The sequence below is a fragment of the Mobula birostris genome, chromosome 1, assembly GCF_030028105.1.
Source record: "Mobula birostris isolate sMobBir1 chromosome 1, sMobBir1.hap1, whole genome shotgun sequence".
Taxonomy (NCBI): domain Eukaryota; kingdom Metazoa; phylum Chordata; class Chondrichthyes; order Myliobatiformes; family Myliobatidae; genus Mobula; species Mobula birostris.
The window spans coordinates 187737985-187878377 of record NC_092370.1 but is presented as its reverse complement, the minus strand read 5'-3'; the positions used below and the strand labels follow the sequence as shown (position 1 = coordinate 187878377).

Here is a 140393-nt window from a genome sequence, read left to right as displayed (position 1 = left end):
CAGCTGCACTGGTGAAATTTGAATTTGAGACTTGTCTAAGCTATTTGTCCAGGCTAAGAGATTACTAATATTAGCATGTCCAATATCCTAATTTTGTACATTGTCAATTTTTTATAATCTTTTATTTAAAATGTTCTCTATGTATGAACAATCCTTGAGCAAACACCATGGCAGTATATACACTGACCTTCTGTTTTCTAAAACATTGATTTTTATAATGGAGTACATGATAATGGTGTTTACATAATATTTTCAAAAATCCCTCGAGTTGGAGAGTACAGGAGAAATAGTGGGTTGGTAGTTTCATTATAGTGTCAGATCTCTGGAGTTTGAGGTTGGCAACAACTCTTTAATTCCACTGTACTAAAATGGAACAGACTGTTCCATAGAGCCATATGTAATGAATTATCCAATGAGGAACTCTGAATCTGCATATTGTAAAATGGAGGTTGGAAGTTGGGCACTGCCACATTGGGCTTCCTGCTCCATCATTGGATGGCCACCAAGGCTAAATATACTGAACTGACTGCACTTTATGTCGAACCTCTCGGGTTACCACAAACCGTGCCTGGAGCATGGTGGTTTATTTTAACCCAAAATTATGTTTTAAATGTGTTAATTAGATTCCATTAACTTTTAATGTCAGATTAACTTAAAAGAATTTTGAAGACCTTTAACAACAGTGAGCAAGCATTCCAGAACCAAGGTCCATTGCCTTGGGCCTTGTTCTCACTCATTTGATCCTGAAAAGCCACAGAAAGTAATGGTAACCATGGGGCAAGTGCAGTACTGTGTCAGGTTGAGTACAACACAGGTCTGAGGTTACAATCCAAAGGGAGAAAACCTAAACTGGAAGCTAACAATCAGATTGGGTGAAGGGAGTATTCGGGATGGAAAAGATTATAGTGCACAACAATACCAGGCTGAATGCTTAAGAAAGGAGCAGAGTAAAGCAAATGACAGCACCAGGGGAGAGTCAAGAACAATAAGGTAACATTAAGGACAGAAAATTGGGAAGACAGATTAATGTTTTTACTGCAGTCAGTGAAAATGGCAAGAACAGAGTATTGTGTATGCAAAGGAGTCAACTGTGTTCAATAAGATTAATGATTATAGCTGTGTGAATATAATAGAAAGTTGACTTCAAAAGATGTATATGGAGACAAGAACCTGTAGATGTTGAAAATTTGGAGCAATGTACAAAATGCTAGTTGGGCAGCAATATGGAGAGAAATGACCAGTCAGTATTTTTGGCCAAAACCCTCCATCAGGATTGGAACAGAAGAGGGGAGAAGCACAAGCAAGAGGGAGAAAAGTCAGAAAGATGAGAAATGATACGTGGAAGAGGCAAAGGACTGAGCAAGGTGGGAAAAGACAGCAGACCATGGAATAAAGGGAAGGAAGTATGATCGATAGCTCATGAAGGGAAAAGAGGAGGGATAAAGGGGCCAGAGGAACACAGGAAACTAAGGGAACAGAAGAGGGGGGTTATTTTGACTCTATTTTTGTCCCCCTTAGTTTAGTGTCTTCCCATATGCGCTCTTTGATTTTTATCAGCTTTCTGTACCCCCAGCCATGACCATGCATGACCAGTCCAGTGCACTTCTAACCCCTATCAGGAAAGCCTTGAGGCTCTTTGCTTCTTTCTCAATAACACATCCAACAAGTTCCCCTCCAAAACAATTTCCTGCAGAGGCAGTACTGGTGCTCACCTCTACAACTTCCCTTTTGTTTCTTACCACTTTCCCCAGATCAAAGGTCTGGAAAAAGCACACGCATGGGCCTTAACAATACCTGCCATTTTGTTGGCTACATAGAATGTGTTGTGTTCAAAACTTGCAGCAACAAGGCTCCTCAATTCTTTCTCTGCCACAGTGACTACTCATCAGTTCATCAACTTCACCAACTTCCACCTTCCCACTTCTTGATCTTTCTGTCTCTATCTGGAGTCAGATTATGTACCCCAATCTTTTACAAACCCACTGACTTCCCTTATCCTTGCATACCACTCTTGAGTCTCTTCATCCAACGTACCAGTCTCTGCAACTTATGGGATCCCACCACTAGATACGTCTTTTTGGTCATTAGACCATAGAACCTTCTTCCAGCTGACTTCAGAGTATCCCACTGCCTTCTGAGAAACAGTTTTTTTTTCCAACAGTGGCTTTCTCTTTGCCACTCTCCCATAAAGCTGCATCTGGTAAGCACCCAGGCAACAGTTGTTGTATGCGCAGTCTCTATCATCTCAGCCACTGAAGCTTGTAACTCCTCCAGAGTTGTTAGGTCTTTTGGTGGCCTCCCTAACTAGTCCCCTTCTTGCATGGTCACTCAGTTTTTGAGGATGGCCCGCTCTAGGCAGATTTACAGCTGTGCCATTTTCTTTCCATTTCTTGATGATTGACTTAATTGTATTCCAAGTGATATTTAGTGACTTGGAAATTTTCTTGAATCCAACTCCTGACTTGGTGTTTTTCATTAACCTTTGAGGAGTTGCTTGGAGTGTTCTTTTGTCTTCATGGTGTAGTTTTTGCCAGGATACTAAATCACCGGTAGTTGGACCTTCCAGATATAGGTGTATTTTTACTACAATCAATTGAAACACCTTGACTATACACAGATCTCAGTTTAACTAATTATGTGACTTAAACCAATTGGCTGCACCAGTGATGATTTAGTGTGTCATATTAAAGGGGGTGAATACTTGTGCAATCAATTATTTTGTTTTATATTTGTAATTCATTTAGATCATTTTGTAGAGATGTGTTTTCACTCTGACACGAAAGAGTCTTTTGCTGTTGATTAGTGTCAAAAAGCCAAATTCACTGTAATTCGATGGTGTAAAACAATAAGAATTAAAACTTCCAAGAGGGTGAACACTTTTTATAGGCACCATAGGAGGGGGATGGGAATGCAATCAGAAAGACAAAGAAATATTGCAGAGACCAAAGCAAAAGTGAAAAGTCAGAGTGGAGTACAGGAAAGTCAAATTCAAAGGTTACAAGATACTAAAAGGATGAGTGTTAGGGTGCCTCATCTGAATGCCAGTTGTATTCAAAACAAGGGCAGTGAATTTGTGGCACAGATCAGTACAAAAGAGTATGATTTAGTGTCCTTTACACAAACATGATTGCAGGGAGGAGATAAATAAAAATTTAATTTTATGGGTATCAGGTATTACAGTAGAATAGGCAGGAAGGTAGGGGAGGTGGATAATGTTCTTAAGGTGGATAATAATTAAGGATGAGATTAAGGTGACAATGTGAGACGACAAGATCTAAGGATCAAAATGTTGAGTCTATCTGGGTAGAGATTAGGAATAGTAAGGGGAAAAAATAGTGGTGGGAGTCTATAGGTCATCAAAGTGGTGCAGGCAATAAACCAGTAAGTAATTGATGCACGTAAGAATGGAATGACATTCGTCATGGGGGACTTTAACTTAAAATTAAGTTGGTCGAGGCAATCTTGAGGAGCATTTCATACAATGCATCTGTGATAACTTTCTTGAACAGCTGTTAATGAACCCACAAGGGAAAATGCTATCTAGTCCTATATAGTGAGACAGGTCACTCAATGTCAGCAAGACCAAGGAGTTGATTATTGACTTAAAGAGAACCAGTCCTCATCAGAGGAAACTGGAGGACCAGGAGAAAACCCAAGCATTCCACGGGCAGGACGTACAGAGACTCCTTATAGAACCGCGCCAGTATTTAACTCCGAACTCTAGAACGTACCAAATTGTAACAGCGTTGTGCTAACTGGTACACTACTATGGCCCACTTGAAGCCCACTCAACTCTTCTTATTTGAGGAAAGGCATACTGACTTTAGAGGTGGTGTAGAGGAGGTTCACTAGGTTGATTCTGGAGATGAGACAACTACAACTTTATTGGAGATCCTTCCACCATTTATATGCTATATCCTCTACAAAAGATTCAACTGAAAGTGAATTAAGAAAGATAGTGGATGATGCCACAGCAGTGTTCCAAGGATGGCACTGGAAAACTCAAACACATCAAGGGCAAAATAGTGTTAAATTAAAATGTCACGCCTACATTTTACAAAGCTATCTGGCTCCTTATACAATCCGTGATAAAGTAGCCAGTGAGCTAGATCACATGGAGGCTGAAGGAATTCTTTCCAAGGTTGAGTGGAGTCCATAGGCAACACCAGTGATCTTAGCAGCCTAGAAGAATGGGTCTGTGGTGATTTGAAGGTCACCATCAACCCAGTACTGAAAGTACGTTTGTAGATCAATACCTTCTGTCCAGGATAGAGGATATCCTTGCAAACCTTTCAGAGGAAAACACTAAAGCAAAATGGACTTAGCTGAGGCCCACCTACAAATGAAGATGGAAGAAGAATCCAAAGTGTTTCTCTCCTTAAACACTGACAAAGGGCTATAATAGGCTTATTACTGGAGTAGAATCAGCATCTGCACCTGCACTCTGACAGAAAGCTATGGACCAGTTGCTGTAAGGCTGCCAGGCACTCAGTGTTACCTGGATGACAGCATTGTTATGGTGAGAATGACAAGGAACATCTCCAAAATCTCAAAACAGGGATAAAGAGATTAGAAGATTATGGGCTCAGACCATGATGCAACTAGTGTGAATTCTTTAAAACAAGCATCACTTACTGTGCTCACACCATTGACAAACAAGCGTACTGAGAAAATTCAAGCAGTTGTGGATGACCCAAGGCCAAAGGACTTGTCACAGTTGTGATCTTTTAGGATTTCTCAATAAGTATAACAAACCTGCCTGCCATACTCTACCCCTTGAATTCATTACTCAAGATTGGGAAGAAATGGCAATGGACAAGGAAGTGTGAGGTGTCTTCTCAAAAGGCAAAGCAAATGGTGACATCAGACATTGCACTCACACATTGCCCAGTGAAGCTTGCTGGTATAAGTGCAGTCATGTCTCCCGTTATGAGTGAGGAAAGTTAACACCCCATAGCCTTTGTATCATATTTCCTTACTATGCAGAGAAAAATTACACACAGATAGACAGAAAGGCCTTGAGTCTGGATTAGAGTGTAAAACATTAGGGTGCAAGTACAGATAAATAAAGAAGCACTGTAGTTCTTTATTTATCTGTACTTCTCCATTCATAGCCTCTGATTCACCCTCAGTTTTATTGCTTAAAATTGGTGAATATGCCTTCAATTTTCAAATCCTAAATTACCTTCCTTAAGTCATATTGTTTCTTTCCCTGAGATCCTTCTTAAAACTTATTCCTTGGTCTATTGCCATTTAATACTACTGACGAGATAGTTGCTATTTAGTTACCGTTCTGTGAAGTATAGCTGGTTCACACCGCACGCTGTCGGAGCAGTGCTGCCAGGATAATCAAGGACACGACCCAGCTAGCCAGCACACTTTTCATCCCTTTCCCTCCGGGAGAAGGCTCAGGAGCTTGAAGACTCGTATGGCCAGATTTGGGAACAGCTTCTTTCCAACTGTGATAAGATCTGGGCCGTACCCTCCAAATATCCGGATCTGCCTCTCGGTATTTTTGCACTACCTTACTTTCCATTTTTCTATTTTCTATTTATGATTTATAATTTAAATTTTTAATATTTACCAATTTTTACTATTTTTAATATTTAATATTTGTAATCCAGGGAAGCACAGAATCAAATATCGCTGTGATTGTATGTTCTAGTATCAATTGTTTGGTGACAATAAGGTATAAAGTATAAGTGTTATATATAAAAAACACAATTGTTTGTAGTGATGGTGGAGATGAAAAACAACGTGTTCATTAGGTTAAGAAGAATAAATGCTATTTTACATTACTTAAGGGAGAAATTTTAGGAGGATTCACAAAATGTTGACTGGATGGTGCAATGCTCATACACTCCAAGCAGTATAAAGAAATGACAAAATTCCATGAGAATAGAAGTTTGTAACCAAAAGTTTGTGAGGGTGACTGCAGGATTTACTGGGTTTTTTTTTACTGTCTCCAATAAATCTAATGCCCAGGGCAATGCTGGGTGGTCTGACGAGTTTTATTTCGATTAGACTTGGTTGTGTCGATCTGATACCAGTAATTGGCTTACTAGGCTATGCTGGGAGGTAACTTTTGCAGACTCATGAGGGTGAGACTGGGCGAGGATGAATATTTCTTGCCTTATAGGAGCAAGGTGGGATTACAGTGATGATTTTTTTCTGAATCACTAATGTGGATAAGTAAGGTAAAGAGAGAAAATTCAGTATTAAAAATCTGAATTATCTTTAAATGTGTAACCCTTGATGTTCATGAACCACTCAGGCATTTATAAAAATCCTGTAATTTCAGAGCTTTACTCCCCTCTGCACCTCACTTTTAAATGACTACCCTTTAGTCTCCCACTAGCGGTAATATCCCTATCTTGTCATGACCTTAAAGATCTTGTAATTTTTCAATAAGATTATCCCTTATTTGTCTAAACTCAAAAGAATACAGGTGTACTTTTTAACCATGCATGACAGAACTCCTCTTTCCAGGAACTAAGCTAGTGAATGTCTTTTGGAATGCCTCCTTATTAGCAAGGCCCTCCTGAAATAAAGGGTATAGACCTCTACAGAGTAATTCAGGTGCAATGTTACTGATGCCACGTACAATTTTAACAATACTTGACTATTTTTAAACTCCATTGCTCCAGCAATAAAAGCAAATATGCCATGCCTTACTTACTGCTCTGACATGTTAACTTCTACTTCATGCAGATGAACCCTCTCTGAATGTTCTGGATCCCTCTGTGCTCCACAAATTGGCAGTTTCTCTCTATTTATATAATAGCCCACCTTTTGATTCTTCCTAAATGTTCCTACTTTGAACTCTATTCAACATATTTTTGCCCATTCACTGAACCTATCAATATCCCATTGCAGAGTCCAATAACTCTCTTCACAGGTTGCTCTCCTGATTCATCAGCAAACTTGAAATCCCATATTTTGACCCTCTTCAAAGTAATTAAATAAATGAGCACCAAGGTCTGAGCAGTGGGGTGCTCCACTAGTAATATCTTTCTTGTCTGGAAAAGACCTTGTTGTTCTCTCAGTTTTCAACGTAATAACCAGTCTTCTGCCAATAATAACATTCATTATCTTGCCCACTAGCCTTTTGTGTGGTACTTTATCAAATGTCTTCTGAAAATACACAAATATAATTTCCCCGGTACAAATTTATCACAAAAACACATTGACATAGAGAGACCATAGAGAGAAACAGCATGGAAAAATGCCCATCAGCTCCACAAGCCCATGCTGACTCTCGGCCACCCTTTTACATTAATCCTATTTTTTACTCTCTAACACATTCTCCCCAAACCCACCCACCTCTCCCCCAATTCTACCATTACTTACACAAGTGAGGTATTTTACAGTGGTAATTAATCTACCAACATGCATATACTGTACTTGGGATGTGGGAGGAAATGAGCACTCGGAGAGCACCCAAGGGAGAATGTACAACCATCCACACCTAAGGTTAGGAGTGAACCGGGACCACTGATTCTGTGAGGCAGTGGTTCTACCAGTTGTGCCACTGTGTCAACATGGTTTGATTGTATTAAGTTTTTCTAAATGACCAGTTATCTCCTTCTTGACTGTAGATTACACTACCATCCCAATAAGTGATGCTACATAAAGTTTCATGCTTTTTTTTAATTTTCCACCCTTCTTATACAGTTTTCCAGTCTATTGTACCCTACTGAAACAAATAATTCTCTTCTAATGAACACAAGAAATTCTGCAGATGCTGGAAATCCGAAATAACACACACAAAATACTGGAAGAACTCAGCAGGTCAAATCTCTACTAACCCTGTTGCCACTATGCTTAATGACCATAAAATTCTGGTGATTTTTCTGCTTTCAATTTCAGTAATTTTTCTAATACTTTGTGTAGGGATTTCTATAAATTCTTCCTTCCTATCTGAAACCAGCCTTAGAATGCTTAAATGTTCTGTCATTTTCTCCATTCTTATTTTTAACTTTTTGCTTTCAACCTCATGATCTATGTTTACTTCAGCCACTCTCTGTTTTGTTATACTGTATATCCATAAATGGATTGTGCAGTTTGTTCTGGTAGTACCTCTCAGTTTACTCCTGTAATTAATTTTCTCCCTCCCTGTTAACTTTTTACTCTTCCATTATTAGATCCTAAATAAATCCTACTCTCTTAGCCTACCACTGGGTTTTGCACTTTGTATACTTTACCTTTAGATGTGGTATTTTTCTCAATCTCCTTTGTTAGCCATGGATGATGGATCATCTTTCTCATTGAGCCTTTCTATTTGATTCGGATAAGTTTCTGCTATGCATTATGAAATATCAGCCAAATACCAGCCACTGCTCATCCTGCTTTCCTTTAACTTATTTTTTCAATCCACTCCTTCATACCTTTATAATTGTCCCTTCTATTACTAAAATTAAGGACTCCTTTTGGACCCAAAGTGTTCACCCTCAGCTGTTTCTATCATGTTGTCATCACTGATCCACAGATTCTCCTAAACAAAATTTTTATTATTCTACCTCATTATATCAGATTGAATCTAAAATGGCCTGTTCATGAGTAGTTTGAAAATGTATTGCTCTAAGAAGAAATCACTGACACCCTCCACAAGCTCTTCTTCTACAGTAGCCTTGTCAGTTTGATTAGTCAATCAAAATCACTTAATTAATTAAAATTAAAATCACTTATAATTGTACTTCATTTGTATCATTGGCATTTCACTATTTATGTTTTGTTCTACAAGTGAGCAAATATTTTGGGGCTTCCCATCTGTGTCATCTTTCCCCTGCTGTTCCTTATTTCCACCCAAACTAATTCCACTTTGCAATTTACTGCATCTATATCATTACTCACAAGGGCACTAATGCTCTTCTTAATTACTAATGCAACTTCACCTCCTTTTTCATTTTGCCTTATCTTTTGTAGCATTGAATATCCTGGAACATCAAGTTCCTAGTCCTGCTCTCACCGCAATCTTGCCTTTCTTATAGTTATAATATAAAACACATTTCTTTCTATTTGTGCCATTGATTTATGATTGCTCTGATAAAAAGTTTTCAAACTTTGAATTTTGAGAGTTATTACATACGTAGGTTCCAGTTCAGATTGTACTTTGATTTTTCCTTCATTATCCTGTGCCACTACTTGCTCATTTCCTTTTGAGGATGCAGGGAGGATGCGGTGGTCAGTATGGACCAGTTAGGCCAAAGAGCTTTATCCTCACAATGACTCTGGTTCATTAAATTTGTTAGTTGAAAACCATAATTAATTATGGAATTATGATTAGAGAATTTAAAAAATCAGTTCTTCATCTATTCTACCAATTACTTCTTCAAAAAAATTCTAAATAGGTTTATTAGCCATAAATCCATAACATTGTATCACCAATTGTTATTATAACAGCTTTTTCTTATAACAGGTATTTAACATAACATATATCGTTAAAGATTACCGTGGTAAATATATACTCTACGGGGTGACAAAAATCAAATCCATTCATATTATATAGGTTATTTACATGTTTCATTGACTTTTTATGTGCATCATACATGTGAGCTTCATCAGTAATTACACTTACTGCAGAGATGCATGTCTAGTAAATGCATCATAAACAGATTGGCTGTATTTTTGAGGTCACGCACATCCAAAATAAACATACAACCATTCTGGTGATCGGGTAGAACAGTTTTAAAATATTTATATCCACAGAGTAAATGCCATTTTTTTCCGAATTTTTTTTTTGAAAATTAGTTTTTCCTAAGATCTGCGATTATAGTTATACGTCGGTTTACAGCATGTATGATAACTAAAAAAAGGCCGTGAGCATTAAAGCAGGTCAGCTAACAAACGTTTTTGTTAAGATTTGAGCAGACGCTGTTGACCTAAATCCTCCGTGCAAGGGTTTTCCAACTGTATTGCAAGCAGGTTGTTTTGCGCGTTTATTATTAACCTGCTCCGCTGCACGCCGCTCGGTCCGACTGCGCTCGGACTGACTGGGCGGAGAGGCAGGGCGCGAGCGCGAGCGCGAGCGCGCACAATCAGCAGGTGCCCTGTGGTCAGGGTTGGACAGACCATGTGGTGACTCTGGTGGTGGTGGTGCCGGTGCGGAGTGTGGACGTGCTGCGGCTGTTTCCTATCGGCCCAGCCCTGCCTCTCCTTCCAGGACCCCTGTGAATGGTCGAACCCAGCTGCCACCCCTCCCCCGCTCAGCTTGCGGCAGCTGAAGTAACGGTCCAGCGTTCGCTGCCTCTCCCATCCCGTGCGTGGCTGCTCACCGTTGCCACTCGACATGGTGAGTTACTCTCGCCGAGCGCTCTCTCCTCCCTCCCCCCACACGACTCGGCCACTAACCCGTGTATTTTTACCCCAGCACCCAGCCCTGCGCTGTTCGTTGTGTGCTTCTGGCGGGATGTGGTGGGCTCTGGAGGGTGGGTAGGGACGTTTCGAGGTTGCCGGCGAGCGCGGTCGCAGCCTGCAGCGGCCATTTTAACCTAATTTTAGCCGCTTGCAACGACTGGCTTGTACGTTGCATGGTGCTCGCCCCATGCCTGTCCGCTCAGTGTCCGGCGCTGGCGGCTGACCCACACCGTGACCACTCAGCTCGCCGTCTTCTCCCACCTCCTCCCTCGTTACAGTACCTGAGGCGTCCCGTTCAGTTGAAAATGAATCACTGCGTGCGCTGCCGGTGAATGTCGGTGCGCAACACGGCCAGCCACTGCTGGGTTTTGTACACAGCCGCCGTGGGAGAGCACGGCAGGGTAATGGGGGTGGGGGGAGTGGAGTGGCGGAGCTATGACGGACGGAGCAGATTTGCTAACACATTTTATACCCAAGTATGAATCCCGGGGCCATTTGGTCTTTACTTTCCACAGCCATTTATTGCGGTGCTGTGAAGCGCACAGGAGCGGGCAGCTTAGCCTCGTAATATAGAGGTTCGACAACTATTCGTATGTTTTTATTTGAATCCTTGACTTGTTAAATCTCTTACCTTTTTAAAAAACGAATGTGCCCATTTCGACCTGTAAAAGGGGGTAGAGTCAGGAGATGGTGGATAGGATTGTGCACAATGGCCTGAGTCACCAAGATACCGCTCGTGGTTTCGACAGAAAATATTTTGCCATTGTTTTAAATCAGTGCTGTGCCGGTTTACCGGTGCCTTTTCTATTTCAAGGATTGACCATGATAATTTGCTGTAAAGGTATAAGGTAGTTAAAATATAAGTGGATGTCTGTGGTTGGATTCTTTTGTTACATTGAGCTCAAAGGCTCCCCCGCCGTCTGTCGCATACCACAATTTGCTGTAATTTGTGTCAGAATCACTGCATCATTACAAGTGATGCTGCTTTTGGCATCGGTGCCTTAACTTGCGCAGTAAAATGAATAGGTGGTCTCTATCCCCAGTTCACGTTTTTATTAATCCTTGAAACGTGTGTTTATTAAATTGTATTTTAAATATTTTTGAAGTAGTAAACGCTGGATTACTGATTTCCAGTGCTGTGTTGCACCACCTATAAGATGTATGCAAAGCTCATTTTCTGTCTTTAATTTTTCTTATTTCAAAAAGGCCTCTGGAGTAACAGTGAACGATGAAGTTATTAAAGTCTTCAATGACATGAAAGTAAGGAAATCTTCATCCCCAGAAGAAGTCAAAAAAAGAAAGAAAGCAGTACTGTTCTGCCTTAGTGAAGATAAAAAACAGATAATTGTAGAGGAAGCCAAAGAAATATTGGTGGGTGAAATTGGGGGAACTGTGCAGGACCCCTACACATCCTTTGTTAAGTTGCTACCTTCGACTGACTGTCGTTATGCTTTGTATGATGCTACATATGAGACAAAAGAATCCAAGAAAGAAGATTTGGTATTTATATTTTGGTACGTATTTTTAAAAATAATTTGTGTAGATTTTGTTAAGGCTTGTATATATTGCCAAATGTTACATCAGTATTGAAGATGGGTATTAACATTCATCCTTTATCTCACTCAGGGCTCCAGAGAAGGCAAGCCTTAAAAGCAAGATGATATACGCTAGCTCAAAGGATGCTATTAAAAAGAAATTTACAGGTTATAGATTTTACTATGTTAAAAGTTGTTTACATTGATATGGTTTAACAACATATTCATTACATTTTATTTATTTTTCAGGTATTAAACATGAATGGCAAGTTAATGCAATAGATGAAATTCAGGACCGTAATACGCTTGCAGAGAAACTGGGCGGCAATGTGGTGGTTTCACTTGAAGGAATAACCTTGCACAATGACAATTGAGTGCCATCTTGACCCAAGGAGCTTCCATTCCTGCAGCTCTATTATAATTTGATCAGAGTTGGAATAGTTTAGAGTTTTTTTTCCACGTAAAGGAGATCTCATTAACTTAAAGCAGCCAATTGGCGGTTGCGCTTAGACTGTTTGATCCCTGTAGTTTTATGTAGAATCTCAAGGAATGCTTTCACATCATTCATTCTAGCCAAAACAATTGTTGTTGCATGCATTCCTTGTTCCTTGTACAATGAATGTGAACGTTTATGTGAGTAGTTTAGAACACTAAGTATAAACTTTTGAAAGCCGTGTGAATTGTCCACTGGTCAGGTGGTAGCCATCAGTTCATTACTGTAATTGTTGAAATTGCACTTGATCACAGTTCCATGAGGCTCTTGTGCATTCATAATCCACTCCTGCCTTGATATAGTTTTGTCATGGCAGTATGTGTTCTACACTTTTCATCAAAAGCACTTTTGGTAACACTTTTTGTTTTTAAAAAAAAAAAAGAATAAGGAATGCCAACCAAGTCTCTGTAGTTGCGTCATCAGTGAATTGTAGCTCTTGCATTTTTCATTCCTGTTGTGCAGACCTTAAGGAAGGAGTTGTTTATGTTGCCTTTTGTTTCCAGTGGAATGTACACTACTGAAAAAGAATGGGAGTCAAAGTTTACCATGTTAATCTTTTTCAACATTGAAAAGACATGCAAAATTAGTCATGATGGCAGTTACTGTATACTGGAGCCTTAAATGGAACATTGTTTTTGAGATCAGAAATTTGGCCACGCTTACAATAAAAATTGTGTGGTTTATGGCCGATTGCTGCTCTGTTTTTATTTTTAATGATAAGTATGCTATTGAGAAAATTGCAACTTTCACTCATTCAGTGTGATCCTCCTTTGTAATGCGTAATGTTTTCAGTTTGCTCTGGTGTTTTAATTCCATACTTTTCAAAACTGGAATAAAAATGTGTTAAGTTGGTACTCCCAAATTAGTACATTGAAATATTACATGATATTCGTTGGTTTTGGTCTAGCTTCAACTTGCTGATAAGTTAAATAGGTTAGTAGCAAGAACTGATCCTGAAGGTAACTGGTGCATTAGAGATGCTAGTGTTTTATTAGAATATTGTCTGATTGCAATCAAACAAATTCTTCATTACTTAAATTCATAAGACCAGACAAGTTGATCTTGTCCCTGGAACTTTTTGTACAGAGTTCAAGATACTTGGACTTATACTGAATATTTAAATAGAATAGACAAATTTTAAAACACTCTGGAATTCTAAGATTTTTGTGTATATAGAATTCCTTGTGTTAACTTTGAGAAGATGGTTTTAGTTACACTTGGATGTTGGCTATTAGTTACTGGATTTGGCTGAATGCCAACAGTTGCTCTCCTGCTAGAGAATTTGATCTGTATGCTGTGAGCAATCCTTTGCTAGTCAGAGCTATTTATGGGAAACGCATGCTTTTGTGTCCTGTCATCCTTGTCCACAAATGGCAAAACTGGACATAGTTCCAATGCTGGATAAAAGCAAGCATAGCTGCCAAATATTACATGTTCAAAGAATGCATTTCTAGAATGATTGGGGGGGGGGGGTTTGAAGCTGAATGTTAACTGTCTAAAGAAATGGAATTTCTAAGTAGTTTTGCCGAGAAACTTAATTTTTTTTGCTTCAAAGTAAATTTACTTATTTGAAACTATATGCAATTTGTATTCTTTAAATGAAATTTTAATTGTGCAGGCATGTTTAAAAACTTGATTTGTTTTTAAAAAAAAACTTCTTTGCAATCAGGTGGCTGAAGGTAGTGGGAAAGGTTCATTAAGTTGTAAAATGGTGTATAAATGAGCCTATAAATACTTTGAAGGTAATTTGGTATTTCAGGCAGTCTGTATTGATAAAGGTACAGTTGAGTTTCAGAATTGTTTGAATTTAATGTCTTGTATTTGGTGTTTAAGAATTTTTTGTTTTAACTAAATATAAGTGCAGTAATATCTTGTACATTTGGAGGACATCATTGAGTATAGCAGTTTTTATTTGAAGATTTAATTACAGCATTTTTAAAAAACAGACCAAGCAACACCTTGAGGCTGTTATTCAATTAGATCATTGCTAACCTGACTCATAACACCACTCATGGACTTTGTCTCATAATCTTTAATACACTATTGCCCTGAACAAAAACATACAAATTTCCAGTAAACTAAATTATTTGGAATTAGTTGTGCTAAGTGCTTTTTGATATTTATCTTTTGAATATTAAGGTTATAGTCTTGTTGAGGAACCATTCTCTTCTAACCTTGTCAATTTTTCAGTAATATTTAAATTTCTTTGTTTGCAGTGCTTCAATTTTAGATTTTTTGGCAGCAACTAGGTCATTGTGTAGAAACCAGAGCTCTTACCGACAGCCTACAATTTGTAATATTATCCAAAGAGTTGAAGGTAATAGGCACAATTTACTGCTAAGTATGTTTTGTAGCAAATGGTTTTGTAGACGAAATCTGTAGCCAACATCCCTTTACAGGGAAATACCAACAAATTTTCAATTTTGTTTTAGAGGTCTTGAAAAATGCAATGAATGGAATATGGATATATTGTAAAAATGTGAGAATTAGTTAGCTAATGACACTTTGAATAGGTATTTTGTAAACTTTTTACTCTAAATTTTGACATTTTTGAAAAATTAAATGAAAGGAAGCAGTAGTTGTATAGGTTGAGAATTTTTGTATCCTAAAATTGCCTATTTAAAAATCAGTGGGGGGAATGACAATGGGTAAAGAGGAAATGGGGAAGGATAACCAAAAAAAGCTTGATCATGTGTTCAAAATTGTTAAAACATAACAAATGATAAACCTTGTATTCTGTGGATTAGGGTTAAATTCTTCTGACTAAGTGTACACTGGAGGTTATTTAAGATTGCTCAGGATTGGGGAAGCGGAAGAGGATTTTTGGCAATGGTTTAAGATGTTTGGAGTTCAGAAGTTGTCCCAGTCAGCAAGGTTAGAAATATTGAAATGGGTTGAAGCTATTGTAGATTTTTTAAAAAATATTTAAAGGTTAGAAGCCAATTTGTACTTTGATCAAGGCTTTGTGCAAAAAGTATTAGGTGGATACAGTTGTATCACAGAATTAATGATTAAATGGATAGTGATAAGCTTTAATTCTAAATTTTAGTAAAGGCCCAACCCAATAATCAATAAAACTTTTTGTATAATATTATATCGGGATTCAAATTTAACATGGTGCCATATGTGGTAATTGATAATTCATTTGTAATCATGCCACTAAGATTTAAATATAATTTGTAGAGCATTTGAATTATGCCAATTCCATTTTGTAGCATACATGTATGTGGATTGATTATTGTTATTTAGTTGCTGTATAGTATCCTGTGGTCAGAGGATTTCAAATGGAAAAGCAGAAGAATCCCAGGTAATAAAATTTTTTTTATATATTTGCCTACTAGAACTTGATGTCAACATAGGAAAACTGAAAAGCCAGAAATCTTGTTGGTTTTGATCACTGGTACAGTCACAAGAGTTAAGTAGTCACCTTGGGGTTGGGGGTGGAAGAAGTCTGTTGTCTTGGAACTAAACAACATCTCAACTGATATACAGAAAGAATGAATCCCTTAATCATTTGTCATTCTCTGGTCAAAAGCTACAATTAAAGATTCTGTATTTTTGAAACAATAGCCATGGAGCAGCTGTTAGAAAGGATTAGCATAGTTGTGTACTGTGGGAGCTACAACAATAGTATATATTTTTGGAGATGGACAGTTTTCTATTAATGCTCGTAAATTTTAATTCTATCCTGATGAGAGGAGAAGCATTTCAGTTTTGAGATTTGTAGCTACTCAGCAAATTGGATATACTGCAAATGTACTTTGCCTGTTGCATGTTCTGTTTCAATAAGGGCATGGAGGTAATTAAACTATATTGGCATAATACAAATTGATTTTGGCTATTGTTGCTATCATAGATTTGGATGTGATAAAATGGGATTGGATTTTGTCACCTTTTAAGATTGAAGCAAAATACAGCAAGTTGTATTCCAAGTCTGTGGACAGTTCTTGAAATGAATTAAAGCAGATCATTTCAGCATCTATTTGTAATCAAGTTCATGCTTAAAAATTGAGCAACCAGCATTAATGTCTGCTGCTTAAGAAATGAAAATGCAAATGGTTTAAATTATTAATCCTTGAAAATATGGCTATCCAATTAATCGATCTATTAAGTGAAACCATTTAAAATGAAGAAATTGAAATTTGGTTTACTATTGTCACATGAACAAAGATACTGTGGAAAAACTTAGTTTTGCAAGCCATCCATACAGATCATTTCAAAACATCTGCATTATGATAATATAAGGGAAAATTAATAGCAGAATTTAGAATAGTGTTACAGAGAAAATGCAGTGCAGGCAGATGAGGTGCAAGGGCCTTGACTAGGTGGATTTGAGGTAGAGACTTCATCAATAACTTACAAGAGGTCTGTTCATGAACCTTACAACAGCAAGGTAGAAACTGTCTTTGAGTTGGAGTATTTTTTCAAGCTTTTGTCTACTGTTCCCTGAAAAGGGGAGATGAGAAAATCTGGGGTGGGGGCAGTCTTTGTTATGCTGGCTGAGGCAGTGAGAAGTACAGATGGTGTTGATGGAGGGGAGGCTGGTTTTTGCGATGGACTGAGCCGTGTCTACAACTGTCTGCAATTTTTTTAGATTTTGGGCAGAGAGTTAACATACTAAACTGATGCAACTGGATAGGTACAAACTCTATTCTTGTGATGGTCATTGAGATGCATCCTTCCCCATGTATATGCTTGAATAAAATCTGCAAACTTTTGTCCATCACATTCCACGTATAATCTTACAATTAGACAGCAGTCAGTCAAAAATGAAATCAGGTTTATTTTGCATGAGAATATTAATGCCCAAACAACTGGAGCCTTTAAGATTTTTCAAAGGAGCGAGAAGCACAAAATGGAACTGAGCTGCACATGATGAAGTGTAAGTGGCTTTTTGGATCAGGGGCCAATTTTATTCATCATATGCATATATGTATATTAAAGTTATGCTGTGGCATGTTAACATGACATGCAACAAAAACAACATTCAACAATTATAAGAATAAATATATAAAAAATAAACTTGGTTAGAGTATGGATATGGAATAAAACTCATAAATACCATGTATTTACAGTGTAAAAGCATTATAGAAAGAGGTTTAAAATGTTTACAGTGCAGTGACTGAGGTTAATAGAGGGAGATGAGGTGCCTATCCAGAATGGCTAATCAGATTAAGTTCCTGGTGGAATTAACTTTTAAGATGGTGTTAAGTTTTTGTTTTAATATCCCTAAAGTACTGTCCAGAAGAGCATTTGGAAAAGGAAGTTTGCTAGGTGGGTAGTATCCGCAAATTTTTTTCCTGCCCGATTCGTTGCTTTGGACATATCCAAGCCTGTAGTGATTGTAGACTGCAGCCAGTGACCTTTTCAGCTGAGTTGACAGTTTGTTGTGGTTTTCATATTGTGAGAGGATGCTGCACAAAACCAGAGTAATGGCTAATGTGTGGATGTTCTGAAAGCAGTGTAGAGTTGAATCAGTATGTTCCGGAGAAGGTAGAATTTTACCAGCTGCTAGAAGTACATCCTCTACTAAGCCTTTTTGTTTAAAGGAGATTTTGTTCTTGAACAATGTTCTGCAAAATAATGATGCCTAGGAGCCTGAATATTGAAACATTACTAATTGTAGAGCTGATGAGTGGGTGGAGAGGCAACACATTACTCTTGAAGTCAATATTCATCTTCATTAAGAGCTGTTGTGATTGCACCAGGACCCTAGCTTGCTTACTTTTGGGTAGTACTTGGATTTGTTGCCTCTGATTCGTCTAATGACAGTAGTGTCATCTGCAAACTTTTATCAGTTTAACAGATGGATCACTGGATTCAATCATTGGTGTACAGAGAAAAAAGGGAGAGAACACATCTATAGAGTTTGTAGCTGTCTTTGCCCTTTTTTTAATTAGAATATTTCACAATGATTTTTTGCTGATTTGCATTGAGCTGACTCACCAATATTCTGTTATTAAACCCAGGCTAGGCCTATTCATTTTGTGCAACAATGAATAGTCTATCATAGCTATCATTGACAAATTTGCTTATGGTAAGATTTAGTATTAATCTTTCATAGTCCCCACTTCATCAAAGAATTCTCCAATCATCGTGCTGAATTTGTCTTGCCTGGTTACTCATTTACTCAGGATGCAGTGTTAATTTTATTGATCCTGCCCACATTGCACTAGGTAGTAAGGTCTTTGTAAATGGGTCTTGTATTCTTGGCTGCTGAGGTGTTGTTCCTGGAAAAATTTGAAAGAAAGCTGAACTGAAAAAATAATTTGCAAAGTGAATTAATATTTGTGAAATGTGTGACCTGTGTAAAAGTGAGCAAGTATTTATTAGCTGTACTAAACTAAATTGTAAACCGAGAATACTCTTTGAAGTCAGAAGGCTCTCTGATCAGAAAGATGATAGTGACAGCTTAAAACTGAGAATTCTCAGCAAGATTGATCTGCTATGGAGTAGTGAAGTGTTGTGACAGATATGGCACCATCTTATCACTAAGGCGAGGACTAATGTGTTTTACCGTGTCTTAAAGAAGAGACACGAAGTTTCAAAGACTAACAGTAAAGTTTCTCATCAGAATTGCTCACTCCAGTCCAGCAGGATTCACCCCCAATGTTTTAAATAAAAGGATCAGTGCTAGAACCCTTGATGGTGATGTATATTAACCATTTGGAGGATAAGGAGTAAATTAATGGATGACATTAATGGATGGTAAAGAAACTTGTCTAAGGCTACAGTAGGATTTAGATCAGATGGAAACTTGGATGAAGCATTGCAGAGGAAAAATACTGAATTGTGGAGGCACTCATGAATGTTGATTGGAGTTCATTCATCGTTCCTTGAAAGTGGCAGCACAGGTAAATGGATGGTGAAAAAGGCATATAACGTGTTTACTTTAATTAGCTGGGACATAGAATACATAGATTGGCACATTAGATTGTGGAGTATTAGGTTCATTTCTGTTTGTCACATTACAGGAAGAATTGAAAGACATTCTGCAGATGTAGAAACATGAAACAATATGTACAAAATGCTTTAGAAATTCAGCTGGTCAGGTAGCATCTGTGGAAATGAACAAACAGTAGATGTTTCGGGAAGAGAACCTTCAGGACTGGAAAGGTAGGGTAGGGTAAGATTACAGAATAAAAAGGAGGAGGGAGGGGAGGGGTAGCTAGAAAGTGATGGGTGAAGCCAACTGGATGGGAAGGGTAAAGGGCTGGAGATGAAGGATTCTGATAGAAGAGTTGAGTGGACCATTGGAGAAAGGGGAGGGGGAGGGAATTTTTTTAAATATTGGAATGAGAACTCAATATTCATGCCTTCAGGTTGGAGTATTCTATAGTATGCAAATCTGCTGGAGTCTAAGGCAGCAATAGTTGGCCTGTGAATCTACTTGGATTGTGTATTGTATTCAGTGCTCCCGATGTGGACTCCTACGTTGGTGAGACCTGTCATGAATTGAGGGACTGCTTCATTGAGCATATCTGCTCTGTCTGCCAAAAGTGCAACTTACTGTTTAATTCCGATTCCCATTCCCATACCAACATGTTGGGCCATAACCTTTCTTTCTGGCACAATGAGGCTATCCTCAAGAGTGGAGGAGTAACATTATTTTCTGTCTGGGTAGCTTTCAATCTAATGGTATGAATATCGATTTCTCCTTCCAGTTAAAATAAAAATTTCACTCCCCATTACTCCCTAACCCATTCACGTCCTAGCTCCTAAAAACTTTTCTATCCCAAGTCAGAATGATAAACTTAATTCATTGTTGTTGCTTCAGTTAATCTCTTGTGGAGGTTCATAAAATGATTGTGAAAGTCCAAATTACAATGATTTCTGCTTTGGCAGTAACACCATTAACATTTTATTATGCTTGAAACTAATTTGTTGCTAGGTTAAGTTACTGAAGATTGTCTTATTCAGAATAATGGTACATACAAAGGAAATCTTGAGAATTTGAGTGCATTTGTAAAGTACAAGTTAAAGTAAAAGGGGGGGGGCATTAATCCCCTTTTTAAAATTGAACTGCTTCATTGTCTAGGGGACTGATAGCAGGTCTCTTCACTCCAGGAGTGAGTGTTGCAAATCTTGTCGCAAGCATCTCCTATCTGGGGATTGTTGTGGAACAGAGGGACCCACAAGTACAAGTAAATAGTTGCTGAAAGTGGCATCGCAGGGAGGTGAAGAAAGTATTTGAACCCTGGGCTTTGTCAGGCAGGGTGCTGAGTGTAGGAGTTGGGATGTTGCAGTTGTACAAGATAATGGTGAGGCTGCACTTGGAGAATTTTGATCACATTGCTGCAGGAGAGACATCATTAAACTGGAAAATGTACAGATTTACAAGACTGCTTCCAGGACTTGGTCGTGATTTATAGGGAGAGTTTGGACAGGCTAGGACTTTATTCCTTGGAACACAAGACTTAGAGGTGTATAAAATTGTATAGGTAGGGTGAACACAATCTAACCCAGAGAAGGGGAACAAAAAACTAAAGGACATTTGTTTAAGGTGAGGTAAAAAATTAAAAAGGGATCTTAGAGCAAACTTCATGCAGAGCATGGTGCATAAAAAGAATGAGTTGGCAGAGAAAGTGGTTGAGATGGGTACACTAGCAACACTTAAACACCTACTTGTCCAAATGTTTTTTTTAAGAGGGCTATGTGCTAAACACAAGCAAATGCCATTAGTTTGGTGGGTATCATGGATGAGTTGGTCACGGGACCTGTTTCTGTACTGCATTACTCTGACTCTTGAGCCAGCATAGCTCACTGACGTCATATTGAAAGGAGTGCAATTCGCTTTTTAAGAACATGAAAACGAGGAATAGACCATACAACCTTAAGAAATTACTCTGCCTTTCAGTAATACTATGATTAATTGTACCTTGGCTTTACCACCACTGTTTTGAATGGTTCCCATAAATAAATTTAAATATATATATAAAAATAATTAATTCCAGGCTTACATGTGTTATAATGAAGGCTACCACAGCTCTCCAGGATAGAGAATTTCTAAAATCTGTTCAGTCAAGCACAGCTCCAATGCCATACTCAAGTTTGCTGATGACACCACTTTGGTAGGCCAAAGCAAAAGTGGTGATGAATCAGCATATAGGAGGGAGATTGAAAATCTGGTTGAGTGGTGCCATAACAACAAACAGTAGATTATTGACTTCAGGAGAAGGAAACCAGACGTCATTGAGCACATGGCGGGAAAGCAGCATCCATTATCGTAGGCTCCCACCACCGAAGGCATGTTCTCTTCTTGCTGCTGCCATCAGGAAGAAGACAGGAGCCTCATGACTCACCATCAGGTTCTGGAACACTTACTACCCCTCAACCATCATATGGTGATATATATGTACTTTGATAATAAATTTACTTTGAAAATCTACAACCTAAGAGAAATTCCTCTTCTCAGTTCTATATGAATGGCTTTTTTAATGTGATATTTCATGTGTCGTTTCATAGTATTACTCGTCATTTTTGAGGTCCCTTTGAGCTTCTGCTTAAAGGCGTAATTGGCCTGCAGCGTTGTCTCTTAGGTGCTGCTATATGACATCAGGGAGTGGAACCAGTGACAGACCAGATGCCTGGCTTCAGCATCTTTTCCAGACAAGGGTTCATTTTATTATCAACTCTGAAATTCTTCAATTTGCAGGGTAGCCATGAAACCAAGAAAGGCAACACAATTGTCAAACCCAAATCCCACCTTGCTGCAAAGAAGAAGCAAGAACAGAACAGGTACATCAGCTTCCAATTTCCCCTCCCACACAAAAACCAAGCCAAATGGATCAGGCACATCAACAACCAAGCTCAACCCCCCCCCCCCCCCACAACCACCACCTCACTGCACAAAAAAAAACAAAAACAGAACAGGCTCATTGACCACACACCCCCAATCCCTCCACCCACACACAAAAAAAAATGCATCAGGCACATTGATTTCTCCCCCCCCCCCAAAAAAAAACATATTGGGTGGAAAAAAACAATATTAAAAACTGTAAGACTAAAAAATAGTCTACAGTCCAAAACCCAAATCCAAACTGCAGATGCAGCTGCAAGCTCTGGCCATTGCCATTAAATCATGAGAGGAAGATCTTTTAATCTTGAGGCATGGTACTGGTTGCACCAATATTTATCTATTTGGGGACATGAGATTTTTCTTTCATGAGCTGGTTACTGGCACTACTGTCATCCTCAAACTAGAGCCAAGTACTTACACCTGAGAGCTAGTTGTAAGTACACACAATGTTCAGAGCAGACAACCAATCTGAAATGGCACTTCTGCTCTTTTAGACAAATCTGAAGGTGCTCTCCAAAAGTGGCAAGACAGGTCAAGTGCATGCTCCATCTTAGCCAACAGCTGGTCAGCAGAAGAAGTCAAAGGAGGAAGCGGAAAGCCAAAGGCGATGTTGGCAGTTTTTTTTCTCTGATTCGATAATCAGATGGTCCCAAGATTGACAACAATTATAATCCTATTCTCCCTCTTTGACCAATTTAAATGTCCCTTTGGCAAAACTCTGGATTACAACACCACACATCCACCAACATTATTTACAAAAGAAAGTTGACTATCTTCTTAAGAGATTCCCCTCAAGGATCCACTCTGGTTTTGTGGGTTTTTAGGTTACTGATGAGGTCTTGATGGGAACAGCAGGCACACAGTTGGGGCAGGAGATTTTTAATAGGTTATCTAGCTGGGGTGTTTGTGAGTTTACACATAAGCAGTTTGCACTGGGTTTTTGTGTGCTCCAATGTATGGACCTGAGATTCCAGGTCATATTTTGAATGCTGCTCTGCTTTGATCCATCATGGGCAATGATTTCCAAGAATCAGCAGGAAGCTTGCAATTTTCCAACAAGGTTTCAAGAACATCAAGGAATTTCTTCCTTTGTTTGCCTGATAATTTCTTATAATGGGTCAGACTAGAATGTTAGCCATGCAAATAACACAACCTGCTCAAAGTAGCTTATTCAATGGTGTAGACACTGACATGGGTTCACATTCAGTGGATTTTTAATGATTTTGCTGACAGTGTTGTATCTTTTTAGTGGTTTGAGGTACCTGCTGTTACATTATCTGGGTCTCAGAAGAATATGAGGGTAGGGATTACTGCTGCCTGTGGAAGTATTTTTTTTTTGTCTCGTCTAAAGTCTTGATACTCCTACCCTTTTCTTCAATCAAAGTTGTTCTAGTGCATTGAAGTCAGCAGTGAATTTCACATTTGATATCTGCCTTCACTGTGAACTGGTCCCCAAAGTTTCAACTTGAAAGTTAGAAAGGAAGTATTCTCAACTGTTAACATTGTAATGTAATCTAGACAGAGTAACTGAAACCTGGCTCTACCCTCATGCCCAGCTGTGTCCTTCTGTCTGATGCATTTTTTTCCTTGTGCAATATCGTTTTTCTAGGCCAGGCACATGTGATTTGATGTTTGTGTTATGTTCTGAATTCATATACTGCAATGAGCTGTTCAGCATGGGATGTTTATGTCAAGTAGGGAAAATATTAATAGATGTTCTTGTGAAGGATAGCTTATGTATTGCAAAATATTGCAAAACATTGATAATTTTAGGAAAAAGTCATCTTGTGCATAATTATTTGTAGTTATCCGAAAAGGTTTAGAATAACAGTTTAATACTGGATATGACTAAAACACTGGAGGAACCTTAAATTGAACCTAATGAAGCTCAGGAAAGTAAGTCTACTAGAGGATTCTTATGATAGGACGATAAAACCACTGATATTCTGGGATTTGTATTGTCATGTTTGTACATACACTAAACATTAATGTGCTCAATATTTTTAGCACTAACTATTCTAATGTTTAGCATTCATGAGTGACCTCGAGCTTCCAGTTGCTTACTAAGGTAATTCACCATCCCATTCTGAATTTTCTTCTGGTGCACTGTTACAAAAGTTTACTGAATGGAAAGCAACGTGATTTGAAGTAAAAACATAAAATACTGCATAACACTTTGCAGGGCAACAGTATCTGAAGAAAGAGAAACAGTTGAACTTTCAGGTCTTGGATCTTTCATCAGATCTGCAAGCTTCAGGGGCATCTCCTCATCTTCTGTTTGACTATGTTGAAGTATGCAAGGCCCAATATCAAATTCTGATTTCTATGTGTATCAGAAGGGGGCCAATTTTGCCTACCATTATTTTGGTCCTGCTTCTTTTGATAGTCCAGTGTGCTGGGCATGTCCCACAGTCTTACATTAGCATTACATTACATAGACAAAGAACTTTAGCTGATATTGACTGTCTCATTAGGTCATTGGTGTTTCTCTATCAGAGACATTCCTATTGTTGCATTCAGCTCCATTCCCCACCTTCTCTGCTATATAATCTAACTTGTTTTCTCTTTCAAATCTGATGAATGATCCTTGACCTGCAATATTAACTTTCTCTTTCCAAAGATACTGTCTGACTGCTATTTTCTTTTTTTAAATTTCAAATTGTTGCTTCTCATTCAGTAAACTTTTTCCTAATATAAAGTTGACGTTGTGCTCTGAATCTGGACCCATGATGTCACAAGTTACATTAGAAAATGTTAGATAAACATATACAAAACAAAGTCAATTAAAATTGTAGCATCTACTTGTAATAATTATATGACACCACTAGATGATGCCATAATGATTCTGTTGTTGCTGGTAAATACTGGCAATTCAGAACAGAAGAGGTGACATTTACCCATTTATGGGAAAACAAGTCCATGACTTGTATACGTGTATTGCACACACTTATTGCTGGATTCCCCAGGTGTTTAGGTTGATTGAGATTGTAGACTTGCAGGGAAGCAAAGGGAGAAAAATGTTTATTTAGGTTTAGTTCAATGTTTTTAGTTATAATGTTCTTAAAGTGGGCAGAATCATACTTTTTGTCATAAGTTCTGTAATCAGTTTGTATCCAACCTCTGTACCTGCACATTGAAATGTAAAAGTCAGAATATAAGCTAGAAAGCAGCTGTCAATGCCCAACCTCCAACTCTCCTGTAGCAGTGATTGGGGGTGGAAGCACTTTACATCCACTCTCATCAATGACTCACTGATCCAGTGTTGAGTTCTTCCAGTATGTTTGAGTTCTGATCTCTTGATAATAAAATTCCAAACATGCTGAATTCAGAACCAAAATCCAAAAGAAGTATACATATCTGCCATCAAAGTTGACTAAAACTGGGTCAGTACGGAGCCGTAGGAATGCCTTTTCCTTAATTGGCCTTATATTTAATCTGAAGAAAGTTTGAAGTGAATATTTTGCCCAGTCATCAAAGTGGTGATGTTCCACTTCTCAATGATGTAGGATAGTAATCAGATAGGAGTTGCCAAGGGTACCTACTGCCACTTCCATAATAAAAATAAGCCAGTCAGGCAGTACATATTGTTTTCCTGTCCTACAGATGATGCTGAGTCTTTGGTGTCTGCAGTTCATTGATTTTCAACTCAATTGCACTGTTTCTTGGTTTGCTTTTACCAAGGCTGTTCAGTGGGTATGATAAAGACGTGTCACCAGATTACTACAAAGCAGTGTGACTTATGGAATTCAATCACTCAGAATTAATTCAATAAATCTTCTTTCACATAACTGCATGCTTTTGCTTTTCTTTACCAAATTTCTTCCCATACTTATACCATTTTCCTTTTTTTACTGTGCTATTAGCCAGTACAACCCAAAGACTCAGTTTTTTTGTGTTTTTAAAAACTGTATGCAACATTCTGAAAGCAAAATATTAACTTAAATCATTGCTGTTTAGGTTAGAGAATTTTTTTGTGATAAAAATGAAAACAAAATTGAAGACCTGAAATTGAAGGCCCAATCACATTTAGCAATCAATTTTAGTTTAAATTCAGCACAAAAATCGTGTAATGTGATATTAATTTTTTTGGCCCAGATGTTTATCTTTACAAATGATCTATAAGTGAAAATGACAGAAGTTGAAGACATCTGGTGGATGTGGGAAGTATTACACCAATCAGAATCAGGTTTATTATCATTGACATGTTGTTTTGCAGCAACAGTAAGTGGACTACAAAAAAAACTACAAGTTACATTAACTAATATAAATAGACAAGCAAATAAATAGTGCAAAAAGATAGTTCATTAGTGAGGTAGTGATCTGATGGTGGAGGGGAAGAAGCTGTTTGTAAAATGTTAAGTTGCATCTTCAGGCTCCTGTACCTCCTCCCTGATGTTAGTAATAAGAGGGCATGTCCTGGATGGTGAACATCTTTAATGAAAGATGTTGCCTTCTTGAGGCACCACCTTTTTAAGATATCCTTGATGGTGGGGAGGGTTGTACCCTTGATGGATCTGGTTGAATCTGTACCCCTTTTCAGCCTCTTGCAATCCCATGCATTTGAGGCTCTATATCAGGTGATGATGAAACTGGTCAGAATGCTCCCCATGTTACATCTGTAGAAATGTTAGGGTATTGGGTGACATACAGAATCTCCACAAACTTCTAATGAAGTATACTGCTGGTGTACCACCATGATTGGATCAATATGTTGGGCTCAGGATGGATCCTGTGTGACATTGACTACCAAGAATTTGAAGCTGCTCACCCTTTCCACTCTGACTTCTCGATGAGGACTGGTGTATATTCTCCTGAATTCCTCTTACCGAATCTGCAATCTTTTGGTCTTACACTGGGTGTAAGACTATTGCTGTGAAACCACACAACCAGCTGTTATTGCCCCTATACTCTGCCTAGTTACCGAATGAGATTCTGCCAACAACTGTTATATTACTGGCAAATTTATAGACTCTGCTTGAGCTATGCCTGGCCACATAGTCATGAATGTGGAGAGAGTAGAGCAGTGGGCTAAGCACACATCATTGAGTATGCCTATGTTGATTATCAGCGAGGAGATGTTATTTCTGACCTGGATTGATTATGCTCTTGAATAAAGAAATCGAAGATTCCGATGCAGAGGGTGATACAGATGCACAGGTTTTGAAGCTTATGGATTAGCACTGAGCAGATAATGGTATTGAACACTTGAGCTATAATCGATAAACAGTAGCCTAATGTAGGCATTGCTGTTCAGATGGTCGAAGGCCAAGTGGAGAGCCAAAGAAATTGTGTCGCCAGTGACCTGTTGTGGCAGTAGATAATTTGCATTGGGTCCAGGTCCTTGCTCATGCAGGAGTTCATTCTAACCACGACCAAACACTCAACAATTTATCTCGGTAGGTGTCATAAGCCAGCTCTCACCCTGCTCTTATTGGGCACCAGTATGATTGATCCGCTTTTGAAACGGGTAGGAATCTCTTGACTGCAGCAATAAGAAGTTGACGATGTCCTTGAATATTCCAGCCAATTAATTTCAAGTTTCATCACTTAATGAGCATTTTTGAATTTTATGTTTTTTTTAATTGTCCTTCAATAATTTGTAGCAGTAGTGTATTTTCAATAGGATTTTGAGGGCACCTGTCCATTTTGGACCACTTTCTGAAGCAGTGACCTGAAATTTGTCTCCACAATACCAAAAATATTGTGTTACACTTCCAGAATTTGATATTGATATGGCATTAAACAATTCTGTGTGCATTTCTAGGAAAGTTAATGCCAGTCATTAATATCGTATGATTTTTGTTTTGTGGAGGACTTTCATGTATACTAATGCTGTTTCTCTGAGACCCCACTTACACAAATTACATCTACAGCAGTGCCATCACTTTAGAGCTTCTCCAGCAAAATTTTCAAACACATCAGTCTAAATACTGACAGTTAACTGTGTACTCACAGAATTTTGTTTTTCCAGATGCTGAATGCTTCAAAGCAGGGGTATTTAAAAGGTCAGGTGTGTTTTTCCAGTAGCATAAGGCAGATTTACTGCCAAACTAACTTCATGTACATTGATCTAAATTTGTCACAAAGAATGAAAAACAGGGACAGGCATTGCAATTATACAGCAACCTCAACACTCCCAACACATGTAATGAGGCTTTTTGATGCCAAACAAAATATTGGTGACAAAATATTTATTTATAAATAAATATTACAAATTTTATCATGTATAAATTCCCAAAATGTTGGCGGCAAAATCTCAGATGGTGATTGTTAATACCACTAAACAATGTTCAGTGGCAGGAGAAGTACCTGGAGTTGTTGACAGGCCAGGGGCTACTGAAGGACCAATGCCTCTCAGTTATCCACTCAAAATTGGAAGGAGTTCATATACTGTACAAGCAGGGCTACCAATAAATTTTAGTTGAGTATCCTGCAGGCTGGCATCCTGGTGCACTATCCCTCAATCATGAACACAGCATGGTGTCAGAAGTGGTTGAATTAGTGCTACAGACCAAGTGAGATTCCCACCAAGAAAGAATTTGCAGGAAGACTCTTCTTGTTTGCCTATATCTATGAAAAATATCCAGAGGCATATCAACCTAAACTGCCTATGCTTGTTTGTTAAGCTATATTCACCATGAAGCTTGAGCTGAGAACTGGCCAGGGTTGCTAGGCAATGCCTTCTATCTACACCCACAGTGGAGACTTTATAATAATGAACCACCAGACTGGGGAAACACACAGACAGCAGAGTAGTCAAACTCACAGGAAGGGAAAAGAAGACTTTTGTTGTCCAAATAAAAATAATAAAAAACAAGTAAAACCCCGGTTTCCTTGGGCTGCATAAGTCTAGGGAATATACACTCTGGTCCTGCTAAATCCGTGAGATTGGGATAGCTCTCCACCCCAAACACTGGTTTGTGTGAATGCTGTGTAATTTGCTACCCTGTTACAACTCAATGCCAAGAAGTAACAGCAGTACACTGCAAAGGAATTATATTTATGAATGTTAACCAAAGGGTTAGTAAATAAAACAAAAAGGGCCCATCATAATTGAACAGTCAAATGTACACAAGTTGGAGTTAAACTCTCCCAAAAGTCATGTATACCGATCCTCAGTAAACCTCCACACCTTGCTCCATCAAATCACGGTCCCTCACCGGGTCTGATGACCAGTTCCCTCCAGTGTCTTCTCTTTTCATCTCCTGCTGAACAAAGACCTCAGCTCACACTGGTGTCAGGCGCACAAAACAACCTGCTCCTCGATTGGTTGGCTCACATTCCGAAGCACCTGTTATCTCTAACCATAACCCAAACACTGCTTCTACAGGAAACCATTACGTTAGTGAAACCTTTATCAGGGCGTTACACTCTCCCTCCACCAAAGCTAGTCACTTGCTCATGACAGATAATTTATCACCACTGCATAAATAGCACAATGTCTGACAGAAATTTCGTGATATCAGGACCTCCAACCCGGTGTAAATGGCAGGGATGTATCTCACCAAGGGGATAGCTTCCACACTCTGTTCCCTGGGTGCAACATAGGCCAGTCTGTCTGGAGGTTTCCTGACTCTTTGGGACCTCCTTACCCCATCATCTACTTCTTCAGCTTCAGACACTTCCTGGGCTCTTTCCTGTCTATATAGGGAAGCCCCTCCCTGTCCATTACTCGTGCATCCCAACTACTCAAGTGCCCTTGTCACTTAGCTGAACTCTACTTCATACTCAGTTACTTCAGAGTCCAGCCTCCCATCATTTTCTAAACGCAAACCTGCGTGTCCACTGCTAGTTCTCCCCAATTCACCTGCCTCAGTGTGAGAAGGGACGGGAATCTCTTTGTCAATTACTGGGGAAACTAAGGGCAGCATATACCACACCCCCATTTCCTCACCCTCTGAGTCTGTATCACATTCAGCAGTGAGGTCCAGTCTAGTCCTTTCCACTGCTTGTCCTTCAGTTTCTCCACGTCACCACAGAGCCCCCTTACTAGGTTTAGGGTCCAGGTCAGGCTCTGGGACAACATGTACCTCTTGCCCCAGAGGTAGAAGGTGCCTCTGATGGAGAATCTTGACAGGTCCATTCCCAACCTCTGGTTTCACCCAGAATACTGGTACATTTGGCATCTGACTCTCCATGACATGGGGTGGAGCCACCCAGTGGTCAGCCAATTTATGCTTCCCAGGTAGTCCCAAATTCTTTATGAGCACTCAGTCTCCAGGCATTAGTTGGGAGAACCTAACCTCTTGATTATACCTCCTCTTATTTCCTTGATTCTGCTTGGTAGCCAAGACCTCAGCTGGTTCATAAGCCCTTTGCAGCTCATTACTCATACTTCAGATGAGTCTTCTGTGGTAGATCTTCCCTGCCAGTCCCAAAACAGAAGTCAACAGGCAACCTCACTTCATGTACAAACATCAGATAATACGGCGAGCACCCAGTTAGTTTATTCTGTGTGTAGCCCCCTTGCCCAGCCTCAGGGTCGCTCAGCTCGCAGTCGTCTAGGGAAACAGCCATCGGCCCCGCCAAACTGGGTAATAAGTTTGTGTGGATGCTGTGTGATGTACCCCACCCTGCCCAAATAACAGACAATACACCAGATATGATTAAATGATTTACAGTTTATAGATATTACTGGAACTATATAATTAATAGAGAATAAAATATAAAAGGAAATTAAAAGGCGCCACACTTACCAAAGTTCAATCTCTTCGTGCACAGACAGTTGGAGCTCAGGTCCTTCCTTCTTCACCCTGCAATCCCTCGGACCACCTCGACCTGCCGCCTGGGACCACAACGGTGGTCAACTAGACGCTCCACACGAGTCTGTCTCCGTCTCCTCTCCTTGCCAAACACCCTGGACCTCGGACTCCTGCTCAGGGTCCGACCCCGTTAGCAGACTCACAGCACCTGGTCCATCCTCTGTCTCTCTCTCTCTCTCTCACCTTCTCCCCAAAAACCCGTGCATCACAGTATCTTACAGACACACAGAAAGCATAACAACTATCCCAACTGGTTCGACACTTTCTTGTCAGTAACATGATCCAAACAAACTGCTAGTGGGAGGACTTTCTCAGCAGTTAACATAACAAAGAAGCCCTTTCAATTATAACATAACAAAGAAGCCATTTTAATTAGACTACGCAGTGACAAAAAAAAAGAAACCCCTTACATGTGTACAGTTGTAGCAGTGGATCAGTTACCCAATATGTTGACTCCACTTGTTCTTTTTACTGATCTCCAAGGTTCCGAGCATGTCCGGTTGACCCTCTCAGGCTGGGGATCACCCTTCAGGTGATAAGGCATAGTCCTCGACTTCTTGACTCCAAGCATGCTTAGTAACTCGTGTATGAGCCTACTCCCGAAATTCTGTCCCTGATCGCTATGTATCCACCTGGGGAGACTATAATTAACAAAATACTTGTCCCATAACACTTTGGCCATGGTGGCGGCCTTCTGATCCTTGGTACGGAAGGCTTGGACATATCTGGTGTAATGATCCGTAATAACCAAGATGTTCGCTGTATTGCTAGCATCAGCCTCTATTGATAGGAAATCCATACATACCAGATCAAGTAGCCCTGCACTCTGGAAGTGGGATAACAGTGTGGCCCTCGTAGGCAGTGTCTTCCTCTGTATACATCGAATGCATGACTTGCAGTACTCTGCAACCTTCAGTTTCATTCGGGGCCAGTAGAACCGATCTCTGACTAATCCATAAGTCTTGTCAAACCTCATATGACCAGAATCATCATGAAGTGACTTCAACACAATCCTTTGATACTTCTCAGGCAGAACCAGCTGGGAAGGCCGAGCCCAGTCTGGAGGCAACGTGACCCGATATAGGATCTGGTTCCTCAACTCCATTCTGGGCCATTCTCTCAGTAGTAGAGACAGTGCAGAGTGTTTCATCTTGTCTGCATGGGCCACGTCCCCTTTCACAACCGCTGACCAAACGGTACCTATGCACAGGTCATCTTGCTGAGCAACTGCCACTTCCCAGGACTCAATTCAGGCCACTGCTTTGTTTTCCGAGCAGTCAAGTTGCAGTAATCTTGTAGAATGGTGCCATCAGAAGCTCCCAAATGATCTACCGATCGATTCCTCTGCCTTCCTCATGATGGAAAACTGGCACATTACTTTGACTCCAGGGACAGGAATGCTCTCCCACTCTCTGTCTCTGTCCCTGTCCAGCCCTTCATGCGCACATTGGGACAACACATTGGTGTCAGTGTTCTGACTCCCTGACCGGTACTTCAGTTTGAAATCATAGGCAGACAACGCTGCTAACCACCGATGTCCTGTGGCATCCAATTTCACCGAGGTCAGGATATAAGCTAATGGGTTGTTGTCCATCCTCACATAGAAACATAGAAAACCTACAGCACAATGAAGGCCCCTTAGCCCACAATGCTGGGCCGAACATGTACTTACTTTAGAAATTATCTATGGTTACCCATGGCCATCTATTTTTCTAAGCTCCATGTACTTATCCAGGAGTCTCTTAAAAGACCCTATTGCATCTGCCTCCACTACAGTCACCAGCAGCCCATTCCAAGCACTCACAATTTGCTGCGTAAAAACTTAAACCTGACATCTCCTCTGTACCTATTTCCAAGTGCCTTAAAACTGTGCCCTCTTGTGTTAGCCATTTCAGCTCTGGAAAAAAGCCTCTGACTATCCACACGATCAATGCCTTTCATCATCTTATACACCTCTATCAGGTCACCTCCCATCCTCCATTGCTCCAAGGAGAAAAGGCCAAGTTCACTCAACCTATTCTTGTAAGGCATGCTCCCCAATCCAGACAACATCCTTATAAATCTCCTCTGCACCCTTTCTATAGTTTCCACATCTGTCCTGTAGTGAGGTGACTAGAACTGAGCACAGTACTCTAAGTGGGGTCTGACCAGGGTCCTATATAGCTGTAACATTACCTCTCGGCCCTTGAACTCAATCCCACGGTTGATGGAGGCCGATGCACCATATGCCTTCTTAACCATACAGTCAACCTGCACAGCAGCTTTGAGTGTCCTATGGACAGGGACCCCAAGATCCCTCTGATCCTCCAGACTGCCAATACTCTTACTATTAATACCATATTCTACCAACATATTTGACCTACCAAAATGAACCACCTCGCACCTATCTAGGTTGAACTCTGTCTGCCACTTCTCAACCTAGTCTTGCATCCTATCAATGTCCCACTGTAACCTCTGACAGCTCTCTACACTATCCACAACACCCACAACCTTAGTGTCATCAGAAAATTTACTAACCCATCCCTCCACTTCCTCATCCAGGTCATTTATAAAAATCACAAAGAGAAGGGGTCCAGAACAGATTCCCGAGGCACACCACTGGTCACCAACCTCCATGCAGAATATGACACATCTACAACCACTCTTTGCCTTCTGTGGACAAGCCAATTCTGGATCCACAAAGCAAGGTCCCCCTATATCCCATGCCTCCTTACTTTCTCAATAAGCCTTACATGGGGTACCTTATCAAATGCTTTGCTGAAATCCATATACACTACATCTACTGCTCTACCTTCATCAACGTGTTTAGTCACATCCTCAGAAAATTCAATAAGGCTCGTAAGACTCGGCCTACCTTTGACAAAGCCATGCTGTCTATTCCTAGTCATATTATACCTCTCCAAATGTTCATAAATCCTGCCTCTCAGGATCTTCTCCATCAACTTACCAACCACTGAGGTAAGACTCACTGGTCTATAATTTCCTGGGCTATCTCTACTCCCTTTCTTGAATAGAGAACAACATCTGCAACCCTCCAATCCTCCCGAACCTCTCCCGTCCCCATTGATGATGCAAAGATCATTGCCAGAGGTTCAGCAATCTCCTCCCTCGCCTCCCACAGTAGCCTGGGGTACACCTCGTTCGGTTCCGGTGACTTATCCAACTTGATGCTTTCCAAAACCTCCAGCATATCCTCTTTCTTAATGTCTATATGCTCAAGCTTTTCAGTCCGCTGTAAGTCATCCTTGCAATTGCCAAGGTCCCTTTCCGTAGTGCACACTGAAGCAAAGTATTCATTAAGTACCTCTGCTATTTCCTCTGGTTCCATACACACTTTTCCACTGTCACACTTGATTGGTCCTATTCTCTCATGTCTTATCCTCTTGCTCTTCACATACTTGTAGGTACCTCAAACTTGGCACCATTTGAATGTCAGGAACTTGTGCGTGGGGTCACTTTGCTCAGAGGGTGATGGACCTGGCTGACAAATGTGACAGGTCTCAACCCTGTGCCCTGATCCTCATACAGAACATCCCCTAAGCCCTCTCTTCTAGCATCCGTATGCAGTACATACAGCAATCAGGGGTCTGCAAAAACCAACACAGGCGCTTTCGTCAGTAGCTTCTTCAGCAACTGAAAGGCCTTTTCATGTCTCACATCCCACCTAGCTCCAAAAGGCTCTGAAGGACTAAGATAATCTTTACCATCCTCTCCTTTTGTCCTTCTCCCATTTTCCCCAAGGGAGGGTAACAACACAGAAGCTGATTTAAAGAGTGACTCACTTTTGCATAGTCCTCCACGAACCTCCGATAGTACCTACAGAATCCACGGAACAAGTGCAGGGCACTCACAGTCTTGGGCCTTGGCCATGCGGTCAATGCCTCTATCTTAGACGGATCAGTAATTACTCCATTATGTGAGACTATGTGCCCAACATAGTTGACAGATGTCTTGCACTTGTCCAGGGAAAGCTTTAACCCTTCACCTTCAGTAATCTCACTTCATGTTCCTCCAAGGTGGACCCAAACACTATGATGTCATCTAGATACACCAATACCTCAAGCAAGTTCATATCCCCCACCGTTTTCTCCATGACATGCTGGAAAGTTGCAGGGGTCCCCATATGCCCTGGGACATCCTTTCAAACTGGAAGAATCCCACTGGACATATGAATGCCATTTTCTCTTTATCAGCCTCACTCATGGGGATCTGGTAATACCCACTCCTCAAGAAGCGTACACTGAACTGCTTCGCACCAGTCAGACAGGTCAGCGCGTCCTCGATTCTCGAGACAGTAGGCCTGGTCAGGGACTGTATGCCTGATCAGAGTCTGATTGTCCACACACATCCATACCTTCCCATTCTTCTTCCTGGCCACTACTATTGGGGACGCATGGGGGCTTCTGGACTCAGTGATGATCCTAGCTTCCTTCAACTTATGCAGATGCTGCTGAACGTCCTCCACCTCTGCTGGTGCCAGTCGCTGCGACCTTTCTCTGAATGGGGTGTCTTTTGTCACCCGGATGGTGTGGCGAGTACTCGTGGAACAACACACATCAAACTTGTCAGTAGAAAAGACATCTTCCAGCTTCAACATCTTCCCTATCAACCTCCTCTTCCAATCTCCAGGTACTGGGGAGTTCCCAAAGTTGAATGACTTGGCAGTCAACTTTCCTCTTTTCAGAGAGAGTTTCTCTCTGGCTCATCTCACAGGGACACTAGACATTACCATCACTGGAAAGAGGTGTGCCATTGGAATCCCCCGCCTGAGGATCACTTCCCTTTCCAAGGTGTTCCAGACACTCACTTGTCATCCTGTTCACCTGTACAACTGAGGGCTTCTGCAGTTCGGGCCTCACCAGTACCCCAGCAGGTAAGCCTGACTCCTCTTCATGGTCTTCTGGAGCATCCACCAAGAGGGCCTCAGCATCAGGCATTCCAGGAAATTTCGGGTTTCCCGTCACTCTAGCTACGTAATACAACTGGTTTGGACTGGGTGAACCATACAGTCCCCCACTTATGCTCATCATCCAGTCCAGTGTGGCCACGCTCTTCCTCAAAAGCAGCTGAGAACACAGGGTGAATAGAAAATGTTTTCAGAAAGCTCTCTCCAACTTTCTTCTTGCAGGCTCCCACTAGCCTCCTCACAATAGGAGTATTTGTTCCCATGAGAATTGAAGCTTCATCCCTCTCGACCGGGTCCTGACAAGCCAACACTAATGTATCAAAGACCTCAGCTACTCCCACATCTGCCTCCAAAAGCTCCAGCTTCAATGACAAGTAACCATCGTACAAGAAGTCATATGTACTAAGACCCCAGATCTCTAGCGCACTGAGTGGCGTCAAGGGTAAATAAGTCAAATACCGGTCATAAAACGAACGGTATAGCAGAGTAACCTGGGATCCTGTGTCAAGTATGGCTCTAGCACAAACACCCTCAATCCATAGCAATACACTGGAGCTTGGCCCCACTGAGCCTTCAGGAATAGGGTTTTTTGCTTTAGCGTGTTCCTTGATATATTGATTGGAACGTGTTCCACCCGAGATGCCAGGCCATTCCTTCACTGGAGCTCTTCTAAGTTTCCTGACGTCTCTCACCACTTAGGTACCCGGGGGTGGGGGGGGGGGCTCACTCTCTGAAGGCTTTCCTGGCCTTCACTTCCACCTGAAGTGTCCTTCCTCACAGTTATAGCAGACAATACCAGACGCTCCCCTTCTCGCGGGACCCCATTCCCTAGCAGTGCTCTGCTTAGTATGTGCCCTCAACGGTCCGACTCCCTGTCGCCTTTGCCATGGGGGGTGGCCACACCCACTGATAATAACTGGGACTTCTCAGTTCTAAACTCTGCCATGAGCTCCTTTACCACCCCCAGGGGTGGGTTATCAGGGGTCACTTCAGCAACAGGGTCTACTACCGAGGACTGTACCCTGCTGACGGAGGCCTCCCGTGCCTCCGTTGCATTCTCCTCCTCGCTTACTTCTCTGTTCAGCTTGACAAATGAAGGAGGAGGGGCATGTCTTACGAGACATTTGGAGACCCCAAACAATCATGTCTGTGACTGGGTGCCTTTTGCCACCTGGTCCATTCTTAACTGATTCACCTCAGCCGTTTGAATGGCCCCCCCTACGCTGCAAGCAACTCAATTGTCTCTCTAGCTGAAAAATGTAGGCCGAATGTAGGTCTCTCTAGATGAAAAATGTTTCTCCCCCCCTTCTCCTAAAACATGTTCCAAAACCTCGCCATAAGCTCCATTGGGCTTCCCGTCATGCCAAAAGCATTTTCTAGCGCTTGCAACATAGCCCCCGGAAGTAGCCAAAGGTTTCTGTGTCTTTAAGGATCTCACTACGTCAGCAGCCGGAACTCCCAGACTCTTTGCCAGTCGCTGTCTTTTCACATTATCAGAGCACTGCCGCTCATCCAGCACCTGGGAGGTTTGCTTCGCCCAAGTCTCATATTCCTCCTACCCTTCGGGGGGTGCGTTATTCCCGAGAATATTCTGAGCCTATGATAACTGCGACTCCACCTGGGCACTTGGCCATTTATTCCTCAGGAACGTAAGGGCTGATATCAACTCAGAATGCTCACCCCTCGCTGGAGGACTCATTAAGCCTTCCAGATCAGACCACTCCTTCCCCTCACTCCTCAGAAACGAGAGCAACTTGTCTTTAAAGTCTCCATCCGCAGCAATGGGAAACTCAGCTTGCGATTTGGCACCCTCATCTACACTCCCTTCCTCCCAGAAAGTATGGACAGCCCACGTGCCCCCCAACTTTCCCGGGGCCCCAATAGTACCAGACAGACCCACTGCACTAGTCTGACCTAAAACGAAGTCTTTGCCTGCCATTTTGTCAGACCTCTACTCCATGATCGTAACTGTTCCTGATGCTTTAACGGTACTCAGAGTCCTAATCAGCAATTCATCGGGGCTACGAATGTTCACCCTACTCAATACAAATGCACTTGTTACCAGTGATCCCATGGATTTGCACCACTGCTCAGCCCCTACAGCATTCAAAACCACGTATCTTAATCACTTTACTGGACAATAGTTTAACACACAACCCACTGGATTGCTCAGGGCAGTCACACAGCATTGAACAAAATCAATCCGGGACGATACCCCCATAGTGAAACCCCAATTTCCTTGGGCTGCATAAGTCTAGGTAACACACACTTTGGTCTCACCAGATCTGTGAGATTGGGATGGCTGTCCCACCCCAAACCCCGGTTTGTGTGGATGCTGTGTAATTTGCTACCCTGTCACAACTCAGTGTCAAGAAATAACAGACAGCACACTGCATATGATTAAGGGAATTATATTTATGAATGTTAACCTAACTAAAAGGTTAGTAACGAACAGAAAGAAAAAAACAAAAGAGGTCCACCATAACTAAACAGTCATATGTGCACAAGGTGGAGCTGAAATCTTCCAAAAGTCATATTCACCGATGCTCAGTAGGTTTCCACACCTTGCTCCGTTAAATCACAGTCCCCCACCAGGTCGAATCCTATGACCGGTTCTCTCCAGCGTCTTTTCTCTTCATCTCCCACCGAACAAAGACCCCAGCTCACCCCAGTGTCAGGCACACAAAAAGAACCTGTTCCGATTGGACGGCTCACATTCCGAAGCACCCATTATCTCTAACCATAACCATAACCAAACACTGCTTCTACAGAAAGACCATTACATTAGCAGTGAAAACTTTACCAGGGCCTTACACTAGCAAACAGTAAAGTGTTTGCTAAATACCTGCAGTATCTACATCTACTTACCTAATAAGGCCCTCCGTCATCTGATTTCTCTAAACCAGGGGACTTTGAGAGATGGCTTGGACGCTTTGAGAGATTTAGGGTTGCAAGCAATCTCACTCAGGCTTCAGAACAGCATCAAGTAAGCACATTGATATACTGCATGGGTGACAAAGCAGATTACATCATGGGTGGATTAGGATGGAGGGATGCTCAGAAAAAGGAGCAGAAAGCAGTGCAGAACAAATTCAAAGAATATTTCACAGGAAAGCAAAATGTGATATATGAGAGGGCAAAGTTCAACTCTAGGAAACAGGAGCCAAATGAAAGCGTAAATGACTTCATCACAGCTTTGTATGCCCGTCAGACAACCGTATATATGGAAATCTGAGCGATGAGCTCATTAGAGACAGGATGGTTGCCTGGCTAGTAGACACCAAATTATCAGAGGGGTGCCAGTTACAGACAAATCTCACACTAAAAAAAGCTATTACTATGGTCAGACAGAGTGAGAATGTTTGTCAGCAACAGGCAGAACTCAGGCATAAAAACAATACTGAGGTAATGCTAGAAGCTGTATAAAAAGAAGGGTACAAACAAGGTGCAGTCAAAAAGTCTACCAAAAGAAGTGACAGTAGAGATCAGCTCAGACAAAATAGACAAGCAAAACAAAAAGCAGGTAAAATGTCCAACTTACTGCAGGAGATGAGGCAAGTTTCTATTCCATGCCAAAGAGCTCTATTCAGCAAAAGAAGTGAAATAATAGTAATAATAATAATAATTCCCCAAGTGGGAAATTGATCCTTGTGACGGTGGAGCTGAATGAGCCTGTTCGAAAGGATGCTCCGCTGCTTAATCAGTAGGTCATGGAAAGGATGTGCCTGATTGTCCATAATGGATTAACAATTTGTTAAATGACCTCCTCTCCATCACTAACTCAAGAGAGTCCGGGTTGTAGCCAAGGACAGATCCAGCCTTTTTGATGAGGTTGTTTAGGCTTTTTGCATCACTAGTAGCAATGCTGCTCCCCTAACATAAATGTCACCAATGCAACAGAGTTGGCCATTATAAAAGCCAGTGTCACTCAAAAATAGTTCTTCAGGAGGTCAAAGAAGACCATGATTCAGATGAAGACAGACCTTGCCTTGGGGCTCTAGATTCAAATAAACAAGGCTGGTATACTAAAGTTCAGTTGCAAAATGAGGCAGTGATGTTGAAAATGGACAGTGGGGCAGATGTCGCAACCCTCCCTGAACGTCAGTTCACAAAACTGCTGAAGGAAATAGGCATTACACTAAACCCAACAAAGAAAATGATCACGGGGCCAGGGAAACATAATCTCAGTGTGAAAGGAATGTTTACTTCTTCCATCTGTAAAAGGGAGAAAAAGTTAAAAGAGGATGTCTATGTTGTTCAGAATCTCTTCTCACCACTACTGGGATGACATGCCATCCAGAAGATGAACCTCATTGCAAGGCTAGATTCACTAAACAATGTTCAGTGGCAGGAGACGTGTCCAGAGTTGTTCACAGACCTTGGGGTACTGAAAGAAGAGTACCTTATCCATTTGAGGTCAGGAGTGATGCCCTACTCTCTGACCACAGTGAGGTGTATACCAGTGCCATTAATGAACAAAGTCAAAGTTGAACCTGAGAGAATGGAGGTGCTTGACATCATAACTAGAGAGAATGGACCTACCGACTAGTGAGCTAGCCAGATGGCACAGTGAGGATTTGTGTTGATCTAACAAAATTGAATAATGCAGTGAGGTGGGAGAAGTTTATTTTGCCCTCTGTTGAGCACACATTGGCTATGCTGGGTGGAGCAAAGTTCTTCACCAAACTAGATGCAAACTCAGGGTTCCGTCAGATTAGTTTAGTTCGCGTGTCACAGAGCTCACAACCATTATCACACCATATGGACGCTATGCCTTCAATAAACTCACTTTTGGCATCTCATCAGCCCTGAAACTTTTTCAGATGAGGATGAACCAAATTCTGGAGGGACTGGAAGGAGTAGTTTGCCACATTGATGATATACTCATCTTCAGAGGCTCAAGTGAGGAACATGACAAAAGAGTGGAAGCTGCCTTGGAGAAACTGAAACAGGCTGGAATCACCCTGAAATGGGAATTTGCAAAGTTGAAGGTGAAGTTCTTAGGCCACCAACTGCCCTCAAAGGGAGTGCAACCAGATTCAGACAAAATGGTAGGGATAACCTCGGAAAGTATCAGAGATCCACAGTTTCCTTGGCATGGGTAAACCAGCTGGGAAAGTTTATTCTAGACTTGGCAGAGCAAACAAAACCAATATGTGACCTCCTGTCTCAAAGAAACATTTCAACCTTAGGTGCACCGCAGGAGAAGTCATTCTCATCGCTTAAAGCAGAGCTTATCTCTCTGCCAATATTTATCTGAGTAAAACAACCAAGGGCTGAGCAGACACCTCTTCCATTGGCCTTGGGGGAGTGCTCATGCAGCACTGCAGTGGTGTATGGAAACCAGTGGCGAATGCATCAAGAGTACTGACTCCTACTGAACAGCGTTACGCCCAAATTGAAAAGGAAATGCTGACTCTCTGCGTGGGCTTGTGAATGCTTTAGCTGCTACCTGATAAGTACTAAATTCCTACTTGAAACAGACCACAAGTCACTTGTCAGCCTCCTCATCTCAAAATGCTTGGATGACTTACCTCCACATTTGCAAAGATTCAGAATGAAGCATATGCGACACTGCTATGACCCCGGAACATCCTTCATAACACCAAACTCTCTGTAGAATATGCCATGCAACAATGAGTGGTGGGAAGCAACTCTGCCCTCATGGAAGATGCCAACATCTACTTAACTCTCAGGTACGTGAAAGCTTTCCTGCATCACAGAGTAAACTGGACAAATTTTGCACTGAGTTGAAAAAGGACCAAATCTGCAGCAAGGGAACCAAAGTGAAGAGATGGAGAATGGAGAGGTTGGAGCACAAGCAGAGACAACTTGTAGTCAGTTGGTGAGGAAGGACAGGCAGATATTAGAGCAAAGATGCACCCAGCTTGATGGTTTAAGATGTGTCTATTTTAATGCAAGGAGTATCATAGACAAGGCAGATGAACTCAGAGTGTGGATCAATACGTGGAACTGTGACGTTGTGGCCATTACAGAGACTTGGATGTCTCAGGAGCAGGAACGGCTGCTGAGTGTGCCAGGCTTTAGATGTTCCAAAAAGAAAAGAGGGGGGAGGCAAAAGAGGTGGGGGTGTGGCATTGCTAATCAGGGATAGTGTCACAACTGCAGAAAAGGAGGAAGTCATGGAGGGATTATGTACTGAGTCAGTGTGGGCGGAAGTCAGAAACAGGAAGGGGCAATAACTCTACTGGATGTTTTTTATAGACTCCCCAATAGTAACAGGGATACCGAGGAGCAGATAGGGAGGCAGATTCTGGAATGGTGCAATAATAATAGGGTTGTTGTGATGGGAGATTTTAATTTTCCTAATATTGATTGGCATCTCCTTCGTGCAAGGGGTTTAGATGGGGTGGAGTTTGTTAGGTGTGTTCAGGAAGGTTTCTTGACTCAATATGTAGATAAGCCAACTAGAGGAGAGACTGTACTTGATCCGGTATTGGGAAATGAACCTGGTCAGGTGTCAGATCTCTCGGTGGAAGAGCATTTTGGAGGTAGTGACCACAACTCTATTTCCTTCACCATAGCACTGGAGAGGGATAGGAGCAGACAATTTGGGAAAACATATAATTGGGGTAGGGGGAAATATGATGCTATTAAGCAGGAACTTGGGAGCATAAATTAGGAGCAGATGTTTTCAGGGAAATGCATGGCAGAAATGTGGCAAATGTTCAGGAAACATTTGCCTGGAGTTCTGCATAGGTATGTTCCATTGAGGCAGGGAAAGGATGGTAGAGTTAAAAAACCATTGTGTCGAGTGCCCTCCTGCTTCAAATTATCCACCATTGTCCCTGTACCAAAAAAGACCAAGTTAACATGCCTGAACGACTGGTGTCCTGTTGCACTCACCTCAAAAATAAGCAAATGCTTTGAGTGGCTGGTCAAGGATTACATCTGCAGCTTGCTATCATTCAAACTGGACCCCCTACAATTCATGTACTGACACTGAGCAACAGACAACGCAACAGCCACTGCTCTACATACCATCCTTACGTATCTAGAGAAGAAGGATGCTTATGTGAGAATGCCGTTCTTGGACTACAGTTCAGCTTTCAACACCATAGTCCCATCCAGGCACCAGTTGTGTGGTGAAAAAGGCACAACAGCTCCTCTTTCACCTCAGATGGTTGAGGGAGTTTGGTATGACCATAAGACCATAAGACAAAGGAGCAGAAGCCGGCCATTCGGCCCATCGAGTCTGCTCCGCCATTTTATCATGAGCTGATCCATTCTCCCATTTAGTCCCACTCCCCCGCCTTCTCACTATAACCTTTGATGCCCTGGCTACTCAGATACCTATGGGTCCCCAAGTCCTAAGAACTTTCTACAGAGGCACAATTGAGAGCATCCTAACTGGCTGCATCACTGCCTGGTATGGGAACTGTTCCTCCCTTGATCGTAGGATTCTGCAGAGAGTGGTGTTGACAACCCAGCGCATCTGTAGTGGTGAACTTCCCACCATTCAGGACATTTACAAGAACAAGTGTGTAAAAAGGGCCCATAGGATCATTGGGGACCCAAGTCACCCCAATCACAATCTATTCTAGCTGCTACCATCCGGGAAGCAGTACTGCAGCATAAAAGCCAGGACCAAGAGGCTCCGAGACAGCTTCTTCCACCAGGCCATCAGACTGATTAACTCACACTGATTTGAGTGTACTCTATATTACATTGACTGTTCTAGAGATGTAACGTAAAGATTTTACTCCTCATATATGTGAAGGATGTAAGAAATAAAGTTAATTCAATTCAGTTCAATACAAAGTATGTAGAAAATCTAACTAAGAAAAGAAAAGCTTACGAAATGTTCAAGAAACTAGGTACTGTTAGAGCTTTACAAAACTACAAGGTTGCTAGGAAGGAGTTTAAGAATGGAATTAGGAGAGCCAGAAGGGGCCATGAGAAGGCCTTGGTGAGCAGGATTAAGGAAAGCCCCAAGGCATTCTACAAGTATGTGAAGAGCAAGAGGATGAGCCGTGTGAGAATAGGACCAATGAGGTGCGATACTGGAAACGTGTGCGTGGAGTCAGAGGAGGTAGCAGAGGTACTTAATGAATACTTTGCTTCAGTATTCACCAGGGAAAAAGACCTTGCCAATTGAGGGGATGACTTACAGTGGACTGAAACGCTTGAGCATATAGACATTAAGAAAGAGGATGTGCTGGAGCTTTTGAAAAGCATTAAGTTAAATAAGTCAAACAACAGGAATTCTGCAGATGCTGGAAATTCAAGCAACACACATCAAAATTGCTGGTGAACGCAGCAGGCCAGACAGCATCTCTAGGAAGAGGTACAGTCGACGTTTCAGGCTGAGACCCTTCGTCAGGACTAACTGAAGGAAGAATTAGTAAGAGATTTGAAAGTGGGAGGGGGAGGGGGAGATTGGAAGGGGGAGTTAGTCCTGATGAAGGGTCTTGGCCTGAAACGTTGACTGTACCTCTTCCTAGAGGTGCTGCCTGGCCTGCTGCGTTCACCAGCAACTTTGATGTGTGTTGCTTAAATAAGTCACCAGGATTGGATGAGATATACCCCAGGCTACTGTGGGAAGCAAGAGAGGAGATTGTTGAGCCTCTCGCAATGATCTTTGTGCCATCAATAGGGACAGGAGAAGTATTGGAGGATTGGAGGGTTGCAAATGTTGTTCCCTTGTTCAAGAAAGGAAGTAGAGATAACCCAGGAAATTATAGACCAGTGAGTCTGACTTCAGTGGTGGGCAAGTTGTTGGAGAAGATCCTGAGAGACAGGATTTATGAGCATTTGGAGAGACATAATCTGATTAGGGATAATCAGCATAGCTTTGTCAAGGGCAAGTCGTGCCTTACAAACGTGATTGAATTCCTTGAGGATGTAGCAAAACACATTGATGAAGGTAGAGTAGTGGATGTAGTGTGTATGGATTTCAATAAGGCATTTGATAAGGTTCCCCATGTAAGGTTCCTTTAGAAAGTAAGGAGGCATTGAATCCAAGGAGACCTTGCTTTGTGGATCCCGAATTGGCTTGCCCACAGAAGGCAAAGGGCGGTTGTAGATGGTTCGTATTCTGCATGGAGGTTGGTGACCAGTGGTGTTCTGCAGGGATCTGTTCTGGGACCCCTCCTCTTCGTGATTTTTATAAATGACCTGGATGAAGAAGTAGAATGGTGGGTTAGTAAGTTTGCTGATGACACGAAGTTTGGGGGTGTTGTGGATAGTCTAGAGGGTTGTCAGAGGTTACAGCGGGACATGGATAGAATGCAGAGCTGGGCTGAGAAATGGCAGAAGGAGTCCAACCCAGATAAGTGTGAAGTGGTTCATTTTGGTAGGTACAATTTGAAGGCAGAATATAATAAAAATGGTAAGACACTTGGTACTGTGGAGGATGTGAGAGATCTTGGGATCCATGTCAATAGGACACTCAAAGCTGCGGTGCAGGTAGACTGTGTTGTTAAGAAGGCATATGGTGTGTTGGCATTCATCAGCTGTGGGATTGAGTTCAAGAGCCTTGAGGTAATGTTACAGATATATAAGACCTTCGTTAGACCCCACTTGGAGTAGTGTTCGGTTCTGGTCACCTCACTACAGGAAGGTTGTGGATTCTATAGAGAGAGTGCAGAGGAGATTTACAAGGATGTTGCCTGGATTGGAGGGTGTACCTTATGAGAATAGGTTCAGTGCACTTGCCCTTTTCTCCTTGGAGCGACAGAGGATGAGAGCTGACCCGATAGAGGTGTAAAAAATGATGAGAAGCATTGATCGTGTGGATAGCCAGAGGCTTTTTCCCGGGGTTGAAATGGCTAACACAAGGGGGCATAGTTTTAAGGTGCTTGGAAATAGGTACCAAGGGGTAGGTTTTTCACACAGAGAGTGGTGGGTGCATGGAATGTACCACTGGCGGCAGTGGTGGAAGTGGATACAAAAGGGTCTTTTAAGAGCCTCTTAGATAGGTACATGGAGCTTAGAAAAATAGAGGGCTATGCACTAGGGAAATTCTAGGCAGTTTCCAGAGTAGGTAATATGGTTGGCACAACATTGTGGGCCGAAGGGCCTGTAATGTGCTGTAGAGTTCTATGTTCTATGTTTTAAATCAATATTCATGCTATCAGGTTGGAAGGTACCCAGACAGAATATAAGGTGTTGCTCCTCCGCCCTGATGGTGGCCATTTGTGGTGGATAGTACGGATGTGATCGATAAACCGGTCCCCCAATTCAGATGGGTCTCACCAATGTGGTGAAGGCTGCATTGGGAGCACCAAACACAATAGATGGCCCCAGCAGGATCACAGGTGAAGTGCTGTCTTAACTGGAAGGACAGTCTGGGGCACTGAATGGAAACACCCAGCATCTTCAGACTTCCACGTGTTTGAGTTTTATATCCAGGCTTAATGGAAATGAGAAAGGCCAAAGGTGAAGAGATCTGGAGAGGCATGAGACAGTCAACCATGCAGCATTTTTCAGATAGTAAGGGTGGAGTTTGCCATCTTTTACAGGCAAAGCTGCAGACAAGTTGCAAAAAGGATGAGGTTCTGGATACCAGAATTACAATGGATATCGTTTGTGACTTTGATGAAGCACATTTCAGTACTGTTCAGGGTGAAATGCTGACTTATTAGTTTCAGAGGTCCTGAAAGGGTGGGCATGAATCTGGGAGATAGACAATGAAGAGAAGAGAAAAAGTGGAGATGGATTGGTTGTTTGAAAAGCCAGATGAGCTAATGTCAGTTTTTTTTAAAAAGAGGGAGGTGATGCATCCATTAAGTCTGCTCAGCCAGTCAATAAAATCATGACCTCAACTCCACTTACCTTTACAGTCCAAATATCTACCTATTTCAGCCTTGAATTTATTCAGTGATTTAGATCCCACAATGATATTGGGAAGAAAATTCTGAATATTCATGACCAGCTAAGAGATAAAAATCATTCTCATGTATTTTAAATAGGTGGCCCCTTAATCCTAGACAGTATATTTTTGTTCTGTATTCCCACTATCATCTCAGCATCTATCATACTAAGCCCATTCTGAATCTTACGTGTTTCAATAAAATTAACTCTGGTTCTTCAAAATTGCAAGTTTAATCATTCTTTATTATAAAACCCCACTAATCAGCACTACCCACTGCAGTTGTAGTCTGCTTCCCATATTCAGGAACTACCTCTCTGCAAAATGCTCCAAATTCACTGTAAGGATAAGCAAACGTACTTCAGTATCCAGTCCCTGGTTGGCATCTCCAACATTAAGGCCCAAGTTACATTATTTTGACTGTTGGGGTATATACACAATATCAAACTATTCCAACAGATTATCAGGCACACAGAGGAAAAGATTCAAAGAAGATATGCAAGATTTCCACTGATCTCTGGGAAAGTCTGGTCCATGATGCCTTCAAGTAGAGCAGAATCACTTGGGATACATAGGCAACACACAGAACTACATGCAAACAATAGGAGAGGCACACCACACCACAAACTACTGGTCAAGGACCTTCTATCTCACCTGATGGAGGGTGTCTGCAGTTTCCATACTGGCCTCATCAGCCACAAAATACACAAAACCAGAGGAGAAGAAATTCCCATTTCATCCTCAGGGAATACCAAAGTAAAAAAATAATAGCTGTAGCAAGACTTCCCAAATTTATACTTCTCCCCCTGCAACAAAGACACTTATTTGACTCTCTGTATTTGCTGAATTCAAATATTAGCTTTGTGGAGGTATCCAAATTCCTCCATTTAGCAGCATCCTGTAACTTCACTGCTTGTTCAAATAAATGGAACTTCAATGGTATTTCTGGTATTTTAATAGCAACAGAGGAAGTTCCACACTGTTTTACTTTCCTTATTATCTCTCTTACAAATTGAACCTCTACCTCTGAGTCTGCTTCCGGATATCAGACAATACAATTTTGTTTTTATAAAATTGCAAAGTCCTAGCAAAGGTTTGCTAGAAATGTGAAAACCCTTTGTAATGCATGCAGAGTCAGCATCTATCGGAAGTACTATTGTGTTACTGCACAACTACATGTCAATTAAATAAAAATATGCACGCGGGACATTGCTTTAACTGATGTTTTCACATTGCAACGAGAGAGAACCATGCGCCTGTGCAGACAACTGATCAACTTGTAGTGCTAAAAGGGGTGGGTCATCGCTCTCAATGAAACAGATCCATACATTACACTTCCTCCCCCCTTAGATTAATACAACATGAAACTGTTATGTACAAAACATTAAACTTCCCTTTCATAAAACCCATATTCCACATAACCATGCTTTCACAATGACAGTCCATAACCAACTTCACAGTTCTAAAGATTCTGTATTTTGGGTGGTGCTCTGCTTCTTTCAGGATAGCACCTCTGGACCTGGGGAGTGGCATCAGGTTTGGTAGGTGTCTTATCTAAAACAACGTTCTCCGTTTCCAGTGTCACATTGCTGTCAGTGACATGATTATCACTGAGAGGTAAGTCCAGTGACTGTAATGTGTCCGTCTTGTTGGATGTGGTCGACTCAGGTGTGCTCTTCAATTGCGCATCCAGGGTCTGATCCACATAATGCCTACATGTCTGATCTCTAACATCCACTGCAGTCCATTTCTTATAGCTATCCTACCAGGTGACCACTTGTCTTCTCGGTAATCACGAAGACTTAGAGTTCAATCTCGAAGCTCCTCGCTGTTTCACTTGGCAACTGGCTGATCTGTTTATTTGGTACTTCCCTCCGTCGATCTGGTTTCAGGAGGTCTTTGCAGGATCTCAGATTCCTGCTCATGAACAGCATTGCAGGTGTTTGATTTGTTATTGCATGAACAGAGTTCTGATACACAAAAAGGAAAGCGTCCACATTGAACTGTAGAGGAATGTCCTCCTTGTCCATCCCTTTAATGGACTTCTTGAAGGTTTGGATAAATCTTTCAGCTAACCCATTCATTTTTGGGTGGTGAGGAGCTGACTTGAAATGTCTGATGCCATTTTTCTTTATGAACAGTCAGAATTCTTCTGACGTGTATTGTGGTCCGTTGTCGCTCATGGTTTGTTCTGGTAAGCCATTTCCGGTGAAGAAGCCATCACAAGGAATTCTGCAGATTCAAGCAACACACATCAAAGTTGCTGGTGAATGCAGCAGCATCTCTAGGAAGAGGTACAGGCCGAGACCTTTCATCAGGACTAACTGACGGAAGAGCTAGTAAGAGATTTGAAAGTGGGAGGGGGAGGGGGAGGGGGAGATCCAAAATGATAGGAGAAGACAGGAGGGGGAGGGATGGAGCCAAGAGCTGGACAGGTGATTGGCAAAATGGATATGAGAGGATCATGGGACAGGAGGCCCAGGGAGAAGGAAAAGATAGTCCTCAGGGCAGAGACAGACTTTGTTGAGATGGTTGACTTTATTGGTTTAACCTCTGGCCACTTCGAATGAACATCCACACCAATCAGAAACATGGAGTCCATGAATGGTCCAGCAAAGTCAATATGTACTCTTTGCCATGGTGATGACAGCCAATCCCACCAGTGTAACGTTGCCTGTGGGGGTGTACTGTGAACTTTTTGGCATCCCGTACAGCTTTTGGCCACTTTCAATTTGTTTATCTATTCCCACCCACCACACATAGCTTTGGATGAGACTCTTCTTCTTGATTGTACCCAGGTGTCCTTCATGCATATTTTCTAATGCTCTTGTGTGCAGTTTAGAGGGAACCAAAACCTGAGATCCACACATCAGCGTTTTTTGGTCTTGTCTTGTTGAAACCTGTAGGAACATTGGGTTACCATGAGCTGTCCATTCTTGCATGATGATGTCATAGACTTTGGACAATGTTGGGTTATTCTTTGTTTCTCTTTGTATTTAAGAATTTGTTACCGGTAACTGGTCCACTAGTGTTGTGTGGAACACTTCTGCTGGGTCACAGTATGAAGACATTTCTTCTTCAGTTGCCAGCAGTGGAAGATGTGACAAGCCATCAGCATTGCTGTGTTGTTTGGTACCCTTGATTTCTGTTATAAGTGTGGGCTCCTAGAAATAGTGCCTAGCATTGTAACTGGGTAGTCGTCATCACTGGAATTCCCTTCCTCGGATTGAAAATGGACACAAGGGGCTGGTGGTCTGTCACTAGTGTACACTTCTGTCTGTAGAGGTAGTGGTGGAACTTCTTTATTCCTTGTACTAGACTAAGGGCCTCTTGGTCAATCTGTGCATAGAGGCATTCTGCGCTTGTCAGTGATCTTGAAGCAAACTCAATCAGGCAAAACACCAACACTTTTTGGTCTTCATCATTTAAACATTTCTTTGCTAAAGTGAGTAAACTCCTATTTTTCCATCTTATAGCCCATCTCTCATGTCCTCACCCTTTCACTTTGCTTGTCCGTATTCTCACAACACGCACATCAAGAAACTTGCCTATATTACATAATCAAACAGCAAAAAATTGCAAATATGGGAAATATGAAATTAAAATAGAAAATGAAGGAAATACTCAACAGGTCAGGTAGCATCTCTGGAGGGAGAAACAAATTACACATCAGGTTAATGGCCTTTGATCAGAAGCAGGAAAAGTTAGAAATCAACTGCGTTTTTCTGTTACAAAGAAAGGAGAGAAATACAGAAAACAACAGGAATATTTGTGAATGTTTGGCAATCTAAAGAGATTGAATGACAAAGGATTGAAAGAATGTGCTGAAAGCTTATTAATTGCAGATGGTTAGCCTGGGGAAATTACAAGAAAAATTAAATGAATGAGGGCAGAGGAGAGAAAATAAATATGCTAGAACCATGAAAATCAAGTCATTGCTACTACTAAAGATCTGAAATAATGGAAATGAAGATACTCAGAGACCAGGCACATAAAACCTATATTTCTTTTTTTTTTTCCTTTTCTGACTAATTTGAGGTATAGATTTATGTTTACATGTTCTCTCCCTTCTTGCCATTCTTCAGTTATCTGAATCCTTGGAGTCCTGACCAACAGACCAGTCAGTAAGGACTGGCACCTCCATCATGATTACTCTCAACACTGGTGCATCCTCAGACCCCACTCTACTCCCTATTCGCCCATGACTGTATGACCTGATTGTACTCTAACTTCATTTATAAGTTTGCAAATAATGCCACACTCGTGGGCTGAACCTCAAATAATGACGAAGCAGAGTACAGGAAGAAAATAGAGAGTTTGGTCACGTGACATTATGGCAACAGCCTTTCCTTCAATGTTGGCGAAACAAAAGATATGGTTATCAACTTCAGGAAGGGAGATGTTGCACAAACTCCTGTTTACATCGATGGTGCTGAGGTCAAGAGGATTGTAAGCTTCAAATTTCTAGGAGCGAAAATCACCAATATCTGTTCTGGTCCAATCTGGCAAAAGAAATGTGCCAGCACCTCTTCATCCTCAGAAGGTAAAAAGAATTGGCATGTCCTACTGGACCGTCACCAATTTTTATAACTGCACCACAGGAAGCACCTCACCTGCATGCATCATGGCTAAGTACGGCAACTGTTCTGCTGGGATTTCAGGAAACTGCAGAGAGTTGTGTACGTCATAGAATGCAGCCTCCCCCGCTCCACCATGAACTCTGTCCACACTTCTCACTGCCTTGGTAAAGCAGCTAACATAATCAATGACCCCACCCATCTCAGCTATAATCTATTCCACCCCCCCACCTCTCATTCATCAAAAGACATAAAAGTTTGAAAGCATGTACCACCAAGCTTAAGGACAGCATGACCTGTAAGGTCATAAGACTACTGAATGCTCCCCTAATACTCTGACCTCGCAATCTAACTCGTTATAACCTGGCACCTTATTGTCTGCATGCACTGCACTTCCTGTGTAAGTGTAACACTTTATGCTGCATTCTGTATTGCTTTCCTTTGTACTCCCTCAATGTATTGCACTAAGTAAATGATCTGTATGGAGGGAAAGCAAATCAAAGTTTTTCACTGCTCCTCAGTACATGTAACAATAAGTAAAACTCCAATAATCCAGCATGATCAGGAATTTGATTATAGTATTGTTAGTTTTTCTGGATTACTGTAAGTTATTTTATTACTGGATGTTATTAATAGCACCACTTCCTGGTATGGGAACTGTACCTCCCTCAATTGCAGGATTCTGCAGAGAGTGGTGCGGACAGCCCAGCGCATCTGTAGTTGTGAACATCCCATCATTCAAGATATTTACAAGGACAGTTATGTAAAACGGGCCAGTAGGATCATTGGAGACCCAAGTCACCCCAACCACAATCTATTCCAGCTGCTACCATCCTGGAAGCAGAACTGCAGCATAAAAGCCAGGACCAACAGGCGCTGGGACAGCTTCTTCCATCAGGCCAACAGACTGATGAACTCACGCTGATCTGAGTGTACTCTATATTACATTGTCTGTTCTATTTTTTATAAATTACTATGATTGCACATTGCACATTTAGACGGAGACATAACGTAAAGATTTTTACTCCTTATGTATTGTGAAGGATGTAAGAAATAAAGTCAATTCAATTCAATAGCTCAATACTTTTTAAATACAATTTTTAAGGTATTATACATTGCAATGCACTTTCTAATAAGCTAAGTAAGTTGAAAGGGACTGCGGGAATGAAGCCCATTTGAGTGGAAAAGGAGCATGGGAAAAAGGATCTGAGCGAGTAGAAAGGGGATTGCAGAGTGTTAGGGGATCTTGGAAGCTAGGGCCCTGGGACGGTAAAGACAACAAGGACGTAGAGCCCCCAGTGTGTTAGAAGGAGTTGGGGGGACATGTCATAGGGAGCATGGGAACTGGGGCCCTGTATTGTTAGAGGGAGTGTGAAAACTAGTGCCCTGGAATGTTAGATGGAGCACAGGAAACAGGGCCCCGATGTATTCGAGAGGGTCGGGGCATGAAGACCCTGCCAAGAGGGAAGGGAGTGAGCCAAACGTTATCCGATTGGCCAGAATGCTGAACTATCAGGATTTCTGAGAAGTTGGATAGCAGAGTTTCACTGACTTTTAAAAATATTAACTGGAGGCAGAGCTAAGTTAAGATGGCGCTAAACAGCAACTCCTTTGCTTGCATCTTATTTTTTCCTTTCAGGGTTCTTTTGAAAACCCTGACCTGGAGTTACTCGCTGACTACGGTTCTTTGCAGGTATGGGCCCCCGTCCTCGGGGTTTCAGGACTGGCCGCTGTTCGGCACGCCAAGGGTACAGCCTGAGAGTCCGGCTCGAATTCGGAAGCCTAAGATCTGGGGGCTCTGGAGATGGGTGGATGGAGGGTTGGTGTCATGGCAAGAGATCTGCGTGTCGTTGGGGGAGTCGGGATAGCTGCTGTGGGCCCGAAGACCTGGGATCTTTGCGATCTTTGGGCACAGAGATCGAAAAAAGTGACGTAATGGACTTTTAACATTGTAAACCAGCGTGTTGTTTATGTCTCCCTACTCGCTGGGGGAAAAAATGGAGACACCTCCCTTATTAGAGAGAGAGAGAATCTGCGGTTGTCGAATGCTGGGTGTAACGCGAAGTCTTTGGGGTCACTGCAAGTCTGTGTCTTTGCTATTGCTTTGCTCAAGCTGAGTACTCGGTGGTGATACTGATGTTTGCTTTTTTTTTGCTGGTGGTGGGAGGGGGATTGTCACTCGCTGCCACTTACGTGCAGGCGGGAGGGGAAATGGGGGGCTTTGGGGTTCTTATGTTTATTTGTCATTCATTCTTTGGGGCACTTCTCTGTTTTTGTGGATGTTTGCAAAGAAAAAGCATTTCAGGATGTATAATTGTATACATTTCTCTTACATTAAATTGTACCTTTGAACCTTTGATATTACCCACTTCCATATCCTAGGGGGCATTTATGGATCATTCAGAGAAGGTATGATTTGTACAAAATGGATAGGTTACACTTGAACCTGAGGGGGATGAATATCCTTGGGGACAGGTTTACTAGAGCTGTTGGGGATTGATAAGTTAGTTTGGCAGGGCAATAGAAACCAGAGTAATAGGTCAGAGGATGGGACATTTGCTATACAGGTAAATGCGATGTGTATAGAGACTGTGAGGAACAATAAATTGTAGTCAGTAGGATGGATTAAAGTTTGTCTATTTTGATGCAGCAGGTATCAGGAACAAGGGTGATGAACTTAGATCAAGGGTCAGTACATGGTAGGATGATAATGTGGCCATTACAGAGGCTGTCACAAGGGAAGGAAAAGCGGCTAGATGTCCTGGATTTAGATAGTTCAAAAGGGACAGGGAGGAGGTAAAAGAACTGAAGCACTGGCATTGCTATTCAGGGATAGTGTCACAAGTGCAGAGAGGGAGGTTGTCATCGAGGGATTGTCTACTGAGTCAGTATGTGTGATAGTCAGAAACAGGAAGGGAGCAATCACTCTGTTAGGAGTATTCTGTAGATCCCCCAATCACAACAGAAACACCGAGGAACAAATCAGGAGGCCGATTTTCGAAAGGTGCAAAAATAACAGGGTTGTTGTCATGCAAGACTTCAACTTCCCTAATATTGTTTGGCACTTTCTCAATGCAAAAGGTTTAGAGGAGTGGAATTTGTTAGGGGTATCCAGGAAGGATTTCTGACACAATATGTACATGATCTGACTAAAGGAGTGGACATACTGGATCTGGAGCTAGGTAATGCACCAGGTCAGGTGCCAGATCTCTCAGTGGGTGAACATTGTGGAGACATTGACCACAACTCCCTGACCATTGTCATAACCTTGGACAGGGATGGAACAGATGGTATGAGAAAGTATTTAATTGTGGGAGGGGGAATTATGGTTCTATTAGGCAGGAACTTGGAAGCATAAATTGGAAATGGATGTACTCATGGAAGTGCACAACAGAAATGTGGAGGTTGTTTAGGGAGCATTTGCATGGGGTTCTGGATTGGTTTGTCTCATTGAGGTAGAGGAAAGATGGTAGGGTGAAGGAAACATAGTTGACAAGAGATGTGGAACATCTAGTCAAAAGGTACAAAGCAGCTTACTTAAGGTTTAGGCAGCAAGGATCAGTCAGGGGTTTGCAGAATTACAAGGTAGCCATGAAGGAGCTGAAGAATGGACTTAGGAGAGGGAGAAGAAGGCATGAGAAAGCCTTGGCAAATAGAATTACAGAAAACTTCTAGACAATATGCAAAAAACAGAAGGATGACTAAAGTGAGGATTAGACCAATTAGAGATCGAAGAGGAAACATATTGCCTAGAATCAGAGGAGGTCCTTAATGGATATTTTGTTTCAATATTTACCAAAGAGAGGAACCTGGACGTTTGTGAAAGCAGTGTAAAACAGATACTTTTGAAAAACGTCTGGAGAGGTAAGCCCCTGGGGCTGGACGGTCTGCTTCTGCCATTTTTATCATGGATTAATGACCACGGTCAACAGCCTTTTGTTTAAGTCCAGCTTCTGGCACTGTGATCAATAAAGGGAAAGTTATGACATCATCACAGTTTAGGCAAAACCTGACTCTCTCCCTGAAGGTACATAAAGTGGGACAGCGAAATCTTGGTTGGGCCATGGGCTAGAGAAATGCGGCCAGGACCATTTGAAAGTGCAGGTTCTGAACTTCACTCCATTAAACCCTAATTCACAGGAATTGTGTCATTGCGTGATTAGAGTATGAGAATTGTACAAGCTAATTTTGTAGTGCAGAAGTGAATGGCAATAATGTGCCAAAGATTACATGATTTCTTCAGATTTCTCATGATACGCCAAATACAAAAGTGTCACATTGCTTTTCAACAATTATAACATGCTTCAAGCAATGTCTAAGAGAATGGTGGGTGAGCAAGAAATAAGGTGATTACCTGATTGTTGTAATCAATTATGAAGCACCTCGGATCAACTGCTTATAATATGTAATTAAATTAAGTCTGTAATCCCTCAGCTGCCTCCCTTGCTACCAAGTGCCCCTCCGCCTCCTTTATTTTTATCGCCATATAGATAGCTTAGATTACAATGGGATTCTGACAGAATGCAGAGCTGGGCTAAGAAGTGATAGATGGTTTTCAACCTGGAAAAGTGTGAAGTGATTAACTTTGGAAGGTTGAATACGAAGGCAAGACACAGGGTTAAAGGCAGGATTCTTAGCAGCAAGGAGGAAAGAAGAATCCTGGAGTCCTCATCCACAGATCCTTCAAAGTTTCTGCACAGGTTGATAGAGTTGTTAAGAAGACACATGGTGGGTTGGCCTTCGTGAGTTGGGGGATTGAGTTCAGGAGCTGCGTGGTAATGTTGCAGTTCTATAAAACCCAGGTTAGACCACATTTGGAATATTATGTTCAGTTCTGGTCACCTCATTTAAGGAAGGATGTGGAAGTTTTAAAGAAGGTGCAGAAGAGATTTTGCAGGATGCTGTCTGGATTAGAGAGCTCTTAGGACGACAGGTTGAGTGAGCTAGGACTTTTCTCTTCCGAGGGAAGGAGGATGAGAGGTGACTAGATGAAGGTGTCACACACAAAATGCTGGGTGTACAAGATAAGGATTGAGTGGATAGCCAGGGTGGAAATGACTAACACGAGGGGCATAATTTTAAGGTGATTGGAAGGTAGGGGGAATCAGAAGTAAGTTTTTTGTTACACAGAAGTTGGTGGGTGCATAGAAACCCTGTCGGGAGTGGTGGTCGAGACATAAGGGAAGATAGGAAAAAATGCAAGGCTATGTAAGAGGGAAGAATTAGACTAAACTTAGAGTAGGTTAAAAAGCCTGCACACCATCGAGGGCCGAAGAGCCAGCATTGTGCGGTAGTGCTTTATGTTCGTTGTACCTTTAACTTCCCCGCTACAGATCACGTTCCCACCCATTTAGTTTAAAGTCCTGGCAGCTGACGTTAGGAAACTTGTTTCTTGCGGTAGTGACGGGGTCTCGGATACCAGGCGCCCATAACCTGCGGTCTGTGCAGACGACCGGAGCAGCCCGCACCGGACACGTCGCGCACCCAGTGAGAACGGCAGCTCCAGGAGCCTCCCTCCACCTCCCTGTTTGTCGCGTCACGGGCTTCCCTGCACGTCACGTGACACAGGCTCTGCTGCGCAGCCATGATGGTGGGTGTTCTTAATTTGTCCCATTTACGGGCTTTTACACTTCATTTCACTTTTTTTTCCCCCCTGAGTGATTTGTGTTTCGGGCACGGACGGCAGTATTGGTTTGTGTAGTGACATTTTTATTTCATTTATATAGCAGGAAGATTTGGACGATGGCCCCGACTTCCTGTCAGAAGAGGATAGAGGAGTAAGTTTTTGCCGTTCTCAGTTTCTGGTTCTCCAGTCCTGGGCCCTCAATAGGGCCGTAAAGGGGATTTTAAATCACGTTCCACCCTATCCTAGTTACTATCTCGATAGGTGAACTTGCCTCATGCCAATTGCAACTGTGCACGAATTATATCCCGTTAAACAAGGTTAAATGTCTATTATGTTTTGGATCGCCGTTGGCACGATATTGTAAGGTGAATTTCATATTTTTATTCTTAGAATTGATTCAGGCTTATAGCTACCAAATCTGCTTCTAATTTTGAAAAGAAAATCAAAAAAACGAAATGCAAATTGTATTGTTTTCCTTGTCTTTAGTAAGCTTCATATTTTGGGAGAAGCCTCTCTGTCTTTGCACCTACTTCCACTGAGTTTTAAATGGATTCAAATGTAACCACAAAGGATAAACTGAAGCATTACTTGCACAGCTTCTGACAGCTGTTGCAGTTAATGGGATTCTCACCTCTGAGTAAAAAGGTTGTGTAACACACATCAAAGTTGCTGGTGAACGCAGCAGGCCAGGCAGCATCTGTAGGAAGAGGTGCAGTCGACGTTTCAGGCCGAGACCCTTCGTCAGGACTAACTGAAGGAAGAGTGAGTAAAGGATTTGAAAGTTGGAGGGGGAGGGGGAGATCCAAAATGATAGGAGAAGATAGGAGGGGGAGGGATAGAGCCAAGAGCTGGGCAGGTGATAGGCAAAAGGGGATACAAGAGGATCATGGGACAGGAGGTCCGGGAAGAAAGACGGGGGGGGGGACCCAGAGGATGGGCAAGAGGTATATTCAGAGGGAGAAAAAGGAGAGTGAGAGAAAGAATGTGTGCATAAAAATAAGTAACAGATGGGGTACGAGGGGGAGGTGGGACCTTAGCGGAAGTTAGAAAAGTCACTGTTCATGCCATCAGGTTGGAGGCTACCCAGACGGAATATAAGGTGTTGTTCCTCCAACCTGAGTGTGGCTTCATCTTTACAGTAGAGGAGGCCGTGGATAGACATGTCAGAATGGAAATGGGATGTGGAATTAAAATGTGTGGCCACTGGAAGATCCCGCTTTCTCTGGCGGACAGAGCGTAGATGTTCAGCAAAGTGGTCTCCCAGTCTGCGTCAGGTCTCGCCAATATATAAAAGGCCACATCGGGAGCACCGGACGCAGTATATCACCCCAGTCGACTCACAGGTGAAGTGTTGCCTCACCTGGAAGGACTGTTTGGGGCCCTGAATGGTGGTAAGGGAGGAAGTGTAAGGGCATGTGTAGCACTTGTTCCGCTTACACAGATAAGTGCCAGGAGGGAGATCAGTGGGGAAGGATGGGGGGGACGAATGGACAAGGGAGTTGCGTAGGGAGCGATCCCTGCGGAATGCAGAGGTGGGGGGAGGGAAAGATGTGCTTAGTGGTGGGATCCTGTTGGAGGTGGCGGAAGTTACGGAGAATAATATGTTGGACCCGGAGGCTGGTGGGGTGGTAGGTGAGGACCAGGGGAACCCTATTCCTATTGGGGTGGCAGGAGGATGGAGTGAGAGCAGATGTACGTGAAATGGGGGAGATGCGTTTAAGAGCAGAGTTGATAGTGGAGGAAGGGAAGCCCCTTTCTTTAAAAAAGGAAGACATCTCCCTCGTCCTAGAATGAAAAGCCTCATCCTGAGAGCAGATGCGGCGGAGACGGAGGAATTGCGAGAAGGGGATGGCGTTTTTGCAAGAGACAGGGTGAGAAGAGGAATAGTCCAGATAGCTGTGAGAGTCAGTAGGCTTATAGTAGACATCAGTGGATAAGCTGTCTCCAGAGACAGAAAGATCTAGAAAGGGGAGGGAGGTGTCGGAAATGGACCAGGTAAACTTGAGGGCAGGGTGAAAGTTGGAGGCCAAGTTAATAAAGTCAACAAGTTCTGCATGCATGCAGGAAGCAGCGCCAATGCAGTCGTCGATGTAGCGAAGGAAAAGTGGGGGACAGATACCAGAATAGGCACGGAACATAGATTGTTCCACAAACCCAACAAAAAGGCAGGCATAGCTAGGACCCATACGGGTGCCTATAGCTACACCTTTAGTTTGGAGGAAGTGGGAGAAGCCAAAGGAGAAATTATTAAGAGTAAGGACTAATTCTGCTAGACGGAGCAGAGTGGTGGTAGAGGGGAACTGATTAGGTCTGGAATCCAAAAAGAAGCGTAGAGCTTTGAGGCCTTCCTGATGGGGGATGGAAGAATATAAGGACTGGACATCCATGGTGAAAATAAAGCGGTGAGGGCCAGGGAACTTAAAATCATCGAAAAGTTTAAGAGCGTGAGAAGTGTCACGAACATAGGTCAGAAGGGATTGAACAAGGGGTGATAAAACTGTGTCGCGGTATGCAGAAACGAGTTTGGTGGGGCAGGAGCAAGCTGAGACAATAGGTCGGCCAGGACAGGCAGGTTTGTCGATCTTGGGTAGGAGGTAGAAACGGGAAGTGCGGGGTGTGGGAACTATAAGGTTGGTAGCAGTGGATGGGAGATCCCCTGAGCAGATAAAGTCGGTGATGGTGTGGGAGACAATGGCCTGGTGCTCCTTAGTGGGGTCACGATCGAGGGGTAAATAAGAGGAGGTATCCGCGAGAGTTCTTCCCGGACCTCCTGTCCCATGATCCTCTCGTATTCCCTTTTGCCAATCACCTGTCCAGCTCTTGGCTCCATCCCTCCCCCTCCTGTCTTCTCCTATCATTTTGGATCTCCCCCTCCCCCTCCAACTTTCAAATCCCTTACTCACTCTTCCTTCAGTTAGTCCTGACGAAGGGTTTCGGCCTGAAACGTCGACTGCACCTCTTCCTAGAGATGCTGCCTGGCCTGCTGCGTTCTCCAGCAACTTTGATGTGTGTTGCTTGAATTTCCAGCATCTGCAGAATTCCTGTTGTTTGCGTTTAAAAAAAGGTTGTGTAGTTTTTTTTTCTACTAGAAAAATGAAACACCTGTAAGACGGTGCTGTCTTTATCCTTTATACTTTATTGTGGCCAAACAATTGGTACTAGAATGTACAATCATCACAGTGGTATTTGATTCTGCACTTCACACTCCCTGGATTACAAATATTAAATATTAAAAATAGTTAAATTTAGTAAATGTTAAAAATTTAAGTTATAAATCATAAATAGAAAATAGAAAAATGGGAAGTAAGGTAGTGCAAAAAAACCGAGAGGCAGGTCCGGATATTTGGAGGGTACGGCCCAGATCTGGGTCAGGATCCATTCAGCAGTCTTATCACAGTTGGAAAGAAGCTGTTCCCAAATCTGGCCATACAAATCTTCAAACTCCTGACCCTTCTCCCGGAGGGAAGAGGGACAAAAAGTGTGTTGGCTGGGTGGGTCATGTCCATGATTATCCTGGCAGCGCTGCTCCGAAAGCGTGCGGTGTAAAGTGAGTCCAAGGACGGAAGATTGGTTTGTGTGATGTGCTGCGCCGTGTTCACGATCTTCTGCAGCTTCTTTTGGTCTTTGACAGGACAACTTCCATACCAGGTTGTGATGCACCCTAGAAGAATGCTTTCTATGGTGCATCTATAAAAATTAGTGAGGGTTTTAGGGGACAGGCCAAATTTCTTTAGTTTTCTCGTCTTTTAGATGAGTTGTTAAGCTGAGGTCCTTTATTGTCCTCTCAAGTAAAAGATCTCGTGCATTATTTCAAATCTGAGCAGAGTGGCTTATTCCTGGTGCTGTGGCTACTCTTTATACTTCAATTAGCAATGCCAAGGACATCTTGTAGTTATATTCTTATGGAATTTTACAGTGGTGTAAATTGACTGTTTTTCAGTTAATTCAAAAACATTTTATCAGCTGCAAAATATATTGGGATAATCTGGTTTGGCACTTTTAAAAATCTGAATAAAAAGTAAACAACATATTAAGGTTCAGAGTAAATTTGTTATCAAAGTACATGTATGTTACCTAATGTTAGTCCTGACGAAGGGTCTCGGCCTGAAACGTCGACTGTACCTCTCCCTAGAGATGCTGCCTGGCCTGCTGCGTTCACCAACAACTTTTATGTGTGTTGCCTGTATGTTACCTTATGCTACCTTGAGTTTAATTTTTGGCAGGCGTTTACAAGAAGAGTAGAAATGCAATAGAATCCATGAAAAAAAACATACATAAGCAAAGACTGACAACCAATTTGCAAAAGGAAACAAACTGAGCAAAAAAAAAGTCAAGAACATGAATTGTAAAGAGTCCTTAAGTGAGTCTGTAGTTTGTAGAATCAGTTCAGAGTTGTGGTGAGTGACATTATCCACTCTAATTAAGGAACCTGATGATTGTAGGTTAATAATTGTGCGAACCTGGTGGTGTGGGACTACTGACTTCTGTACTTCCTGCCCAATCGTAACATTGAGAAGGGAGTATGGCCTGAATGGTGGGGATCTATGCTATGCAAATCTATGCAAACTTCTCAGAAAGTAGATGGTGCTGTCATGCCACCTTTGTGATGGTACTTGCGTACTGGTCCCAGGACAGGTAATCTGATAATACTAGTTGCAAGGAGTTTAAAACTTCTGCCCTTCTCCACCCCCAATCCCTTAATGAGGAAGGACCTCCAGCTTCTTCCTCTTGTAATCGATCTTTGATTTTGACATTGAGGGAGAGGTTGTAATTGTGGCACTATTCAAACAGATTTTCAGTCTCCCTCCTATATGCCGATTCATCAGCATCTTTGATTTCGTTAACAACTTTGGTGTCTTAGCTACATGATCATAGGTATAAAGTGAGTAGAGCAGGGGCTAAACACACAGTTGTGTAGTGCACTTATACTGATGGTGAGTGTGGAGGAGATTTTGCTAATCCAAACTAACCAGGGTCTGCCAGTTGGTGGAATGGAGTTGAATGGCATTTAAAAGGCACTACAGTAGCGTAGCAGTTGGTGTGATGTTATTACAGCATCTTTTGTAAGTAAGTTTGTACATTCTTCTTGTGAGTCTATGGGTTTTCTCTGGGTGCTCCAGTTTCCTCCCACAGTACAAAAGACCTAACCAGTCAGTAGGTTAATTGGTGATTGTAAATTGTCCTGTAATTAGACTAGGGTTAAATAGATGGTTTGCTGAACAGTGCAGCTCATTAATCCGGAACGGCCTGTTTTGTGCTATCTCTAAATAAATAAAATTTGCCCTTCATGGCTAGATGTGCAAGTTTACGAAAACAGTCATGGTTTAGAAAACAAAGTTGAATTGGCTATTTGGTTTTGTTGAAGAGTTTGTTACTAAAATCAGCACAATATTAGTGTTAGTCTTTGGTTTGTCCTGTTTTCTGTGATACCACTCTGGAGAAATATTGTATCATTTCTTAATGCATGTATGCATTTCTAAATGACAATAATAAGAGGACTGAGTGTTCTCATAATCTAATCTAATATTATAAACATATGTTAGTTTTCCTAAGTCAGAAGTTCACAACCTGGGGTCTACAGGTCCGTCAGTTAATGGTAGTGGTCTGTGGCATAAAAAAGCTTGGGAACCCCTGCCCGAAGTGGTCAAAGTGCACATTCCGGAGTATATTGATACAAATGCTCAGAGTGAGGGTTGGGTTTGTAAAACCTGATTCATTGTTTGTGGTTTTTTTTTTGAATGATTATCTCCTGCTATAGCTGTAGGCTAAGAAACTTCCTCAGTACTTTATTAGCTTAAAGATTGCTGATGTCAAAGTCAGAAGCCAAGATTTGTAACAGGCATGTTTTCAAAAAAAGCACAACGTTAACACACAGAATCCATTGTTCAGCAGTCAAACTTAATGTTTCAGCATAAACTTAATGTTTGGTTATATTACCAAATTAGTATTGAACTTGAGTCTGAGGGAAGTCATGTTTAGTGCTTTGATTAAGCTCTAACTTTGATTTCAGACCATTAAGCTTTAACGAACTGTCAAGCCTTGATGGTGGTTGAAAGAAGAGATGGAAGTTTGATTTCTTATGGTGATTGAATTGAAGGTTATAAAAGTATGGCTTATTTAATTCTTTTCAAGGCTGAATGAGTCTGGATCTTATAGAATGAAATAAATTGTGCTGTAAGATGGCATTGCATTCAATCACAACAGCTTCTGTGGGTCAACCAGAGGTGGTGTTGTCCTTTTTAAATGTATTGTTTACAATTACAACATACTGCAGGACATTAAGAACTGGAAGTACTGCAGGTGTACCCCATTAGCGAGTTGATCACTGGCAGAGAAACTGGAAGAGCTGGACTTGGTGCCATTCGTGCAGTTGCCTGCATCAGAGAGGCATCTGAGGAGTCAGGATACAAAGGCAGTGTGCAGTCTAACAGTGAGTGATCGTCTCGGTCGCCTTTCTTGTTATTGTCAGACCCTTTAGGACATTGTTAATGTGGAATGCTGCAAGTTCAATTCATTGATTTTTATCAGTGGACTGCGTGGGAGCTGCATGGCCTCGATTGTAGCAAGGACTAGTCCTCCAGCTGCGGTGTCACCAGTTTACAGCTGCCCAGGAGAGAGGCGTCAGAGTTGGCGCGCTCCAGTGGAGGCGGTATGGCACGCATTCAAGCTGGAGTTGGTGCTACGTTCACTCGACAGAAGACAATCTGTTTTGTGTTCACTGCAGATTTCTGCAACATTCATGGACTTTTTGTTTTGTTACTGTATTTTCCTGATATCTTGTATGTGGTTTGTGCTGTGTGTGACTGTTGGTACTATGTTTTGCACTTGGCCATGGAGGAATGTTGTTTTGTTTGGCTGTATTCATGTATGGTTGAATGACAATTAAACTTGGACTTAAAACAGCATTTTTGTCATACAGATATGTTTTTAAAGTACACCTTTAATTATAAGGAAACAGATCAACTAATTTATAGAAAACATAGTTGCAAAAGTAAACAGAAAATGTTTGTGCTATTTGTCAAGACTGTTGAATAGGCTACTTTATTTGTGTATTCAGCATAATTATTTATTATTATTGGCATTGTTTAATTAATCCCAAAGAGTCAAAGAATGCAAGTATAAACTTGTTGAGGTTTTGGAGGCATTCTTGTATGGAAAGTTTCATAGAGTAGTTATGCCAGAAGTGTAAATAATTCAGATGATTTGATGGTGGAGTAGAAGTTTTCTGTAGGATAATAATCAGGATTTGGATTATCCTGTTGATCTGTAGAGTTACGATTTTGTTACTTTCTCATACTCTCTGCAGAAAGTGAATTGTACCTTTGTAACAATTTTTGTGATAACTTTTGTATTTGTGTATGATGGGATACTTTCTCAATGCAATGAAGCTGATAGTTAATGTGGGTTTTCAGTAGATGCTCTTCTCCTTGTGTGTGAATAATATGTTCAATAAAAAAGGTAATTAACACAAGTAATCATCAAAAACTTTTTCACTCGCTGCATAGAGTAAGAGGAGTTGTGTACCTTCCAGGAAAAACACGACTCCTTTTGAATTTGGTTATTAGGTTGTTAATAAAGTTCCTCCCCTTATGAATGCCAGACTTGTGTATAGTCTGTACATATGAATCAGTGTGTGGGAACTATTCGGTCTGGATTTGCCAGCTGCTGTGCTGCTGCAGGCATCTGCCATGTAAGAAATCAGTTCATGGTTGCATTTCCAACATGTGAACTATTCAACCCTGCCATATCCTTGGAAGACCTGTACTACTGGTTTTGTGTTGTTGAATTAAGATGAGATGGATATAATGATTGCTATTTGTGAAAGAACATTTTACCATGCAAGCAACACACATCAAAGTTGCTGGTGAACGCAGCAGGCCAAGCAGCATCTGTAGGAAGAGGTGCAGTCGACGTTTCAGGCCGAGACCCTTCGTCAGGACTAACTGAAGGAAGAGTGAGTAAGAGATTTGAAAGTTGGAGGGGGAGATCCAAAATGGTAGGAGAAGACAGGAGGGGGAGGGATGGAGCCAAGAACTGGACAGGTGATAGGCAAAAGGGGATATGAGAGGATCATGGGACAGGAGGTCCGGAAAGAAAGACGGGGGGGGGGGGGACCCAGAGGATGGGCAAGAGGTATATTCAGAGGGACAGAGGGAGAAAAAGGAGAGTCAGAGAAAGAATGTGTGCATAAAAATAAGTAACAGATGGGGTACGAGGGGGAGGTGGGGCCTAGCGGAAGTTAGAGAAGTCGATATTCATGCCATCAGGTTGGAGGCTACCCAGACGGAATATAAGGTGTTGTTCCTCCAACCTGAGTGTGGCTTCATCTTAACAGTAGAGGAGGCCGTGGATAGACATGTCAGAATGGGAATGGGATGTGGAATTAAAATGTGTGGCCACTGGGAGATCCTGCTCTCTCTGGCGGACAGAGCGTAGATGTTCAGCAAAGCGGTCTCCCAGTCTGCGTCGGGTCTCGCCAATATATAAAAGGCCACATCGGGAGCACCGGACGCAGTATATCACCCCAGTGGACTCACAGGTGAAGTGTTGCCTCACCTGGAAGGACTGTTTGGGGCCCTGAATGGTGGTAAGGGAGGAAGTGTAAGGGCATGTGTAGCACTTGTTCCGCTTACACGGATAAGTGCCAGGAGGGAGATCAGTGGGGAGGGATGGGGGGGACGAATGGACAAGGGAGTTGCGTAGGGAGTGATCCCTGCAGAATGCAGAGGGGGGGGGAGGGAAAGATGTGCTTAGTGGTGGGATCCCGTTGGAGGTGGCGGAAGTTACGGAGAATAATATGTTGGACCCGGAGGCTGGTGGGGTGGTAGGTGAGGACCAGGGGAACCCTATTCCTAGTGGGGTGGCGGGAGGATGGAGTGAGAGCAGATGTACGTGAAATGGGGGAGATGCGTTTAAGAGCAGAGTTGATAGTGGAGGAAGGGAAGCCCCTTTCTTTAAAAAAGGAAGACATCTCCCCCGTCCTAGAATGAAAAGCCTCATCCTGAGAGCAGATGCGGCGGAGACGGAGGAATTGCGAGAAGGGGATGGTGTTTTTGCAAGAGACAGGGTGAGAAGAGGAATAGTCCAGATAGCTGTGAGAGTCAGTAGGCTTATAGTAGACATCAGTGGATAAGCTGTCTCCAGAGACAGAGACAGAAAGATCTAGAAAGGGGAGGAAGGTGTTGGAAATGGACCAGGTAAACTTGAGGGCAGGGTGAAAGTTGGAGGCAAAGTTAATAAAGTCAACGAGTTCTGCATGCGTGCAGGAAGCAGTGCCAATGCAGTCGTCGATGTAGCGAAGGAAAAGTGAGGGACAGATACCAGAATAGGCACGGAACATAGATTGTTCCACAAACCCAACAAAAAGGCAGGCATAGCTAGGACCCATACGGATGCCCATAGCTACACCTTTAGTTTGGAGGAAGTGGGAGGAGTCAAAGGAGAAATTATTAAGAGTAAGGACTAATTCCGCTAGACGGAGCAGAGTGGTGGTAGAGGGGAACTGATTAGGTCTGGAATCCAAAAAGAAGCGTAGAGCTTTGAGACCTTCCTGATGGGGGATGGAAGTATATAAGGACTGGACATCCATGGTGAAAATAAAGCGGTGAGGGCCAGGGAACTTAAAATCATCGAAAAGTTTAAGAGCGTGAGAAGTGTCACGAACACAGGTCGGAAGGGATTGAACAAGGGGTGATAAAACAGTGTCGAGGTATGCAGAAATGAGTTCGGTGGGGCAGGAGCAAGCTGAGACAATAGGTCGGCCAGGACAGGCAGGTTTGTGGATCTTGGGTAGGAGGTAGAAACGGGAAGTGCGGGGTGTGGGAACTGTAAGGTTGGTAGCAGTGGATGGGAGATCCCCTGAGTGGATAAAGTTTGTGATGGTGTGGGAGACAATGGCCTGGTGCTCCTTAGTGGGGTCACGATCGAGGGGTAAATAAGAGGAGGTATCCGCGAATTGTCGCTGTGCCTCGGCAAGGTAGAGGTCAGTACGCCAGACTACAACAGCACCCCCCTTATCGGCGGGTTTAATAATAAGGTTAGGATTAGTGCGGAGGGAGTGGAGAGCAGAGTGTTCGGAAGGAGTGAGGTTGGAATGGGGACAAGGTGCGGTGAAGTCGAGACGGTTGATGTCCTGTCGGCAATTAGCGATAAAGAGATCCAGAGCAGGCAGAAGACCAGAGCGGGGTGTCCATGAAGAAGAGGAGGGTTGAAGACGGGAGAAGGGGTCATCGGTGGGGGTGGAAGAGTCCTTGCCGAAGAAGTAGGCTCGGAGAAGGAGACGGCGGAAGAAGAGTTCCGCATTGTGGCGAACACGGAACTCGCTGAGGTGTGGGCGAAGGCAACATAGTTTGCTTTATGTGACTTTTTTTTTACAATGGTGAAATTCATGTTTTCCTGTTCCTTCCAGCAGTTTTATTTTGCCGTGCCATCCAAATACTTGTCTTTGGTATAAAATTAGAATGCATAATTTCACGCACATCTGCTCTCACTCCATTGTCCCACCACCCCACTAGGAATAGGGTTCCCCTTGTCCTCACCTACCACCACAGCAGCCTCCGGGCCCAACATATTATTCTCTGTAACTTCTGCCACCTCCAATGGGATCCCACCACTAAGCACATCTTTCCCACCCCCACCCCCGCTTTCTGCAAGGATTGCTCCCTACGCGACTCCCTTGTTCATTCGTCCCCCATTCCTCCCCACCGATCTCCCTCCTGGCACTTAACCTTGCAAGTGGAACAAGTGCTACACATGCCTTACACTTCCTCCCTTACCACCATTCAGGGCCCCAGACAGTCCTTCCAGGTGAGGCGACACTTCACCTGTGAGTTGGCTGGGGTGATATACTGCGGCCGGTGCTCCCGCAATGGCCTATCTATTGGCCAGATCCAGCAGACTGGGAGATCATTTCGCTGAGCACCTACGCTCTGTCTGCCAGAGAAAGCAGGATCTCCCAGTGGCCACATATTTTAATTCCACGTCCCATTCCCATTCTGATATGTCTATCCACGGCCTCCTCTACTGTAAAGTTGAGGCCACACTTGGGTTGGAGGAACAACACCTTACATTCCGTCTGGGTAGCCTCCAACCTGATGGCATGAACATTGACTTCTCAAACTTCTGCTAATGCCCTGCCTCCCCCTCGTACCCCATCCGTTATTTATTTATATACACACATTCTTTTTCTCTCTCTTGTTTTTCTCCCTCTGTCCCTCTCACTATACCCCTTGCCCCTCCTCTGGTTTTCCCCCCTCCCCCTTTTCTTTCTCCCCGGACCTCCTGTCCCATGATGCTCTCGTATCCCCTTTTGCCAATCACCTGTCCAGCTCTTGGCTCTATCCCTCCCCCTCCTGTCTTCTCCTATCATTTTGGATCTCCCCCTCCCCCTCCAACTTTCAAATCCCTTACTCACTCTTCCTTCAGTTAGTCCTGACGAAGGGTCTCGGCCTGAAACGTCGACTGTACCTCTTCCTAGAGATGCTGCCTGGCCTGCTGCGTTCACCAGCAACTTTTATGTGTGTTGCTTGAATTTCCAGCATCTGCAGATTTCCTTGAGAATGCATAATTTATTGTTTCTCCAAGTTCACGGATAAAGCAGGGAAGTAAATACACTGAGTTAGCTTTGTGCGTTTCTTTCCCTTTAGTTTCTAAAGATGGATCTACGTCAGGTGTGGCATTTGAGTTGACAGTGCATTTTAATTATCATAGCTGGTGCGTATGTTTAATAAATTTTAAGTAAAATATTCTTCTTGTTTGAACACATTTATTAGTCCTCAGTTAGAGCCGAAGTTTGCTGACTAATTGTGGCATCCCTGGATTTGATTTAAAATTTTCTATCCATGTATTTGAAGTCCCCTTCTATCTTTGTTAATACAACTCCTCACAGACCTCTTGCACAATTCTGACTACTTATGCACCCCATTTCTATTTGGTTCAGCTTTGAACTTCCCACTTCTGATCTCTCCTTTTTGCAGTGCTCCTTAAGTTAATTTTCACCTGTTGATAAACATTTTAGAGAAGCATAATCTCAGCTGTATTCAACAGGAAGTGGATTGCAGTTTAATTTAAAATCAAGACAATCCTTAGCATCGGTGGAAAGGATTGTCTGTTGCAAGGAAATTGTCTTAAATCAAATCTGTAATAATTATTAGTTTGAAAATCTGAATTTTAGTGGTTTTATTGCTAACTGGAAAACATCTGAGTTTTTTAAAGGTACTGATTTTATATTTTTTTTTGGTTTTCTCTTCATTTAATACAGCTATTGGAAGATTTTGTACTTTGCAAAATCTTCAACATTTTCCTTTTGCTGGGCTACTGCTGAGATTAGCCTTGGTGTAAAAGGTAATGCCATGTTCTGCTGAAGGATAACATTTTGCCGCAAAAATGTTGACTTACTGTGGCAGTCCCATTGTGTGGAAATTGTAATTAATTCTTTTTATAAAAGTCTCGAATATTAGTTTGAGTGTTGCAGAAGGAAAGTGGTATTTTGGTGCACACACTAGCTATTGTTTGTAGATTTTTCAAAGTAATAAAACATTTTTTCTTTTTTCTTTTTATTTATAACAAACAAAAAAACACAAAAAACAGAACATCTACAAAAACCACAACCATAACAAAATCAAATTAAATATTGTGCAACAAAAGGGAGAAAAACGTAAAGGCAAAAGTAAACATACACAGCAGAGGTGCACCACACCAAAAAACCTCAGTCCTCACCCTGTAAGAAAGTCCAATACAGGGCCCCATATCCTTTCAAAGATGTCCCCTCTGTCCTCATTACATAGTCTCAGTCTCTCCAAATGTAAAGTATTTGCCAGTTTATGATAGATGTAAATCTGTGAACAGTAATTTGTCACATTCATTCTGGTCATGTTGTAAGCATTATGCATACTGGAAAAGTATTTTTCACTTTTACTCTGAGGCTTTTGGGAAGTGGTGGGAACCAGACCCGCTCATAGCCATCCTTGGAGCAACAATCTCCCTGTCTTCAGCCAATACGTATGAAAAAATGGCTGTATTATTTGGAATGGTGATTGCTAAGGCGTTAATCCTGCAAATGTGGAAAATGGAACCTGTGCCTTCGTATGATATGTGGCTGAGAGAACTGGCAAATAGTTTACGTTTGGAGAGACTGAGACTATGTAATAAAACATTATATTAATTTTTATGTTTGCAGTTAGATTTTTGAGGTTATCTTAATATAAATACTCACTGCACATAAGTGTAAAATCAGACATTCAAGTCTCAGTGCTGTATCACACATGGGACACAGTCTGATTCTGCACTTCTCATTAATTGCTTTTATTCTTCACCATTCTTTATTGTATGTCATTCTTGTTTCAGCAGCCAGTTAATTTTCGTTATGGATCCTGTTTCAGTAGGAGTTTGAAGAAGAGAATTCCATATTCGATCTGCCATCCATGCAAATGTTACTGAAATGAATCCTTTTTGTGATTACTAATATTTGTATTGGTTTATTATTGTTGCCAGTAAATGGAAAAGGTTCCACCACTGGTGATTATCTTTCTATTATTTTGAAGATCTTTATTAGTTACTCATCAATAATAAATATAAAGAAGACTGACTAGAAATAATCAGCAGATCAGACACCATCAACTGTGGGTCAACATTTTTATTTTGATCTTTATAATAAGAACGTTCTGGTTAAAGATTGTCGAGCTGAAACATTATTTTTTTTCCTGTTCTCGAAAGACACTGCCTGATCTGCTGAGCATTTGCTGCATTTTCTGTTTTTAGTATTTCAGAATTGAAGTGTCTATAGCTTTTTGCTTTTCAAACCCCCTATCTCAACTCATGACAAAATACTAACTTTGGGTAATATAAGAGTTATACAATGTTAGATAGGCTCCCAGTGAATATATTTTCAGCATTTTTCATCCTTTTGTGTTTTTAATTTTGTAATGGATGAATCCGTAACTATAGAGGCTATTGCTAAATAATTGAAGTTCAAGTTGCATTTTCGTGGCTTTTAAATGCCCATTTGTCTCTACATTATAATTCTCCTGCCAGCTTTGGTGACCTGCTTATCTCCTAGCAAACGCCTTGTGCTTCTTTATGATATTTGAAACCTTACCATTTAAGATTTGAGTTTTCTCCGATTCTGGCTCAACATGTATTAATTCACGTTTTCTATATTTTATTTTTAGATGAAATAATATTGTCTATTTCTTTGAATATTTTTGAAACTTAGTTTTAAACTATTTTTCCCATTTCAGTCTAGACCAGTCAATGTGGATCTCCAAACAGATGGCACTCTTCAGGTTGACATTTCTGATGCACTTAGTGAAAGAGATAAAGTTAAATTCACAGTTCACACAAAGGTAAAGGGATTAAATTTAAGATGAAAACTGAGCACTTCTGTTTTCTTGTGTTGTACAGTATATAATTGGTGTAATAGTTTTCTGTTTAATTTTATTGGTTACCAACAGCAATGTAATCCTTCAAAAATCACAGCACATGCTGCCTAAATTTTTCAGGTGCTGCTACAAAAATCACGAGTGGCTGACATACTGTATGCAAACCACTTGAAGTGGGGATGCTTAAATTTCATTTCAAGTGCTAATGGTCTATGCTTGTGTTGCATCATTATTAAAAGTTTTCATGTTCTTATACTTAGACTATAGAACATTACAGTACAGGTCAAGATGTGCTGATTCCAAGATTACTCTAACCCTTCCCATATAGCCCTTCATTTTCTTTTATCCATGCATCGAAAAGTCTCTTAACAGTCCTTAATATATCTTCCTCTACCACCACCCTGAGCAACACATTCCATGCACCTGTCACTCCCTGTGTGTGTCTGCCTTGTACTATTCTCTGAACATGTTGGTTATTCGCTTAAGTTGTTATTTAAGAATTTTGATTTTGATCAACAAATTTAAAATAACTTTAAAAAATCTCATTATTTACAGATTGTGATCTGCAAAAGGAAATTAGTTCGCATTTAAAAAATCATTATCTTCAAACGTAAAATAAAAATTCAAGCTATTTGCTCTTGATCTGAAAAATGCCATAATATAATCTTTAGCTAAACTAAAATTCAATTCTGTGCTCATCCTGCCACACATGCCCCTTAAACCATTCTGGATTGATTTCAACATTATTATGTATTTTTAAGTATCTCATGTTTTGATTTGGATAATAAATCAGTAAGAAACAGTTTTCCTCTGAGTTGGAATACTGGGGAGCCCACTCCAGGGACTGGAGCTCAGAAATCCAGCTTGGCCACCTAAATGCATTATGGCAGAAGTGTTACATGTCAGGTATGCTGCTTTTGGAAGGAAATGGTTAACTGTTCACTCCCTCAGTCGGGCACAAGATTCCCAGGCACTAGAACAGCAGGGGTGATATGCTTGGTGCAGTCTCGATCAACATCACATGTAAATAGTCACACTGCTGTTTATGGAAGCTTCCTCTCTTCAATTTATTAATGTTTCCTACAATGCAACAGTGATTATGTTTAAAACAACTTCATTGGTTGCACAGTGCTATGGAATGTTCTGTGTTGTCAAAGGAGCTTTATGAATGCTATTTTTTTTTAAGTCTGGCATATTCTGATACAGGATTGCTCCTTATTTCCATTTATCCACTGGAGAGTGATCTGTTCCATTAATCCTCCACTTCCTTGCTCTCCCCTGCATTTAGAGTACTCCAAAAACATTTCTCTTAAACTTTGCCAATGCCTTGTTTTGATCCATTCCTACTTACTGCTCTTTATCAACACTATTCATTTGTTGACTGTAAATGCAGGTCTGTTATGTTAAAATTCTTGGCAATTATGCAAATCAGCTTTATGCTAATGGTTTATTGCACCTACCATAAGTTTCCTTTTTCTCTTTAAAACATTGCAAAGATAAATTGTGACTTACAATGTGCTTGTATCCTTGCAGAGTACTCTACCTAATTTCAAACAAGATGAATTTTCTGTAGTTCGTCAGCATGAAGAATTTGTCTGGCTTCATGATGCTTTTGTTGAAAATGAAGAATATGCTGGCTATGTTGTAAGTGTTTTGGAAATGGAATAGTTAATTATTACAAAGAAAATTATTTATCTTGCTATCATGTTTTTAACTGGGCCAAATTTAAAGGTTATATAAATCTACTGATACTCCATTTACCGCTACCCTTCAAACGGTGATTCATCATTGTACTTTTGGTCTTGTAGTCTGAATGTTCACAGGTACACTTAGCTGAAAGGTAAATACATTTGCTCAGGCTGCACTGGAACCTGATGTTCCTGCAGCAGTGGTTTGGGATTGATTAGAACACCGAAGCAATGTGCAGTGTTTAGCTGCGGGGGCTGGGGTGAACGGAGCAGCTGATTAGACTGGGATGTGGGGTCCTGGGACGTGCCCTGGTTGCCATGGCAGCAATTGAGCTGGTTGTTAAAAGAAATGTCTGGGCGGGGGAGAGCCATGCGGCTAAACAAAGAGGGGGAAATGGTAGCATCCACTGCATTCTACAGAAAGTAATGATAGAGGATCTGTTAATAAGTGGAGCAGGTGCTGCCTGTTCTCATGGCTCCTACTGGTGCTGCACTCACTGCACTGGTCAGGGTGGATTCTGCATCTTGGTGCTAAGCAGCAATATCAGTTGCCATAGCCCTCACAAGTAGCTATAGGACTTTGCCACATGGTGTGGTATAGAGTGAGCTACTTAGGCAATGAAAGTACGAGCTATCCACTGCTCTGCGAGTGCCAGTGGGTAACTGAACTTTCAGGTTCGTGACAGAGCGACGGAGAGGGCAGAGGTTAGTGCCGGATTCTCGGAACAACAGTGATGTCTGTAATGCATTGTTATTTATATAATTTTTATAATGACTTTTTAGTGTTGAATCCATTAATGCTAATTATTACCAAGTGAGGTACCAGGGTAATCTGTATCTTAAAATAGTAAATGATAAACATTGAAAGAAAATTTTGAATTAACTGATTAACTTTATCCATGAAAATGCCAGTTAGAATGTCTCATCTTCCTCTCCTGTGGAGCAGTAATTTCCCTGAAATAATTGAATTGATTAGGTATGGGAAGGCTTGTAATCTGATGGATTGCAATCAGCATGCATTATTTTTCTAAGTAATAACTGGAACAAATCAAACATGGCAATTAAGCAGATTTGACAATTTAAGCAAAGGAAGAAGAAAAATGAACTAATCTAGAATACAGAGATGCCTCAAAGAATTGAGGGGTGGGTGAGCAAGAGAAGAGGCGGGAAGCTTCTGATGGTCATGATGCATTTTTATAAATGTTAAGTGCTTCCTTTTTGTCATTTCATGTAAACAATTAGGAAATGGGGAAATTACCTGAAGCATTAGTTTGTTCACAAATAAGTTGAATTACTGTGTTTTGTTTTGAAGCAAGTTATCAAAAAGTCAGGAACCAAGCATGAATGAAAGGGTGCCCCCTCCCCCAAACTAGGATGCCATTTTCTTCAGTGACAATCTAATGTTAATTTTAACATACTCCCATTTGCCACTAATTTGCAGTTATAAGGTGTCCAGCATCTGTGAATGATGTGCTGCGTTTAGTTGTGCCGATAAATGCTGTAGACCTGCTTGATTGTGACGTTATGATTGGGTGCAATCCTTTTTTGTCTCTCCCTCCATCTCCTTTCTGTCATTTAAAACCCAAATTAGCTACTCCATTTACATTAATTCCACAGATCCATTTCCCAGCAGGTAGTATGAGATATTAGCTTATAACTCTTTAAACTGCAAAAAAAAACCAAGATGGTTAGTTCCCAAATCAATAACATCTGAATGTAGCCTTTTTGTTTGCAGATCTAATTTGAAGTAGAGTAAAACAAAGCATTTTATTAAGCTTATCAAAAATTTAACTTCTAAGGTCATGAGAAGAAGGAAATTTGTTAAATGTAATTAAATTGCATATAATTAAAGCTTATTTGTCAATTTGTCAATTGGCCACACTGTGACACAACAGTTGATGCTTCTGCCTAGTAGCTGTAGGGACCTGGGTTAGATTCTGATCTTTGCGGACTCTATTATTGATTATGGACTATTATCCACTGTTCAGGGAATGTTGCAGTTCTTAATGCTTTTTCACTAATGGCACTGTGGAAAAAGACTAGTCTTGAAATTGAATGTTGTTGAAAATTTGCAAAACCACATGGGTTTCTCACCAAGAGCTCTCTTTTCCTACACAACCCTGATACATTGACCTCCATCTCCAGGTACCTGGCAAGAGGATTGAAATGAGACATGATGGGAGTGTGAAAGATTAAGTTTATGTGGCTATAGGTTAGTGCAGGAAAGGAAATGGGACTGTTAAAATTGTTCAGGAGAGTGAATAAGGGACCTGATGAGCTAAAGGTCTTGTGTGTCATAATAAATATCGATTTTTGGATCATATTAAAATGTTATATGGAGTACATGGTGAGTTATACTAATAATTAAATTCTGCTTTTGTTGATTTTGTTTGGAAGTACAAGTCTTAAAGTTGTCAAATTGTGTCATTGGTGGTTTCAGTCTGATGCAAAAATTGCCAGGTTTATCAAACACCATCTCTTTTAACAGATTTAACCACACAGTGGTGCAAAATCACAAACCAAATCTTCTAAATCTGTGAGCTTCCCCATACATTTAAAAAAAAATATAAAGTGCCCGCAAAGGTTGCAATCTATCCCTCCATAGATATTACAACCTCATTGCCAGCTTTGGCTTGTCAAAGTAGGCTGAATTTGACATGGAAGTTTTTACAAAACACGCACTCTAGACCCTCTCCCCCATCTGCCCATTATCTGAACCCTGGCTCCAGACATACACCAACTTTTGATATTTAATCTCATGGTAAACATTTACTAGTCACCAGAAGAGAGGTCTCTGGAAGATCTGTGTGAAGCTTCAGATTCAGAAATGCACAGTCAACCCCACCAATATGCAGATCAACAGCTACTAAATCAGTGGATATCAAGCCCTGTTGTGTACAGAGCAACTGGGAATGAGGTAGTTGTTAAAAGTGGAGCATGGCCATAATAACCTGAGAAACAAGAGGTGGCCTTTCAGCCATCTCAACCCTGCTCTGCTAGTCAGTACAGTCGTGGCTGACCCAACCTCAGTGTCAAATATTCATGCTCTCAACGTATCGCTTGACTCACTTGACTAAAAGAGCTGATGGGATTACCTCAGCAGCAAAGGTTGGGACCACATCATTGAAGCAGTTTGAGTAATATTGCAGAAAAATAAAATTTAGATAAGTTTAGATAAAATTGGACAAATATGTAAATAAGTTAATGTAAACTGTACTTTCTGTGAAGGCATTGTAAATTTTGACGTCATTCAGAAAATGATAACCAAGGTCAGCCTTGACCTTGACGTCCCCTTGTTAAAGATAATGAAAGAAACATGAGTAGGCTATCTAGCAGTTCAGGGCTTTTCTGCCATTCATCAAGATCATGCTATTCTTCTGTCTGTGTTCTTTTTGTCTGCAATATCCCCATGCCTCTTGATTCCCTTTATTTCTACTAATCTATTGATCGCTTTAATGAATTCAGTGACCTGAACTTAAAAGTCTGAGCCTTCAAGCCTGTTGAGTGGAGAGTTACCACACTCCGAAGATGTTTATTTTCATTTCAGTATGAAGTGTCTTTCCCCTTATTTCAAGACGAGTTCTTGTCTTGAGGAACATTTTTGCTGCATTCTAACAAGGATTCTGTGTCTTTTCCTCTGAACTCTCGAGTACACACAGTGCACATACTGTCCATGCAAACTCTATTTGAACAGTAAACCTACTCATGAGAAACAAATTGTACTCTCTCTGTGACAAGTTTATCCTTTTTGCATAAGAAAACCAAAGCTGCATACAGACTTCTGGGAATGGCCTCACCAAGGCCTTCTATAATTGCAGTATGAGGTGTCCCCTCCTGCAGTCGATTTCTCTTGCATTAAAGATGACACATCATTTGGCTCTAATTGCTTGCTGCCCCTGCAGGTTAACTTTGTTTTGTATACAAGGACAACTAGGTACCTTTCAACGTTAACTTTTCCTAATATCAACATTTAGGTAATGTACGACTTGTGCACTGAAGTGGAGAACATCACATTTTTGCACAAAATGTTTCATGTTCTCGCTCATTCACTTTGCTTGTTTATATCCCCATGAAACATTACTTCACCCTCCTCACTACTCAGAAGCCCACACTTTGTATCATGAGCAAATATGGAAATATGATATTTATTCTCTCAGCCAAACAGTGGATATGGATAACGAATAGCTGAAGCCCAAGTTCCTATCCTTGTATTACCCTCACAGGACACTGCCTCCCAATCTATGAATCACCTTTTAGTTAGTTCCTGCTTTTTACTTTGTTAATCAATTCTCAGTCCCTGCCCTTGTATTACCCTCAGATCCACAGGCTCTAACCTTGCTGTTCACACTACTTTTAAGGGACCTGATTGAAAGCATTTTGAAAATATAAATATAGTGGTTCACTCTTATCTATTTTACTGGTTACATCTTCAAAGAACAGATTAGTCAAACATGCTTTTTTATTCATAAATCCATATGATTCAGCTGAATCGTATTATTTTCTAGGTGTTATTACTTCATTACAGATTCCATTATTTTCCCTGTTACTAATGATGCTAGCTGGTTGATTGCTGATGCCTGTGCTGCCTTTCTGAAATAGTGGGGTCCATTAGAATCAGAATCAAGTTTATTATTACTGATGTATGTCAAAACATTTGTATTTTTGTGGCAGCAGACACAAATGTTGATATAAGTTGCAACAAATAAATGGTGCAAACAAGGAATAGTGAGGTCGTATTCATGGTCCATTCTGAGATTTGGTGAAGAGGAAGAAACTGTTTCTAAAACATTGAGTGTGTGTCTTCAGGCTCTGTACCTCCTCCCTGAGGGTAGTAATGAGAAGAGTGTATATCTTGCATTAAATAAGAAAACAAACCTTTCAAAAGAGTTGTATGATAAAATTTTATATTGGAAGTGATTTAGTTCAATTCAAAACTAGGATTCTAAAGTTAAAAGCAAACTATGTAAAGGCATGAGATGTGAACTACCTATAGTCAATAGCAAAACTAGAGTTAGAGGTATGAAAGTATATAAATAATTGCTAATTCTACAGTCTGAATACATAATTTACAACAGAAATCCAAAAGGAAGTGGTTTAGCCGTAACTGCTGAGGAAATTTAAAATGCTGTTAAATCAAAGAAGAATGCCATTATTTCCAAAGGGGGAATAAGCATTAGATTTTTTTTTGAACTTGGCAAAGGAAGACTAAAGCATTGATTAGGAAAGGGAAGGTAGAAAAGTAGAATGAAGAATATAGCAAGAAATATAAAAGCAGAAATATAAAAGGCTTTATAGGTAAGTTTTTTTAAAAAAGCGCAAAGTTAGTGTAGATTCCATTGAGATAGGAAAATTACGGAAATAATTTATGTATTTTGAATTGTCGGTGTAGGAAGCCTCAGTTTCTCAGAAATAGTGGCAAGCAACAACTCAAGTGAATAAAGATCTTGAAGAAATAAACAAGTTTAAAAATTAGTTTAAATTAGTTTTAAAAAGAAGTTAACAGCTTTGAAAGTGGATTAGTCCCCATGAACTGATGACTTTCATTCCAAGGGGTTGAAAGTGATACAAATGGAGACAGTGGAAGCAAGATGATTTGATGTGTTTAGAATTTCAAAAGGTTTTTGATAGGGTGCTACAGAGGAGGTTACCAAATAAAATTTGAGCACATGGAAATCAGTTTAATATATGCCATGAATTGATTAAAAATGGACAGAAAACAGGAAAAAGATCATTTTTAAGTTGGTTGGCTAGTGGGATGCTGCTGGGATCAGGGTTGGGTTCCCTGTGGTTGCCGATCTTTATCACCTGTTTGGATGAGGGGAACATACATTATATATCTGGGTCTACCACTGATGCAAAAATGAGTGGCATTGTAAAATGGGAACATTGCAGAGGAGGTTGGGTGGATATTTCAGGCTGTGTTGGTGGAATATAATTGAAATATGAAATTTGTTTTGATTTGTTTTGTCAGCATTTTTTCATAAAATGGTTTTGAGAGTGGCCTCGGTGTTCTAGTACAATCATTGAAAGTTAATGTAAGGGTGTAGGAAGCAGCTATGAAATCAAATGATACTTTTATTACAAGAGTAAAGGATTCTTACAGAAATTTAATAAGATGCTGGAATATTCTGTAACTTTTTGATCCTGCTAACTTGGGAGAGATATACATGTGGTAGAAGTAGTACAATACGAGGGGTGATTGATAAGTTTGTGGCCTGAGGTAGAAAGAGTCAATTTTAGAAAACCTAGCACATTTATTTTTCAATGCAGTCTCTTCCTACATTTACACACTTAGTCCAGCGGTCGTAGAGTATATGGATCCCTTCTTTGTAGAAGTCAGCGTCTTGGACCTCCAGAAAGTGGCCCACAGCAAGGGTGATTGATAAGTTCGTGGCCTAAGGTAGAAGGAGAGGAGTTATACAGCTCTCGTTACATGCACTTGCAGTTCAACTTTTTGATTATGCAGAAAGTTTGAAGTTAATAACTCATCTCCTTCTACCTTAAGCCACAAACTTATGAATCATCCCTTGTAAAGGTCACAATAGATTCTTGTGATGGAGAGAGCAAGTTGACTTGGTCTACATTCTTCAGAGTTTAAAACAAATGAGATGATCTCATTGAAGCATACAAAGTTCTGAAGACACTTGAAATAATAAATACAGAAATGAGATCTTCCCAAGCTCTGGTATCTAGAGCTAGCAGAGTCGGTCTCAAAATGAGGACTGGCTATTCAGGATTGAGATAAAAAGGAATTTCTTCACCATGACAAGAGTGGATTCTTAATCTAAGTAGGCTGTGGAGACTGATAGACATCAATAGATTTTTACACATTAAGGGAAACAAATTATAGATTTACTACAGGGAAGTTTACTGAGGTAAAAATTCATCCTTGTTACTCTTGAATGGTAGACCAGGCACAACAAGACAAATTGCTTAATTCTGTTGCTATTTCCTATAGACTTTTATCTCTTGATGAGTTTGCATTTACTTTATCACTGATTCAAACTGATCCTTTTAGATGTAGTTTCCTCATATTTTATTACTCTTCAGGTTGACTTTGCTCCTGTATGTTGTCTGTTTGAATTGCATGGTTGTTAGAGAAAGAATTTTTCTGAAGATGGATGGTTATTAAATAGGAAAGCTGCATTTAGGATCTTAATAGATGGTAGTTGGATATAAATCTTGCATTTTGCAGAGCAGGGAGCTAAAGTACTTCTACTGATACAAATAGGCTGAGCTTGTGTTTTCAAGGATCTTCCATAATGCAGGGACAAAACAACAATTTTAGAAACTAAATGTGTAAGGAGAATTTGATTAAATACACCCACAGTGGCTATCATGAGTTCTCATTTTACTGTCTGATATTTCAACCAGTTCACAGCTTCCAGTTGTAGCCATATTTCTTCCAGTAAGTCAAAAGTAGAGCAATACTGAACATGAAGCAAATAACTAATAAAAGCTAATAAAAGCTAAATACTGTATCAACAGATCCCACCAGCACCTCCGAAGCCTGACTTTGATGCTTCAAGGGATAAACTGCAGAAACTTGGAGAAGGAGAAGGATCAATGACCAAGGAGGAATTCACAAAGATGAAACAAGAACTTGAAGCGTGAGCATGTTATACATGCAGATTAAACAAGTCAATACTTTGCTATGCAGTTGCTAATTGTGATATTAAATTATTTTCTTTTTACAGCGAGTACCTGGCTATATTCAAGAAAACTGTTGCCATGCATGAAGTATTCTTGTGTCGTGTAGCTGCACATCCAGTTCTACGAAGTGACTTAAACTTTCATGTCTTCTTGGAATATAATCAAGATGTCAGTTAAGTTTACTTTATAAGCTCTTTTATGTATAGTACTCGTTCAAGATTAGTTTAACATTTAACTAATTTATGAAGATTCTGCAGTTAATAAAGGCATGGTATTATGCCTGTATGTTGACAATGGTTATCTTTAGAGGACTAATTCAAATTGACAGTTCTTGGTTTCATAAGGAACCCCCAGCACATTTTGTATTTCAGCACATGCTTAGCCAGATGTGGTGTCCGTGACGAGCTGGTCAAGATGATAGAGAATTTGAAATTGCAACAAGTAAATTCGGGTTACTTGTTGGTATTTGTTAGTGTTTTAAAATTTATTTTTCAACATTTGAAATAGAAACCTTTGAGTCTATTTGAATATTTCTATATGTTCCTCTCAGAGGTAGGTAAATGTTGTTCAGAAGTTTTTTTTAACAATGTTTTCAGGGCATTCTGGGTGTGCAGCCTCAGGCACACAACACACAAAGCCTTGGTTTTTGGAGTTTTTACCTTGCAGGATGTGACAAGTTGCCTTATTTGACTTTCTGTATTTGGAAACGGTAATTCTTGGGTCAGTGGGCCAAGTCCACCACAATCTAGTCTGTTGTGTCGTGCTGAATTACTTACCATTTTTTGTTTTTGTTTCGAATGCAACTTTGTACCTGCTTTAATTTTAAGTGATGGAAACATCAAATTAATTTTGATGTTTATGACATCCTTTAGAAGATTTAAGACTTCCATTTTCTATATTTTCTGCAAGTAATTTTGATCTAAGTTGATGTGAATGAAGATGTGCTTAGAAGTCTCATGATTTCAGAAACTGATTTCCAACATAAGGCTGCTAACCATATACCAGGATTTAGTACACAAAGTTCAGAACTGTTGACATTCATTTTGAAGTGGCTAACTGATAAATTAATTTAGCTTGTCTATGTTGGTATTAAATGTTCAAAATATTTTTTGAGTTGTCCAACAAGATGCTGAAAGATTGGATAAGCAACTTCCTCTCACAAACCATTAATATTTGGGTCAATTTATCTGCAACAGTTAATGATTACTGTAGCTTTGGATGGGTTAGATGCCATCTCCTTGAAGATTAATTGTTGAAATTGATGGAAATTAGGAAGACTGAGACTGTCTGTTTAGTTGCTTTTTAAGGACTTATTTAACTGAAGACATGAAATATGGATAAAAGTGTTTGCTTAGTTCCTTCCCACAGCAGGGGGGAGCTTGGTGTTTGAGGAAATTAAATTGTGACCTTTAGTGAAGTACTTTGTTTTACTGTATTATCTAAAAAGAATTTTAAAAAAGCATGGTTTGATAGCAAGCTTTGCAGGTTTTCCATATTTTGAATCTGTTGAAATCCATCAGAATTGATGCTTACACCAGATATAATGGAGGATCAGCTTGATGCCAATGCCTGTGCTTTCATTTGGAGTTGATGATTAAGATCTAAGGCACAAGTTTTATTCCATTGTAAAGCTTGGTACTTGTTATTTTATATATTCAAATGGAGAAATAATTTTAGAAATTCAATTTTTTAAAAAAAACTAGAATGTTAATTCAGTTACATTTGTGGTAGGGGCTTTACTGTGCTAGATGCAATAACTACTTATTTTTTTTTAAAGTTGAGTATTCGAGGAAAAAATAAAAAAGAGAAACTGGAAGATTTCTTTAAGAATGTGGTAAAGTCAGCTGATGAAGTTCTTGTTGCAGGTGTTAAGGTGTGTTCAAATATTTTCTAATGATTTTAAAGTTTAAAAAAATTAATATCAGACTAAAATAGTAAACATGCATTGTTGGCAACTATGCGACACCATATAGCAAACCATTTGCCTTTTCTGGACATTTGAACCTTGGGCCAAGGAAAAAGCCTTTCAAAGTGAAGTTTTTCTTTGTTTTTTTTTTGGGCTGTTTCAGTGGGAAAAGGAATTTCCTGAATATAATATGGTTCCTAATAACTTTAAATTTAGCTTCTTTTTGATCATGTGATTATGGAAGATTGTCAGAAAAGGGAGCAAGATATTCCTGCCAGATGTTGTTGATAGTAAGGCACAACTAAGGAGGGAACACAACAATGTGATATTAGCAAGTGGTGCAGGGATTTTATTTTTTTTTAGATAATGCAGAAAGTGATTTTTGACTGAGGAGACAGTTGGGAGAAATCAATATTCTTTTGATGTACTAATACTTCCCACTAGCCCTCAATAAAGAAGAGATTTGAGTCTACAGCTCTGAAACTTGGTTAACTTTTGTGGTTAAATATATAATAGGGTGAAAGCTGGAGTACTGAATTTATTACTTGCTGTTTTCCCAAACTGTACAGTTGTCTTATTGGTCCATGTTTTTTCTGCAGTAACATTAGTATTTTGTCAACATCTCAGTAGAAAATCATCAATCCATAATTAGCTAGTTTTCTGTTTGTGGAGAACACACCATCTCTAATACATGCTTATTATTACAGAACTGTGATGTGTGGTTTCAATGATAACACAAAAAAATTGAACATTTAAATACAAAGGTGATAAATGGCTTCTTGGTTTTATCATGGCTGCCAACATGCAGGTTATGTATTTGCAGAGTAGTTAAATGTGGCCTAATTTTAAGAATGCTCTTTTTTTTAAAGTATCAATTGACATGTTAATTTTTAAATTTAATTTCCTGCTTATGTTGCTTACAGTTCTGCTTAAGTTAACAATCTAAGTTGAAAAACATTTTAATATTATTTCTAAAATATTACATAGCCATTTGTATTTAAACATAATATTTTGAAAATATTCATTTGTGATACCTAACACTCTAGTGCAAAGACCATTACATTTTAATCACAAGATTGCTTTAGGTTTGTTATCTCTTCAGTGAAAGTATTACTTCAGACCTTTTGCAGATATTTATCTGTGAGGTAGCTGCTGCTAATAAAGAAGATGCACTACACTAGACTGGCGGGGGGGGGGAAGCAGGAGAGAGAATTTAGCTACATCAAGGTTTGAATGAAAAGTCAAAAGATTGTAAAATGAGAAGCATAGACAAATAAGCATTGTCAGATTTCCAGATTCTCAAATCATTTTTTGTAAAATCAGTGAATTAATCAATATTTTGTTCTTGGTGTCTAGTTATATTAACCTAATGGTTGATGGTTTCTGTAACTTGTGCTAATCGTTGCCCTCTAACTAAAAGGTGCATTTGCTTACTTTGACCTTCTGACGTACGTCAGCTGCTCAATATTTGGAACGTTTTCCCCTTATTACTTAAAAATGATAATTCTGACAAATTCCTTGTGGGCCTTCAGAATACCCTAACTTGTTGAAAACATCCGGGCTCTTCCCTGGAGTTAACTTCTACTTATCATTTCTGTCCCTAATGATGTGTGATGACTCTTTACCCAGGGTGAAAGTTTTAAAATCTTTACACCATCAAGTCACACCCAGTTTTTTACACCTCTTGAAGCCTTATTTCACCTTCCAAACAGTCCATTCCTCTGATTTTAGTCAATTATATATTGTTGCACTCCACCATTGGTCTTCTGTAAGTCTTTCAATATTGCTCTTCCCATTCTTCAAGTTGGATCCAAATTTTTGATTAGTTTCAATTACCCTTCCTATTCCTCCCTGGATTTGTGTACCATTTGATGTTCAGCAGGCTATGATATTGTTAATGATGCTGTCTCAATGCACGTTTTTAATGCTATTCAGAAATGAGAAATAATTAGTCTTTTTTTTAAAAACAGCATTAGCCTGATGATAACTACATTAAGAAAGTGATCATAATTCCATTTTCAAGATAATTATGGTTGTTGGGCTGAGATTCTAAATTGGAGAAAGACAAATTCTGATGGGAGTCAGAAAGGATCTGGCAGGTGTGGTCTGGGATAGAATTTTTTTTTATGGGAGAGGGGATGGTTGACTAGTGTGAGGCCCTCAAAAGTGAAATATTTGTGTGTACAGAGTTTTTATGTTTCTGTTAGAACAAAAGGCAAGGCTAACAGATATAGAGAACTTTGGTTTTCAAGGGAAATTGAGGCCTTGATGAAGATGGAGGAGGTGTATATGCAGGAAGGAACAAATGAGGTACTTGAGTATAAGAAATGTACACGTTAGAAATCAAGAGGGCTAAAAGAAGGCATGAGGTTGCTTTGGTGGACAAGGTGAAGGAAAATCCCAGGGGATTCCACAAGTAAATTCAGAGCAAAAGGATTGCAAGGGACAAAATTGGCCCTTTTGAAGATCAAAAAATTAGGGCCTGACAAGGTATTCCCTTGGACCATGTTGGAGACTAGTGCAGAAATTGCAGGGGCTCTATTAGAGATATTTAATGTCTCTTTAGCAATGGGTGAGGTGCTGAAGGACTGAAGGATAGCAAATGCTATTCCTTTGTTTAAGAAAGGCTGGGGAAAATATAAGCTGAGAATTTATAGGTACTGTGGCATGCAAAATTTTGAGCACCCTGGTCAAAATTTCTGTTACTGTGAATAGCTAAGCGAGTAAAAGATGAACTGATTTCCAAAAGACATAAAGTTAAAGATGACACATTTCTTTAATATTTTAAGCAAGAAAACTTTTTTATTTCCATCTTTTACAGTTTCAAAATAACAAAAAAGGAAAAGGGCCGGAAGCAAAAGTTTAGGCACCATGCATGTCAGTACTTAGTAACACCCCCTTTGGCAAGTATCACAGCTTGTAAATGCTTTTTGTAGCCAGATAAGAGTCTTTCAATTCTTGTTTGGGGGATTGTCTCACATTCTTCCTTGCAAAAGGCTTCTAGTTGGGTGAGATTCTTGGGCCGTCTTGCATGCATTGTTCTTTTGCGGTCTATCCACAGATTCCAGATGATGTTTAGGTCGGGGGACTGTGAGGGCCATGGCAAACCCTTCAGCTTGCACCTCTTGAGGTAGTCCATCATGGATCTTGAGGTGTGCTTAGGATCATTATCTTGTTGTAGAAGCCATCCTCTTTTCATCTTCAGCTTTTTTTTTACAGACGGTGTGATGTTTGCTTCTAGAATTTGCTGGTATTTAATTGAATTCGTTCTTCCCTCTACCAGTAGATGTTCCCCGTGCCACTGGCTGCAGCACAAGCACAAAGCATGATCGATCCACCCCCGTGCTTAACAGTTGGAGAGGTGTTCTTTTCATGAAATTCTGCACCCTTTTTTCTCCAAACATATCTTTGCTCATTGCAGCCAAAAAGTTCTATTCAAAAAGTTCAAAGGAACATCTAAACAAGCCTGATGCATTTTGGAAACAAGTCCTATCCAATAGAACTTTTTGGCTGCAATGAACAAAGGTATGTTTGGAGAAAAAATGGTGCAGAATTTTATGAAAAGAACACCTCTCCAACTGTTAAGCACGGGGGTGGATCGATCATGTTTTGGGCTTGTGTTGCAGCCAGTGGCACAGGGAATATTTGCTGGTAGAGGGAAGAATGAATTTAATTAAATACCAGCAAATTCTGGAAGCAAACATCACACCATCTGTAAAGAAGCTGAAGATGAAAAGAGGATGGCTTCTACAACAAGATAATGATCCTAAGCTCACCTCAAAATGCATTATGGACTACCTCAAGAGGCACAAGCTGAAGGTTTTGCCCCCCGACCTAAACATCATCGAGAATCTGTGGATAGACCTCGAAAGAGCAGTGCATGCAAGACAGCCCAAGAATCTCAGAGAACTAGAAGCCTTTTGCAAGGAAGAATGTGAGAAAACCCCCCAAACAAGAATTGAAAGACTCTTAGCTGGCTACAAAAAGTGTTTGCAAGCTGTGATACTTGCCAAAGGGGGTGTTACTAAGTACTGCCATGCAGGTTGCCCAAACTTTTGCTTTGGGCCCTTTTCCTTTATTGTTATTTTGAAACTGTAAAAGATGGAAATAAAAAAAAAATTCTTAAAATATTAAAGAAATGTCCCATCTTTAACTTTATGCCTTTTGGAAATCAGTTCATCTTTTATTCGCTTAGCTATTCACAGTAACAGAAATTTTGACTGGGGGTGCCCGAAATTTTGCATGCCACTGTACATTATTGGAAGATATTCTATGAGACAAGTTAGAAGTTTTTCAATAGATGGGGTCTGATTATGATAGTCACCATGGCTTTGTATGTGGTAGGTTATGTTAAGCATTCTAGAGACTTTTGAGCTGCTTACCTGGAAAGTTGATGAAGGAAAGGCAGTGGACGTTGTCTATGTGGACTTTAGCGAGGCCTTTGACAGAGTCATCCATGGGAGGCTGGTCAAGAAGATTCCGTCACTTGGCATTCAGGTTAAGGTAGTAAATTCGATTCAACATTGGCTTCATGAGAGAAGCCAGAGTGGTAGTAGATGGTTTCCTTTCTGACAGGTAGTCTGTGACTAGTGCTGTGCCTCAGGGATTGGTGCTGGGTCCATTGTTGTTTGTCATCTATATCAATGATCTGGATGATACTGTGGTAAACTGGATCAGTAAATTGGCAGCTGACACCAAGATTGGAGGTATAGTGGACAGTGAGGAAGGCTATCAAAGCTTGCAGCGGGATCTTGACCAGATGGAAAAATAGACTGAAAATTGACAAATGGAATTTAACGCAAACAAGTGAATTGCATTTTGGGAGGATGAACTAGGGTAAAACTTGCACAGTGAATGGTAGGGCACTGAGCAGTGCATTAGAACAAAGGGATCTGGAATAAACTTCCATAATTATTTGGAGATGGCATCGCAGGAAGATGAGGTCATAAAGAGAGCCTGTGGTACATTGGTTTTCGTGAGTCAGAGTTTTGAGTGAGGAATTGGGATGTTGTGTTGAAATTGTGGAAGACTTTGAAGCCAAATTTTAGAGTATTGTGTGCAGATCTGGTCACCAACCTTCAGGAAAGATAATCAATAGGATTGAAAGAGATGGGGAAAATTTACAAGGATGTTGCTGGGACTTGAGAAGCTGAGTTACAGGGAAAGGTTGAATAGACTCGTACTTTTCTTTTCCCCTGGAACGCAGGCAAAGGAGGGAAGATTTGATAGAGACATACAAAATTCTGAGGAGTTTGGATAAGGATAATGCAAGCAGGCTTTTTTCACTGAGGTTGGATGAGATTAGAACTAGAGGTCGCAGGTTAAGGGTGAAAGGTGAAATATTTATCTGAATATCACCTGAGGTGGGATCATCTTCATTAGAAGGTGGTTCAAATGTGAAATGCGCTGCCAGTGGAAGTGTTCGATGTGGGTTCAATTGCAACATTTAAAAGAGATTTGGATAATTACATGGATGGGAGAGGTGTGGAGCGCTATGGTTCAGGTGTGGGTTGATGGGGCTAGGCAGAATAACAGTTTAGCCCCGACTAGATGTACCAAAGGGACTGTTTTTTGTGCTGTGGTGCTCTATGGCTCTGACTCTAAACTTGTTTGGGTGTAATTTATTTCTTTAAAAAATGCAGAATTTTGCCTTCTATTTGACTGACAACTGTTGTTATGATTTGAGCCTGAGAATTGAAATGTAATTTTGAAAACGTGCAGTTATCTGAATGTTCTTTCAGCAGAGGTTTTTAATTCCATATTGGATTGTTGTTTTAAACTAAATACAAAATATTTTTAGGATGTTGATGACTTCTTCGAGCATGAAAAAACCTTTCTTCTAGAATATAATAACAGAATAAAGGACGCAGCTGTCAAAGCTGACAAATTGACAAAGTCACACAAAAGTAAGTAGCATTTTTATGTGATCCATTGAAATGTGAGGAGATGCTGAAGAAATATACTGAATATTTAAAGTTTAGATTTTTGTTCATTTTCATTTCTTTGAATCCCTTCACTGCAGTTTAGTTATTTCTGTGGGGCAAGTAATTAGTGGAAAGATGTAAGCATGGACTACCACAAAATTCATGCTTGTTTATGCATAATTGGTTAGAGATAACGTAACCTCCAATTTGTAGGGACAGATCACACTGCCCTCTGTTTTTCGGTTCCCAGTGTCTTGTTCTTTCTGCTGCAGCTTTTCTGCAAGGTGAAGTAATCCATGTGCAGCGACTTGGCCAAGGATGGCAGAAGCTAAGGGCTTGCCTGTGGAATGTTTTATGACAACTTACGCTGTCTTATCAATTGTTAATAATTACATTTTTAATACCCCAAATGCCTTGGCTTTTTAGTCGAGTGAATGGGGCTTTACTAGATGTGCCATTTCTAGCTGGTATGCGGAGGAGTCAAATGGGAATCATTTCAGCTCATTAAGTTACAGAATGCATCCAGACTTGGCCTCAAGCACATTCTTTATTTCCAGGCTGTAAAATGCAGATACTGTAGTCTGCATTTAGCAGGTAGCTGGTGATTTACTGGAAAAACTTCTGATTGGCTATTGATTTAACTTGGAATGATAGTCTGCAACCAGTCAATATAAAACTAGCAACATTGTTGAATTAGTCAAAGAGAATATTTATGGTACTGGTTATTAGCCTCACGAATCTGAAATTCAATCCACTATTGGGGATGAGGCAGAGTTTATTGTAATTTTCTATGAAGGGTGTAAAAGATTGGGAAAGGGAATAGATTTGGATTGGTTTCAGGCATATGTGGTTTTGAAATTGTGCACCAAAACAGACTAAATGAGGAGTTTATGAAAACTAAATTTTCTGATCAGTTCATGAGAAATTTATCTTACTGTAGCACTGTACATGATTTTTCTTTCCAGATGTGGCAGATGACAACAGTAGAATTAGTTCAATATTGTACTCTTTAGGAACTCAAGACTCAACAGATCTATGCAAGTAAGATTTTTAAGATACTTTAATTTGTCCAAATACATTTTCACTTGAATTGTGAATTGGCATTTTCTGGATGGAACATTAAATCATCTAATCAGAGCATGTCTTGTTTGAATAGTTGAGACAATAGATAATATTGCTATAATTTTCTTCGGTTTTATTGACAAGAGTGAGGGAAAAATGTTAAGAATTGCAGTAGTTTTGTACATATACCTGGAAGTCCACTTTAATGATAGTAAGATTTCTAATGTCCTCCACGACAAAATATGTTAACTTGAGTAAAGTGCAGCCATTTATATTGATCCATGGTAATCATTCCAGAAAGGGTGAGTAGTTTTGGAGGAAATGGAAGGAATGGGGTTAGAGGATCGTATTAAAATAAACACAACATTTAAAATTGCAGATGTGTAGTGAGCATTTAAAAGGAACTTCTGTAAGACTAGTTGACTATATCCTTAATATCCTTTAGTCCTTTCTGCATTGATTCAGTAATATCTGCCAGACTTGCATGTTGTTCTGTTTGGTACATTTTTGGGGTTTCATGGGTATTGGCGTCAATTTCATGATTTATTGGCTGTTCACCACCTTGATTTGCTGCAGTCCTCCTTGAGTGTGGATTTCTCAAATCCAGTAACAGAGGATATTGATACGTCTATTTCCAAGTCAAAACAATGTATGTTATGAGGAGGAATTTGGAACTAATGGTCTTCCTTTCTGTCTCTTGCCATCATCCTTGGTGGTAGAAGTTGCGAGCTCAGGAGACTTTGGAGTAGTCCTGTTAATCCCTACTTTATTTCGGGTGCAATCTTGGTTGTTTGGGTTGCAGGTGGATTTTGCAGCACCAGAGATCTTGCGCTTGCTGTGATTGGTGGCAAATGCTGAGCAAAGAGCAGGGGTGAATTCATTGAAGACTAGGAGCTGGGCCGTATCCAATAGAGTGGATGTATTGAGGACCTCCTTAACAATAGCACTGACCTTGACATAACTGGCCGTAGTTCTGTCTCACAGCAGTCTATTCAGCCAGCCTTGTTACCATTTCGGAGCAAAAAGAAGTCAAGAAGCCTATGTCCCAAGGCCTCTGGACTATGTAATACCTCCACTTCGAAACTTGAAACTCACCGGTGAAGTTCTTAAATCACCAATCCACAACCTTATCTGGGAAGGGGAGGATATTCTGGTGGACATTAGGGATGCTGTAATCATGACCATCTTAAAGACTGGAAACAACTCTGACATTGGTCAACCACCAGGGACTTGTTGTCTGCCAAAGGGAAAGCTACCACAGGGCTGCTGCTTGACTTGTTTAATTTTTCCCAAAACTATTCTCAATTTTTTTTCTTGCTGTAATGTTGCATCTCATCTTTATTAAATTTTGCATGTAAAAGAAGGTAATCATCAGAATAATAGGAAGCTGTTCATCTTATAACAGATTTTTACCAGACCATTTTATCCAGTCTCCAGCAGCTGAGCTACATTGTCATTTGTGCAGTTCAGAGGCCAAGCTTCAAGCCATTGTTAACAACTTCCTGAAACATTTGAGACACTGGGCTTTGCATTCAGCATCTGAAAGACAGGTCCTCTCTCAATCTTCTGCTATAACACACAGTCCTCTGATAACAATTCAAAGCACAATCCTGGAGAAAAATTGGATAACTTCTTATTTCTCTGGAGCCAACTCTTGGGTAAAGGCAGACGTCAACGACCTTCACCACCACTTTTGGTGAGACAGCACAAACTTTTTGTTAATGTTTGTTTTTCAAAAACCAAGCAGCTATGATCTTGACACTTTATATGCTTCTGATGCCTGGACTACCTTCAGCAGGCACCTCAGGACAATGGAAAGTGCTTGTGTCTGCATAAATCATCAATATACTGGAAGGATAAGCAAATCAGCAGTAGGGTCCTTTCCCAGGCCAACCTCAGATGCTCCGTTCTGAGTTTTGTTCAAGGAAGACTCAAACTGGACAGAGGAAGATTTACGGATGTGCTTGGTGTCGTAGAGAAATATAAGATTTGAACAGGTTCCTGGGAATCTGACCCATGGTCACTCAAAAAAGAAATGGTTTTAGGTCACGATACTTTGGGAGCACACAGAAGTTTTGCATAAGCAGCAATTTTGCACATCACAAACTACCCACTTGCCTGCTTTCGCCACTTTCCTCACCAGTGGAAGAGTCTGTAGTTTCTACTTTGGCCTACTTTGATGCCTCAGAACCCATAAAGCTGGAGTTGCAGTAATTCATCTTTGAGCCCAAGGGGCTGCTTGCCTAAATGTAGGTACATTTTGTCAAGTGATACATGCTGCAGATCAGGGCCCCAGCTGGCAGAGGAAATGAGTGTTTCTGGTATTGAAAGGGCTACTAGTGACATGCTGTTCTGGACACTGTTGTACCAGACTGGTATCACACTTGCACTCATTCATATGAGTGCTTAGTATTTCATCATGTTCCTGACCTGTGCTTCGTAAGTTCTGGAAAGGATTTGGGGTGTCAGTTGCTGCAGGATACTGTTCTTGCTCAACAGTGTTTATGTGGCTGATCCGTTTTGGCTAATAGTGAATTAACTCATCTTGCATAAAGAGGCAAAAAAGATCATCCTCCATTGCATTCAAGAAGAATTTCAGGTGTTCATATTGTCTGCAAAGGGTGGAAAAGATTGGGAGAACCTCAGAAGTCAACAACGGAGGATTAAAGCTTCAGTAAAGAAAGGTAAAGCAGAATTTGACAACAAGCTCCTGAGAAACCCAATGTAACTACGCCCACAGGAGGTGAGAGGAATTGCTGAAGAATAGAGAAGTGACGTAAATTAAACATTGTTTGAAATGTACTAGCACAGGTAGAAAATCGTGTGATGAACAAAAACAATTTATAAATGGGTAGTTTTGAGATTGGCAGGGAGTGACTAGTATTCACTTGCTTATAACTACTGATGAAACCCAAAGCCAGACAATAGAACAAGCTGGAATTCAAAATAACCCTTTATTCAGTAAACTACACTAGTCTCAAAACTCAACTGAAACTTGCACAGCCAGTTAAATGGTTTGTCCCAGAACAATTCAGTCCTTGATTGGGACATCAACCAATTAGTGCAAGTCAGCGAACTTACTGAGCCGTCAGGAGCCCATGGCCGCAACTGGTTGACGTGGCGACGCCAGCGATGTTTTGTAAAACACTTTCCCCATTCATTTGGCAACCTGACCTGGTACCCAGGGGTCTTGCCCATTATGATACCGTCTGGCCCACACTGCAGCCCCAGGCCTGAATGATTTCACCGTTGACCAAGGATGATGTGGCTGTCTCAGATGTTGGGCGCTGTGGCAGCATCACATCCAACATTGCACAGTTTTATTCCGAAAAGTGCTTCAGCTGGGGACTTTCCCTCAATGTCGTGTACTTCAATATGTCAGCGGGGATGTGTTTAGAGCCTTGGATGTTGCTCCTTGCCCTCTTGATTTCCAAAACAACCATTTGAAGGTATTTACAACTCTCTCTGCTTGGCTGTAGGACTGTGGATGATATGGGGGTGAGCAGATGTGGATAATTCCACTGTTCTGGCAGAATGCAGCAAACTACTGTGAACTGAATTGTGTGCTGTTGTCAGAAACGAGTGCTTATGGAATTCCAAAGTGACTGAAGATCTGCAGCAGCTGTTGAAAGGTAGACTCCGTTGTTGTGGACTTCATGGGCAATACTTCTGGCCATTTGGAATAAGTGTCAACTAGGACACTGGTTTATTGGACACTGTTGATTGGGCCAGCAAAGTCAATATGTACTCAACTCTTAAGGTCCAGTAGCCTGAGGCTATGGTTGTGGATCAGCTCTCCTTGGATTCTTTGCTGCCATAGAGCACTGTTTGCACGTGGATGTGATATCTTCATTTGTATCTGGCCTGTACACAAAAGTTTCCTGCCAGGGTTTTCATTCGTCTACAGTTGAGAGCGATGTATGATGTCAATAGAAGAGTTCGACTTCTTCCTGAACATTAACTGGGCATCCATCAATGAGGTCACTGGAGGTGCACTGAGGAGGATCTGTAGCTGTTTCTGCTCTGATCTTGACCATGACTGGAAGACCTTCAGCAGCATACAGTACAACCTGGTGGGCTCACAATTAATTGAAGTTGTAGTCACAACTGCATCTTCATTATGTGGTTCATAAGTCTGGACAGGACATCTGCCAGACCAAGTTTCTGGATTGTTTATTCGATTTCAAAATCATAGGCTAATAACATTGTTGCCCACCTTTGTAGACAGTTAGCTAAATACATTGGGATGTCATTTTTAGACGTGAAGATGGACAGTGGTGGTCTGTGATCAGTAAGAAGAGTTGAACATCAGCCATAAAGCATCTTGTGAAATTTCTTCACAGCAAAGATGAATCCCAAGGCTTCTTTCTCAATTTGTCTGGAGTTCCTTTCTGCTGCAACCATCAGGGACAATGTGGGAGAGATCAGCTCCAACTTTTATTGTTGGACACATTTATTGTGTCGATGACTGGCAGTTGTTGAAATGAATCGAGAAGGTCGGATGACAGGATATTCTTCACAAAAGCTTCTAGGCATTGTTTGGACCATTTCCATGTGGCACCATTGTTGAGTAAGGTATTCAGTGGTTCCCTCAGCTTATGCATTGCTAGGAGAAATGCTGAATAATGACTGATCATGCCAAAAAATTATCATAAAGTGCTGACATCTGATGATGGAGGCATCTTTAAAATAGCAGTGATACTTTTGGGATTTGCACGATGACCGTGCTATATATGATATTTGAAAGAAGACATCATGAAGCTGCATTTTTCTGGCCCGAAGTCGTAATCCAAAGTCTTGTAGTTTGTTCAAAACTTGGTCCCGGCATTGGCATAGTTCTGTCTATTTTGTGCCCATCACAGTGATCTCTTTGAGCTAAGCAGCAGCACCATCAATGCCACTCGGCATGATATCCATAAACTGCTGGAAAATTGAAGGAGATGCCTTTACCCCGAAAGGCAGATGGAGGAAGGAAAACAACCCCTTGTGTGTTATAATCATGGAAGCTTCTGTGAATTTTCCACCACTTCTACCAGGCTTCAGTCCATCTTTGCAAATTAGCAACCACTGTTTAATTTGTGAAAAGATCTGGTACAAGTAATGGGTACTATTGTGTCCCCCAGAGCTGCACTGAGACCAGCTGGGAAGTCTGCGCACAACCTCATTGTACCGTGGCTTTCCTGATAACAACAATAGAAGCTGTCAACTTCAGTGGTTGCCAGCTTTGATCACACCAGCTTGTTATAGGTGATCTAGCTCTTGGTCCATGATTGGTAAGGCTGCATATGGTGCTGGACTTTTGGGACAGAAGATTGGTTTTGTGTCTGGGTGAAGATGGAGTTCTATTTGCAGTTTGGTACTGCAACCTAAATCTTTTTGAAACACTGCTGCATAGCATTGTTGTTGTATGGCCTCGTATATTGATGGTGGTATGGTGCTGACTGACATGATTTGAACGGTCAGTGTCTTCAGACGTCATCCCTCTGGACCTCATCCAGAGGGATGCTCCAGAGATTAAGCTTGTCCACCCAGTCTATTCCAAGGACATTAAGATCCGGTTAGCCTGTTGGGTAACATACCATTAACTTGGTTACCGTTCAACTTCACCATGCAGTGCAGTTCACTTGTTATCTGGAGGGTTCCGCTCAATGCACTGCAGGTGGAGTGATAAGTTGACTTGACTGGTGGGGACCAAAGTTCCCACCACATGAGTTTGGAGATGATTGTGATGTCTGGCATAGTGTTGAGTTGTAGCTTGACCAACTGATTGTTGATAAATATATTGATGTACCATCTCCTGGGGGTGAAGTCCACTTTGAACATTACCATTAAATTCCTTGTGGATTTTTTTTAAAAAGCATCTTTGCCCTTGTGTTCCATTGGCCTTAAACATTGCAAAGAATGGCAAAAGCCTTCTTTGTGACTACAGTGATCATACTTGCTGCAAATGTTGTTCTTCTACTGGCAGTTTCTGCTATAAATTTCACACACTAGTTTCAACAAGCTGTGTTTGGCTGCTTGGAGACCTACTGAGTGATAATGTCTGGGCCATTGGACACTGCATTAACCTTGGTCTGTTCAGTCAGGTTGGAATTGTGTTTCAGGTTGATCAAACACTGACAGCTTGTAGAGTCACATCAGGGTCTTGCTCTAGTCTGGCCAGGAATCATTTGTGAATATCTATATTACCAGGTGCCTGAAGTCCACAAATAAAAATCAGACGTTTGAACTGTGATTTTAGTTATGTTACCCAGCTTGAACTTTTCACATTCACAGTTGACAATACTGGCATATGTGATAGTTATTTGTGCTTTTTTTTAAAAACAAGTTTTAGGCAATAGTAGCAAACACTGGAGAGAGATGACTGTTTTCCAAAAACTCTTGTTGGCTTTGGACAGTTTAATCAAATGATAGGTACCATGGGTTCTTAAGCAGAATAAAATTGAAATAGTGTTCATATTCAGCAGTACTTAATTTTTGGAGCAAAGTGCATGTGTTCCAGGAGTAGTCCTTACTGGCAAACTCGTAAATACATCTTCATAGTGCTTGAACCATGATCAAACATAACCCAAAGCAGCAACAAACTGGAAATGGATGCAACAACTGACCCACATGAGTTCTCTTCAGTGTTTGACTCACTGATAACCTGCTAGTTAACGTTTCGATTAACTTCAGCTGTGCCACTTCAATTTGAGCTTGCTGCTGTTGTAGAATTGTGCACAAGTCTTCTGCTGAAATTGCTATGTTGCTATAATACAGTACCTCTTTGCTAATTTGTGTTCACTTGCCTATAACTACTGATGAGACACGAAGCCAGATAATAGAACACTCTGGAATTTGAACTAACCCTTTATTCGGTAAAAGTAAACCAGTCTCAACACTCTATTCAAACTCGTACTCTCCAGTGCGACTATTTAAATCTGTCTGTATCTTGTTTTACGGCGGTTGGCATCCAGCTTAATGGTGCATTACCGCCACCCTCTGCTCCAGAATGTGCACTAGACATACATTCTAAATCCCTTCACCCAATCGCGCACGCGTGCATACACAGACATACAGACACCTACACTTCACCCTCCCATCTTTGACCATCCTAGTATCCTATTCCTGTTTATTCGTCATATTCTATTAAAAAAAAACCCCTGTACCCCTTAAAAACGCTAAAAATACCCGGACTTGTGCTGTCTCACCCATGCCCAGCAACCCTTTTAATGTGAGTTCCTGCATCCCCAACTCCCTTAATTTATTTCTCATCATCTCTCTCTGTATCCCATACTTCCTGCAACTCAGAACTACATGTTCTACTGACTCCTCTTCCTGACATTCCTCACACAATCCTGTCTGGTGTTTCCTTATCATTTTCAATGTTTTGTTTAATGCACAATGCCCCAGCCTTAACCTAGTCCACACAATTTCCTCTCTTCTGTTTCCATTACCTACCCTAGTAACTGCAACACTCTTTTGTATTTGATATAAGTGCCTCCCTTTCCTCTCCCTGTCCCATCTTTCTTGCCACATTCGGTTGACTTTTTCCCAGATTACACACTTAACCTCTACTTTACTGATACTAATATGCATTTCCATATTTTCTTTCTTTAACACCCTCTTTGCCAATTCATCCACCCTCTCATTCCCCTTCACCCCTACATGTGCTGGAACCCATAGAAATTTTACCTGACCTCCCTGATTTGCAATTCTTGTAACTAACTGAAGGACTTCATAAAGTACATCTTGCCGACTGTTTGTGTGAAAAGACCTTAAACTTGCTAGAACTGAGGATGAATCTGAACATATCAATGCTTTGGCTTGTCTGGCTTTCTGCACCCATTGCAACGCAACCAACACCGCCAGCATCTCCACTGTAAACACTCCTAACTTATTGAATGTTCTTCTGCTGATTCCAATTTCTTTTGCTGGTATTACCACCCCAAACCCTGTCACTCCTGTTTCAGGTTCCTTCGCACCATCTGTATAAATGTGAGTATAATCACTATACTTTTCCATCACATGACAGTTAAATGCATTTACCAAATCTGTTTTATATCTTTCTTTCCTTTTTACCTCTAACAAATGCCAGTCTATGTCAGGCCATACAAGCTTCCATGGAGCTACAACCGGATAAACTACTGAAGGACTTATCCTCAGATCAAACACTCCACATTCTTTCGCGATATCATTCCCTACCCGACTAAAGGTATTCCTCTGAAACCTCCCATTTTCCCAGCACTCCTGCAACACTCCTTTAGCAGGGTGAGAATCATTGTGCCCCTGCAAGTTAGCCCAGTAGTTTGCCAGCAGTTGCATCCTTCTTAGTTCCAAAGGCATTATTCCCATTTCTACCTGTAGTGCTGACACTGGTGACGTTTTAAAAGCCCCACTGCACACTCTCAAGGCTTGAGCCTGAATCACATCCAGTTTCCTTATAAGAGACCTAGCTGCTGATCCATATACTATATTTCCATAATCCAATACAGATCTTACTAAAGCCACATACATTCTCTTCAAAGCTGAATAACTTGCTCCCCATTCCCTACCTGTCAAACATCTCATCACATTTATTACTTTTTTACATTTCTCCTCAACTTTCCTGATATGGTCTGCCCATGTTAATCGTGAATCAAATATAACTCCCAGAAATTTAAATGATGCAACCCTTTCTAATTCAACCCCATACATCCTTAACTTCTTCCCTACCTCAACCCTTTTCCTGGTAAAAAAAAAAATACAGTTTGGGTTTTATCTACTGAAAATCTACATCCCCAATCATAACCCCACTCCACCACTTCATCAATTGCTTCTTGTAGTTTCCTGATTATATAGTCCATGTTCCTGCCTCTTTTCCACAAGGCCCCATCATCCGCAAACAGTGACCTATCTATATCCACTTGTACCTTTGTGAAGACATCATTGATCATAATGATGAAAAGTAACGGGCTAATCACACTACCTTGAGGTGTGCCATTTTCCACTATGTACTGTTTTAATAATTCTGATCCAATCCGAACTTGAATTTTTCTACCAAACAAAAAATCTTTAATCCAATTAAAAACTCTCCCACCAACCCCCATCTTGTGCAGTTTAATTAATAATCCTTCCTTCCACATCATATCATAGGCTTTTTCAGTGTCAAAGAACACTGCCACTACTGACTCTCTATTTGCCTCGGCCTTCCTTATTTCAGTCTCTAACATAATCACTGAGTCCATGGAATTCCTTCCCTTTCTAAAACCACTCTGATAACTTGCCAGCATTCCCCTTTTCTCAAGCTCATATGATAACCTTTCTGTTATCATCCTTTCCATTATCTTACATATACTTGATGTTAATGCAATTGGTCTGTAGCTAGTGGGTTTTGACAGATCCTTGCCAGACTTCCTTATTGGAATTACTACTACTTCTTTCCATGCACTTGGTAATCTTCCCTCCTCCCATACTCTGTTATAAAAATGCAGCAACTTCAAGAGCGCTCCTTCTCCTAGATTTTTTAGCATCACAGAGCATATCAGATCTTTCCTGGGGAGGTTGGTCTCGATCTCTTTATTGGTCTCACCATTTGTGCTAATGTAAATGGATCATCAATTATATCATCTGTTCCTTCCCTCCTGCCAACACCTGGGTGTTGACTCATTATTCTTTCCCTTCTTCTTCTCCCTTCTTCAGACAAATTTTCTGAACTGTGTATCAGTACAAATGACTTGGCCATGACCTCAGCCTTATCCCTACTGGAGACTGCAGTTTCCTCCTCAGATATCATTACTGAATATTCCCATTCCCTTCTATCTCCTCCCATCCTCTTAATCATTCCCCATATCTCTCCCACAGGTGTTGTTCTTCCTACCTTGTCGCAAAAACTCCTCCAACTTGCCCTTTTAGCTTGACGTATAGTTCTTCTCACCACTGCCTGTGCTTTCTTATATTGAACCAAATGCTGCATATTATGGGTTCTTTTAACTAGCCTGAATGCTCTATTTCTGTTTTTTACAGCCTGACAACATTCCTCTGTCCACCATGGTACCAGTTTTCTATTCATCCTATTTTTACTCCTAGGTATAGATTCTTCTGCTGCCATGATAATTGCTGAAGTCACCTGACTGTTTAATTCATCTACATTTCCAGAAATATCAATCTTTGTCAAGCCTTCTTCACTCAACTTCTGGAACTTACCCCAATCAGCTTTTTCAAACACCCACTTTGGGGTTCCGCCACCTGGTCTTACTTCAACTCTTTCACCCACTGAACACAAAACTGGGTAGTGATCACTGCCTACTGTTGAAGCAGTCCAAACTCCCCAGTTACTAATGCCAGCCAAGGTATTAGACACTAACGTAATATCTAACACTGACTCAGTTCCTGCTGTTATGTCTATCCTTGTGCCTCTACCATCATTCATACACACCAAATCCCTTTCTTCAATTACCTTTCCATTTGGATCTGTAATCTGATACCCCCATATTGTGCTATGAGCATTGAAATCTGCACACCACACTACTTTGTCTGTTTTGTCCTTGTATCTTTAATAGGCTGTCCAATTCCAACCTTTTACATGGATTGTAGTAGTTAATTATAACCACTCCCTCCCTTCTCTCCCACACTTCCACCACTATGTATTCCTGATTATCTTTTTCCAGCACCCTATATGGTACACCTTACTTGATTAACATAACACAACCCCCTCCTCCCCCTAGATTTCTATCTTTCCTTATCATTGTATACCCATATACCACAAAGTCTAAAGTTGGTTTCAACCAAGTTTCCTGAATACACACTACATCCGGTTTTACAACCATTTCTTTAATAAAGTGCTTGAGTTCCTGGCTATTGGCCAGTAAGCTCCTTGCATTCCATTGTAAAAGAATCACCATAATTAGTATTAACCAACACATGACACTTCCTGGCTTGACTGATTACTGAGGTTCTCCCTCACTTCCTCCCATGTCAGTCCTACTAACCCTAAATGGTTTACTGCTGCTTTTACCACCAGCTGAATTTTGTCACTTTTTGACTTTACCTCAGCTGTACTATTAATCACTCCTGCAATGAATGTTACTAGAGCCTTTTTGTCTACATAAATCCTGTCATTTGTTCTTTGTTGCATCTCTCATATCCGTATTGCTCCCTGTTCACTAGGAGCATTATTCTGTTCTCTTGACATTCTTACAGCTTCTGCACAAGTGATCTTTCTTTTCATTCTTATTTCTTGAATTTTAGTCTCTCGTCTGACAACCTCACACCCACTATATGCAACATTATGAGCTCCTCCACAATTGCAGCATTTTGGTTGAACTCCTGTTCCGCACTTTCCATATTCATGATCACCCCCACATCTAGCACATCTCTGCCTTTTACAGATTTTAGCCACGTGTCCAAACCTTTGACAATTATAGCACCTCAGTGGTTTTGGCACATACACCCTTACTGGGTAACTCATGAAACCCAGGAACACCTTCCTTGGCACTCTTTCTTCTTCAAATTCAATCAATACTGATTCACTTTCCTTTTTCACTCCCTCCTTTGTTGTTTTCAGTCTTTGAACATTCATTACTTTCCCTCCTTTGATATTCCTCTTTATCTCCTCCATATTTATACTCATTGGTTTCCCGTGATCACTCCTTTACAACCACTGTTTTGTGCTCCCACCCTCCCAGTGTATTCCACCTTGCATTTTCCTATCTCTTTTAGCTTGAGTGCTTTCTCAAGTTGTTCCCCATTCACACATCTTACCAATAAATTGCCATCATTAAGGACTTTTGCAAATACTATTTCCTCTATCTTATTTGTCAGAGTTGTTGTTAGCACAAATGGGTTAATTTTCTTCATATGTCCCTGAGCCTTCTCATTAAACCTAATTACGACAACACCTCCTCTCTGAGCTTGTTCATCTTCCTCACTTTCAGAGCCTTCTCCACTATCATTTCTTATTCTTTTATTCCCTTTGTCTTGGTTTTTATTCATTCAACCCCTCACTACCTCCTCATTCCCTTTATTTCTCCCTTCACAATAATCCACCTCTCCCCAGCTGCCTCTCTCTGGTCCCAAGTCTCTATCCCTCTCCTTCTCCACTTTCTTTCCCTCAACCCCACCTCTTATCTTGTCTGCCATTACCGGATCCACACAACCCCCTCCCAGCAATTTCCGTTCCCTCCCCACTCTCTTTCCCTCAACAGGTTCCAAACCACATTCATGCATCAAGCAAAACACAGCCAGCTTCCAGTCCAGCAACCTTCAGCTCCTATTCACTGCCCACACACTTGGGGCTCCACAGCGACTATTTAAATGACTTGCCCCAGAGCAGTTGAGTCCTTGATTGGGGCAATGACCAGTGAAAGTCAGCCTGGGATTGGTTTCAGCTGACCACTAGGTGCTGATTGTTTTGGCTTGCTGTGATAACTAGTGGGGTACTTGCAGAGATCAATCCTTGGTTCCCAGCTGTTTAGTGCTTCTTATCAGGGATTTGGATGAGGGAACCAAATGTAATATTTCTGAATTTGCAGCAACTCAAATTGCTGTGAGGACCAGGGGTCAGTTTGTGGACAGAGAACAAGACATTTATAAATGAGTTGAGAAAGTTCTTCATGGAGTTTAATGAATTTGTGGAATTCTGTATTAAAGACTAAGGTCAAGTTTTTGAATATATTTGAGGAGACTGTACGAATTGATCTAAGGAAAGGCATTAAAGTATATGGGAGAGAGGCAACTTCATTGTGAGACAGAATCACTTGTGATTATAGTGGAGCAGGCTAGAAGGCCCAAATGGCCTGATCCGTATCTTATCTTTCTATGTTCCTGGAAAGAGTAGAGAATTACAGGTTTAGAATGAATGACGGGCTTAAAGTAGGATTACTGATATCGATGGAAATGAAAAGTGATAAATAACTGTGTCCAAAGGTTTGAATGAGGTACAAATGGAGATGGATGCAATGGTTGATATCTGTAGTTTGGGAATTAGTGTTTAAGAAAGGGAGCTATAATCCAGGAGCTATAAATATTAATAATGGGGCAAATCCCAAAGTGTATTAATGTTAAGGATCAGTTGAAATTATTAAGATTGTATTTGGCAGAAAAGTTGAATATGAATCATTGGATGCAAAAGAAAATACTAGAAATCTGAAACAAAATTGGAAAAAAACTGCTGGAAAAAGTGCCACAAGAGGTTATTAAAGAAAATTAGAACACAATATTAGTGGTAATATTACTGGCAATGATCGGTTAACAGACAAAAAAAAGAGTAAGAATAAACAGGTTATTTTTGGGTTGTGATAATGAGAAGAGTGAGATGTAGTGTTTTCCCTCGTTCCTATTCTTGCCACATGTTAAGTCAAGCGATATCTGGTATTCAACAGCAGTGTTTTTTCTTAAACCAGCTGCTATCTTGCTAATCGCAATAACATTTCTCTAGGACAGCATATCTGAAAGCGATACTAAGACAGAAACCTGTGCGTGAGCACAAAAAATGCATGAAAATATGAGCAGGAGTAGGCCACTTGGTCCTTCAAACCTGCTTCACTATTCAATACCATCATGGCTGATCTATGCTGTCCTGAACTCCCCTCCTGAGGTGCCTTAAATACACCTAATGATTGCACCTATATACATCTAATAATCAGTGAAGAAAATTCTTAGATGGTAGTGAATCATACCTTAGTTTTAAATGACAGGCCTCTCATTTTGTATCAGTGTCCACTTGTTCTTGACTCTCCCACTAGTGAAAACAACTTAACTTCTACTGTGTCAAACCTCCTTAGGATCTTGTATGTTTGAATAAGGTTATCCCTCATTCCTTGAAATTTCAGGGAATACCGATCCAGGAAGTTTACATACTTGTACACATTTCAAAATGTAAAAGAAAAACACTTGAAAATCTCCAATTTGAAATGCTTGAAGTGTTTGCAATCTAGTAAATGATTATTTTTGGTGTAATATAGTTTATGTGCAGTGATTATTGTTTATGGAGCTATTAAAGCTAAATTTTTCAGTAGTTTACACTGGGAAGAACTTATACACACTTATTTCCTACTGGCTTATTTATTTAAAGATGTTTATTTCTTTTCAGATGTGCTTTGTGCAAGTTTTCTTTTGAATAAGTTGGTTGAAAATGTAGAATTATTTATAGAATTAATGCTCTAAAAAGATATGGAATAAAAATATATTTGTATGAATTTGGGAAAAAATTAACAATATTTTTTGTAATCTCATTTCCTGGTGCATGTGCAAATGATGTGGAGTTGCCTATATTACTTCTCACTTTATATCATGATGAATACCGATTACTACCTTGTATAGATACATGCCTCCTCCAGGTTACAGCAGGGACCCGAACCTGTGAACTATTTGTAACCTGAACAGTTTGCAAACAGGAATGTGGTGCCTATCAAGTTTTCCTGCAGCAGCTGACAAATAGTCATGGTCATAGTCATACATTATTGATCCGGGGGGAAATTGGTTTTCGTTACAGTTGCACCATAAATAATTAAATAGTAAAACCATAATTTACATATTACTATTTAACTATTTATGCCAGGAAATAAGTCCAGGACCAGCCTATTGGCTCAGGGTGTCTGACCCTCTAAGGGAGGAGTTGTAAAGTTTGATGGCCACAGGCAGGAATGACTTCCTATGACGCTCTGTGTTGCATCTCGGTAGAATGAGTCTCTGGCTGAATGTACTCCTGTGCCCAACCAGTACATTATGTAGTGGATGGGAGACTTTGTCCAAGATGGCATGCAACTTGGACAGCATCCTCTTTTCAGACACCACCGTCAGAGAGTCCAGTTCCATCCCCACAACCTCACTGGCCTTATGAATGAGTTTGTTGATTCTGTTGGTGTCTGCTACCCTCAGCCTGCTGCCCCAGCACACAACAGTAAACATGATAGCACTGGCCACCACAGACTCGTAGAACATCCTCAGCATCGTCCAGCAGATGTTAAAGGACCTCAGTCTCCTCAGGAAATAGAGACGGCTCTGACCCTTCTTGTAGACAGTCTCAGTGTTCTTTGACCAGTCCAGTTTATTTTCAGTTCATATCCCCAGGTATTTGTAATCCTCCACCATGTCCACACTGACCCCCTGGATGGAAACAGGGGTCACTGGTACCTTAGCTCTCCTCAGGTCTACCACCAGCTCCTTAGTCTTTTTCACATTAAGCTGCAGATAATTCTGCTCACACCACGTGACAAAGTTTCCTACCGTAGCCCTGTACTCAGCCTCATCTCCCTTGCTGATGCATCCAACTATGGCAGAGTCATCAGAAAACTTCTGAAGATGACAAGACTCTGTGCAGTAGTTGAAGTCCGAGGTGTAAATGGTGAAGAGAAAGGGAGACAAGACAGTCCCCTGTGGAGCCCCAGTGCTGCACATCCATACCATCAGTCTGCCAAACAATCATTGTATGTATATGGGCTGTACATATGTTGGGTATTAGTAGTCTGGAGAACATCTGTAGTGTTAATTTGCCTTGCTGAGATTTCTTAACCATTTAATAATTCTCATGAAATTATATCTGTCACTCAAGTCTCTTTCACTTAACTTTTTTTCTCACAATTAGCCTGCTAATTATGAATTTTGGTTTTCTTGTGGCCTTTTGCACTACCTGGGTTAAACAGTATGATGTACTACAGCTCAATCAATCTTTAATGCAATAATGTTAACTAATTTTTTTGTATATGCATGCAATTGTTTCAAATAAATCCTAAAATGTAATGTTCGAACCATGATATCATTTTGAAATAAACACTGGAGCAAAGTAACTAAAAGAAGTAGCTATTATCTCATTAGAGAGCTCTTTATTAGAAATCCTGTTGGGATTGTCCTGACATTTGCAAGGTAGCTGTTAAAAGTATCAACAGGTTTTTCTCTGTTATACAGTACTGTGCAAAAGTCTCAGTATATTGCTGAGGTGCTTAAGATCTTTTGCACAGTACTGTAGTAATTTTGCGTATTGCACTGTAATACTGCCGCAAAAAAAGACACTTTTCATGTGTGATGATAAACCTGATTCCGATATGGGTCTGTATTGTGGACTGAGAATTGGAAGGGAGCAGGAACGGGGGAATCATGGTTGGGAAAAGGGAAAGGAAGTAGGGAGGAAGTGGGAAGCACCAGAGAGACTTTCTGTAATGACCAATAAACCAATTGTTTAGAATCAAATAACCTTGCCTGGTGTCTCGGCTGGGTGTGTCTACACTCATGCCACTCCCCAGCCCTTGTACTGCTCTGCCACCTGTCCCACACTGCTCACATGGCGTTCCACCCTTGCCATTTGCAACATCCTTTACTCACAGCAGATTTACAAGCTACCTTTCCGCTCCACATTGATAAATAGTATGTGCCTGAAACTTTTGCACAGTACTGTATGTAAGGGTTTTTGATGGACCAGTGCAGGTCCTCTGCCATTCAGACCATGGTTCTGAATGGCAGAGTTCAGTATATTTCAAGACAACAACACAAGGTATCTCTATCCTGACGTGATAAGTATGGACAAAATGACTGCAGTCTTCAATTGGTGAGGCTCGAGTGAATGTATTTTCAAGATTTATTATGGATATATTAGCACATTATTTCTGCAGAAAGCAGTTTCTTTTCGATAAGTCTAGGTCATGTTTAAAAGCAAACTAAATTCATTTTTCCTCTAAATAATTTCTTTGACTCCTCCTTCTTCCTTCAAACAAAAGTTGTAGCCCATGCGTCCCAGCTATACCTGCCTGTTTGTTGGCTACGTAGAACAATCGATGACTGCATTGGTGCTGCTTCCTGCACCCATGCTGAACTAGTTAATTTCATCCACTTTGCCTCCAACTTCCACCCTGCCCTTAAATTTACCTGGTCCATTTCTGACACCTCCCACCCCTTTCTCAATTGCTGACTCACTGTCTCTATCTCCAGAGATAGCTTATCCACCGTCTATTACAAACCCATGGATTCTCACAGCTACCTGGACTATACCTCTTCTCACCCTGTTACAGTCGACCTTTACTGATCCGACTACCTGTAATCCAGTTCCTTCGATAATTCGGCACTGATTTCAAATTTTCCGTGCAACCGTACCAATCTGCTGTGCATTGTTTTGGTTGCGCTAGATCTGTTCACGTGTTGGTTCGCTCTTGTAAGCACAGACAAGCGATTCCTGCTTGTTTTCCTGCATTTATTAATAATATTTGCATGAGGCATGGCTGCCTGGCACCCGCCCATCTCACCTGCCAACGGCAGGGGAGCTGGCGCGCTGGGCTGGTCTGCCTTCTCACCAGCCTGTTGGCAGTCACTTAATGCCCTCCAGCGTCGCCTGGCTGGCGCGCTGTTCTCTTCTGCCTACGATCTCAGATCAGATGTGGCAACCCGCTGAATTTCAGCATAGTACTAAGTGGAGGAAAAGAAACTAACGAGGATTCCCTCAGTAACTGCGAGTGAAGAGGGAAGAGCCCAGTGCCGAATCCCCGGCAGCCTAGCGGTCGTGTGAAATGTAGCGTATAGAAGACCTTCTTTCTCCTGCCTCTGCTCACCCAGACGTGCTGCCACCAACATCAACAGTTTTGGAAGAAACTGTTGTGCCAGTTTCAGCACCGGTGCCTGATGCTTCACTCATTTTTCAAGATGAAGATGTTGATGATCGTGACAACCCCACACTTGCAGACATGTAACTTTGCCTGAAGGTATATTAAACGTCTCACTTTAGAAGCGAAAGTGCTCAACTGTTCTGTATAAGTTAATTCGTGTACATTTACCTGTACCCTTTATTTTATCTGTACCTGTACAGTATATTACTTTTATTAAAATTTCACTTGCTACTCATTTAATATTTCTGTTTCATTATTATCTAACTTGTACTGAGGTATGATGAGATGGTTAGCTGTTGCTTAATGTGATCCTTCTGTAATTCGGCATTTTCACTAATCCGGCACTTCTCAGGTCCCAATGGTGCTGGATTGGTGAAGGTCGACCTGTACTTGTAAAAACACCATCCCCTTCTCTCAATTCCCTTGTCACATCTGCTCTCAGGATGAGGCTTTTCATTCCAGAATGAAGGAGATGTCCTCTTTTTTTTTTTTTTTCCCCACAGAAAGGGGCTTCCCTTCCTCCACCATTAACATTGCATTCAGCCACAACTCTTCCATTTCACACACGTAAACCCTTACCCCATCCTCCTGCCACCCTACTAGGGATAGGGTTCCTCTTGTCCTCCCCTACCACCTCACCAGCCTTCTCGTCCAGCACATAATTCTCTGAAACTTTTGCCATCTTCAGCAGGATCCCACAACCAAGGACATCTTCTCCACACCGCCCGCCCCCCCCCCCCCCCGGCTTTCCGCAGGGATGGCTCCACATGTGACTCCCTTGTCCATTCGTCCCTCCCCACTGATCTCCCTCCTGGCACTTATCCATGCTAGCGCAACAAGCGCTACACCTGCCCCTTTACCTCCTCCCTCTCCACCATTTAGGCCCTTAAATAGTCCTTTCAGTTGAGGTGACACCTCACCTTTGAGTCAGTTGAGGTCATATACCGGTGCTCCCAGTGGGGCCCCCTGTGTATCGCTGTGACCTGACATAGTTTGGGAGACTGCTTTACCAGGCACCTACAGGGGAAAAAGTCCGTCCAAAAAAGTGGGATCTCCCGGTGGCCATCCAATTTAATTTCTCTTCCCATTCCCATTCTGACATGTCTGTCCCTGCCTCCTCCACTATTGTTATGAGGCCACACTCAGGTTGGAGGAACAACACCATGTATTCTGTTTGACTAGCCTCCAACCGATGGCATGAACATCAATATCTTGAACTTCTGGTAATGCCCCCTACCCCCCTCCTTCACCATTTCCCATCCCCCTTTCCCCTCTCTCACCATATCTCCTTGCCGGCCTATCGCCTCCCTCTGGTGCCCCCCCCTCCCTTTCTTTCTTCCATGTCCTTCTGTCACTTTTACCAATTTGCTTTGCAGCTCTTTTACATCACCCCTCTCCCCTTCAGGTTTCACCCATCACCTTGTGTTTCTCTCTCCCCTCCCTCCCCCCCCCCACCTTTTAAATCTACTCCTCAGCGTTTTTTCTCCTGCCCAAAATGTTGGTTTCAGCCTAAAATGTTGACTGTACTCTTTTCCTGGATGCTGCCTGGCCTGCTGAGTTCCTCCAGCATTTTGTGTGTGTTGCTCAGATTTCCAGCATCTGCAGATTTTTTTCTTGTTTGTGTTTGAATTTGATGTGTTTTCTATTTTGAGTAGTCAGTTAGACTAAAATATATTAATATGAAACTTGTTGAATGCTGAAATGTTTTTTTTTTAATGGCTTGCACCCATTAGCTTTCAAACAGGATTTCACATTGCACTTTTGAGCTTGCAAGTATTTTTCTGACCACACAAGCAATGCTGAAATATCTCATAATAATCTTCTTAAACATCGGACATGGGACATAAATATTGCTTTTCCCCTATCAACCTTTGTTCTGTAGATGAGACAGACAAATGATCTATTAGATTTCATAACCTTTCTTTTGAGAACTATGTTACAATCATTTGTAATACAAGCATGAATGTTCAACACTCACATCAGGCTCTATGATTCTCAAGAATGCAGTAATTTCTCCTGAACTTGCTGCTCTCTTGTAAAAGCTATAGCTTCGCTCAGATAAATATAGATGAAGTAAAAATTACGGATCAAAGGATGACACTAATATGCAGTATATCATGCATTGACTTCAATGTTATAAAGGAAATGTTTATAAGATTTAATCAAGTAATGTGGGGGGGTGGGAATACTCTCAGGAGAGCAATGCCATTATTGTTGATCAAAACCATTAAATATCATAAGGATATACTGTCTAATGAAGTGATTTATTTTGATATAAAGTAAGAGTTGTTTCCCTGTGACATGCGTTTTTTGAATCATAATCATGGTACCACAGAACTGAAGGATAGTAAAGCTTTTAGTTGAATAAATAAAGTTCATGGATTTTTGCATGAATGGTGAAATTGTTCTACGTGAGAAAGAATTGATAATGTTAATTGTGAACGTTTTTATCAAAAATGATTTCAAAGTTCAAAGTAAACTTATTATCAAAGTGCGTATGTACAACCCCGAGATTCATTTTCTTGTGGGCATTTACAGTAAATACAAAGCCACGTAATAAAATCAATGAAAGATCGCACATAACAAGATGGTCAAGCAACCAGTGTACAAAAGGTGACCCAAAAAACTGTGCAAGTACAGAAACAAAATATGAGAATGATCCCAGGAATTAAATAGAGTTTGAGGGCTTTGGCCTGTACTTGCTGGGGTTCAGAAGAATGAGGAGGAATCTCGTTGAAACTTACTGAATATTGAAAGATCAAGATTGAGTAAAAGTGGGGTGAATGTCTCCCATAGTGAGCGAGTCTAGGACTAGAGGGCACAGCCTCAGAACAGAGAGATGTCCATTTAGAACAGGGATGAGGAAGGTGGTGAACCTGTGCAATTCATTGCCAGGGATGGCTGTGGAGACCAAGCAATTGAGTATATTTAAAGCAGAGGTTGATTGCTTCTTGATTAGTCAGGCATCAAAGGTTACAAGAAGAAGGTATGAGAATGGGGTTGAGAGTCCTTGAGAGTGAGTCTATAGTGGTGGGAGCATTTCAGTGATGGTGAAGTTGAGTCAAGTTATCCCCTTTGGATGGATGAGGGGTAATAAGTGTCCCTGAACTTGGTGGGGTAAGTCCGGAGGTTCCTGTACCACCTTCCTGATGGCTGTAGTGAGAAGCGAGTATGATTTGAGGTAGACCTATTTTGGGTGGTTAATGAAAACAAAATTTTATTTTAAATCTCTGTTAATTAAGTTTTGAAATCCAGTAAATAGAAGGGCTTGAAATTATTTTTTATGGCTGGTATTTATCACACTTCTCTTATTGCTCTTAAGAAAAAGTGCATTTTGGTGCCAGTATAGCTTAAGCAACAAAATGCAGTACTTATTGTAGATGACACACAACTCAGATGCTGGTGGAGATTTAGACAATGGATAGGATATCAATCAAGTAGGTTGTTTTCACCTGGATGATGGTGTTTTGAGTATTTGTCGAGACACCTACAGGGCATTCTATAGCACTGGTGATAGTGAATAGGCTTTGGTGTGACACTCGTTTCAGCCCTGGATCTGATCTTTTGCCATGGTAATTATATTTTTCCCAGTGAAAATCAGTGAACCAAGGATTTTTTCCAAAAATATGGCTGTAATTTGGCTTACTACCAAATGTATTTAATATTCTAGTAACACTCTTGACAGTCTGTTATCTCAATGTTTGGAAATCCCAGTGATTATTTTATATGGTTCTATTTTCCACACTTCCTATTAAACTTGACAGCTTACTGGAAAATTTATTGTAATGTTGTGTGACGTCCTTTTGGATTAAAAGTGTATTAATAGGAGTGAAGTCCACTGTTTCTGAAAATCCGTCAGAGCAGTTTGAAACTAAAGTACTAAACTAAAATACTGTACAAGCATTTGTTTAGCATTTTACTTCTGTTAGTAGCAGTTGAATGAAACACAACCACTCAACATTAGAAACGCAATCAGGCAATTTGAAGCAAGTAGACTTTGTGCTATGGTGGCGTGTAGTTAAATGGGGTCAAATCTTCAAGTCAAATAAACATTTTTGAGTGATTCAGAACCATTCTTTACATAAAGTACAACTGGTAATTTTACAGTTATTTAGTTAATGGCAGTTGAATGAAACACTGGAACTCAACATTAGGAACACCAAATTGAACTGCTTGAAGTAGGCAGACATCTTTGTGATGCGTTGTTGTTGATGAGTACCTGTCAAGTTGCCATTGATTCAGATATAAGTAGCCTCTAAATAAATGGGGTGAAGTCTCATAAATCTTGAGAGTTTCAATTTATCAAAGTTTCATTGAATTAAAATGTTGTACAGTGATTCTGGTTAATTAAGACATATCAGGACCATATATTTTGACCCAATTAAGCAGCTGCCTCAATTAGCTGAAGTTTCATGGAAATAGTTAAAAAGGTATTTAAAAAAAAAGGCAAAACTACTGTTTAACTGCATAACAAGCTATGTATTTAAATGAAATAATGAACAAATTAAAACTATCAATACTACAGTATTATAACTGTATTAGTTCCAAATATTTATTGGAACAGTGTACGCTGCTGTATTCTTTTGATTGACTGTAAATGAATCAGTGCAGACACCAAGTGCAGATAAAGAAGGTGCTTCCATACAATGCATCCTCCAAATCTTCATTTTCACTGTAACGTTGAAGACGATTGTCAATATCTTCAAATTCTTCGCATTTTCTAACCTGAAGTACTGAAATAGTTTCATTTTCACTCCCGACTGTTTCTGGCATCTCCAAACCTGAATGCTTGAAACTGCAGTGAGCAAAACTGTTCTGAATTATCTTGCTACTTATTTCTCACCAGCCATCGGTAAAAAAAAGCACGTTTTTTTCCACTACACAAATACATGCAGCTGACGCTATCTAATTCTTCCGTCTCTGCCGCATCTACTCTCAGGAGGAGGCTTTTCATTCCAGAATGAAGGAGGTGTCCTCGTTTTTCAAAGAAAGGGGCTTCCCTTCCTCCACCATCAATGCTGCCCTCAATCTCAACCTCATCTCTTCCATTTCACGCATGTCTGCTCTTACCCCATCCTTCTGTCACCCTACCAGGGATAGGGTTCCTCTTGTCCTCACCTACCACCTCACCAGCCTCTGCGTCCAGCATATAATTCTCTGGAACTTCTGCCATCTCACACAAGATCCCATCCTGGCACTTATCCTTGCAAGTGGAACAAATGCTACACCTGCCCCTATACTACCTCCCTCACTACCTTTCGGGGTCCCAAACAGTCCTTCCAGGTGAGGCATCCCTTTACCTGTGAGTCTGTTGGGGTCATTTATTGTATCTGGTGCTCCTGGTGTGGCTTACTGTATATTGGTGAGACTCAATGTAGATTGGGAGACCGCCTCAATGAGCACCTATGCTGCGTCTGCCAGAAAAAGTAGGATCTCCCAGTGGCCACCCATTTTAATTTCACTTGCCATTCCTATTCCGATATGTCCACCCATGGCCTCCTTTAATGTCTGCTCAGGTTGTTAGAACAACATGTTATATTCTCTTTAGGTAGCCTCCAACCTAGTGGTATGAACATTGATTTCTCGAACTTCTAGTAATGCCTGCCCCTCCCCTACTTCACCATTCTCCATCCCCTTTTCCCTCTCTCAACTCCTTGCTTGCCCATTGCCTCCCTCTGGTGCTCCTCCATCCTTTTCTTTCTTACTTGGCTTTCTGTCTTCCATCAGACTCTCCCTTCTCCAGCCCTGTATCTGTTACACCAATCAACTTCCCAGCTCTTAACTTCATCCCTCCCCCTCCTGGTTTCACCTATCACCTTGTGTTTCTCTCTCCCCTCCTTCTACCTTTTAAATCTACATTGACTGTACTTTTTTTTTCCCAGATACACAGCCTGGCCTGCTGAGTTCCTCCAGCATCTTGTGTGTGTTGCTTGGATTTCCAGCATCCATCGATTTTCTCTTGTTTGCTATTTAGAAACTGTTTGCTCTGAGCATGGTATTGTGTCTTAACAGCCACACAAGTGCACATGACTGATGCTAGTTAGAAACTATTTGGCAACTACCTCCTGTCCCAATTAAGCGGAAGAGAATCCCAAATAAACGAAGGGAAACTTAGCTATTTTCTTGATTAGATTTTGTTCTTTAAGACTTGTCCCAAATAAGCAGCTGCCCTGATTAATCATTGGCATAATTGAACGAAATCAGCTACATTTACTACAGGATGGTTTTCACCTTTATAATATTTTTATTACAGTACAGTAATTACAGTTTGGTCTGCATTGAGCAAAATGTAATATTGAGCCTTTTTTGGCTTAAAAAAAAAACTTGAGTTTTCAGCCTGTTCATATAAATAAGTATGCTCACTGCATCAATAATGACATTTCTGCTTCTGTCAGCAGTTGTGTTTGTTGAATGAAACTTTCAATTTTAATGTTATAAGCAATTCTTTAGAAATATTTGCCTAGTAAGAGATAAATTGCAACCAGCCAACCTAATTTCATTTAGCATTCCTGGAGATACTTTTGAGACACAGGTTGTACAAATCCAGGTGCAAAATTACTTTAACCTATAACTATTTTCAGACTTTAAAATGGTGACTTTTATTAGAATGACTGCTTAAACAAATTTCCTACACGAAGTAGCACTATATACTATTTTTGGACAATATGCTTTATAGTTTGGTAATATATTCTATTCTGTTTCAGATTTTTCCTGAAGGTATCAGAATTATTCGAAAAAACAAGGGTATGTCAATTTTGACTTGCATGCACTTAATACCTTGTTTTACCTATCACTTGCTTGCTTATACTCCTTCCCCCTCCTGCCTTTCTTATTCTGATTTCTGCCCTCTTACTTTCCAGTCCTGATGAAGGGTCTTGGTCTAAAACATCAACTATTTATTGTTCTTCTTAGATGCTGCCTGACATGCTGAGTTCCTCCAGTATTTTGTTGCCTCATATGACTAACTTCCAGGTTTTGAAATTTAGCTGAACAATTTTTAATAGGCTTGATCTTTATTAAAAATGCTAGTATTGTCTTGTACAAAGTCAGTTTGAATATACAGCAAACATGTCTGTTTATAGAGCAGTTTTTAACATGGCGAACGTGGTTAAAGTACTTCACTGACTATAGGATAAAACAAATGCTGAGGAAATAATTAGGATGGATAAAAAAAGAACTTGATTGAATGAGATTTTCTGTGAGGATTTTCTTAAAAGAAAGAGGAGGTGGAGAGGTTTAAGGACTGTTCTTCAGAATGTAGAGTCAAAAATAACTCATATGACTATCAGTGATCAGATGTGGGAATGAGAAATTTAGAAACTCCTCTCAGAGGACCAACAAACACTCAAAGGTGGTGGTGGTGAGAGGAGGGTGGGCGGTGAGAATAGTGGTATTCTTAGAGGCAGATCTGGGCAGGGTAGAATGGGATTGAGAGAGAATGCAGGTCAGCCAAGTAATGGATAATAATTTGAGGGGACAATGCTGCAGAATTTTTATGAGCTGAGGCTTGGAGCCAGCAGGAAATGATCTATTGGTATAGTCAAATTGAAGTAAAAACCATAGCAGATGAAGGTGTCATTTGCATGTATTCAAGTCAGGTTAAATAGAATCAAGAATTTGCAAAGAATAGAGTAAATAGAACTTTTGGTATGTTTGGTGGTGGTGACTGCAGTTTGTGAAAGCTTGTAATTGAAAAGAATTATGGCTTGTCCAAAGTTGAAAATCACATAAACAGTCTGATAACAAGAATAAGGGAATCGAAGAAAACGGCCTTGAGTTTGTGAGCAAATAAATGATTTTTGTCCTGAATGTTTTCTGATTCTAGGCATCCACTTATGGGGAAACATTATCCTTACATCTATTCTGTCACAACCTTTAAGAATTTTACTTGCTTCAATGAGACTGCTTGTGTTCTTCAAAATTCTTGAGATCAAGACTGCATAATTTTTCTTCATAGGCTATATACCCCATCTCAGAGATCAATCTAATGAACCTTTCTTTTTAAACTCTTTTAAGAAGGACAATGTTTCAGATGCAACCTCACCAGAACCCTGCATATCAGTAAGATTACTTTAATCGTATCCTGAACAGTAGGATTTAAATACAACGCACTTCTGAATTCGTAATTATGTCCAACATCTTGAGGTTTGTGTTATATGTTTTATGCACATACACAATTCGTGTAAATATCAACACATTTCTTACTGTCATTAGTTAAAGATAAAGAATCCAATGTTTGCTTTTTTTAATATAATAAAGGGGTTGGCCTTACATCAATTTGTTTTGTAAACTACCATGTGCTTCCCTTTACCTGTCCATGTCCATAGCTCCTTGAAGCCTCTGCAGATGCTGGAGATCTGAAATTTAAAAATGAAGTCCTATAAACACTCTGCAGGTCAGACAGCAAGTGTGGAAAGAGAAACACAATGTTTAAAATTGAAGATGCTTTGTCAGAACTGGGAAACGGAGGGGAAAAAGTGGTTTTAAGTTGTAGAGAGGGTCCTCCTTGCACACCCTACTGGCGCTCCATTTTGTATCATCACATTTGAAGTTACTACATTCGATTTCCTCTTCAAATAATTGAAATCAATTGCAAAAAGCAAGAGCCAAAGCACTGATTTCTGCCGCATCTCACTTGTCCTACTTCCTATTAAATATGACCTCTATTATTACTTAGTTTTTTGTTCCTTAGCCAATCTTCAATCCATGCTAGTGTATTATTTATATTAAATATATGCTCTTATTTTAAAAACCTGTGTCAAAAGCCTTCTGAAAGTCCAACTAATGCTGATTCACCCTTATCTATTCTGCTAATTGCAACAAAAAAATACCTTTAGCAGATTTGTCAAATGTGTTTTCCTTTACATAAATTCACGGTGATTTCATTATAAAATGGATGTTAATAGGAGGAGGAGAAGATGGCACGACGCAGTGCGTGCATCCTCTCCGGTGAATGATATCTGTAATCTGTCAAGTAGGGGACCGTGCACAATTCTGATTTGATGGAGACAGACATGAGCATATGGAGAAACATCTGGAGAAACTTCTGAAATGCCTGCTTCACTGCCGCAGCTACTGTGTGGTAACCGGAATCTCCGGAGCAGAAGGCCCCGAATCCTTGACTTTGCTTGCTTCGGCGGTCGGGGCTAGGTCAATGGCGCTTGACAGAGGATGGCGCTCGGGAGGCTGTATCGGAAGGGCTGGTCAGAGGCTCGAAGTTTTCGGATGGACGGACTTGGTGTCAGCTGCTTCCAAGGCATCGGCAGTTGTCAGTGCCTTGGAGGTTTATGACAGGGAGTTTCTCTCTTTTGCTGCCTGCTATCAGGGACTCGGGAGTCGATCGGGACTTGAGACTTTTTTTTTACTGTACCCATGGTCTCTTCTTTATCAAATTATGGTATTGTTTTGCACTGCTGTAACTATATGTTATAATTATGTGGTTCTGTCAGTGATAGTCTTTGGTTTGTCCTGTTTTCTGTGATATCACTCTGGAGGAACATTGTATCATTTCTTAATGCATGTATGCATTTCTAAATGACAATAAAAGAGGACTGAGTGTTCTCATAATCTTAAAAAAAATCTAATCCTTTTTTTCTAAGTACCTTGCTGTCACTTAATAGATTCTAGCTTGTTCCTGCATTAAGTAGATTTGATAGCTGTGCAGTTTAAATTAACAATGGATATTGAAATACCCCTTCTTGAGTTTAGATCACCCCATATACAGTACCTTGGAAAAGTATTCAGCCCCCACAACTATTTCACATTTTACTGTCTCGTTTTCTAAATTTAAAATATATTGAAGTAGGATTTTTTGAGCTAATCTATAAAACATTACACATGTCAATTGAAAAGAAAAATTCCAAAACCTGGCAAAAGCTTACTAAAAATTAAGAACAAAAATTGAGACTAAAAAAAAAAGTATTCATTCCTTTTGTAATTACTACATCAACTTTCCTCAGGTGCAATACTCTATATTACGTTACCAACTCACCCAATTTGTTGATGTAAAAAAAATTGGAGGATCACCTGATTTCAATGAATTCATAAAAATAAATACCTACTCTGTCTGTAAGATCCAACAGTTTGGTAGATTTTCAACACCGAAACCAAAATGAAGACAAGAGTGTTCAAGAGAAGTTGGGGAAATAATAAGAAGCACAAATCTGAGGAAGGGTACAAGACCATCTCAAAGGCACTGAACATACCTTGGAGCTCAGTGCAGTCTGTGGTGATAAAATAGAAAAAATATGAAACCACAGCCACACTGCCTAGGTTAGGTCACCCCACTAAATTTAGTCGCTGGAGAAGAATGACACTTGTAAAAGAGGCTACTGTCACTCTGAGTGAACTGTAGAAGTTAGTGGCTACAACTGGAGATGAAGTCTTTGCAAACCGTCACTTAGAAGATATTGTATAGATATGGAAGAAGATCTTTTCCTCAGATGAAACCATCAAAAGTGGAACTTTTTGGCCTCAACACTAAGTGGTACATGTGGCATAAAGCAGCCAGGTAACACATCCTATTGTAAAGTATGGTTGAGGTAGCAACATGTTGTGTGGTTGCTTTACAGCAGCAGGGACTGCCAATCTGGTCAGATTGATGGGGAGATGAATGCTGCTAAATATAGAGAGAACATGGGTAAAAACCTGCTGGCCTCTGCCAGAAAGCTAAAACTGGAAAGGAAGTTTGTCTTTCAGCAGGACAACGACCCAAAGCATACTGCCAAAGCAGCCAAGGAGTAGCTTCAAATGAAGAAAATTGATGTCCTTGAGTGGCCCAGTCAGAGTCCTGACCTTAACCTGATAGAACATCTCAGGCAAGACCTAACTGCTGTCCACCACGATATCCCAATTAACCTGGCACAAGTTGAGCAAATTTGCAAGGAGAAATGAGCAAATCTTGCTCCATCACGTTGTGCAAAGCTAACAGAGACTTAACCAAAAAGGTTACTGGCTGTAATAGCTGCGAGACGTGATTCAACTAAGTACTGAGCAAAGGGAGATGAATACTTTTCAACTATTGATATTTCAGGTTTTGAATTTTTAGTTTTTCATGCTTTACAGTATTCCCTGTTTTTTGAACTCTGCTGTGAAAAAAGAGCATGTGATTAACAAATTAAAAAAAAAAATCAGTTAAATGGATCAAAATCCCTGGCTGTAATACTTTTTTATGTGAACAAAAGGTTGGGGGATGAATACTTTTATAAGGTATTGTGTGGATTTAACTGTCAAAACTTATCATTTTGTACTTGTATCTTGTGCTTTATTTTCAGAAAATAGAAGCACGAGTGTCAGCAGATGAAGACCTAAAGCTTTCTGATCTTTTGAGGTATTACTTAAGAGAATCGCAAGCTGGTAAGGTAAGTCATTTCTAAACCAATTACTGGGTTTATATAATCATGTAAGATCATTAATTAATTTATATAATCATGTAAGATCATTAATTTCTCAGGTTTTGTTTACCAAAGACATTGAAGGATAAAGGTGATAGTTAATATGAAATAAGAAGGGGAATTTTAACAACTAACAAATTGGTTTGTGGTGCTGAAACCACTGGCTTTGCTTTGATTGCTTGCCCGCCCACAACACTGAGAGCATGTTGATTTTATCGCTCTAAAAAGTGTGAAAAATGGTTGCTGATATTGTGAGTAATGAGTCATGTGCTTCAACATAGCCCCACAGAGGAATATAAATTAACTGAAGGGCCTTCTGATAGATCTGTTAGAATTCTATCCCTGAATCCTATCACATCTTTCAACTCTGATCATGAATTAGAAATGTGCCAGCTTTGCATGTTTGAATTATAAAACCTTAAAAATGTAGAGTACAGAATTGGACCTTTTTGGCCCATCTTATCCACACTGACTAGGATGGCTGTCTATGGGAATTCCACTTTCCTGCATTAGGCTCAAATTCCCTACATCTTTCCAATCAAGCACCTGGCCAAATGTCTTGAATTGTAACTGTATCTATCTCCAACAATTCTGTTCCAGATATCCACCACTGTGTGTGTGTGTGTGTGTGTGTGTGTGTGTGTGTATACATACGTACGTACGTGCTCTCGGAACTTTTTTGAAAAATCTCCCCTCTTACCTTAAACCTGTGCCTTCCAGTTTCAGACTGCCCTGCCTGAGGAAAAGATTGTCCGTCCATCCATCCATCCAATCCATGCCAATCTGTTAAAATTGGGAGCATTATGATCTGCACAGTGTAGCAGTGTACAAATAAGTTGGGGCATTTGAACTGTGTCCATTTGTTGAGTAGGGTTAAAGTATAGGCCACACTTTGACATGGGATGGATCAGCCTCACTTGTCCCTGCTGTGTGACAGCCTTGTTTCTGTCTTGTCTGGCTGCTCATCACACTATCTACACCAGTGGTCCCCAACCTCTGGGCTGCGGACCGATACCAATCCGTGAAGCATGCAGGGGTGCAGCGGTAGCCGAAGTGCACCCAGCACATCTTTAAGAAAAAAGCCGAAATAAACAAGCTAATTAATTAGGTGCCGCCCAGAAGCCAGTCTTCATTAGAGGAACTGAGGTGGAGAGGATCAATAACTTTAAATTCTTTGGCATTAAGGGTCGACGTTTCTGTCTCTCTGAAAGGTGTCAGTCCTGGGATCAGCACATTAACTGTCATTACAAAGAAAGCACGGCGGCGCCTATACTTTATTAGAAGTTTGTGTAGATTCAACATGTCACCTCGAGCCCTGTCTTTTCAGCCTGTCTGGGCTGGTGTTTAAACTGACCAAATAATGGAACAGCTAAGGCTCCAGCGCCCTGGAAAGAGGAGTGAACATTGCGTAGAGCAAGTGAAATCGGCAATCGTCTCTGATCTGGGCCGACATTTACGTGCCAGGCGGCACCTAATTAATTAACCTGTTCTTTCTTTCTTTCTTTTTAAATCTTTTTATTGAATTAGTACACAAAAGGTAAAACATACAGAAACTAATACACTGTTGTGATATAAATTTACAAGAGGTATTAATACATAAAAAAACAGTACAAACAGTGCAGTTTAGTTATAAAATAACAAGGTAATATAGTAGTATACTAATTTTCCATATATATCAATAAAGAGAAGAAAAAACCCAAAAAAGACCCCCCCCCAAAAAAAAACCACCGTGCAACTAACCTAAAAAGCAAAGCAAAGCAAAGCAATGGGCCTACTAGGTATCAAGTAGACTTAAACAACTTAAACAATCACGTCCTCAAACCTGACCTCCATTAATAACAGTTAAAAACCAAGAAGGGAATGTAAGTATGGTCAAAGAGGGAAAAAAAAATGAAAATGTTGAATAAAAGATCTCCAGGTCTGTTCAAATTTAACTGAAATATCATAAAGATTACTTCTGATTTTTTCCAAATTTAAACATAGTATTGTTTGAGAAAACCAAAAAAACGTAGTTGGAGCATTAATCTCCTTCCAATGTTGTAAAATACATCTTTTCGCCATTAAAGTAAGAAATGCAATCATTCTACGGGCTGAAGGGGAAAGATTACTGGAAGTTTTAGGTAATCCAAAGATAGCAGTAATAGGATGGGGAGAAATATCTGTATTCAATACCTTTGAGATAATATTAAAAATGTCTTTCCAAAAAGTTTCCAGAGTAGGACAGGACCAAAACATATGAGTTAAGGAAGCTATCTCCCCATGACATCTATCACTAAGAGGGTTAATATGAGAATAAAAACGAGCTAATTTATCTTTAGACATACGTGCTCTATGAACAACTTTAAATTGAATTAGGGAATGTTTGGAACAGATAGAGGAAGTATTGACTAGTTGTAAAATATGCGCCCAGTCATCCGCCAAAATAGTAAAGCCCAATTCCTTTTCCCAATCGGACCTAATCTTATTGAATGGAGCTATCCTAGGTTTCATGATAGTATTATAAATAGTAGCCATTACACCTTTCTGACACGGGTTAAGGTTAATTATAGTATCTAAAATATATGTAGGGGGTAACGCCGGAAAGGAAGAAAGTATGGTACTTAGGAAATTTCTAACTTGGAGATATCTAAAAAAAATGTATTCTTGGTAAGTTATATTTGTTAGATAATTGTTCAAACGATATAAGGGAGCCATCTAAAAATAAATCCAAAAACCGTGACATACCATTGGTCTTCCAAATTTGAAAGGCACGGTCTGTAGAGGAAGGAGGAAAGAATACATTGCCTAAAATAGGAATTGCTAGCCCAAATTGATTAAGATCGAAAAATTTTCAGAATTGAAACTAGATGTGTAAGATATGTTTAACTATCGGGTTACAAACCTGTTTATGGCGTTCCAAATCGAAAGGAAGAGAAGAACCTAAAATGGAGCCAAGTGCATAACCTTGAGCAGATTGTAATTCCAATACTACCCATTTAGGAATGGATAGTGTATCTTGGTTAAGTAACCAAAATTTCATGTGTCGAATATTAATTGCCCAATATTAATATCTAAAATTAGGTAATGCCAAACCTCCATCTCTCTTAGCTTTCTGTAGATGTATTCTACCCAGTCTCGGGTTTTTATTTTGCCAAATAAATGAAGAAATTTTAGAGTCAACTTTGTCAAAAAAGGATTTTGGAACAAAAATTGGTAATGCCTGAAATATATATAAAAAATTTTGGCAGAATAAACATCTTAACAGCATTAATACGACCAACCAAAGTTAGATAAAGTGGAGACCATTTAAATGAAAGTTCTGTAATGTGGTCAATTAAGGGTAGGAACTTAGTCTTAAATAAATCCTTATGTTTACAGGTAATTTTAATCCCAAGATACGAAAAATGATTATTAACCAATTTAAACGGCAGGTTCTGATATAAGGGAACTTGCCTATTAATCGGGAAAAGTTCACTCTTATTGAGATTTAACTTATAACCTGAAAAAAGACTAAATTGTGCTAATAAATCTAAAGCTGCAGGAATAAATTTTTGAGGATTAGAAATATATAAAAGTAAGTCATCAGCATAAAGTGATACTTTGTGAGACTTTAAACCACGAGTTATACCAATAATGTTAGGAGATTCTTGAATAGCAATTGCAAGAGGTTCTAATGCAATATCAAATAATAAAGGACTAAGAGGACAACCTTGTCTGGTACCTCGAAAAAGAGGAAAAAAGGGTGAATTTAAAGTGTTAGTACGAACTGAGGCCATAGGAGAATGATATAACAGTTTGATCCAGGATATAAATTTCAGGTTGAAGTTAAATATTTCAAGTACCTTAAATAAATAAGGCCATTCAACCTTGTCAAAGGCTTTTTCAGCGTCTAGGGAAATGACGCATTCAGGATCATTTTGTGATGGGGTATAGACAATGTTTAAAAGTGTACGAATATTATAAAAAGAATAACGATTTTTAATAAAACCCATTTGGTCTTCTGAGATAATATAAGGAAGTGCTTTTTCTAGTCTGTTTGCTAATAATTTAGAAAAAAATTTCGAGTCAATATTTAACAAGGATATTGGTCTATAAGAAGCACATTGAGCAGGGTCTTTATCCTTCTTTAAATATTAAAGAGATCGATGCTCTATAAAAGGATTCGGGTAGTTTACCAAGTTTTAATGAGGCCTCCAGAACCCTGAATAGCCAAGGGATTAATGAGGATGCAAAAAAATTTATAAAATTCCACGGTAAACCCATCAGGATCAGGAGCTTTCCCCAGGTTCATAGAAAAAATAACATTCTTAATCTCATCAGTGGTAAAGGAAGTGTCTAACATAGAACATATATCATGTGAAATCTTAGGAAAATCTAGGTTATCTAAAAAGTCACACATATGTTTAGAATCTTGTGGAGACTCTGATTGATATAAAGAGGAATAAAAGTCAAAAAAGGGTTGATTAATCTCAGCTTGATCAAATGTCAGTTGATCTTTTTGATTATAATCTGATTAATTTGAAATTTAGTAGAGTTAGTCTTCAACTGATTAGCTAACAGTTTACCAACTTTGTCACTATGTATATAAAATTCGCTTCTTGTTTTCATTAATTGATTTGCAATAGAGGACGAAAGTAATAAACTGTGTTCCACTTGAAGTTCAGTTCTTTGTTTATACAACTTCTCAGAGGGGGCTGTAGCATATTTCTTATCTATTTCCTTAATCTTGTCCACAAGAACCAGCTCCTCCTCCTTCAACCTTTTCCTCAAAGCAGCGGAGTACGAGATGATCTGGCCACGAAAATAAGCTTTAAAAGTATCCCAAAGGGTGTTCATGGATATATCCTCTGTACAGTTAATTGTAAAAAAGAGATCAATCTGTTCATTCATAAAGTTAACAAAATCCAAGTCCTGAAGCAACAGCGAATTAAAACGCCATTGTCTATTATTTTGTGTATTGGCCAATATTTTAGTAGAAAGCTTAAGTGGAGCATGATCCAAAATAGTTATAGAGTCATATTCACATTTAACCACTGAAGAAATAAGACGAGAGTCAATAAAAAAAAAAATCAATTCTTGAATAGGAATGATGAACATGTGGAAAAAAAAAAGAAGTCTTTTTCCTGGGGATGCAAAAATAGCCAAATGTCCGTCGACCCGGAATCTGAGAGAAATGAATTAATCAAGGTTGCGGATTTATTGGGTAGAGTCCATATAGGAGCCGAACGGTCCAATAATGAGGATAAACAAGTACTAAGATCTCCGCCCCAGATTAGTGAAAACTCATTCAAATTCGGGAACAAATTAAATGATGATTTATAAAATTCCGGACAGTCCAGGTTTGGAGGATAGACGTTAACCAAAACTACCTTTTTATTAAAGAGTAAACCACTAACCAATAGAAATCTACCATTCGGATCAGAAATAATATCGTGTTGCACAAAAGTGATTGAGGGATCTATAAAAATGGAAACTCCTCGAATTTTGGCGTTGGAATTCGAATGAAAGTGTTGATCCTTCCAGAACTTAAAAAAACGTAATCTGTCCCCCCTCCGCACATGGGTCTCTTGTAAAAATAGAATATGTGCTTTAAGTCTTTTTTCCTTTTTATTGGATGATTAAGACCGTTAGTATTCCAAGAGACAAAATTAATAGTAGACTCCATAATCCCTAAAGTCAACCCTCAAATAAAGGAGGATTGACAATAGGTTCGACTCATGAACCCGGAAAGGGAACAGAATGAACATGAGATAGTGAGAAAGAGGACGCGACAAATACTTCAATAATGTAAGTAGCCCAAGAAGAAAGAAAAACTAAAAAGTAAAGCCCCCCCCACCCCGTAATCTCAAAGCTAAATCTAAGATAGACTAGCCAGAAAGAAGCAAGCACTAGATCTACTCCCATGACTTCCGATAGACACTCACTAAAACAAGTGTATATATAAAAAGATGAGCTAAAGTTGTAAAACAGTAGAAGAGTGGAAAAAAAGTACACCGATTAAAACGAAAACGATATAATACAAAGAAAAAACAGGTATATATAAAGAAAACCGGTAACCTACAACAGACCGTATAATTAAACAAGAAAATGAAATATCAGCATAGACTAGCCAAAAAAACTACAGAAAGTACATTTAAAAACTACAAAGTTTAAGGCCTCCAGGGATGTGCGTAAAATGATACTGTGAGAATGGCCACCCAGAGTCCCCAGGGAAGAAGAAAGGAATGATGCAGTTAAAAAAAAGTTTGGCAACCATATTAATTAAACCGAAAAAAAAAATTCTGCCCTCATATAGAGCAAAAGAAAGAAATTAAACCAAACAGGTTAACAGCCTCCGATCAAACAGAGACGATTTAATAGTGCGATTAGGATGTTGAAGGCAAATGTTGATCCAGGTAACTCTGGGCTTCCGACGGAGAGTTGAAAAAACGGGAAGACCCATCAGGCAACCAAATCCTCAAACATGTGGGATAAAGCAATACTGGTTTTAAATCCATCTTGTAGAATTCCGATATCACAGATCTGTAATGGACATGTTGATCACGAACCTGTTTGCTAAAATCCTCCACCAATCGAAAGCGGAGATCCGAGAAATCAATATAACCTTTAGGTCGAGCAAAGCGAAGCAGCTTCTCCTTGTCTTGAAAATAATGAAATCGTAAAATAACATGCCGAGGTTTATCTGACTTAGGCGAATATAATGGGACTCTGTGAGCCCTATCCAATAGTGGTGGTTGATCAGGAAATAAGGTGGGAAATGAATCTTTTAAAAGTTGAGAGAAAAATTTTATAGGGTCATCAGATTCGGCAGCTTCACAAAAGACCAATAATTCTTTTGACGTCTCATTCTGCATTCTAAATCAGAATTTTTAAAGGTAAGAAAGTCAAGTTTTTTCTTCATTGTACTAATTGTTTCTTCAATTTTCCCCATCTGGAGTTCATTCTGTTGTGTGGATACTTGGAGATTAGATATAGCACTCTGATGTACTGTGATAGATGTTTTCATTTTATCAATTTCATCGATGATTTTCTCCAGTTTAGGTGAAATTTCTGGACGAATCAGATCCGATATAGTTTGCATAGTTACCGCCGGTTCAATCAGAGGGGGGTCGGTAACTTACGGTCTAACCGGAGGTTTGCCGTCTTTCCCGTTCTTAGACATAGCGGACCTTAAAAACATCCAAATAATAGCAATCCGCTGCAAGGTATTGTAAAAGTCGGTGCCTTAAAAGTTGACTGATCATAGGATAAAGCTCAGAGGTAATGGAGCGAGTCAAGAACACGACTTCACTCCATGAGCTCTACCAGAAGTCTCCAACTTGTTTATTTCGGCTTTTTTCTTAAAGGTGTGCTGGGTGCACTCCAGCTACCACTGCACTCCTGCACACTTCGTGGCCTGGTATTGGTCCACGGCCCGGAGGTTAGGGACCACTGATCTACACATCCAGTGCAGTTCTCCCGAAGGTGCTTTTGAAAATTCCCCACAGACATCCTTATTCCTTTTGAAGGGACAACTATGTGATCATCGGGGGAAGTATGCAGAGATGAGAGGGAGCATTGTGAAGTCTGCAGCTTAGGGACTGGGAGACCCTCCTGATGTCAGGCCTGAGCCCTCTCGGAGAGGGGTCTCTTTTTCTAGCGACTGTCAGCTCAATATTTTCATCTTGACTTGAGTCGAGTTTGAGATCCATATGTGGCCCTGAGCCTAGCTAGGCTGTACCGGAGGGCCAGTGTCTCAATAACAACACAGGTACAGTACTGGTCCCTTTTATAATGGGGTGAAGCTCTGGTTGACAGATGGTTCTTGCAATTTAACAATGGCATAGAGCAACAGTTGCACTTGTTTGCAGTGGTATTGGGCCTATACTCCTGTATAGTGCTGCAGTAGGAGCAGCTCAGCCTGCTGGTCTGGCATGCTGGAAAGAAGCATGGAAACGAGATCATTGTGGGGGCAGTGAGCAGGGCAGTTGGAGCTGTATCTTTACACCTTACCAGATATGGATATTTTGCTTATGTACTTTTAAAATTGTGTTCCTTGTGAATGGCCCTCAAAAGGTTTGGATTGTAAACAAGGCCATTGTGTAATCCATGGCATGGATTTTACAATAATCCTAAACAGCTTTGCATTGCCAAGGGGAAATAACAGGCAAGACTTGTTCCTCATTCCAGTGTGACATGCAGTACTGACTTCCTGTTAAGTTTCACTCCTGTTGTTCAAACTGTCATATTTATGGCACTGTCTGGTATAGCTGGGATCCTAGAATTGAATGCTTTTGGGTCTTTCAGAATGCAGTGATTGCAAGGACCAAGGGAGCTTTTAATTTTTAACAACTAGGCCCGACAATTTGTTTGCAGTGCATGGTTCATTGGGGAATTTTGGTTCAAATTAAAGATTAATATGCTCATCTGGTAAAAAGGCATCATCGTTTTAGCCCTGAGAGACAAAATATGAATTTCATTGGGAGGGTGAGACTCGTTCCATATTTATAGTACAAATGTACTTGGAATGGGATTCCCATTATTTTCCTGAAAGCATGACAGACAAATGTTATTCCTGCAATCCCCATTACTATGTATATTTCCACATTCTCTACTTAGAAGCAGCCCCTGGCCAAAGACAGAAATTATCTCAGTCTCTTAAGATTTCTCTTGCAAATTGTCATTTAGAGTCCTCACAACATATTACCTGATATAAAGGCACCTAGAAAGTGCACAAAATTGCTGCACTCTAGGTTAAGTTGATTTTCAAGAATGGAGCAGCTTTCTTCATAGGTTGTGTGAATTCATTTCTCACTTTTCGTGCTTGCAGTTTCTTGAGGAAATAAAACAATTTACACAAACAGGTTGCACCTTGCTGACAGTGCCAATCAAAGTTCCCAGCCTTTTGGTATTTACCTATAGGAAGCCTTGGACTTTGTTTGGTATTACAGGCTTTCACTATGAATATTGATATTTCAATTACCTGATTGTAATTTTTCATGCATGCTAGATTCCAAATTGTGAAAGCCCAGTCAAGATTGGGTTATGTATTCAGGCAAGTAATTGCTGGTATACAGGGGATTGTGGACAGTGATTCTGAGCTAGGAAACTGGGTCAGTAAGATAGGCCCAACTTGCCAGCCTGAAGTATGGTCATTTGAGTCTCCAGGCAGTGTTCAGAATCCTGAAGATATTCGTGCTGTCAGATCACATTCCTCCTGATCCTCTCCTTTTCATGGTAGAGAAACCTGATCATTGTCTAGATTCACTAGTCACCTAAATTTTCTACCTCACCAAACAGAAGTGTACTTGTTTAAGGTTTACCCGGACGCTGATGTAGATGGAAAAAGAACAATGCCATTTTTTTTCTGGAATACTTATTGAAAGTGATCAGAATAATTCGCTTTCTTAGCTCTGGTGTTGCTTTTATGTATGGCTAATAAAAGAAATGGAGCAACCCTTTCTCCTTTCTCTTTGGATGTTAATTAAAATGCAAATTATACCAATGCGAATGCAAGAGATTTTCTTTCAGGAATTCACAACACTATCTTCCTGACCCAGTTTCATCCATTGGTCTGTACTGTGTTTGATCATAGCACTGTCAATGTGAAGAATAATTTGAGCATCACTATTAAAGTACAATTGAATGTGAATACGACACTCACTGGTCACTTTATTAGGTACAGGAGGAACCTAATAAAGTGGCCACTGAATGTATCTTTGTGATCTTCTGCTGCTGTAACCCATCCACTTCAAGGTTTGAAGTGTTGTGCATTCACAGATGCTCTTCTGCACACCACTGTTGTAATGCGTGGTGATTTGAGTTACTGTCATCTTCCTGTCAGCTTGAACCAGTCAGGCCATTCTCCTCTGACCTCTCTCATCAAAGTGTTTTTGCCCTCAGAACTGCTGCCTCCTACATGTTTGTTTGTTTTTTTTTGCACCGTTGTCTGTAAACTCTATAGGCTGTTGTGTGTGAAAATACCAGGAGATCAGCAATTTGTTACTCAAACCACCCTGACTGGCACCAACAATCCTTCTACAGTCAGAGTCACTTAGATCACATTTCTTCCTATGTGGATGTTTTGTCTGAACAAACAACTGAACTTCTTGACCACCTCTGTTTGCTCTTATGCAATGGGTTACTGCCACATGATCTGTTAATTAGATATTTGTGTGAATGAGCAGGTGTATTTAATAAAATGGCCACTGAGTGTAATTATTGAGGAATAAATACTGGTGTACTTCAGGTACTAAAGGATGCTCAGAGATAGAATTTGTGAGAGCAAAGACTTAATTTGGCAAAAAAGTCAAATCATTCTAACTACCTGACCTGACTTTTGATGATCATGTAATAAAAACTTAATTATTTTGTGGTGGAAACTTTTACAGTTGGTCAAATGCAGTGAGTCAATTTGTGTAATTTTGTGCAATTTTTCAGACTTTCCAAATCTATCATAAAGTTTTATTTTGTGTGCTCAGGATCTCCTTTATAGACGAGCAAGGTCTTTGGTGGATTATGAAAGTGCAAACAAGCTGTTGGATAGATCAAGAGCTAAAAACAAAGATGTCCTTCAAGCTGAGACCAACCAACAGTTCTGCTGTCAAAAGTTTGAGAAGCTTTCAGAGTCAGCAAAACAAGGTAACTGTTTTGTACCGTTTACACTTCAGAATTGGAATTTGTAAGCAGAAGATATGACCGCTGAACAATCTGTTGGTGAGTCTGCACCTGGAATATTATACACACCTCTGGTTGCTGTACTGTAGAAAGGATAAGATTAACTAGACAGGGTGAAGAAAAGATTCACAGGACTGTTGGCAGGATTGAAGGGAGATACAAGGAGAGACTGGCTAGGCTGGAACTGGTTGTTCTGGAGCAAAGAAGACTAAGTGGTGGCATTTGAGCTTTATATTATGAGGAGATTGGATAAGGTGGATTATGCTTGTCCTTTAACAATGTTTATTGTCATTATGTGCCGTATCGTATGACGTGGGCAGTTGGTAAATTTTCCTACGGAAGTGGTTTGCCATTGCCTTCTGGGCAGTGTCTTTACAAAATGGGTGACCCCAGCCATTATCTTCAGATTGTCTGCCTGGCGTCAGTGGTTGCATAACCATGACTTGTGATATGCACCAGCTGCTCATACAACCATCCACCACCTACTCCTGTGGCTTCACTTGACCTGATCGGAGGGCTAAGCACATTCTACACCTTGTCCAAGGGTGATCTGCAGGCTAATGGTGGAAAGGAGCGTCTTACAGCTCATTTAGTAGAGACGTATTTCCACCCTGCCACCCGTACACTGGTTAAGGAGGGTCTAAAAACAGTGGGCATAAAGTTAAGAATGGAAAGATTAAAAAGGGTCCTCCCTGAGGGGCAAGTTTTTCCACTGACGTTGATGGAGGCAAGTACAATTATAACATTTAAAAAAACATTTAGACGGTATATTGATGGGAAAAGTTTAGAGACGTGGGCTATGCACAGGCAAATGGAGCCAGAGCAGGAAGACACCTTGGTCAGCATTGAGTTTCTAGGCTCAATGACTCTAAGGTTTGCAGAATCAGAAATGGGTTTAAATCAGAATCAGGTTTAGTATCACCAGCACATGCCATGAAATTCATTAACTTTAAGTAGTGCAAAAAAACAGATAATAAGAAAAACATTGAAAGTTTGCATGTGATTGAATATCTTTTTGGAAGTGCTTGTGCTGTGTAATTCCCTATCTATGGCTTATCAATTGTGCAGGTAATTTAGAGAAGCTGTAGAGATGCCCAATTTTCTGAAAGACTTCTGAGCTAATATTTTGAATATTAAGAATGACAAATCTTATTCATGACTAACAATGTCATTCACATTTGGTATATTTTAAAGTGCTTTATACTCAAAGTGTAGTATAGTCATTGTAATGTAGAGGTATGCGCACTACTGGTTCCAATAGTTGTAAAATGATTGCACATTTCAGTTTTGGTGATGTTAATTTGATTGAAAATATGTTATCTAGAACACCCAAAGTAACTTTACTGGTTTTTCCAATTGTGCTTTGTCGTCTTTAATTACTATCAGAGATTCTACAGAGGGGCTTGGGTTTAGAGTTGCATCACTGAAAAGTCTAATAACTTAAATAGTAAATGAAAATTTTAAAAAAATTGTATATGCTGTAAATCCAAAATAAAAATGGAAAATGCTGGATATACTCAGTAGAATTGCCAGCTGGTAGTGTGGTGGCATCAGCACCAGCCTTCGAGGCGAATGGTCTGAAGTTTGAATCTGGCCGGCTCGTTGCACGCCTTCCATCTGTTCTGGGTTGACAGTCAAACTAGCAACTCGGCTTCAATTAAAAACAACAGACAACTGTTATGGAAACAGCAAAAATCGTGCCTGATGCATCGCAAGGCGCGAAAAGGAACAGCAGTAACAATTGGTCCTGAAATGTAAACTCTGTTTCTCTTTTCACATATTGTCTGAATTGTTTCCAGCTCTTGCTGTTTTTATTTAAGTACACTTGAAAATTACATGGGAGTGAATGGACTACTTTATTAACTGAATCTGGAAAAGCAGTTAAAAGTAATTGAGCAAGCAGTATTAATCAAGATTAATCTACCTTCCTTGAGATTGTACTACTGATAATTACAATTTTGTTCCTAGAACTTATAGACTTCAAAACTCGAAGAGTTGCAGCGTTTCGAAAAAATCTTGTAGAATTGGCAGAATTGGAACTAAAACATTCCAAGGTAATAGTGCTCCATAAAATTCACTTAAAAAGAATTGTATAAGTACATTGTAAGGACTAAACATGCTAGTTTAGACTGTACATTGTGTATAAAACTGTTCAAACACTTGAAATTTTATCTTCGACTGTAGTTTTTGCAGGATCCCTATTTATTAAATTCTTTCAAGCCAAGACACAGTCATATTCCCCTCACATGGATACAGAAGCTTGCTGCTTATTTTGACTTATGATTCGCCAGTACTTCCTGTTTAAAATGTTGAACTTTAGAGCTGAACGACTATTATCTGTGCATGTAAACTAAGACACTTCCATCAGAGTTAGTGGAAGTTTTAAACAGTAAATCAGAATCAGGTTTAATATCATTGGCCTATGTTGTGAAATTTGTTGTTTAGCAACAGCAATACATTTTAATACATAATATTAAAAGCTTTAAATTACAGTAAGAAATATATTTAAAAAAAAATAAGTAGTGCAAAAAGAGAACAAAAAAATTGAAAGAAGCTATTCTTAAAACATTGAGTGCGTGGCTTCAGGCTACCTTGAAGGTAGCAATGAGAAGTGATAGGGGTCCTCAATGATGGATGCCGCCTTTTTGAGGCTTGTCTTTTGAAGATGTCCTCAATTCTAGGGAGGCTTTACCCATGATGGAGTTGGCCATGTTCACCCCTTTTTTGCAGCTTTTTCAGATCCTCTGCAGTTGCCCCTCCATACCAGATGGTGATGCAACCAGTTAGAACGCTCACCATGGTGCATCTGTAGAAATTTGCAAGAGTTTTTGGTGTCATACCAAGTCTGCTCAAATGCCTAATGAAATATTGCTGCTGTTGTGCCGCCTTTGTGGTTGCATCAATATGTTGGGCCCGGGATAGACCCTCGGAGATGTTGACACCCAGGAGGTTGAAATTTTCACCTTTTCCACTGCTGATCCTTCCTTGGACTTAACTGATGCTGAGTGCAAAAGGTTGTTGTTGCAGCACCATTCAACCAGCTGATCTGGCACACCCTTGTATGCCTCTTCATCACCATCTGAAACTTTGCCAACTGTAGTTGTCTTATGCAAATTTATGGATGATGTTTGTACTGTGCCTAGCCACACAGTCGTGGGTGTAGAGGGAGTAGAGCAGTGGACTAAGCCCGTATTTTTAGCATGCCAGTGTTGACTGTCAGCATGGAGGAGTTGTTGTTTCTGATCAGCACAGACTGTGATCTCAAGGATTCAGGTTTAGAGGGAGGTACTGAGACCCGGTTTTGAAGCTTGTTGATTAGTACTAAGGGTATGATGGTGTTGAGCGCTGAGCTGCAATCAAAAACAAATGATCAAGTCTGAGTGGAGAGCCAGTGAGATTGCATCCACTGTCGACCTATTGTGGCAAAAGGCAAACTGCAGCAGGTCCAGGTCCTTGGGTGGAATTCATTCTGGCCACGACCAACCTCTTGAAGCACTTTATCACAGTAGATGTGAGTGCAACTGGACGATAGTCATTACCGCAGCTCACTCTGCTCTCTTGGGCACTTGAGACTTGAAACAGGAGGCAGCAGTGAAAGGTTGAAGATGTCCTTGAATGCTCCCACCAGTTGGCACAGGTTTTTAGTGCTTTATCAGATACATCATCAGAGCCTGACGATTTGCGAGGATTCACCCTCTCAAAATATGTTTTGATTTTGGCCTCACCAAATGCACAGGTGTGGTTTTATGCATGCTTTGAAAGGGAGAATGAATGGCATTGAACTCATCTGGGAGTGAAGTATCTCAGCCATTTATGATGTTAGGTTTCAAATTGTAGAAAGTATAGCCTACAAACCCTGCTAGAGCTAATGTGCATCTTATTTGGTCTTGTAACTTCAATTGGAATTGTTTTTTTTGCTCTTAAAATAGCCTTCCATAGGTCATACCTGGACTATTTGTATAGTTCTGGATCACTGGTCTTGAATGCCACAGATCTAACCCTTAGCAGGTTACGAATCTCCTGGTTCATCCACAGCTTTTGGTTTGGGTATGTCTAGCATGTCTCAAAGTTGCACACGGCCCTTGGTGAAGTCGGTGACAACTGTGGTGTATTCGTTCAGATTTGAAGATGAGTCCCTGAATATTGTCCAGCCCACCAACTCAAAGCAGTTAGTCTCTGTCTGTACGCTGAGAATAGAAGCACAGCCAGATGATCGTACTTTCCAAAGTGCGGGCGTGGGATGGCATGGTAACGTTCCTGATGGGGGTATAACAGTGGTTGTGTGTTAGCTTCTCTAGGTCCACAGGTGATATGTTGGTGGTAGCTGTTCAAAGACTTCTTCAAGCTAGCCTGGTTGAAATCCCCTGCAATCACAGGGAAGGCATCAGTGTGCATTGTTTCATAACTGCTGATCACAGTGATCAGCTCCTGCAATGCCTGTCTGACATTAGCCAGATATGGAATGTGCACCCTTACCAGAATGATGGCAGAAAACTGCTTCAGCAGATAAAATGGATAACACTGACCGCTGAATGTTCCAGGTCAGATGAAACAGAACCGCCACGTCTGTGCACTACGATAAGTTAATCATAAAGCATACTCCACCTCCTCTACCTTTTAAAAGACTCAGATGAACTGTCTTTGTAGAGAATGGTGAAACCCTCAGACTTCAGCGCTGCGTCCAAAATGGAGGGGGTGAGCCACGTTTCTGTGAAGCAAGGTACACGGCTGTCCCTGATGTCCCTCTCTTACTGCAGTCTTGCAATCTATTTTCCAGAGACTGTATATTTTCCAGCAGGATAGTCAGTGGAAGTCTGAGGCCTCTCTTTCAATCATACCTGCAAGCCCAGCACACCCTCCACACTTCCTTTTACCTAAAGGGGAACTGCAGCAGTCACCTAAGTCTGGGGTCTGCCGATTTTGAGGATCAATATATTTTAAAATCTTAAGATTCTATTGATTACTGCAGTATCCATGGCTGTGACTATGGGTTTCAGCTGTAGTAGTCCTATATGGGAATAAAGTGGATTCCAGTTAACTGGGCCATCAGTTAATCGAGGCAGCCGCTTATTTAGGACAACTTTCAAAGAACAAAAACTAATCAAGAAAATAGCCATGGTTCCCTTCATTTATTTGGGACACTATGCTGTTTAATTGGGACAGGAGACTTGCTCAACAGTTTCTGCAGTATCAGACACATGTCCTTGTGTGGTCATAAGACTACACTGTGCTTAGAGCGAACAGTTTTTTTAAATAGTGTCAGATGCATGTGCTTGTGTTTTTAAAAAAAAGTGCTGTTTGTCACTGATAGTTAGCAAGAAATAAGCAGTAAGACAATTCAGAACATTTTCTCACTGTGGTTTCAAGCGTTCAGACTTGGAGATGCCAGTCACGGCTGGAAGTGAAAATGAAATTATTTCACTACTTCAACACAAATTTGGAAGTATCACCAATTATCTTGAATGTTTCAATGAAAATGAAGATTTGGAGGAAGACAGTTGCATGAAGGCAGTTCATTATCTGCACTGGGTGTCTGCGCTGATTTTGTTCATTTGCAACCAATCAGAAGAACATGGCAGCATAATTCCTCTGTCGATAACTATTGGGAACTAATATGCCCTTTTATAGTATTGCAGTACTATTGGTAGTGTTCTAATTTGTTCCGTATTTTACTTAAATACATAATTTGATAATCATTTAAACAATAATTTGTCTACTTATACTTTTTTACTGTTTCCATGAAACATTCAGCTAATTGGAGCAGCCGCTTAAATGGGCCAAAATGTACTGGTCCTAATGTGTCCCATTTCCCATTTAACTGGAATCCACTGTATTTCATGATTCCCATCGGAACCACACGCAAAGGTTCACCACTTATCGGCCATTTTGTGAAATGCTTGGTCCTTGCGAAAGCATGTGCTGGTTTTGAACATTATATCAATTATCTTGCTACTCTATTTTAAAAGAACCCCAGCTCTTTAACCTTCATCGATTTCTTTCTTTTCCAAACTATGTAAAAAAAAAAAAAAAAAAAAAAAAATTCCAGTATAGCCATTTTGAATATATTGATCTTTTCCAATCCTTACTGGTTCGGGAACATTGAACAGAGACCGGTACAGCACAGGAATGTAATGTGAAGGGTTACCTTACTTCCCGATTGAAAGCCACTTCTGCTGTGCCAGTCATTGATGGGCCTGTTCTAAGGATGTTACAGTTCTTTCCCATTGTTTGGCTTTCATGCCATGGCACTGGTTTCCAGTTCCAGGTGCTTCAAGGGTGTAAGAATAGTGTGTGCAAAAGATTCTGTCTCTTTGTTAGGGGCTCACCTTCACACTGAGATCGTGACCAGTGCTGAAGAACCATTGGGAAAGTGCTGCAGGTGTAGGAGGGCTTGTGCGCACACTTAGCTAAGTACCTGTTGTTGAATGTTTAGTTTTGTAGTAGTGTAACTTGGGGAGACTTAATGAAGTGCCTGTTGAGATTGAAGTGTTACTGAATGTTCAGTGTTGTATTTTTGTAACTTTAGGTACTTGTTTAATTTAGATTAGAGGTTCCCAACCTGGGGCCCACAGACACTGTGGTTAATGGTAGGGGGTCCATGGCGTAACGGAGTTGGGAATCCCTGATTTAGATGTTTGGTTGTCTGTAAGTAAATAGTTAATGGGCTTACTCGTAATTAGTGTCTTCTGTCTCACTTACCAAACCTGTGAACCTGCTTCTCCATAACATATGGCACTGCAAGCAGGGTTCAGTGAGTGAGTAGAAGATGAATTATGAGAGAGGAAACCCTGTGTGAGCAATGCTGAGTCCTGGGGTGGCCTGACAACGGTGCAGGATTTAGGAGGCTCATCAACCTACTATGGTGTACGGAACACCCATAGACTGGTCAGATGAGTTGAATTCCTGAGGGGTGAAAATCAGACACCACATCGGATCTGTACTTAATAAGGCAGTGTACCACAAGAGGAAGGGGAGCCAGAGGATGCTTTCTGGCAGCTGGTAGCTGGAAGTCATTGTAAGGTGCCAGCATGAGCTGATCGCACAGAATGATCAGGAGATAGTAAGTCTCGAATGAGGTGGAGGTGCTGCACAAATGCTGCACCACCATGGAGGTGCCCATTTGGTACAGACCTGGGCCAAAGGGTTATGTGACAAGGGTATGGAGATGGTCTGTCAGCTAATGAGGATGCAGCAATTAGAGGCTGCCCAACAGACTAATTGGCAACCGGATCTCATTAAGGTCCGAGCCTTGATAGTGCAGGGAGATGATCCCAACACATGGATGGTGAATGGGGATGTCTGGCTTGATAGGGTAGAGTGGATTCTGTCTCAAACTGATCGCCCTTTCCCCTACCAGACCGATGACCATGCAGTCCCATACCTCTTATGGGGGGCTTCGGCCCTTGAGAGAGAGGAGGAGGGTGTGGAACCAAGGGGAGTGGTACAATGCTTGTGACAACAGAGAGTAGGGAGCTCTCTGCTAAAGAATTGATGGGATCAGGGTATAGGTACAGACAGAAGCCAGGAGTTGCCTGGCCACATGGTGGTTCAGGATATGGGATTGGAGGCGGCTGGGGGCTACCAGAATGAGTCTATCTAGTAGAGAGATGGGCATTGTAGGGGGGTGTTGTCCCAACACATGATCAATAATGCCCTGAACTCGCCACTGCTTTCTGTATTTTTGACTGTTGACTATTTATCTCTGCTGCGCACTACATGCATTCTGAATTATATTTTTAGTGACTAATGAGGAGACAGAACTGTATACAATACTTCAGTTGCGGCCTTGCTAGAGCTCTATAAATCTGCAACATAACTTCCTGATTTTTGACTTCAGTACCTCGAATAATAAAGGCAAGCATACCATATGTCTTAACAACCCTGGTAACTTATGTAGCCACTCTGTTATATCACAACAAAGTGTACTATTTGCTTATTGCACCAAATATTCCCTGCTTTTTTTCTTAAAAAGGCTTGTGTACCAACAGGGGTTTCAGATCAAGCCCATTGGAACTTGTTTAATAAGACAGATTCATAACTGACAAAAATACTACTCTTTTATTGCCTTATGAAAGACTCAAAATTGTTCCAGTGAAAATGAAAATATATTGTACATGTTTCCCAAATGGCACAGGACTTTTCTTGTTTCCCAAGGAAAATAATGAGGAATGGGGAACTATAATTTGTTGATAAGAACATAAGGCTTTTGAAGTGTTGAAATTATGCCATCTTAACTGATAAAGTAGTTCTGGCCCAAATAATCTGTATAAATTTAAAGCTTATTTGTAAATTTGTAGTTTATACTCCTAATGTAAATCTGAACATTTACATTTTACCAGTTCTTCAAGATGCTGGTCTTGAAGAAAGGGATACACAGTGGCTGCATGTATCTTGGATAATTTTTACTCAACTACCTTGAATGTTCTGAGAATTTGAAATGCTACTTAAATGTAAAGACAAGACTCAATTGCATAACTTTGACAAGATTTGCAATTTTTGTTTATTTGGTTCTGCATGAAAGTGTTACATGTTTTCTCCTGAATGTTCATTTTAGTAAGGTGATCTTTTTGTATGTATTTTTTTTATTCACAGAGCCACTTGCAACTGCTACAGAGTTGTCTTGTAGCACTGAAAAGTGACAGTTAACTACATTATGGTTGTATTAACAAGGGCTGTGTACGTCAACTCTACAAGGAAGAACACTTAGCAAGCTTTCTGAGCTCTATAGAGATTTCCTCCAAGGAGGTTCTTTATATGTCAAAAGTAAACGACAGTTTTGCTCTGATGAGAAAAATCTTGAATCAAGAAACCCCATACTGAGATGCTACATAACACATCATTTGTATTTGATTGTCCAGAAATCAAAATATTTTCTTCATTTGCCAATACCTTCAATATTATTGTATATTTGCCAGCTATATTCATTTTTACAATATCAAAGGCCTAATTTGGATGTTTCTAAAAATAAAATGAAATACCATTACTTGTATTCTGTATAGTCACGTGCATTGTTTTGCATTTAGTGCTGCTCCAACATCTTAATATGACAATTAGTCTTTAATTTTTTATATTGATAACATTAATCTTCAACTAAAAATTATGTTAGAACTGAATATAATTTCCAAATCTAATGTATATCTGCCTTAAACTTATAGAATGATTCCTAACCATTGTGTAATAAACTGGTATGCTAGAGAAGTTTTGTTTTGTTTTGTTTATCTCATTTTTTATGAATGCAATGGAAGGGGAATCACTTTGCTCTCAGGATTTCCATCACTCCCATTCCCCTATGTAGCTTCCTGTAACTTATTCTCTCCTATATGCCATCATTTCTTCCTACTAACACCCACTTACTCTAGGAATGTATGTAATTAAGAGTGTCCTCCAAATTACTGGCATTTCTTTGGAAGCGAAGGGAAACCAGAGCACCTAGGGACAGTTCACACAGTCGCATATGAACCTATGATGAGTACTGTGCAATTACAGAACTGTCTGCTGTTCTGCATTTCAAGGCATTTTATGCCGTTTGGGAAATAGGTGTACCAGCATAGTGAAAGAAAAGGGGGAAAAAGCTTGCTGCACAGATGTAAAACACAGAAGTTGCTGCAAATCTGAAGCAGAAGAGAATGCTGGAAATACCCAGCACGTCAAGCAGAGAGGAAAAAAGAAACTTCAGTTAATGTTGCGGGTAAATGCTCCTACAGCAGATCTGGTCACTTCTAACAGGAAAAGCTTCCTTATTCAAGATTATTGAATTCTGTGTAGTCTTGGGCTGGATTTTGGTGGGAGGTGATGTGCTTGCATTGCGTTGGATTTCATTGGAATAGTGTAGGAGACCAGAGGCAGATCAGAGTTGAGAGTAGGATAAAGAAGCTTGTGGTCCCCTTTGTGAACTTGAAGGGAAGTGTTTTGCAAAGCAGTGACCCAATCACTGTTTTTGATTGCTGAATCACTGTTTTTGCTGAAAAACCACACTGAGAGAGGTGATGCAGTTTAATTGTAAAAGTGCAAATTAATTACTGATTTCCTGGAAGGACTGGTAGGAAGAGACAAAGTGAAAGGGCAGATGTTGCATCTTTTATGGTTGCAAGGGGAAGTGTGATCAATAGTTGTTGATGGATTGAAGAATGAACCAAGGATTATAAAGGAAATTGTCCCTCAGAAATATTGAAGGGGAGTGGAAGATGCATCTGGAGATGGACTTTATTGGTAAGCACACTAATGGCTTCTTTTGCTTTCTACTAATTTAGTGTTTAAAAGCACATTCCTTCTTCAGGATGCTTGATTAGAATGTATTCTACACCAGCTGAAAGCAGAGGCTATGAATTACATTTGACTAAAATATTTCAAATGACTTGTAAATTCAAATTCTTTACCCTACCTTTTTATATTTCTTATAAGACCTAATTCATAAGCCAGGCTAGATATAGAATCATTACTTAGTCCGCTAAGTGCAGTTTGCTAAGCAAGGACTTCCAGCTACAGATTTTGCTAAACTAGCTGTCACACATATAGATTGATTACAGTGAAGTATTTCAGTAATTCTGTGTCTCATTGCAGTTAGTGTATAATAAAGCACTTTACATTCCCTTTAAAGGGCTGATGTATTTTGATTGGTCGAGGTACAGAATGACACTGAACATTTGTCAACTATAAAGTATAAAATAAGCACAAGCATATTTGCCTCCCTATTTGGAATTTCAATTAGAATGTTGTGCACTCTTTACAATTATATTTGAGAGTATATTTTAATGTAGCAAGATATTTATAATTTAATTTATCAAATAAGTTATTGTACACAGGGTTATATTACTCAATGTACTTTAATTATACAGTAGGATGTTTTTCACAGTTTCTATGATCATGGCAAGACATTTACATGTATTTCTTTGCTAAATGTACTTTATAATAATGATATTGATCCAAACATGTTCAGGTTACCTATTTCCCCATATACAAAACCTTATAGCTGATAACCAATACGAAAAATATAAAAATGCTGATAAAGACCTGTTAAAACCTTACACACTTATTCAGACATACTTAGCTGAATGTAAGAATTTAGTTCTATATCGTATTGCCAATTCCAGCTATGAAGAAAGGCCTTGGAATAGGGACTGTTAGGTTTTAACACTCCTGAGGACAGAAGGATGGAGTAGTTGTAAGTAAAGTAAACTGAACAATTAAGCACATTCAAATCTCAACTTTAACCTGTCGCTAACAAACGAAACAGTTGCTTTTTCCAAATTGATCACATAAATCGTTTTGCTGTTGTAACCTTTTAAATTCACTTTGAACACTTAATATCCTTCGAAAC

The 140393-nt window shown here is 40.5% G+C and overlaps 2 protein-coding genes across 3 annotated transcripts; both read left to right on the top strand.

Moving 5' to 3' along the window:
* The first annotated feature begins 10097 nt into the window (after positions 1–10097).
* cfl2 (cofilin 2 (muscle)) lies at positions 10098–13069 on the top strand. Its single transcript, XM_072267511.1, has 4 exons — positions 10098–10291; positions 11563–11870; positions 11983–12059; positions 12141–13069. Exons 1-4 carry the CDS (start codon positions 10289–10291, stop codon positions 12263–12265), a joined length of 513 nt encoding a protein of 170 aa, XP_072123612.1. The 5' UTR covers positions 10098–10288; the 3' UTR covers positions 12266–13069.
* A 43682-nt stretch (positions 13070–56751) lies between these two features.
* snx6 (sorting nexin 6) lies at positions 56752–138274 on the top strand. Of its 2 annotated transcripts, XR_011887118.1 has the most exons (15): positions 56752–56852; positions 56989–57039; positions 71126–71230; positions 72800–72910; positions 80443–80564; positions 80652–80775; positions 82385–82480; positions 88314–88419; positions 89403–89478; positions 113753–113792; positions 118322–118408; positions 128881–129040; positions 131045–131130; positions 136817–136930; positions 137669–138274. XR_011887118.1 is itself a non-coding variant. In XM_072267492.1 (14 exons), the coding sequence occupies exons 1-14, from the start codon at positions 56847–56849 to the stop codon at positions 137720–137722; spliced, it is 1224 nt and encodes a 407-aa protein (XP_072123593.1). In that variant the 5' UTR covers positions 56755–56846; the 3' UTR covers positions 137723–138274. The 2 variants fall into 2 exon arrangements, 1 of the variants encoding a protein (XP_072123593.1); XM_072267492.1 differs by lacking the exon at positions 136817–136930 and having other exon boundaries at positions 56755–56852.
* The last annotated feature ends 2119 nt before the right edge of the window (positions 138275–140393 follow it).

Excerpts from the sequence above, each read along its gene's own strand:
- cfl2 (XM_072267511.1), top strand. Across the intron at positions 11,871-11,982 it reads GATTTGGTATTTATATTTTG|GGCTCCAGAGAAGGCAAGCC; the intron begins GTACGTATTTTT and ends TATCTCACTCAG. Across the intron at positions 12,060-12,140 it reads TATTAAAAAGAAATTTACAG|GTATTAAACATGAATGGCAA; the intron begins GTTATAGATTTT and ends TTTATTTTTCAG.
- snx6 (XM_072267492.1), top strand. Across the intron at positions 113,793-118,321 it reads AATTATTCGAAAAAACAAGG|AAAATAGAAGCACGAGTGTC; the intron begins GTATGTCAATTT and ends CTTTATTTTCAG. Across the intron at positions 131,131-137,668 it reads TGGAACTAAAACATTCCAAG|AGCCACTTGCAACTGCTACA; the intron begins GTAATAGTGCTC and ends TTTTATTCACAG.